At 32.5% G+C, this 144179-nt stretch overlaps 1 protein-coding gene and 5 pseudogenes across 1 annotated transcript; 2 read left to right on the forward strand and 4 right to left on the reverse strand.

Moving 5' to 3' along the window:
* Nucleotides 1–21196: 21196 nt before the first annotated feature.
* Nucleotides 21197–25139, reverse strand: LOC100714047 (olfactory receptor 6C6-like; annotated as a pseudogene).
* A 22924-nt stretch (nucleotides 25140–48063) lies between these two features.
* Nucleotides 48064–50019, forward strand: LOC100736046 (olfactory receptor 6C1-like; annotated as a pseudogene).
* Nucleotides 50020–64179: 14160 nt separating this feature from the next.
* Nucleotides 64180–65151, reverse strand: LOC100713766 (olfactory receptor 6C6-like). Its single transcript, XM_003475999.4, has one exon. The coding sequence runs from the start codon at nucleotides 65137–65139 to the stop codon at nucleotides 64180–64182; it is 960 nt and encodes a 319-aa protein (XP_003476047.3). The 5' UTR covers nucleotides 65140–65151.
* Nucleotides 65152–73389: 8238 nt separating this feature from the next.
* On the reverse strand, nucleotides 73390–120534 carry LOC134477463 (olfactory receptor 6C2-like; annotated as a pseudogene).
* Nucleotides 120535–121462: 928 nt separating this feature from the next.
* LOC134477464 (olfactory receptor 6C6-like) lies at nucleotides 121463–125377 on the reverse strand (annotated as a pseudogene).
* Nucleotides 125378–141036: 15659 nt separating this feature from the next.
* LOC100712945 (olfactory receptor 6C3-like) overlaps nucleotides 141037–144179 on the forward strand; it is a 4234-nt pseudogene continuing 1091 nt past the window's right edge.

Genomic DNA, 144179 nt, shown 5'->3' on the forward strand with positions numbered 1-144179 from the left:
AGACACAGTTAAAAAATTAGAGGAACAAAACAAAAAGATAGAATCCCTGGATGAATAATTTAGGAAACAAACAGAATGCATAAAGCAGATTCAAAGAGATATACAGGAAATCAAAAATTCCATTGAAAGTTGTCAAAACCAACTCAACGAAAGTGAAGATAGAATTTCAGATCTCAAAGACAAGATTGCAGCTAGTGAACAGGAAAGGAAAGATCTTTAAAAAATAACAAGGAATCAGGAAATAACAATTCCACATCTGCAAGATGATGCAAAGAAAAACAACATAAGATTAATAGGAATAAACGAAAAAAAAAGGCAACGGCACAAATGATATCAAAAGGCTATTCAGAGAAATCACAGCTGTCTATAAGAAACCCATATAACCCAAAAGAATACTCACAAACTGAAAGTCAAAGGATGGAAAACAATATTTCATGCAACAGAAACCCCCCAAAAAAGCGGGAGTAGCTATTCTGTTTGCAGACAGTGTGAACTTCAAGCCAATAATGATCAGAAGAGATAAAGGAGGTCATTACATAATGGTTAGGGGAAAACTTCAAGCTGAAGAGACAACAATCTTAAATATATATGCATCAAATTCCAGAGCACCCAGTTATAAGAAACAAGTATTAACAGAAATGAAAACTCAAATTTTCAGTAAAACAATTATAACAGGAGACCTTAACACACCATTGACACCAAGAAAAATCAGCGAAGAAATAACAGAACTGAATCACACCTGTGAATAAATGGACTTGATAGACGTATGCAGTGTGTTCCATCAAACAACATCAGAAGGCACATTCTTCTCAGCAGTACATGGGTCATTCTCTAAAATAGACCATATATTAGCTCACAGAACAATTTAAATAAATGGAAAAGAGTTAAAATAATCCCTTGCATATTATTGGATCATAGCGCCATGAAATTAGAAATTCATGATAAAAGATAATGCAGAAATTCTACAAACACATGGAAACTGAATAACACACTCTTGAGTAATCAGTTGGTCACAGAGGAAATTAAAGAGGAAATTAAATAATACCTACAAGCAACCAAAAAAACAAATACAACTTACCAGAATCTGTGGGATACAATGAAAGCTGTCCTCAGAGGATAATTTATTGCACTGAATTCCCATATCAGGAAAACAGAATGAATACAAATAAACAACCTGATTTACACTTCAAACATCTAGAAAAAGAAGAGCAAGACCAAAGCCAAAAGAAGAGAGGAAATTATCAAAATCAGAGCAGAAATTTATGTAATAGAGACTAAGAAAAGAATCCAATGAATCAATGAATCAAAGAGTTGGTTCTTTGAAAGAATAAGTAAAATTGATAAGCCCCTAGCCAACCTTTTGAAAAAAAGGAAGAAAAGCTCAAATTCATGCAATAAGGAACAAACAAGGCAAAATCACTACAGACTCTATAGAAATACAGAAGATCACCAACACATATTTTGAAAACGTCTATTCTCAAAGTTTTGATAACACAGAAGAAATAGACAGATTCATAGAAGCATATGAAGTATGAAAGCTAGGTCAAGAAGATGTAAAACTGCTCTATAGCCCAATTTCTATTAATGAAATTGAAAACATAATTAAGTCCTTACCTACAAAGAAGAGGCCAGGCCCAGATGGATTCACTGCAGAATTCTACAAGATGTACCAAGAAGACTTAATGTCGACACTACTCAAATTATTCAATGAAATTGAAAGGGAAGCAATCCTTCCTAAGTCATTCCTTGAAGCAAATATTACTCTAGTGCCAAAACCTGAGAAAGACCCGACAAAAAAGAAAACTTCAGGTGAATCTCTATAACGAACACAGATGCAAAATCCTGAATAAAATATTTGCAAATAGGATGCAGCAAATCATCAAGAAGATTATACACCATGACCAAGTGGTATTCATCCCAGGCATGCAAGGATGGTTCGACACATGTAAATCAATAAATGCAATCCATCATATCAATAAAACCAAAAGTAAGAATCACATGATCATTTCTATAGATGCAAAAAAGCTTTTGATAAGGCTCAATATTCATTTATGTTAAGAACCTTACAGAAAATTGGAATAGAAGGTCTTTACCTCAATATAATAAAGGCCATCTATGACAAACCAACAGCCAGTATTATATAAAATGGCCAAAAACTGAAGGCCTTTACTTTAAAACCAGGCAAAAAAGACAAGAATGTCCCTTATCACCACTCCTATTTAATATAGTACTGGAAATACTAGCCAGAGCAATAGACAAGAGAGAGAAATAAAAGGGGGTAAATATAGGAAAAGAAGTTAAATTATCATTATTTGCAAATCACATAGAAGACCACCAAAACTCCACTGAAAGACGCTTAGATATAATAAATAAATTCAGCAATGTAGCTGTACACAAAATAAATACTCAAAAAATAATAGCATTCCTATACACTAACAATAATATCACAGAGATAGAAATAAGAGAAGCCACACCCTTCACACGAGCAACCAAAAATATGAAATACTTAGGAATTACTCTAATGAAAGAAATGAAAGACATATATAAGGAAAATTATAATACACTGAAGAAAAGAAATTGAAGAGGATCTCAGAAAGTGGAAAGACATCCCTTGCTCATGACTAGGAAGAATAAGTATTGTGAAAATGGCCATTACCCCAAAACTGTTATACAGATTTAACGCAATCCCAATAAAAATGCCATCAACATTCTTTATAGATCTAGAGAAATCACTCCTAAAATTCAGCTGGATCAAGAAGAGACCTAGAATAGCAAGGAACGCTCTAAAAAGTGAAGGCAAGGCAGAAAGCACCACAATCCTTTATTTGAAGTTATACTACAAAGCAACTGTAGTAAAATCAACATGGTATTGGAATCAAAACAGAGCTGAAGATCAGTGGAGGACAGTCTGCTTAATAAATGATGTTGGACGAACTGGCTCTTCATATGCTGAAAACTAAGACTAGACCCATGCCTAGACCGTGTACTAAATTAAAATCTAAATGGATCAAAGATCTGAATATTAAAACAGAAACACTAAATCTATTGGAAGACAAATTGGGTAAAAACCTTGAAGTCATAGTGGTTGGCAGAGAATTGATGAATAGGAATCAAAACCACATGAGAAATACTTCCCACAATCAATAACTAGGATCACATCTTATTAAAAATTTTCTGCATGTCAAAAGAAATCTCTAGCATAGTGAAAAAAAAAACCACAAAACTGGGAAAAAAATCTTAGTGAACTGTCCTTCAGAGAAAAGACTTCTGTATAAATACAGAATTAAAAAAATATTAGACCCCCACAAATTCAAATATCCAATCCAAGAATGGGCATCTGAGATGAATACACAATTCTCCAATGAAGACATACACATGGCAAATAGATACATGAAAAATTGTTTATCATCATTACTCATTAGAAAAATGAAAATTAAAACCACACTGAGATTTCATCTCACTTCTGAAAGAATGGCCAGGATCAAGAAAACCACCAACATCAATTGCTGTAGGGTCTGTAAAGATAAAGGAACTCTCCTAAACTGTTGCTGGGGGTGTAGACTGCTGCAACCATTGTGGAAGTCAGTCTGGAGATTTTTCAAAAAGCTGGGATTGGAAGTCCCATTTTTTCCACGTATCCCACTTCTAGGCATATTCTCAGAAGAACTGACAGTATCGTACCCCAGTGATATATGTACACCCATGTTTATAGCAGCACAATTTGTAATAGCCAGATCTTGGAAACAACCTAAGTGTCCATCAACTGATAAATGAATAAAAAGTTGTGGTATTTTTTACCCTGGAGTACTACTCAGCAATAAAGAATGATCACATTGATCAAAATAATGGGCGCAGCTTGAGACCATACTGCTAAGTGAAATAAATCAAACCCACATGTATAAATTCTAAATAGTTTCCCTAGTGTAAGAAATGATAACAATACATAAAAGTATATGGTAATCATGATTCCCCATTATATTGCTTTGAAGCCTTATAATGTTTTCATTCATTAACCATAATGGTTTTATTCTGAGCTATTTGATTTTATTGTCTGTGATGGTATGAACAGCCATTCTGGAGAAAACAAGAAATTATAATAGCATGTGATGATTTAGTATCATCTTGTTTTGAAGTCCCATCAAGCTTTTGTTCTTCTGTATCCATTGGTCTTTTCATGTTGTATCTTATTGGATTTTATTATATGTGATAGTACAAACAAAAACTTTTATAGACAAGGAGATAATATAGAAACTATTTTTCATTTTCTGTTAGTTGGTTCTAAATACCCTGTATAGTGTCATTCTCTAGAATGGCTTTAAATTGTCTTGATATGTTTGTCTTCGTATATACAGTATACGAAGTTATACTCAAATATTTCAAGGAAAAAGACACTATGATACCTACTCATATGTTGGGAGATCCTGTGGTGAAACACTATGTTGCTTAAATAGTTATGTCCTGACCTGTTTGTTGTGTTGTTATCCTCTTTTATCTCAATATCGTTTTATATTATTTATTTTTATTTTTTTAATTAAAGGAAAAATGAACAAAAAATAGCAGGATATATTATAGTAACCCACTTTGATTTCCTACTAACTTGATTTGAAGCTATGTATTGCTCTCACCATCTTGTTTTGTCTGATTTTACTCTACTCTGTTTTCCTTGGTAGTATCAAGTTTGAGGGTATAGGGAACTACTTTGAAGACAATAAGATTCACTATGATGCCCATTCTGGTTTGACTATTGTCTTCTTTTGAAGATGTGTAATGTCTCCAATGTTTTGGTTTTATTGGTTTTGTTCTTTACTCTTTTGTTCAATTTTATTATAACTGATGATATAGGCAATTCTTTTTAAGATAGCAAGAAGCATTATGGTAACCATTGTTGATTACCTTATATTCTGTTTTAACATCATGTACTATGTCCATCCTTTTGATCTGACTGACTCTGTTTTTTATGTCACATTTGGTTTTAGTCTCTTCAAAAAAAAAAAAAAGGTAATAAGGACTGTGGTAGTAATAAAACCCACAATGCGTAATTGTTATTGTAAAAAAGAGAGGAAAAGAAAGTGTTCTAAAGGATATAACTGCATGTATATTTAAGTGCATTAGATAGGTAACCATATTACTGAGTTTTTGTTGGATCATTGAACAGAACTGTTTCCAGTCTCACTGTTTGTACGTCCACTTTGTATGCTTTAATTTTGTACCCGAACAACTATTTCTAAGATGACAATATGGAATATGGAATCTCTTAACTAGTGATTTCCTACTGTTTATTTTTTGAAATACTGTATTACTTGTACCCTTTTCTTTATCTATTTAAATAAAATTAAAATAAATGAAAAAAAAAAAAAACCAATATACTACTTGGCATCCAGCACCAATGCATTCCTTCTCAATAGAAGGATCTTGAGCTTCATTTAACCAGAAATATTTCAATCAGTGCTCTGGTTTTCCAGACACCAACATCATCTCCAACATAGTTTACAGTGTATAGAGGCTACCTCTTAGGGCTGCCTCTCAAAATATTTCCAAATTAATGCTTAAGAATCTTAAATCACATGGCAAAGCAGAATTGTAGGCTGGGGCCAGCCATGACCCCATTCATTGGACTTTCATTATGAACAATAGCAGATTAACAGCACCAAATTTAAAAAGCCTTAACAACATAATAAATCATTCCCAAAATGATGACCCATCTATTTTTTCATTATATTCCAAAATATTTTTTATTCCTAATGCAAATTAATAATGGAAAATTTTCTCAAAAATGTTTATTAGTAATTAACTCTTATTGAATAAAAATACTAATTTTTATTAGTGGTAAAAACAGTGTGAAGCTTTTCTCTTCTCAGATATTTCTATGTCTTTAATATCTACTTATTATTTTCATTATCTACTTGTTATTATTCTACATTAGATGTGTTACATTGAAATTGAATTTATATACAGAAAAATTGGTTAGTATATCATAAATTAATTTTTATATTTCAATTTATAAATACTATTCAAATACTTTTACTTAAGGTTATGTTAGCTTATACTTTCTCACAATATTTGTGGTGATTACATTTTTAAAATTGCATCCATACCTTGGAAGGATTATGATTTGATATGTTTTTTAGGATATGGAAAATCACCAAGTGATTAGTCCTTTCTAAAATGGTTTAATAAGTAATTAACTATCATTTTTTATCTTTCCTTCATTTTTGAATATGTTTTTAAAATTTTTCATTTGAGAGAGAAAAAATGGAGCCATGTTCAATCTTAAAAGCCAGAAAAAAGAGTGCTACATTTTTAAAAACAGGAAAGAGTATATTTCCCCTCTCTCAATTTCATTCTATATTTATATTATCTTATTTACAAATTTACTAAAAATATAAAAACTTCCTGACGTTTAAGTTTGAATTGTTATGCTTCATATTATAGCCATGATTAATCAGTAGAGAAAAAAGCAAAAAGATGACAAATGGGACTCAATTGGCTTTTAAAGGAGGAAGCGATTGGCAGGGAAACACAGTAGAACAATAAAAGGGGGCTTCAGAGAAATGTGATGGGAAAGAGGTGACTGAACCTCTTAAGTGTACTAAGGAATTGAAAATGAAACAAAAGCTTATCAAAAAGAACGATGCAAGCATAAAGGGAATGCATTTGGACACATTTGGAATAAACTAAGAATTACATAGAAAACAAAGCAGTGTACTAAAATTCTGATATAAATTTTGACATGAAATAAGTATTTCTGACTTCAAAAAGTAGAGTCTGATAAAAAATGAAAATAAGATGAAATATAAAGTATCTATGAGGAGTTTTATGTGACAATATTGTACAAAGAAAAATATGAAATGTGAGAAACTAGCAAAATATTTTTGTAAATTTTTTATCATTTTCATTTGATTCATCAAGACTTCTTTGAAAGATATGCATGCAATTCTATTTGTAAAGCCACTGGAAGCTTGTTTCACTTGCTTGTTCTGCAACACATTTAACAAGGATACAACTGAAGTCTCAAGAATGGAAATTCCTTTATTTATGAAAACCTCTTCCTTTACTGATGAAGATGCAGCTTCCATAGGTGATAGAAATCTAGTCATGTGGATGAGCAAATGGACAAGGCCTTTTTCCTTTGGTGTACAGAGGAAATCTCAGAACTGCCCTGATGATTGTTGTGTGTAGGATAGAATCACAAAGACCAGGGTCATAACAAGTACAAATATTGCTCTGAGTAGAGCCATCTGCTCTATCATCCATGGGTCTGTGCATGAGATTTTAAAGGAAGGGACTTGCATCACAGCTAAAATGATCAATGGCATTGGAATCACAGAATTCACGCTTGAGGATGGATCAAGCTAAGGGGCGGGGCTGTAATTACCAAGACACATCCCAATGAAAGAAGATTAATAAGGTATGCACTCTACTGTTTCATGATCGTCATGTAATGAAGATGTTTAGAGATAGCCACTGAATTATCGTAGGACATGGCTGCCAGGAAAAATAGTTCAACTGCTCCCAAGAGAATAAAAAAGAACATTTAACACATACAAGCACTGTACGTGAAAGTATTGTCCCCAATTGATAAACTATATAGTAATCTAGGGCTACAGACAGAGGTAAACCAAATTTCTAAGAAATAAAAATTTCTCAGCAAAAAGTACATGGGGATTTTAAGGTGGATGTCCATCAGTGTGAGGGTAATTACAGTCAGATTCCCAGTTATGCTCAATATGTAAGTGAGAAATAGAAAGATAAAAACCAGAACTTGAAGTTGTGAGTCATCATTCAGCCTCAGCAAAATGAAAGTTGTTATTTCTGTGTGATTTCTCATTGACTCTTGATATTTAGCTTCGTGTAAAAATCAAGATTTTTGGAAATGATAGATATTCAAATTATGTAACAAAATCTGTGCAAGTAGAAGTCATGATAACCAACCTATATTTACTTTTTCCTTTACATCAGAATCACTATTGCCACTATTGCAATAGCCTTACTGAATTTTACATGCTTAAGCAATGCAGAATTTCTTAGGATATCATGTATTTTAAGTGAATCCAACTTTTTATTTAATCATTTTTTGTGTCTCAAAATTTGCAAATGTACTCCATTGTGTTTCAGCATATGGTTTGGATTTCTAGTAGGTTATAAAACTGATGTCACTTCACTGGTAATTAAAGTTCTTTGCCAAAGACCAATTCTGAATGTAGGATTGTATATTCAGGAATTTAAAAACGTAAATTGCTTCCATTACTTGCATTTGAGGATTCATCTTAGAGTATGATGCATTTCCTGAAAAATAACATGAGCAATGACAAATATTATGTCCTAATAAAATATAGTTCTCTTTGGAATGATTTGATGTACAGCTATACTATGTACAGTGGGATAAAATTCATTGCTGAAAACACTGTAGGAGTAGTTTCATACAGAGTTGTTTTATATTGAGTTATTTGATTGGAGCCACTTGAAAGCTTCAAAACCTCATCTGAATTTACATATAATAAGTACTATTTTCTAAAATTAATTTTCACGAGTGTTTAAAATCAGTGCAGTTTGAGTTTTAGCATTTTGTACATGTGTATAACACATTTTCATTGTTTTCACCAATTACTTTCACCTTTCTGCTCTTTTTTTCCCTTTTCTTTTATTCAGAAATTATTATGTAATGATCTCTTTTGCACTTTCATTTCTACTCATACTTTTACATTTTTTAGGTTCCGCACAAAAGGAAAAGCAATATTTAACTTTGTGAGTCTATTTTTTATTTCCCTTAGTGTAGTGATCTCATCTATATCCTGACAAGAACATATTTCATTCTTTATGACTGAATAATATTGTGCTGTGTACATATACCATACTTTTTAATGTTTTCAGCACATTCTGGAAATTAATTTAGAATTTAATTATCTCTGTTGCAGAGAGCATTTTCAATTTCTTGAAATTTTTCTGAAATCTAACAGAATTTCATTTCTATCATATCCAGTGGAGCATTGCAGTTTTACCTTGACTGTAATTGCCATAGCACTTAAAAAAGAGCGAAGAATCTTTTAAAAGAATTGTTGGAGCATCCCAATTGTCCTCCTAGATCTATATCTTTACTTTTTTTTTGTTCTTTTGCCTTATCTGGTCTCTAATTGTATGTTAAATGTTGATGTTCCTCAGTGTCATAAACGCAGATTTCTTGTTTTCTGTGTTTTATTATCTTTCTTCCATATTTCCATGGTACATTAAACCTTAGCACCAGTGATTTATAATTTATAAGATGTATCCACAACATCTCTATTTCCTATAAGTGTATAGCTAAGCACGAAAATCATTCCTTTTTATCTGCAGATTTATTCTGGGCCCTTAAGCAGATGCCAGAATCTGCCACTGGTCCACAAATTCAAATTCAATACTTTGCTGATGCATCAATTTCTTCACCTTCTAAGTGATAATATTTCCCTCTCCCATTCATATCTTCTTCTGGTATTATTTCTTGATATTGTAACCTCTTATATAACCTACACACCTCTTTGAGGAAACTATATTCTTTGACTATTCCATTTTATCACATGAAAGCTCCTTATCTTACTTCATAAGTTGCTTTGAAGGCCACAAACCTTGAACACCTGTTAATTGTTCACATTGTATATCAGCACTCTCCTCTGATAACTGAAATATTTTGACTGATAAAGCCTATTAGTCTTTCAATATTCCCTTAACTTTTAGTTCTTTAATGATATCTGTATTTATCCATGCAGAAAATGTGAAACTATGCTCATATGTCCTTTTAAATATCCATTAGTTATAATTATATCACATTATAATTATGTTCTACATTGCCATTACATGTATTCCATATTATAATCATATCTAAAGTAAATATGTTGCTGGGAAAGTTTACTTTACACTTACAATATTTAAAAGAACACATTTATTTGGCTCAGAGATTCAAGATTTCAAAAGTTGTAGACCATAGCTTTTAAGATACATTTCATGAATAACCATGAATTACTGCCTGTGTGTGACCACGTACACATGCATAAAGTTAGCCTGGACTTGGTGTCAGTCTTTCCAAAACACTGTTGAGTAGTTTAAAACAATGCTCACTATAATTTTCATTATTAATAAGTTGAAATAAGCTTAGGAAAACTCCAGAGAAATACACAAAAGCTTCCTTTACTTTTTATCTGTAAAAATAAACTGGTAATAATTCCTCTATCTTCCTTGAGGTACTTACTCTTTGGCATTTTTAATGATTTTGGTTGACAACTCCTTGGTTCGGTGTATTAAGAATAACATGTCTTGTGTTTGACTAGCATTGTCTAAATTTCATCAGTTTTTCGTGAGTTCTAGTTACCCATTATATTTTTGTATCTTTACATTCTCCTAATCTCCAAATTGTGAAACATTTTTGGAGCATTTCAGTCACAACGTTAAGAAAATCCGCTGTGAGGAAGGAAAGCAAAAGAATTTTCTTTGGATCCTGAAAGTAAGATGCTCTGTATTTTTTTCTGAGCAGAGAGTTAGTTAATGTTTGAACTCCAAAAGTCGTGGCGTTTATGTTTTCCATTCTAGATACCTAGAAATACTGCATGAAGAAAGTACTCTTAGGGATCAGATTTGAACATCACACTAGTTACCCTTTAGGAAGAACATCACTAATTAACTTTCGGAAGAAAAATAAGGAAGGCATCAGGAGAGAGGTTATCCTTTGAGACAGTGAGAAAGAAAACTAGTACCAGAAACAGGTTAAGAGCTCCTCCATATGGGAAAAATTAGCACAAAACTGAATCAATTCTGTGGTGTATATCCTAAGAATATAATATATTTTTAATTAAATATTAAAAGATTAAACCTACACAATGGGAAAAACGGAAAAGCCATCTTATAGACAAAAATTTATAAGCAATATTTCTATGGACACTAGTTTATTGCAAAATTGATTCATATTGTGTTCATTACTGCCGAAGTTATATAGATTCCAAGAACAGGAGACATGTAGAAGTCAGATATATCACTTATTCTCTGTAGATAAAATGCCTTATGATAGCATTACTACTTGGGCGACTTTAAGAACATTTCATATAATGGAGAATCACCATTTTATTGAACTTTTCTTTAGAAATGTCTGGCCCTAAGGTTCTAAACAAGTGTATATGAAATAATCATCTCCAACTTATGATGAATATTTTCAAAATATGTTAAATTCAGGTTTTAAAAAAAGTTTATTAATTGAGAGACAATGTGTAGCTAGCTTGAGTCATCATGATTGTTGGACAAGCATAAAAGAACAGGAGGTAAGGATTTCTGCTTGTCATTTTGGAAGGGCTTCATTGTGACTGCTTTTCTTCAGGAGAGATTTTGTGCTTATTTTTCTAAGGAGCTGTGGCTTCTTTCTACCAGTCGGCTTCAGTGCTTGTCTTCATCTTGGACTTGGTCTCCTGGCTTCCATTGCAGATCCCTCAGGTTTCTGGTTCAGTTTCTTACCATTTTGGAATAGACCCCATATTATTCTTTTCTGAAAATTAACTTGATTATGAGTCTTTTAGTGCCTCTACATAAAGTTTAGAATTGCTTCTCCTAAGTCTATGAAGAACATCACTAGTATTTTTGTACAGATAATGTTGAATCTGTTGATCACTTCAGGAAGTATGAATTTTGATTCTTTCCTTGGAAACTGTATGTCTTCCCACTGTTTGGTACCTTTCTCAATATTCTTATTAGTGATTTTTAATTTTCCTTAAAGAAATAATTCACATCTTTGGTTAACGTTCTTTAATAATTCTACCTTTTGTTTCATATTTTTACAAAATGACTGATTTGATTTGTATTAATTGACTCACTAGGTAGTAATTCTACCAATTTTTATATGTTGGTTTTGTTTTACTTAATTAATTTATCGGTTCCAAAGGCTTTTGGTTTAATTTTGAGTCTAAAACCCATGGCTTTTGCTCTATATATGGTCTTTCCAAAAGCAGAAAGTGAAAATATGACCTCTAGTTTACTAACTGGATAAACTTTATATCTCTTTTGCTAATTATTCTTGTTCATATTTTAGTACTCTTTTTTAATATGAAAGTAGGCTTTATTTTGCATTCTGGGCTTTAAAGAGACTTTCAGTTTTTCTCACATCCAATATTCATTTAGCTAGTGTTTTGTTACATACTATGATTTTATTGAGTTACATTCATGTTATGTGTAATTTATATAATGGAGTGATGTGTTTTATTTACATCTTTTCATATGATTAGGTGGCTTTATTCTTTCATTCTGTATATGTGGCATATTATGTTTATTGATTTATGTGCATAGAATCATTCTTTTATTTTAAAATGAAAAAAGAATAAAAACTGATACAAATTTTCAAAACAAAATAAAGGAGATTTACAATGATTAATATGCTGTGTATTGTTAACTTCAAATCAGTTGTTTCAATTACAAAATATTGGCATGAGAAAAATGATCAAACAAAGAAACAATGGAAGCACAACCCATTCTTTTTGATGAAATAATAGAGTAGTAGTATAATTATCTTGTATTTATCTTATTTTTTCCCTTTTTTCTTTTCTCCTTTCATTTCCTTCAGCTATTCTTTCCTTTTGAGCAGTTTCTTTCCCTATTGTTTTCATAATATGTATTTTATAATTTGGATTATATTTACTCTTGTAGATTTCTGCACTAAGGAGATTATTAAATATTTACACATGTGAGTCTGATTTATTTCACCTATGACTATGATCTTAAATTGGATTCATTTAGGTATAAAAGCCTCAAGTATATCCTTCTTTATGGCTGAGTAGTACTCTATTGTATAAAAAGACCACATTTTTAATCCATTCTGTGGTTTATGGATATTTAGGTCATATCCAAGATTTAGCTATTATTAATTGTGCTGTTCTAAAAATGGGTACACATTATGTCATTGTGGAATGAGGTCTTCAGTTTTTCTGGGAAGTTATTCAGCCGGTGAAAAGCTGGGTGTGGGACCTCCAACCCTAGGTATTTGAGGAATCTCCACACTGATTTCCACAGTAGTTGTACAAGACTACCCTACTACAAACAGGGAGAAGGGTTTGTTTTACCTTACAGCCTTGTCAGCATTTATTATTGGTTGATTCCATGATGAAAGCCATTTTTGCTAGAGTGAGATGGAATCTCAGTGTGGTTTTCATTTCATTTTTCAAATGACCAGTGAAGTTCAATTATTTTTCATATATTTACTTGCATTTGCATTTTTTAATCTGAGAAGTCTGTATTCACATAAGATGCCCATTTTATAATTGAGGGCCTGATATTTTTCATAGATTTATATATTCCAGATATAAGTCCTTGATGAGGAATAGATAGCTAAATTTTTTTTTCCCAATCTGTGGATTTCTTTTCACTCTGTTGGTGATTTTTTTTTTGATGTTAAGAATCTTTTGTCATAAGATAAGACATCAGACATCAGTTCTTGATTCTTTGAAGTAAATCCATACAGACTGCATTTTCTTCATGAAATCTCAGCCTATCCCTAATTTATAAAATTGCTACCTACCTTGTCTTCCAGTAGAGCATTTCTTTTTTAATATTTAGAGATATGATCCATTTTGATGTTACTTTAGTAAATGGTGTTGACGTGTATAGTTTTGGTCTTTGGCATAAGAAAACTGTTTTTTCCAGCACCATATATTAGAGAGGCTTTAAAAAATTATTTAAAAAAGACTAAACAAAACAGAAAATATGTAAAAATAATACATAAGTTCAGAAAAAAACAGTAAGAAATCACTAGTTGAAGTTTACATATTGTCATTTTACAAACAGTTGTTCAAGATACAAAAATGGAACATGTAAAGTGGGAATTCAAACAGTGAGAATGCAAACAATTTTGTTCAACAAAAACTTAGTAACATGGTTGTCAATCCTATACATTTAAGCATACATGCAGTTATCCATATCTTCATTTATGTTTAAACAAACTAAACAGGTTAAAATCATTCTTAACAAAGAATAATAGTTTTGCTGGATTTCACATCATGACACTCCGTGATCTGCACTTGTATTGTAGTGTCTTTTTAAAATTTATTTTAAAGAAAGACTAAACAAAACAAAAAATGGGAAGAAATAATACATAATTTCAAAGAAAAAAAATAAATAGTAAGAAATCACTAGTTGATGATTACAGATTGTCTTCTTACAAATAGTTATTCAAGATACTAAACTGGAGCACATAAAGTGGGGATTCAAACAGTAAGATTGCAACCAGTTCTGTTCAACTATCCACAAAACATAGAAATATGGTTATCAACCCTATACACTTAAACATACATGCAATTATCCATGCCTTCAATTACATTAAGATTGAATAAGCCCAAGCAGGCTAATATCACTTTGAACAAAGAATAATACTATTGCTGGGTTTCACATTATGACACTCCAAGACCAGCACTGGGTATTTTAGTGTTTCTTTTTCTTCAAAGTAACTTTTCATTTCATCATGTGCCATAAGATCAGTTCTCATAAACTGTTTATAGATTCTATGCATGCATAAGTTTTAACATGTATTTCTAGCCTTTCTATATTAGAGGGAGAAACAAAACAAAGCAAGACAAAACAAAACATATTCCTATAAACACATGAAATGAAATAAACATATAAGACTGTTGTACAAGGAGTTCTACCATGGTTCCTGTGTTGTGTCTTGTTATCTCCAATATAATTGGCTATATCATCAGACATGGTATAATTAAATATATAAAAAAACACAACTTTGTATATAGTATAGAACTTCAAAAATCTGCAGTTATCAAACCAGACTGTGTATCACGAAGTCTTGTCAGTATAGTTGCCTATACTCTCCGACTTGATGCTATCAATCATATCAGTTTTGAATATAACCTTCTCTGCTTCATTTCTGTTATGTTTTTTTTTTTTTGACATCAGTTGTCTGCTTATCTTCTTCATTCTGTTTTCTGCTCCATTCATTGAGGCCTCTCTGCCACCGTTCTTGGAATCCTAGTACTTTTCTCTCTCTCTAGAATGCCCTTCAGTATTTTCTGTAGCATTGGATTGGTGGTTGCGAATTTCTCAAGTACCTCTGTGTCTTGGAAGCATCTTGTTTTTACATTAATTTCTACAGACAGTTTAGCAGGATATATTTATATTTATTCCTGTGAATATTTTTGGTACCTTGATGAAGATGAGATTATTGATTGTGTTTATAGTTGTGTCTGCTTCTTATAATCTTTAACTCTGATCCTCCGGTCAATTTTTTATAGTGGACCATGCAGATTTTATCGCAGTATTTTTGCGTATTATGTTCACGCCTTGCCTTTGAAGCCTAGCATGGCTGTTGCTATTCTCGGTCAATTCGGTTTCCAACTACTTACTAGGAATGTTTTTTCTAGATACATGAAGTACACTAATACATATTTTGATCATTATTGTATTAAATGTGTATAACTTCTGCAGTGACATGGTCATTTTTTATCTATCCATAAGCAAGGAATATCTTTGCATTTTCTGACATCTTCTTCAGTCATTTAGAAAGCACTATAGTTTTCAATATATAGAACTTTTTATCATTTGTGAGATTGATTCAAAAGTATTTCATTTTTTGGATGCTACTCTGAAAGGTGTTATTGCATTAATTTGTCTCAGTGTGATTATTATTGTGTACAGAAATGCTATTCAGTTTCAAGGGTTGACTTTATCTAGCTACCCTACTGAGTTTAGTGATTAATTCTAGCACTCTGTTGATGGAGTTTGTGTAGCCCTTTTTGTAGAGTATCTTGTCATTTTCAAATAATAATACGTTAACTTCTTCCTTTCCTATTCTTATTCCCTTTATTTCCTACTCATCTCTAATTACTCTGGCTAATATTTCCAGAAATGTGCTGAATAGGAGTCATGCTAGTGGACATATTTGTCCTATTCCTGATTTTCAGTGAAAGCTGTCTTTTTTCCCCTTTGGTTGATTTAGTATGATGTTGGCCATTAATTTGTCATATATGGCTTTTATCATATTAAGCAAAAGACCATCAATTTTGGTATCTATAGGGTTTGTATTATGACTGTTTGCTGGAGTTTCTCAAAACCTTGTTCTGCATCTATTTAGATGATGATGTAATTTTCGTCTTTGGCTATGTTGATGTGGCATATTAGGTTTAGTGATTTGTGTATGTTGAGTCACATCTGTATTTCTGGGGTGAATCCACTTGGCCATTACATATAATCTTCTTGATTTGCTGTTCTCTTTTTATTGTATTTTATTGTTGTATTTTTACACCTATGTTCATTGGGGAAGTTCATCTGTAGTTTTTCTTTTTGATTGTTTCTTTCTATGGTTTTCATATACTAATAATACTTATTTCCAGTAATGAGGTAGGGAGAATTGATTTCTTTTCATTTATTTAAAGAGTTTGAGGAGTTTTGGCATGAAATCTTCCTTAACTTTCTTATAGAATTCAACGGTGAACCTATCAAGACCTAGACATGTCTTTCTTGGTAAATTTTTAATTAAATTTTCATGTTTAATATTCTTTTTTTTTTTTTTATTTATTTAAGAGGAAGAAGAGAAAAACACAAAACAAACCAAAGCGGCGTAAGGGTACACGCAATACAGAACTACAAAACAAAACAAAACGAAACAAAACAAAAACCATAACAGTAAGAAATTACCTGCTAGTAGATTACACACTATTTTCTTGAAAATAGTTCCTCAAATCACAGTATCAAAGAACACAAGGTGGACATTCAAACAGGGAGACTGCAAACAGCTGTGTTCAATGTTCCAAAAAACATTGATAAAGTCAGCTATTTAACACCCCCAAACACACTTGCTGTTATATCCGTTAGAGCTCTTTTTCTTTTCTTTTTTTTCCCTCTCTTTTTTACAACAAAATTTACACATCTTGGATTTTATTACTCCTTAGTGCTTATTACTTTCTTTGGCGGGGGGGGGGAAGAATACAGTCAAATATGGCAAAACAAATCTGTCAGTCAATACCAAGGATAGACATAGCACATGGTGTAGAACAGAGTACAAGTTTATCAACAATGGTTATCAACGTTGTCCCTTGTTTCCTTAAAAAGAATTGTCTATCTTATTAGATATTATAAAGTTGGACAAAACAGTAGAGAACAAGACCAATAAAACTTAGGCATTGTAAACATTACAGGACTTCCAAAGAAGACAATAGTCAAACCAGAATGGGTATCTTAGTGAATCTTATTGTCTTCAAAGTAGTTGCCTATGTCTTCAAACTTGATACTATCATATAGAATGGAACAGAGTCTAATCAGTCAAAACAAGATCGTGGGAGTACTACAGGACTTCAAAACAAGTTAATAGGAAATCGAAAAGAGTTACTATTTATATATCCTAATTTTTTTGAATTTTTTCTTTAATTAAGACAAACATAAGAAATGACTAAATAATTTTTTTTGAAACAATAAGGGGGAGATTGAGATAAAACAGGACATAACAATATAACAATAGAGGTCACAGCATGACTGTTTCAATAACCTAGTACTTCACCACTTTATAACCTGATTTAATAGTAGTTACCATAGTGTCTTTTTCCTTGAAATATTTGGGTAAAACTTCATATACTCTAGCTTCAAATATTTTCATATCAAGAAGCCCAGAATAAAGCCTTTCTAATTAATGAGTGAAAACTTTATAAGGCTTCAAGGCCACCTAATGGGGAATCATGATTACCACATATTTTTATATATTTGAATCATTACTTACATTAGGGAAACTATTCGGTATTCACACATGCGAGATTGATTTATTTCACTTATGAGTATGGTCTCAAGCTGCGCCCATTTATTGATAAATATCTCAATGTGATCCTTCTTTATAGCTGAATAATACTCCATTGTATAGAAATACCACAACTTTTTTATCCATTCCTCAGTTGATGGGCACTTGGGTTGTTTCCAAGATCTGGCGATTACAAATTGTGCTGCTATAAACATAGGTGCACATATATCACTGTGGTATGATGCTTTCAGTTCTTCTGGGAATATGCCTAGAAGTGGAATAGCTGGAATAAATGGGATTTCCAGAAATACAAATGGCAAATAAATACATGAAAAAATGCTCATCATCATTGGTCATTAGAGAAATGCAAATTAAAACCACACTGAGATACCATCTCACTCCTGAAAGAATGGCCAGGACCAAGAAAACCGACAACAAATGCTGGAGAGGCTGTGGGGAAAAAGGAACTCTCCTGCACTGCTGGTGGGAGTGTAGACTGGTACAGCCTTTGTGGAGATCTGTCTGGAGATTTCTCATGTTTAATATTCTATCTTTTGTGTTGAATTTCTGGGATCTTGATTATTAGAAGTTTGTCTATGGATATATTTTGCTTATATCTGTTGGGAGATCTATATCCTTCACTTATTTATATGGAAGATTCTGTTCCCATGCCTGGGAAATTTGCTTCTATTAATTCTGCCACTATTTTTTAATGTCTTTTGAATCTTGCCTTTTCACTGACACCTATCTGTCTTACATTGTTTCTCTTTGCATTGTCTTCGATCAGTTGGATTGTTTTTCATGGTTCTTTGGTGTTTTTAGCAGATCTTTCCTTTCATGATTTGTAGCCATAAATCTGTCTTCAAGTCTGCATGTCTGTCTTAACCTTTGTTTCAGTTGTCTTGTCAAACTTCAATAGAATTTTCTAATTTCCTGGATACCTCCTTGAATCTGTTTCATGTATTTTCTTTCTTTTATATATTGTTCATTTAACTTTTCCATCATTTCCATATACTCCTGTATTTTTTTTTTTTAATCTATGCTTCTCAAGCTATAGTGAGCATTTTCTTCTTTAGTGTTGTCATTTCTGTTTTTACCTAAGAGTGTATTTCTGATGTGATTGTCTCTGAATCCTTGTGGATTTGTTTCTTGCTTTACTTGCTCTCTATTCAGAAACTTCAGGTGTGTATCTGTCAAGGTCTCCTTTGGTCATATCTCCTGTGCTAGTTCTGGATGAGTTGGAGGTTTGCGATTCTTTTTTGTGTTTTTTCATTTTCACTTCTTGGATCATACTTCAGTCCTTTCAGTCTTGCTAGCCTCCCTTGTCTATTGCATGTGTCTTAGTCAGGGTCCTACTGTGTGTCTTTTATTCACCCAGTTGCCAGATCCCACAGTTTATGGGAGGGGTCAGTCAGTTGAATTCCTCCTTCAGGGCCTGATATGTGAGTCTTGGATTTTTCCTGGTCTAGGGATATTGATGTAAACCAACGCTTACCTCATATTGTTGCTGAGAATTCAGACTTCTCCAGGCCACCAGATCCACCTGTGAATGTTGTGTGTCTCATTTGGGGCCCTAATGTTTCACAGTTAACACTTTGTTTTTCTAAAAGCCAGGTAAAAATGTATTAGTGGAGATAAAATTAGGCTAGCATGTAGAAGGTAAGGGAGAAGAAAGGATCAGGTAAAGAAGAAAATATTTCAGAATGTATATAAGAAGAAAAGCAAGATAAAATAAATAAAAATCAGAAATAAGAAGAATTTTGTGACATTATTTTTATATCTCTAATAGAAAATGTATGAACAAAGAAGTAGAGAAGTTTAATTGGTGATTGGGGAAACTTTTAAGTTGGCAACACCAATTGATAAGGTGATAGAAATTTAACATTGAAACCTCTGTACACAATTTTTGGTAGCGGTTACACCTAATATGATCATGAGGATACTATTTAATGAAAAGTCTTAATTATTTTTCACTATTTCACATATGGAAACAGTACACACACATACAATCACAGACATAGGAATATGTAGGTATACACTTGTCTATGTTTATGATGAAAGCGACAAAATAAAATAACATAAATCAGATGAAAGAAACCACACACACACACACATGTAATCCAGGTGGATCACCCAGTCTGCTTCGAGTTCTCCCCCAGACAGAATTTTATTAGTTTACAGGTATATGATGTTGAGCAAGGCAAACTAAATATTTTTGTTTCTGATCCCTAATGAGACACTTTCAGATGTTCTCAAACATGGAACGACGGCAGAACTACTCAAATTCCTGCTTGTTCATTTTGTTCTGTAGGCTCTTCTTCACCCAGTGGATCCTGCCCTACAAGGGAACCTCTGAAGCCGTTGACATATGCTCCCCCAATGCGACTGTAGAAAAGCATCATGCTCAACTTTCTCTGGCCCCACCACTTCTCTCTGTTTCTCCACAAACTCCCAACTCTGTCTGTGTCCTTCTAGATTCTCTGTTCAGTCTTGAAATTCCGCAGCTCCAGGAGAATGGCAGAAGATAACTCATCTGTTTTGACCATATCAGCTTCTAGGAGGGAGCACATGTGTGTGCCTAACTCGGCAGTCTTTCAGCCATGACAGGATGAATCTTGAATGAAGGCTGAGCAAAGGTGACTTGCAGGGGACAGCATAGCCTATGGGATACCATGCTGGCACAGTACTGTATGTTGTTTGGATGGTGGTGGGAGTGTGTATAGGTTACATTTCTCATTTTATTACATAATGAAAAAATAAGTGATGAAAAGTTTGCATGATCTGTGTATTATCCTAAGACTGTGTGGTACAGAGTTTACCGAATTAAGTCAAATATCTCAAAAACATTTTCTTATCATCAATTACACTTTCACGGTTATGTAAAACCCACGTGATAGTCATACCAAAATCTTCTTTCTTTATATACTAAGAATAGTTATTCCTTTCACTTCAAAGGTTTTTCCTATGTGTAAAATTTCATAGAAGTCAATTTCTGTGTTCATAGTCTGTGAAATATTACTACTTTCTATTGAAAAGTGTTTTTCTTGTCTTTGAAATTCCAGGGAGGTCATCCGACCTACTCATAATGGTCTCAGAGATTTTTATTTTAAGCATAAGTGCACACTATGTAGCAATATTTGGTTTACATATTTATGTTGTTTGGGTTATAAAAACATATTCAAGGTGAAAACTGAGCCACTTGTAGTGACTGGAATAAGACAGAGAGACAATAAATACATATTAAATTAATTAGCACATTATATCCAGTAATTATAATTATACCAACTTATTTTATTGAAAGTCATGGTTTCTGTGAACTAATCTGGAGATGTTAGTTGAAGAGAATGTTTCATGATAAGAAGTCACCCATAGAATGGAACATCAAGAGAATGTTCTATATGTGGTAATTGGGGAGGTGGATACAGTTTTTTGTATAAACCAGGATTTTCAATTACAAACATATACTTAAACTGCATTTTCTGGAAAACACAAAATCTTCTGAAATGCATCATGGAAAACTTCTTTTACCTGGTGATTTCTTAGATATAAATGAAGGTATTTAGTCAAGGGATAACAAGTAGGCAGCAATGTTACACCTTTTGATACAGACACTGTATCTTTTGCACACGGTTTTATGTATGCAGTGATACAGCTACCATAATTCATAGAGACAACAATCATGTAGGAAGTACAGGTAAAGAAAGCTCTGTATCTTTGCTGTACAGAAGGGAATTTTAGAATAGTCTTAATGATATAACTGTAAGAGAAAATCACTAATGTCAGTGTGATCACTAGAGTCACCAGAGCTGACACAAAAGATTTCATTTCAAGGACATGTGTATTCATGAAAGAGATCTGCAGGATAGGAGAAGTGTTGAACATAAAGTGATCAATAATGTGTAAAGCACAGAAATGCAGCTTCAATCCCATGGCCAAAGGAGGAAAGCCAATTAAGAATCCAATGGCTCAAGAGCTGAGCACAAATTGGCAGCACATTTTGCTATTCATAATAATTGAGTAATGCAGTGGTTTGCAGATGGCAAGGTAGAGGTCCTAAGACATGGCAGCCAAGAGGTTAAACTCTAAGTCCTAGTAAAAGAACACAAAATAACTTTTCTTCATAGCTATTATAAGAAATAGTTTTGTCTCCAGTCACAATGCTTACCAAAAATCCGGAACACACACTGTTGTGAGTATTATTTCCAAAAAGGAGAAATTTTGTACGAAGAAATACAATGGTGTCCTAAGAAAAGGATCTAACAGATTGAGAAGGGTAATGATTAAGTTACCCATTAGGCTCAATGTGTAGTTTAGAAATAGAAATAGAAAAAGCACAATTTTCAAGTGTGGGTCACCTGTCAATCTGAAAAAGATGATGATTATTGATTGGTTCTTCCAGCAGATTTCTTTTTTAAGAACCAAATCAAATCTACAAAATAGAAGAAGAAAAATTAGGATATATGTACTCATATATATGAATGTACAAAAACAAAAATACATATTCTCAAGTTTATCCATTTGCAATTGATATTTCTAGCCTGAAATTTTACATGACATGTAATTATATATTATAGGTTAATTTTAGAGTGTAATTTGGTGTATTTTCTCTAATATCCTTAAAAAATCCTCCAGAATTATAAAATGTGTTTTATTTACTATTCATTTAAACTTATTACCTCCAAGTGGTGCCTTATCTGTACATATTATTTAAGTGATATATTAATTATCTAAATTTAATTTAACTACTTTTTTTCATATGTATACAACTTCCACTGACTTTTGGTTTGACTTTTTAAAATGAGTTTCAGGATGGTGTCTTAAACTGAGAATTGGCAATTATGTTACAATTTCAGTGCCGTCAGTAATGGAGAATGTATATATTTCTACTTTAATAGTTTTGAAGTTTTCTCTGCACTGAGAATATGTCATAATTTTTATGAATTTTCTTGTTTTTTTTTTATTCAAGTGAAGAATCATTAACCAACACAAGGGTAATATTAAAGAAAACAAAACATGACAAAAATCACAGGAACGGTATATTTACTTTAAATATTTTATTTTCCTCAATCTTTCAAAATGTATTGTGTTATATACTTGCATCATTTGGGGATTCATTGTGGTATGCATACCACATCTATTCATTCCAAAACAGTTTATTATCACAAAGACAATATTACTTCATAATTTCTTGTTGTATAATAATTTCATTTAATCCAGTTTTTTACTGCTCCCTAACAATATATTAAATGAATCTGCATATTTCATTTTTTACACTAATTGTGAGCATTTAAAATGAGTTAGTAAGCATTTTTTTCTAACTTTATTTTTGGTATTCATTTTTCAAATATTGTTTTTATTTCCATATTTTATTTTATAAAATAATTTTTAAAAATAATATTTTACATAAATAGTATGATTGTCTAAAGCAGATATTAGTGAATAGTTTTAATATTTTTAATGAAAACTGAAGACATAGGATTCAGCTATGAAGTCATCATAAGCTATTTTTATAAAAAAGCTAAAGTTTGTAAAATTTTATTCTTACAATTGAGATTTTTGGCCTTTGAATCATCTAATGTAATATACGTATTAAAATATAAGAAAATTTAAAACAACAAATTAAATATAAAATCCCTGTGGAAGTATGAACAAATCTGTCAAGAATCGTATCCTGCATAGCCTGCTGAAAGCTTATAAATGCTGCAACTGTATCATTTTCTGTCTATTACCAAGTCAAGAGAATCTGTTGAAACACAAGAAAAACAAACTCTCCTGTGGGGATTAATTATTGAAAATGAAAGACACAAAGCTGGTATATTTTAAGTAAAAGCCAAAAAATACATCTCAGAGGAATAGTATTACATGATTTAGAAAAATGAATGAAATATTTAACAGGATCATGAACAGTGCATGGTCTGAACAGTGCTAATTCTAGAAAATACTCCACTGCTTCTCACAAAGTAATGATTTTTGAGTGTGAACAAAGAGAAATTAATTTTTAAAGTGAAAAATAAGTGAAGCAAACATACAAAATGTCTTCCTAAGCACACAAAATAATATATAATTTCATTTCTGTAATTTTGCAAAACTATAGAGACACAAATCTGATCAGTGGAACCATGACCTGAAGGTGAGCACAAGATATTGCACCCCCAAGTACCATAAAAAAGCTTGTAAGGTTTTAAAATAACAAAAATATTATATTTTAATATTGGAAGTGGTCGGACAATTATATATTTTCCAAGTTCACTAAAATTACCATTTATTTAAATAAATGCAACTATTTAATAAATAGTATTTAAATAAAATGCAACTTTCTTTCCAACAAAAATGTTTGCCTAAAATTTTCCAGCTTTTAAATCAGTGCTTTAGAAGAAAATTTTATACTCTATTGCCTAATAATATGGATACTACCCATATGTGGAGATAGCAGATATTTAAAATATTTGAATTAGTACTTTATATCAATGACATTTGGCATTAAGTGCTAAATAGAGCTGCCACAGTATAACATTGACTCTGATTTTTTTGTACTATAAAAACAAAAAAAATCTGAGTATGTTGCAACATGACTGCAATCCCAGCACATGGGAGGCTGAGGCAGCAGGACTGTCATTAGTTCAAGGCCACCATGTGCTATCTAGTGCATCTGAGACCAGCCTGAACTACAAAGTGAGATCTTACCTCAAAACAAACAAACAAACAAACAAAAAAACCAGAGATCTTTCCTCATAGACCTTTTAAATCACAAGTCAGTATAGTTCAATATAGTCATCATTTTGAGGAGAAAATAGCTAAAACTTATCTTTATAACAGAAAATTCATAGCTATTGTAAAATGAGTGTTTTCTTATCCATCAAGAGTGGTGACCAACATTCAAATCTATTTCTATGAATTTGAGTATTTTCATATGATTGGAATCATGCAATTTCAGTTTTTCACTTAAGATTCTATATCATTAATGTTGCTGCATATGGTAGAATTTCTATTTTGTAAAAGCTGAATGACATTCCATTGTGTATACACACTACATCACTCCATTTTCTGTTTCCAATCCTCCAGTGGTGGGCATTTAAATTGTTTCCATGCATGTACGGTTATTGTGAATAATGCTGCAGAGAATATGAGAGTGAAGCTGCCTCTTCAACATCCTGATTTACTTTCATTTGTATATAAACTGAGAAATATGATTGATGAGTCATATAAGTATTTTCAATTCTTAGGGATCCTCCATAATGTTGCATTTCGTGACTACACTGCCTCACATTCTCACTGAGAGAGCGCAAGTGTTTCAACATCTTTGTATGGCAAATGTGGCACATGTGGCTTTTGTATTCATTATAGTCATCCTAATGGGTTTGAGATGATACCTCATTGTGATGTTGGCTTCTGTTTCCTGAAGATTCATGATATATCTTTTTCACTTGGCTATTTGTTTTATATAAGCTTAATACTCTGAATTTCTGTAGGTTTAAAAGTAATTTAAATTCAGGAAATTGATGCCTATAGAATTATCTTTTTTCCCTCAGGATTTATCTAGCTGTTTGTTGTTTTTTTGTAGTTCTCCATGAATTTAATACTTTTTCTCATGTAGAAACGTCAATGCAATTTGGATGGACTTTACATTGAAAGTAAAAGTCAATTTCATATAAGCATTTGAGTCATATCAAACTTGCAGCACAAGAACTTGAAATGTTTTAACATTTGAGTCTTCTATTTCATTTATCAATGTTTTATAGTTTTGAGTGCTGAAATTTATCAACACCCTCATTAAGTTCCAGTTACATTATTATTTTGAATTCTATGACAAATGAAATATTTTGTTAATTTTTATTTCTGAATATACTATATACTTTCATGAGATATTTTATTTGATTTGATTACATAACATCAAAGTCAATCAGGTTAATTCATTTTAAAGAAATTCCTATAAAATCAAGGGATACAATAAAAATACCATCAACATATCTTTTAAATCTAGAGAAATAACTCCTAAAATTCATCTGGAACCAGAAGAGACCTAGAATAGCAAAGGCAATTCTAAGCAGCAAAGGCAAGGCAGGAGGCATCACAATCCCTGACTTGAAGTTATACTACAAAGCAACAGTAGTAAAATCAACATGGTACTGGAATCAAAACAGAGCTGAAGATCAATGGAATGGGTTAGAAGTTATAAGCACAACTACAAACACACTCAACCACCTTATCTTTGAAAAGAAGCCAAGCAGGTTCACTGGAAGAACAACAGTCTCTTTAATAAATGGTGCTGGAAAACCTGGCTCTCCATTTGCCAAAAACTAAAGCTAGACCCATGCCTATCACCATGTACTAAATTAAAATTTAAATGAGTCAAAGATCTGAATATTAAAACAGAAACACTAAATCTATTGGAAGACAAATTGGGTAGAAAACTTGAAGACATAGGGGTAGGTAGAGAATTCATGAACAGGACTCAAACCACATGGGAAATTCTTCCCAGAAATCAGTAACTGGGACCACCTCTTATTAAAAAGTTTCTGCATGTCAAAAGAAATCTCCAGAATAGTGAAAAAAAACCCCACAAATTGCGCAAAGGTTTTAGTGAACTCTCTCTCAGACAAGAGACTCTTGCCTAAAACATAAAGAATTAAAAAAACTCAGACCACCAAAATTCAAAGATCCAATAAAAAAATGGGCATCTGAGATGAATACACACTTCTCAGATGAAGAAATACAAATGGCAAATAAATACATGAAAAAACGTTCATAATCATTGGTCATTAGAGAAATGCAAATTAAAAACACACTGAGATACCATCTCACTCCTGAAAGAATGCCCAGGATCAAGAAAACCAACAGCAACAAATGCTGGAGAGGCTCTGGGGAAAAAGGAACTCTTCTACACTGTTGGTGGGAGTGTAGAGTGGTACAACCTTTGTGGAGGTCTGTCTGGAGATTTCTCAAAAAGCTGGCATTGGAAGTCCCATTTATTCCAGCTATCCCACTTCTAGGCATATTCCCAGAAGAACTGAAAGCATCATACCACAGTGATATATGTGCACCTATGTTTATAGCAGCACAATTTGTAATCGCCAGATCTTGGAAACAACCCAAGTGTCCATCAACTGAGGAATGGATAAAAAAGTTGTGGTATTTTTATACAATGGTGTATTACTCAGCTATAAAGAAGGATAACATTGAGATATTTATCAATAAATGGGCGCAGCTTGAGACTATACTCATAAGTGAAATAAATCAATCTCGCATGTGTGAATACCGAATACTTTCCCTAATGTAAGTAATGATTCAAATATATAAAAGTATGTGGTAATCATGATTCCTCATTATGTGGCCTTGAAGCCTTATAAAGTTTTCACTTATTAATTGGAAAGGCTTTATTCTGGGCTTCTTGATATGGAAATATTTGAAGCTAGAGTATATGAAGTTATATTCAAATATTTCAAGGAAAAAGACAGACACTATGGTAACTGCTATTAAGTCGGTTTATTTGGAGCTGAAGCACTAGGTTGCTGAAACAGTCATGCTTTGAACTGTATTGTTATGTTGTTAGGTCCTCTTTAACTCTATCTCTCCCTTATTCATTAAAAAATATTTAGTTATTTTTTATGTTTTTTTTTTAATTAAGGGGAAAATTTAAAAAAATTAGCAGGATATTTTATAGTAACTTTTTTTGATTTCCTATTAACTTGTTTTGAAGTCCTGTAATACTCCCACTATCTTGTTTTGACTGATTAGACTCTGTTCCATTCTGTGTGACAGTATCAAGTTTGAGGGTATAGGCAACTACTTTGAAGGCAATAAGATTCACTAAGATGCCCATTCTGGTTTGACTATTATCTCCTTTGGAAGTCCTGTAATGTTTACAATGTTTAAGTTTTATTGGTCTTGTTCTCTACTGTTTTGTTCAACTTTATAATACCTAATGAGATAGACAATTCTTTTTAAGTAAACAAGAGGCATTATGGTAACGATTGTTGATAACCTTGTACTCTGTTTTTAAATCATGTATTATGTCTATCCTTGGTTTTGACTGACAGCTTTGTTTTGCCATATTTGACTTTCTTCTCTTCCAAGAAAAAGTAATAAGAACTAAGGAGTAATGAAACCCAAAATGTGTAAAATTTGTTGTAAAAGAGAGAGGGAAAAAAAGTGCTCTAAAGGATACAACTGCAAGTGTGTTTAGGGGTGTTAAACAGCTGACCATATTAATGTTTTTGGTTGTATCATTGAACACAACTGTTTGCGGTCTCTCTGTCTGAATATTCACTTTGTATGCTTTGATACTGTGACTTGAATAACTATGTCTAAGATGATAATGTATAATCTATTAGCTGGTGATTGCTTACTTTTTTTTTTGTTTGTTTGTTTGATTTTTTTTTTGTAGTTCTGTATTACTTGTACCCTTACACTGCTTTGTTTTGTTTTGCTTTTTCTCGTTTTCCTTTTAAATAAAATTTTTTAAAAATCAAGGGATAAAGAGTGTCACAAATAATTTGCATAAAATTTAGCATGCTCAGACTGTTAAAAAATTTTTTTTCCAACCTGAACTCACTGAGAAATTAGATATCAAAATTTATGGAAAAATAAATATTTCCATGATAAAATTCCTGACCATCAGATTGACACTCCAAAAAAACCTCTCACAACAATGTTAAAAATGACAAAAGGGGTATTAGAAGCGATACACCTTGTAGAGTGAGCAGTTAAACAGAAGTGAAAGAAAGAGCTTGCAACAGCCAAATCATGTACGGCGAGGAATATGTCAGTACCTTTCAGAAATAAGTCTCAAAGTGAGGGGTCTTAATTCCTGACTTAAAACACATACTCTGGTAGATTGGATCTAAAAACAAAATAAAATGGTATGATGTATACAAGAAACATATTTAACTCAAAAAGAATTTCCTAGACTTAGAAATCCAAAGGATGGAAAGCATTATCTTGTAGAATGGGACCTTGAAAACAAGCAGGAGTAGATATCCTATTATCAGATATAGTGGACTTCAAACCAAAACAGATGAGAGAGGCAAAAAGACTGCCACATATTGGCTAAGAGAACAGTTAAACAAATAACAATTATCAACATATTTACACTAAAAATTGGGGCTCTCAACTTCATAAAACTGGACATACTAGGTCAGATAAAAAATAAACACTATTAGAGTGAGGGACCTCAGTACCCTACTGTCACGTATCAAAGGTCAACTAGACACAGAAGTCACTAAACGGCTCTTAAAATTGAAGCAAAACTTAAAGGAACTTAACAGTGATCTGCAGACTGTTCTTTGAACAACAGTGGAGCATGTGAACATGCAACTTCTCAGCAGAATGTTGTACTTTCTCCAAAAGAGATGACATACTAACCACACTAGCATGACTAAGTCAGTATGAAAGAACAAAAATTATCCCATGACTATTACCAATTGTGTGAATGGCTTTTGCCTCATCTGTAAAATTGGTGGGGTGATTATTTTTATCCTTGATTATATTTATATGGTGCATCATGTTTACTGATTTATGTATATTGAACACGGTTTCATCCTTGGGATGAATTCCACTTGTTCACAATGTATAATATTTTAATGATTTGTTTCATACTGGTAGATAATATCTTGTTTAGGACATTTGCCTCTGTCATTACCAAGTATATTGGCCTAGAGATTTCTTTTTACTTCTTTCTTTCTTTCTTTCTTTCTTTCTTTCTTTCTTTCTTTCTTTCTTTCTTTCTTTGTTTCATTCTTATTTCTCTTTCTTTCTTTTTCTTTCTTTCCTTTTCCTTCTTCTATTTCTTGTTTTATTTTTGTTAGTTCAGTGTTTTGTTGTTGTTGTTTTGTTGGTCAGGGTGGGAGCCACCATAATTCTGGTATCATAGAAGCGATTTTCTAGCTTCCCTCCTTCTCGTGTTCATTCAAGAAGTTCTGCAGGAATTTTACTGGGTACTGGCCTTCTTCAATTGGGTAGAAATTCTAGTACTACCAATATTTTCACTTCCTATTTTAGTCTCTTCAGGGTTTTTATAACTTCTTGGATCAATTGTGGCATGTGGCAAGTTTCTGAAAACTTAACCATTCTTTCCAAATTCTCCAATCTATTAAGATATTATTATTTTAAAAAGTACCTTATGATCATCTAGATTTCAGTAGTGCCTTTTCCTTGCCTTCTGCAGTTCTAATTATATTGACATGGACTTCTTCTTTTAGTACATTTGTTTGCTAAATGTTTAGCAGTTTTACTTATCCTTTCAAAATAACAACTGTAATTCAGTATTTCTTTGTGCTGATTTTTATTCTCAATTTATATTGATTTCTGTTGTTATTTATAATTATTTCCCTTGTCAACTTTTGTGCATGGATTGTTCTTGTTTTTCTAGGAATATGAGGTGCACTAGTTTTTATTTTATATTTCATTTTTAATATGAGCACTCACGTTTTTAAGTTTGTGTCACAAAACTGATTCCATAAGTCTAAAAAGTCTGATATGTTCTAAGACCATTGTTATTTGATTCTTGAAGTTTTACATTTCTTCTAGATTTCTTCTGTAAACAGTTGATTTATGAAGCATGTCTTGTTTAATCTCTGCGTATTTGAATAGTTTCTACTGTGTTGATTTATACTTATATTCTGTTGTCATCTGGCAAGAAGAATAGATTATTTAAATAATTTGTGTGCATTAAGATATACTTTATGACAAAAGAGATATTAAAATATTATCCATTTGAGGGAAAGTTTTGTATGTTTCAAGATAAAAGTGCTCTGGTATTCTTGATAAAATACTGTATAGATATTTGTTAAGATGAGGTTTTCATTGGAAACAGAAAATAAATCAAAATACAAATGTTAGTAGATGTATTTAGTTTTTGCTGAATCCCATTAATATGGACAATGAACATGTTAGTCAAACATGAAAGAAAATAAACAGACCCTGATTCGTATTTGGAAAACAAGTAGTATATAATAAACATTGCAGAAAACATGCATTATCGCAGTATTCTTTCAAATTCAAATATCTACTTATAGAGATTTTGGAGTTTTAAAACAATGTCCTAAATTTTATGCCTATTGAATTTCAGCTTCCAAATATTTAGAAAAAAATAATAAGATGTGATTACAAGTTTGAGATTGTTTTTGATTGTCTTTAAAATAAGGAATCTGTATGGACTAGATGGTATCATTATTCAAAAGATCAATGAATACTAAATTTTGTTTTGAGAATGGTTTGAGTTAATACTAATATGTGTACTTCATTTATATAAAAAAATGAAAACCTTGATTGTGATAGATCCAGATGGCTGAGCAAGTGTCTGTGCCAATGTCTCTGGATCCATCAGACTCGAAGCTGCTTGAACTCGGGTGACCTGAATTGCTTCAGAGAAAAGATGAGGACAAGAAGATAGATTTCTTCATACTGAAAATAAAATGATGCTCTAGTATTACTTATGCAGCTTTAAATCAGATTTTCACAAAGACAAGATATTTATATACAGAAAAAAAACAAGAATCAACAGATAATATTAACATCAGACTTTACAGTCACTGAAAAAAATGTCATCTAGTCAGATTCTAAAATCACACTCCCTTTATGTCTCTGTCTCTGTTTCTCTCTGTGTCTCTCTTGTCCGCTCTATTCTCACCCTTGCCAGTACTATAACCAGGTGCATAAATATTGCATTACATTAAAAGTGGAGCCATTGCTTTCTAGAGGGCACAAAATATTTTTAAAACTGAAAATAGAATTGTCAGAATTGTGGCATACTCTTAAATAAAATGACTGAGGTAAAAGAATTCATTGACCTGAAACTGTATCTACTTCCCCATTTATGGGTGGAATGTAATCCTGGGAGATCCAGTTGAAAGTGCACAATAAGAAGTAAACAGCAAAATCACAAGACTACAACTCTACTAATCACATTAACTAGGAAACATTCTTGATGCTTTTCTGTGAAACTGAATTGTTTAAATTCAAAGGTCTGAGATGTGAGAACACCCATTCATGTGACACACAGTGTGAGAATTTTTCTCATGAAAAAACTGCAAATATCTGAAATTTTCAGTGCCATTGATTATAGCGTACTGTGTTATATCACATTAGGCAACCAAATATTACAAATCAACAAAGCAGACTTTTAATAATTAGTTATGAAAAATGGGGCTGGGGATTTAGCTCAGCAGGAATAAGCAACTGCCTGGCATGTACAAGGTCATGAGTTTGATCCCTGTACCAAAAAACAAAAATTGTTTATAAATATCTGCCATGTGATTAAAAAAATCTGCTCAGACAAAATAAAGTACAACTTTTCTTGGTTTGACTTGATTACATGCTCACTTGAAGATCAAAACTGTTGGCCAGACATATGGATCTTAGAAAAGAAATTCCAAAGTTTGTTATAAATCAGGGCTGCAGGAAATCTTGATTGCTGAGAGAATGTGGAGTGCATATAAAAAAGGGGACATGGAAGGTTAAGACTAAAAACATCACTTTCTGCTTCCTTATGCCGTAAGTAGATGATGAAAAAGGTTAAGGGAAAGCAACAAATATTTCTAAACTAAACTATACTTCAGTGTCTATGAAGCCAGAAGTGAAGGTGAAAACAGATATGGCAGAACTATTTCCAAAACAGCTTCCTCTTGTTTCATCTTTGCACATGTTAAATTGTTATTTCATTAAGAAATCTGGTTTTGGGATAACTATTCATTTAGTTTCTCTGTGCAAAAAAAGATGTGTCAAATAATTGTACATAATTTATTTAAAGTCATTTAATATATGTATGTATATATATATATATATATATGTATGTATGCAATGTAAATGATGAATTGAGTATAATTATTCCCATTTAATATCTTTATAGTCTAAATTCAGTGGCATATTGTCATGTTTATGAGGCCTTTTATAACTTCCAGAAGATGAATCTCCAAACAGGTACCTATGGCTTTGAGAATATATGAAAAATAAGAGCTGTCCACTATCTATGGACATCAACCCTCATTTTAGAAACCTAGATTTTGGATTCTTACTGGCACTGAATAGAGAAAGACGGGGTGACAAAGTTGCCAGGTGATTTAGCTGCTCAGCATGAACCAACTGTTGTCTAACTCATAGGTTTGGTTTTATGTAGCAGCAGTTGACCATCAAATGGATATGACTTTCCATTTTTGCAGTCACCCATTAAATAATAAATGCAATATACTGTAACAGAGTACAAAAATTTTAGAGGGTGTCATGCAAGAAAGAGTGCATAGCTCACATGTTACCTACCACTTTTGCACTGGCACTTTTTTTCCATTTTGTGTCCATGACCCATGGAAAATTATTTGTTGCACAATTGGATGGGAAGATAAATCATACTGGGCAGTGTTGGAGATTATATGTCCCCAACATCAAACACTCTACCCTAAAGTCTTTTGCTACTGAAAGTCAAATCAAGAAGGAGCCCACAGTGACCATGAATATCTTATATAATATACTTTCTGCAGAAAATAAGTAACTTTCTTTAGTCAGTTTTAACTCCATATTGTTGAGATTTCTGTGCATAAACTTAAAAATTGCGTTATTTTACTTGTTTCATGACATTTTAATAAGTCAATGCTCATTAGTTTTTGATGATCATTTTTTAACTTCATTACATTACATGGTTATATTTGGGGGATTGGAAAGAATACTGCTGTGTCTTTTGCATGTATGATGTCCTGGGTTTCATTCCTAGCATTGCCAAAGAAATGTATGGTGTCTGCCTTCATTCATAGCTGTTCTCAGAAAATAATTATGCACTACCCTGAAGGAGACATTTATAATATGGGACAAAATTATTAAGTAAAAAATAGTGTAATCCTGGTTAATGCATTTATTTTTAAAAACTATCCATGAAGTACTTTATATGACTTCAACAAGAAGGTCATGAAAGACCTGCTGGCTGATGATTTAAAACTTCAGTGAAATTTTGTCTTCATTATGTGTTCCCTAATAAGGGTCATCCATGCAATCACTGTATATATGAAAAGGAAAATACAGACTGGCTCATATTGAGATGTATAATTATTGATCAGAGAAGTCTAAATGCTTTCAAAGAATTCCCTAAATTCAAACTGCAATTTATTAAATCTATTCTATTGCCGTCCTACAGGTGATTTGTCTTCATTATTTTTGATGACATTTTTTCAAGTGAGAAACGTGCCTTTTTTGAAAATGTCCAAGTATTATTTTCCTGTAGATATTTCGGCTTACCTAAGAACTAGTAGGCAATGTTTGGAAGCACTGTAGGTTTGAAGGGTAAAATAGACATGAGTCTGTCTCAGACAGAGATATCAGTATTACACTACCCTAATTCTCACTTTTTGAAATTCATTTTGAGGAAATAAAGGTTGACAGAAAACCAGAAAGACTTTATAGTGGCTTTATGAAAAATGCAAAATGAGACTTCACCTTGAAGGGTTGTAGAATTCAGATCAGAGTATAACACTGCACTATTTTGCTGTCTACATGTGTCATTCATGACTCCTTTATGTTGTTATGACCTCATATTTTAAGTATGCAATATCTTTGCAATTAAAATATAAAATCAGAATCTAGAACAAAAAGAAGTCTTTGGCAAAAATTTCTTTGAAAATAGAACACAATTTGCAACATAAATGGGGAGGAAATTTGCTTTCATTTTAATTGCATAGCTATTTATAAAGATGTCAAAGATAATCCAGTTATCTAGGTTTCATCACAGACCACTGATTCTAGGAGATTTCTTTCACTAATGTTTGATAGACAATTGTGTTAGATGAGTGGATTTCTAGGTGCCCCATACTATATTTTCTGTTTTTCTTTTTTTAATTATGAGTCCCTCTATTTTTATTTTGTGCTTCTATGTGCACATCTTTGTGACCATCCTGACAACCCCTTATGCATCTGGCAGATACAAATCTTTCTCTATGAATCCCTCTCCTGTCCTGGTTGTTTCTCTGTTCTGTGGCACAGCCTTGTTCACTTATATCCAACCCCAAAATTCACGCAGTCCTGAAACAGACAAGGTCTCTCTACTTCTGTTCATGGTAGTCACACCTACTCTGAATCCTGTCACTTATACTTTGAGAAAAAGGAAGTGAAAGAAGCCTTTCAAAGAGTAACACACAGCAATCCTCTTCGACAGACAGCTAAGTTCTGCCCCAGTAAACAAAACATGTACTGTAGTTCAGAAGCCTTGTCCAAGACATTATGACTCCTCAATCCGTGTGTATTGTCCCAAATGTTTTATAGACTAGCAACAGAAGGACACTTGGATTTTTTTTCTATGATATTGAATGCAAGCAAGCAAAAGGAAATGGGTAGTCATACTATTTGATTGCTTTACATTACTCTATCCAACAAGATTTAGTGAGCATCTACTATGCCATGGTCACTTTTTAAAAAAACTCTTTGGAAAACAGTAAAATCTAATTTCATGCAGGAAACAGTGTAAAACAAAATCGCAAACCTTACTGAATTCTAGAATCACACAATTGAGGAACATATGTCCCCTGACTCATTAACCATTGGTTTAAACTTTATGCTAGGGAGTCTTTTTCAAAAATATCTAAAACAATTTCCTTTTTAAGTGCAAACTTTATTAATGAAAACACATGCTTTTAAAAAATTAGTGATTAAAACATAAAATAATATTAATTAGGGATTAGCAGTCTTTAATTGCAAGTTCTAAGAATATATTCACAAAGAATGTGGTAAAATGTGATTTAAAAAAATGAGTAAAACATTTTTCATGACTTGTACCTTAAACTGAATAAAATAGATCAATTTCAGTATTCCTGTATTTTTGGAAACTTACTTCTATGACTGAAATATGAGTATACATTCTCCTTTCAAGAATTTGTTTCCAAAAGATTCGACTATTATAACCACACATGTTTTACATGACCAGTACAAAGTTTCTTTTTTCTCTTAGGATTAAATAACCCAAGAACCAACTCAAGAAACACAAATATGTAAATATTGTACTCAGAGATATTTTAAGTCTCTTATAGACTGCTTTATGCTGTTATGGCTATTTTTGTTGTGCAGTTTCACTGGCTAGAAGGATGTCAAAGTTTTAATGTGACTGTCAATGCAAAACACTCCTTTATAATAAACCTAAAAGATACTAATAATTATTCTATGGATTACTGTTTCAAAACATGATCCAATGACAGCCAAGCCAATTATTATTATTATTATTTTTTGCAATGTTTAATGGTCATGAACCCTGAATGTTTTAAGTATTATTAGTGATTATCTGGGGCATATCCAGACACTGGTTAATCACACAATAACAGAAGCTAATTACTTTCTTCTTTCTTTCTTTCTCTCTCTCTTTTTTTAGACATGGTCTTGTTTCATATCTTAGACTTTCTTTGAGTTCACTATGTAGCCCAGGCTGGCCTTAAACTCAGGTCAACCCTCCTCAGCCTCTTGGATGCTGTGAATAAAAACATCCACCATCTTGTCCTACATAGTCATTGCATTAATACTAATAATTTCTGATAAAAATAAACATACATTAAAGTATTTGGTGATGTTCATCTGCTCCCCAAATTTCACCTTTCTGGATGTGAATTTACTGCATATTTTAGCAATGACAACTATACTCACAGCTATTTGGGTGTGCCCTGCATTCCAGGGATCCTTTTCAAAAAAAGTCAGTTAATTAAAATGCTGATGAAAGTAATTGTGGCCTGTTGAACTAAGTATAATGCAAAGTTTGAAATTAGATGCCCTAAGACACATATTTTGCTGTTGTTATAGTTGTAATACTTAATATACTACTCTCTAGTGAAAAATCTAATATTCTTAACATCAATTTCTAAGAAAGGCTAAGAATAAAAGGTTTAAAGTGGACAGATAGTGAAACGACTATTTGTAAACCAAGATTTGTCTCCTTATTCTAGTAATAATCAAACTGACACATTATTCATTAGTCATTAGTAACTAGTCACATAATTGTGTGACAGAGCCAACACATACTCAAACAATTGCTAAATCTGAGTAAAAAATGACACTTTTAAAATTTTCTTATTTATTAAATTATGATAGTTTATTCCAATACTTTTGACTTCTTCTCCATTGAGTGCTAGTTAAATTGCTTAATTAAGATGGCCATTCCAATCACATTGTGTGTAAGGTCTTAGCTTTAAAATACTGAGAATCGAAACCTGTAAAAACTTACACCTTGAAGGATGTACCTAGAGATTCTAAACTCAGAAAATAAACATCACTGAAATTAAAACCTGAACAAATATATCTACTTTCTTTCCCATCTTAAAAAAAATGCATTTTCTCTCCTATTTGAAAGAAGCAAATACTTACCATTTTGCTTGGGATGTTCCTGTAACTTGGGTGAGAGACAGTTCAGAATATTGGAAGGCTGTAAGACTCCATAAGCATTTTCTGTAATCCTAACAGAACCTCATCTCCCCCAAATCTGTCTATCTCATTGCTATATCTATGACACAAAAGTAGTATTTCACATATACACAGTCCTCCACACATGTCACATGCATACTCTGTCATTCATAGCAGGCATCTAATGCCTTCTATTATTTGCTTTTATATTTAATCATGTGTTGCTCTGAAAACTCAGAAAAACTTTGCTGTTCACTTACTAAACTATGAAGGAATATATTGGTGGGTCATGAATTTAATGTTTCTGAAGAATATCAAATTTCACTCTGTGGGGATAGAAAATGGTGCTAATATCTGAAAAATTGTGTCACCTTTCATTATGATGACTTCAAAGCAATTCTTCTCTATGTTAGAAGTTTAAACAGCAATCTCCATACAGATCATTAGGGGGAAATCCATACTGGATACGGTGTTTTAGAATTTAGAAGATTATGAAAAAGTGCCAAATTGTAACCTCAAGATAAACCCCACTGTTTAAAGTATAGAAGGAAATACTTTTGAGTTTTCCGAGGAGTTAAAGTTGATGAGCCCATTTCCAAGACGGACAGGTATTGCTCTTGTTGGAGGTATTGATAATGTTGATGGATTACATGACTTTCTCAGTAAAAAGTCACTAGTGATACTGGAAAATTAACCTGGGTCAATCAGATTCTGACTAAAATTAATAATTGTTTTGTATACCAATCCAGGTTCCAGTATCAACCCTCATATATTACAAGACTTATAGTAATTACTAATCTATATTCACGTCAACTTTCTTTAGCTTCCACATATAAGAACTGCATCACAATATTTGTTTTTGTGTCTGGATTATTTCACTTGACATAACCTTCTCTATTTTTTTTTAAAGTTTGCTACAAATTACAAGATTTCATTTGCCATCATGCCTGGATAATAGTACAGTCTGTATGCATGTGTATGACAAATGATTTATTCATCCATTGTGAGTACCCAAATTGATTCCGTAGCTAACGTATTTTGCACAGCGGCACAATAGATGTGACATTGCTAGTACACCTTTGGTATTCTGATTTCATTGCCCAGCATATATATCGAGAAGCAGAATACATGAATCATATGTTAATCTCTTTAAAATTTTTTTAAGAATCTCCACAGTGTTCTGCATAATGCCTGCACTAATTTATAATCCCACAAATAGTGTATAAGAGGTTTCTTTTCCTAGAAGATGTCTTTCATAATAGCTGTTCTTAACTGGAGTCATATGATGCTCCACTTGGCTTTTGCTTTATATTTCCTCAATACTGATGCTATTGAACATTTTTCACATGTTGCTAGGTCATTTGTATATCTTCTGGTGAAAACAACCATTCAAATAGTTTGTCTCTGTTTAATTGGACCATTTGTTTCCATCCTTGTTGAGGTTTCTGAGTTTCTTGAATATTCTGAAAGTTATTTTTCCTGTCACGCATAATAATTTTAATTTTATATGATCCCATTTGTCTATTTTTCTTCTTTCCAGTGCTTTTTTGAGACATATTAAAAATCTTTCATGTGTTTATATATTAAAATATTTCCCGTGTTTTTTTTTTTTTTTCTAGTACCTCCATTCTTCAAGCTCTTAAATTTCTATAGGCTATAGAATATGCCACATTCGCTTATAGAATTATTTATCTAGCTTTTTTACTGTGAAATAGATTCATTCCAATGTGTTATTATTATGAATAATAGATATATAAATAACTGTTTACTTTTTAACCAATTGTTACAAGTTACCTAGAAGTTGAAATGTTTTGTCAGTTGACTTGAGTATTTTAACACTCTCGAATGAAATTGCATATATTGCATAAATTGCATATATTGTCAATATTGTGATTTCAACTATAATTTTATAAATTTAATGAATCAAAATTAGTGTCTTATTTTGAAATTTTCAGAAATGTATTGGTATATTATAATCAGAACTTACTTTATTAGTATCATGATTTTATTAATTTCCTGTAGTACTGTTTTTGAATTGTATTCCTGTATACCAGTAGTTTTTCTACTTATTAAAAAAATATGGTTTTTTATTTGTGGTTGTTCATGTATTTAATTAAATCGACTAGTAATTACTGTCTGTTGTTCTCAATGCTTATGATTTAATTCACTATGATGTTTTGAAATATGTATAAATAATGGAAAGATTAATCAAACTAACATCTATTTCTCCAACTTATCGTTTATGTTTAGTGAGTGAGAGCATTAATATTTATTATTTTGTCAGCTTTGAGTATACTTTTATTAAGTAAGATTAATGTTCAGTGACACAGATCAATAGAACTTTATTCTGCTGTCCAGATGTGGCATCATACACTTTTTCAGCATATTTATTTTCTCCTATGTCTCCACCTTCATTTTTCTGGTACTCATCTTTCTATGTCCTATTTCTACGAAATTTGTTTTTTTTCAGATTTCCCATATATGTGAAGTGGTATATTTATGTCTGATTTTGTCCAATGTATTTTACTTAGTACCAAATTCTCTATTAAATCTAGGTTGTGATGAATGGTATAATTCTTTTCTTATTATAATCTGAATAGCATTCCATTATAATATCTACTGACATTTTCTTCATATTCCCATCTGTTGATGTATACTTAACTTACTTCCATCTTTGGCTTAATCTAAATAACTCCAAAATGAACTTGAAGGTATAGACGTCTCTTTGACATACTGGTACCAATTCCTTTGAATATGTACCTAGAGATGGAATTGCTGGATATACAATGAAATTACTTTTAGTTTTAATAGGAACTTATAAACTAGTTTACAAAAAATGGCTCTGCTAATTTATATTCAAGGTATCTACATATAGGGTATTTTTTCTTTAAATGATTTCAAAGATTTTTTCTTTAAATGATTTCAAAGATTTATCGTGCCTTTTATTTTTTAATAAAAGGCATTTTAACAGATATGAGATCTTATGTCATTGTGGCTTTAATTAGCATTTCCCTGATGTTGGACATATTTTTCATGAAATATTGTCTATTTGCACATGTGTTGAGAAATTCCTTTTCATGCTCTTTACCAAATTTCAATTGTTTGTTTTCTTGCCTTTCAGTTTCATCAGTGCTTTATATGCTCTATATATTAAAGCTTTATCTATATACGATTTGCAAATATTTTCTCCTCAACCATGTAATGTCTAGTTACATTATTTTTAAATATACACTGGACAGGTTGTTTTTGGTATAGGCTATTCGGACACTTATATGTCTCATATTTTTAATGCTGAATTACTTCCATATTTTTTTTAATTCTGCTGCTCATAATAACAGAGACAGTCCTGGACACTACATTGCAAAGAGAAATTATTTACCATCTACAAGACTAATTACACAAACCAAAATGTATTGATCATACAACTTAGAACTTGTTCTAACAATTAAACTTTATTTTTCATTAAATCAGAAAGGAATAGAGTAGTTCAGATAAAAATAGGCTAATATGCAAAAGATGATTGAAGAAGGAAAGAGATAAAAGAAGAAAATAACTCATAAGGAAATAAAGAAGGAAAGTAAGATAAAAATAAATAAAAATTGAAAATGAGGTGCAAATTTCATGGTATTGTTATTACATCTGTAATGGGGATGGTAGGCTGATTGAGAGGTTAACTGAGGAGGTAGAGAGAAGGAGAAAATGGAGAGCAGTTTGATGATAGGAGTAACATTTAAGACAGCAAAACCAATTGATAAGATGGTACAAACTCATCTTTGAAACCTCTGTACACAATTTTTGGTGTAACCTAATATAATCATGAGTATACTATGTGAGCAAAAGCCCTCATGAATCATTATTGTTATTCATATACAAACATCACACACAGACACACACACATAAAGATGCACACACACACACACACACACACACACAGATATATATATATATATATATATATATATATATATATATATATGGGTATTTATGTGTCTATATTTATGATGGAAGCAGAAAAATAAAGCTGGATGAAGGAAAGAAAAATTCACTCCCTCACACACACACATGCGTGCACATGCACACACGTATATGTGTGAAAATTTTCCCAGCGCCCACCAAGCCTGCTTCTGGTTCTGTCTGCAGGCAGAACTCCATCAGCTTTCAGCTATATTATTCTGAGTCAGGGTAGCCAAATGCTTCTGTTTTGGTCCTCTGATGAGACACTTTCAGTTGTGTTCTAGGAGGAAGGCAGAGAAGGAGTGATCAAGCACCTGCTCATTCATTTTGCTCAACTGATGCTTTTTTAATTCCATCCCTTTCTCTCCATGGCAACCACTGTGTTAGAGAACATTCTCAGAATGTTCTGCTCTAACTCCGTCATAGTAGGAAGAAAGCTACAACGTGTGGGCAGTGGGCACTGAGCAGTGGGCTTAGTGTGGATCTCAACTGCTTTATTTAGCTTCTTCCTTCTGCTTCTTTTTTTAGGAGGTTTGATCCTTTTGCAAGATGTAGTATGTGCTTGGGCTGATCGGTAAGCATTTCTGGGAAGGAGAAGCAACTGTTTTTTTTTTTTTTTTTTTTTTCTCTCTCTCTCTGAATCTCCTGATACTGAAAATTATCTGGTTGGCTTCTCCTTCTAGTCTCCTTCCCATGCCTAACTAAGTTTTTGGTTTGACCTATTTCTGGGTAGTGCAGAACCTGGTGAGAGTCTTCTGAGCATGTCATGAGCACTGCTGTCTTTAATCCTCCATAGTGGGGTCTCCCAAACCAAGATTTTCTTTCAGAGTAAATATTCCAGTTGTTTTCCTTCTCTCTACTTTTATGTCAATTACTCACTCAACTGATATATCTAAGGAATAAATGAAACACACGACAAGATCGGTCAAATTCTAGTCCAAAAAATGAATGAATTTAAGGACTAAGAAATATACATTCTCCATATTCAGGCCTTAATAGAGTTGAACTGGAATTCAGTAATAGGAATCTATTTAGATAATCTGCAAATACATGGGGAACAGACAGTACAGTTCTAAATAACCAAGCATAACAGGGAAAGTATTAAGTAAAATTAAAAAGATTTAAGCTACAAAAAATTAAAATTGCATGGATTCGTCAGTTACCATGCTAGAATCTTTATTACCATGAACGTTAAAATAATTATTTTCCAACTATATCAACACCCTCTCCATTTTTATATGCCATTTTTAGATAAGAGTATCCCTCGAAGAGGACTGTTGATATTCATAAATATAAAAGAATAAAAGCCCAAAATCATGTTTCTCATTCATCACCCACTGAACCCTCAGTTGTCTCTATAGAAACTAAGAAATTACGTTACAGACAAAATGCCACTTGCTCCTGATAGGACAGAATAGGACAGATAGAGGCCATACATGTTACAGCTTAGACTATGGCTTCAGTAAAGTAAATTCTGTGAAAAAAAATATTTATTCTTACAAAGTAGTTTCAGGAATGAGGAGATTGCATATTTTGGCTACCAAATTTCACTTGTGACTTTATTCTTTACCTACGATGGATTGAAGACAAAACGACAAACAAACTACAATAAAAATAGTTTTTAAGCCATGAATATAAAACTACAGCAGGATGTTGCTGATCTACATTATTGCATTGTGAGTTTTAATTAACTTCTCTGGCCTTTTCTTATCGATAAAATTGATTTACTATTGTGTACAACCAACAATTTTATTTGTTTTCATCTTTTCACCCACATTCATTTCCATGATCATGCTTAAAGAATATATGATAAGAATAAAAATTATCATCAGTAGTATTAAGCTATTGTTGTAGTTTTGTCATCAATTTCCACCAACAAATTGTGTAAGTTTTTAAATGGCATCAAATTAAAAGAAAAATTATACTTCATTTTTAAAATTTATAAATTGAAATTTAAAAAAATTCTATTGTTTTATTTGATTCAAAGGTACATTGCACATAAAGAAAGTTTTGTTATACAACAAGAAATATCAGAACTTTAAAAATGTATAGTGACTCTAAGATTTTGTTCTTCCAAATGAGGGAGTAGAAACTGCAAAAATTCTTACAAGGGTAAGGGCCCACACCTTTGCTTCACTGGAGATATTTTCTCTTCTATTTAAAATTTCAAGGCTTTCACATTAAATACTATGTATTTTGCTTCATATTGCAGCAATAGATACTGTTAAAAGAAAAAGATTAACTTCAAAAATCACACAGTCATACTGAGTTTGTACTCTTTGGTATATGAGACAACCCAAAACTTTAGACAATAACTTTCATTTTTTTAATAATATACGTATTAATTATCATAGGAAACTTAACCTTGATTTGCATCTTGTTGCTATCACAGTTAAAGACTCTTGTTTTCCTCTGAGATTTCTCTTGGTTGGGATTACAGTTACTCGTGTTTTCATCCCAAGATTTTTTTGTTCAATAATTACTAATGCCAAGACCATTTCCTGTAACATCTGTTTAGCTCAACTGTTTTCTTCATCTTCTTGAAAATATCTGAATTTTTTATAATGGCTATGTCCTATGATCAGTATGAGGCCACAAGCAAGCCTCTGCACTACATTTCCTTCAGGCATCAGAAAATCTGTGTGCTTCTGATCTTTTGTTCTTTCCTGGCAGGATTTCTGACCATATTCCCACCACTCATGCTGATCCTCCACTTGGATTTCTGTGCTTCCAATGTCATTGATCACTTCTCTTGTGATTACTTCCCCATCTGATAACTCTCATGCTCAGACACTTGGTTCTTAGAGATGATTGGCTTTACTTTGTCTTTGCTATTCTGCTCTTCACACTGGCATTGGTGATTCTTTCCTATATATGTGTCATTCACACCATTCTGAGAATCCCTTATGCCAGTCAGAGGAAAAAGGCTTTCTCTACCTGTTCATCTCAAATGAATGTTATCTCCATCTCCTATGAAAGCTGCATATTCATGTATGTTGAGCCTTTAGCAAATCAAAGAACTTCACTGACCAAGGAAGTAGCCATCTTTTTACTTTGTTACTTTTCACACTGGCATTTATGATTCTTTTCTACTTGTGTTTCATTCGCACCATTCTGAAAATCCCTTCTGCCAGTTGAGGAGGAAGGCTTTCTCTATCTGTTATGCTCTCATGATTGTCATCTCCATCTCAGGCAGATGTTGCTCATTTATTTATGTCAAAACTTCAGCTGATAAAAGAGCATCACTGACCCAAGAAGTATCTGTTCTCAATAAGTCAATTGGTCCTATTTTGAACCCTCTTATTTACACTTTAAGGAACCACCCAGTAAAACAGGGCCTCAGAAACTTTCTTCATAAAACACTGTATAACATTATAAAAATATATGGAATTCATTAATAACAAGAATGAATGTAACCAGAAAGAACAATAGTGGAATGAAGGAACTGAACTTTCTACTTTCCTCTGCTAGTCATCTCACAATTACCTGCCATGCGGAGCTCACTGACTTCACCGTCCTTGGTAATCCGAAAGGGACCATGATGTTTGTTTTTGAAGCATGTGTAGTTTTTGTGTAATCATTCATTTTTAATTATGAATAGAAAATCATTTAATTATGAATAGAAAATAGTACATCACTAACTTTTGATTATTATTAATAATGAAAATATTTACTATAATGGTTTATAGAGGTAAACCCCACTTGACAAGTTGATTTACACTGTGTAGTGTCTGTTATAAAAACCTGCCTTTTTATTTTATGAGACATAATATGAAAAGCAGAAATAAGTCAGGCATATAAATAACAATGGAAAAACGTATATTTCAGCATTGTTTCAATATTTGACAGTTCATCTTCTGATTCTCCTACACAGTCTATTTTGAGGTAATATTTTCATTCATGATATAAGAAAATGTTTGAAATGTATACGAGCTTTTTTCATTCCATTAATTTATTTATTTTCTGATGATGAAAAGGAGCTCTGTACTAGCTCTGTCTGTGTTTTTCAGCTTATAATGTTCTTTCTTTAATGGAAAACTGTAATTTAAGAACACTGCCTTTTGCTAGAGATAGGAAGGAAAGGAAACTATATGATCTCTGAGAGCTTCAATGTTTCTTTGGGAAAAAGGATAAAATTTTCTCACATGAGTTTTAAGGGCTAAGTAAGATATTATGTAACAGAAGCTACACGTGGGAAGACATAATGCTGTAAATCACAAAAGGTATGTGTTTTCTACTCAAAGTTAAAAAAAATAATTCAACCAAAAGAAAAATAAATTGATATAGCTATGGTTAGAGCCTAAATGTGACTTGATTTAGTGAGAGTTTTAACTTCCTAGTTTTATTTCACTCTCATGAATGTTCTCCAAATTTAAACTGTACTTTAAACAGAGAAATTCAACCTAAAACATAAGTAATTCATTCAAAGTTACAAATCCTTTATATGACCTATTTACATTTTAAAGCTATGTCTTTATAGTGATAAAGCCCTTGCACTTTCTGTGATACTAATTTGAATTTATGGTATCACATAAGAAATTGATCAGGTTTTGAGTCAATAATTTTCTTATTAATTTCTTGTTTCTTAATTATATGATAAGTGGCTAACTAATGAATAACATTATGATCATTGGAGGCTGTGTACAAATTCTAACAAACACTCTATTTATAAAACTACTATAAGTATTACTTGATAAGCCTGCTTTTCCTTTGCCTTTCTTCTATATACACTAATATAAATACTGAGAATTAGCATAAATATCATGATCGAGAAACATAAGCCATTCATTCTTCTCTAAGCACAATCACAAATAATAATTATAAAATACAGTAAAAAGAAACTGTAATAAAATAAGTCTGGTAACTACTCAGTGGATTCTCCTGAGGAGTCTTTTCTTCATTCAGGCTGAAGACACTCGTGTCATGAGCCAGGGCCTGAAATGCTGGTACAGTGCTGGACGTGTTCATGGGTATAAATAGGAATCTGCCCCACACTTCCTACACATTGCTGTAAATAATCATCCTTTTCTCCAATGTATTTGTTTAAGTTCCAAAAAGCTCTTTAACTTCATAAGGTAGAAAGAAAAATTAAGATCCGACCAATAAAGCAAGTTTCAGCAGATATGCTTTGTAAAAGATCTCTAATGTTCTGCATGAGGGTTTAACTGAATAAGAGGTAATTGACTAAAGCCTGAAAATAAACTTATGCTTCACAATTGCTGCTTTACTTAAACATTGTTAAAAACAAAACTAGCATGCATATGTGCATCCCCACACCACAAATAAAATGAAGCAAATTCTCTTATCACACTCTCTCAAAGTGTAGTGAAATCCACTAAATAAATGTTTTATCAAGTTTTCTTTTAATTTATGTCAATAATTTACAGGTCATTTCTTTTAAATTTACACAAAAAGGGGAATTTTAGGGAAAGGATGGAAATACCTTTCATCAAGTAACTGATATGAGAGAAATACTTTCCAAAACACATATTAAACAACATATATATATATATATACACACACACACACATATATACACACACAGATATGATTAATTCTATATATTACAACTTAGAGAACTATGATGACAAATGCAGTTCAAAAACAAACTAAGCATGAATTACTTAAACATATGTTTCATTTACATTTAACATAACTATGCTATGAACTGAAATATGTTGAAATGGCTTGAAGACCCAGGAATAACTTTCAAGAATACACAGAGGTTCACAAAGATTTCAATATACCTAAGTGTGGTGAGTGAGGAAGAGTATGAGATTAATATGCACTTGTAAAGTGAATACATTGCCTAGTGTAGTGTGAATACGGGAAGAGTGGGGAGAGATGTTATTATAGAGCCCTACTTACAATTCTAGTAATAGTCACTTATGTTATTGCTGATGTCTATACTCTCCTAAAGGTTAACCTTATTACTAGTGATGATCAGAGAAATGAAGTGATCCAGGTAACAATTTTGATGTCCTATGTATATTTACTATGCTTCAAGTGTGGTGATCAAGTACTGGTTAATGATGGTAGTAGACTTGGAGTGTGTGTGCACATATTGATATATGTGTGGCAATAAGGTGGAGGAGATAGATATGAAATAATGGGACTGGTCAGTGCCATTTAGAAAAAGTAAAAGAAAAATGCTAAGAACAATTGTATAAATGTGACACATACAATCAGGTATACCTATTCTATTTTGCTTTTATGTAATTAACTACTGTTTAGTTAAAACATCACTTTTAACATAACATATCATCCTAATCCCAGAGATTTGCTCAGTGGTTAGGAATATTTTCTCTGAAAAAAGTCCATATAGCTTTCATTAAATGATAATCATTTTTCCAAATGCTTCACACAAATTAGTTTGTCACATGAACTGCACTATCATATGACATTGACCTCTCTATGAAAGAAACTATATAGATAAAACTAACTGAGCATAGAAGATTAAATGATTGCAGACTCAGCAAGTGAAATGGATTCAAAACTAGATAGTGTCTCTCTTTCCTATGAACATATATTATGGGAAAGTAATTTAAATTTTGGTCATAAAATATTAAAATTTATTATTCCATAAATTAAATGAAACTATTAAATAGATTTTTGAAAATTTTTATATGTTTAATTGAATAAATTTGCAAATAGTAGTATTTTTAATATTACAACTAACACAGGGAAGGACAAATACTTTGAATAAGGCTGAGACCCAAATCTGAGAAAACTTGAAAGACATTCAAATGCAGTAAGTAGCATGAGAGAACACGGTACTTCACATTGTTTTGTATACCTTGCTTCCTTTTATTTCTAACATGAGAGATGCTCATGGTAAGGGCTTCAGGATATCTGACTTCTTGTATGGGAGTAATAGGAGCTCGAAAAGATGTGGTAATTTATAAAATCTGACAGGTCACTAAGGCAAATATGATCACATTTTAAAAAATTACATTTTCCTATTTTTGATATTTTTCAATTAATGAAACCTTTACACAAAGGGTTAGTGTCTAAAACTAAACAACATGAAGGCGATTCTGTCTGAAAAGAAATCATTAAGGTAACAGTTATGCAGAAAGAAATACTGCCTTACAAACTATTTGCCTATCACTTCAAAGTAGAGAATATCAATGTATTTTTAAAATTTTTCATCATCTACATTTTTGTACAGATTAACAGAATTTAGTTTGATATTTGGGCTGCATGCAGTGATCACATATATACACCCTACTCCCACCAATCATTTAAAATATCTTTTACTCATTATTTTACTTTCAGGATAATTTTTAAGTTTCCACATAGAAGAGAAAGCAAGTGAAACTGGTCTTATTGCGTCTGTCTTTGTCATTGAATATAATGTCCTACAGTTCTATCCATGTTATAGAAAATTGCAAAATGTTTTTCATGAATAATGTTCCAAATTGCATATATATCACGTTTTTCTTATCCATTCATCTTTCGATAGACACATACGCTGATTTGACCTTGTGTATTTGGTTAGTAGTGCTACAATAAATGTGGACATATAGATATTTATTTTCCATCCTGATTTCATTCACTTTGGAATAGACAAAGGAATAGGATAACTGTATTATCTGGTAGTTTTATTTTTAGTTTTTTAGTGAACCTCTATGCTTTTCTTCATTATGGCTGTACAAATTGGTAGTACAACCAGTAATGTTTAAGAGGTACTTTTACTATATATTCTGGACAGAAATTGGAACTTTGGAGTTTTGAAACTAAACTATTCTTTAACAGGATTCCACTACACAGTTTTATTCTGTAAGAATGGAAATTAAAGATCATTGTCATTACCACATAACTTTTCACTTCCCTGGAATGTGGGCATGGTACACAATTTGAGCACAATTCTAGCTCCACTCTTGTAAATTTGTCATACTCCAAGTCTGATTTTTCACCTGTAAATTGTGCAAGAGAACAATATCCACAACTAAAGAAAGAGAAACCATTCAGAAATAACAGGGTTTATCCTATTGGGGTGGTCTGATAAACCAAAGATCCAGGCTGTCATCTTAGTGCTTCTATTTATCACCTACATGCTCAGCATCATTGGAAATCTGACTATTATCACCCTTACTCCACTGGATTCCCATCTTCAGATCCTCATGTATTTCTTCCAGAGGAATTTCTCTTTAGTAAAAGTCTCATTTACAACTGTCACAATTCCTAAATTTCTGCGCACCATTGTATCAGGAAATAAAACCATTTCTTTTAATGATTGTATAGCTCAATTATTCTGCTGGGAGTCAAAGAATTTTATCTTGTGGCTTCCATGTCCTATGATCGCTATATTGCCATCTGCAAATCTCTGAATTACATGACCATCGTGAATCCAAAAGTCTGCACGATGCTTGTCTTTGGTTTCTGATTGGCTTCATTCTTGTTCATCTTCCCTCCACTTATGTTGCTGTTACTAGTGATTATTTTCCTATGCTGCAAAGTGCTTGTTCAGGTACAAAATTCCTAGAGATAATGGGATTTTCCTGTGCTGTGTTTAGTCTAATGTTTACTTTAATATTAAGATTCCTGTCCCATATATACATATATATACATATACATATATATATATATATATATATATATATATATAGTGCTGTGTTTAGTCTAATGTTTACTTTAATATTAATATTCCTATCCCATATATATATATATATATATATATATATATATATATATGTAGTTAGAGCTATTCTCAAATTTCCTTCTACTTCTCAGAGGACAAAGGCCTTCTCTACCTGTTTATCCCATATGATTCTCATTTCCATTTCATATGGCAGCTGCATTTCTATGTACATTAAGCCTTCTGCAGGAGAAAGTATATCTTTGAGCAAAGGAGTGGCTGTGTTAAACATCTCTATAGCCTCATGCTGAATGCCTTTATTTATAGCCTGTGAGATCAGCAAGTCAAGCAAGCCTTTGTGAATATGGCTTACAAGACTGTATTTTTCTCAAATGCATAAAATACTGTGGTGTCAGGAGGCAGTGTCATGTTGAAGGAAAATTTGAAAAACAGGTAATTTCAGGAGCCCATTCAAGTCAATTTGATCTTTTTCTCCTTGTTTTTTCTTTCCTTTTCCTAATGGTTTGAAAACATATTTTTGATATATTTTTGTGCAATTTACTTTTCATGTGTTTCTGACACTCCATTTTTTTGTCATTTGTACCTTATGTGCTTTTAAACAGTGTGATTTCATAAATAAAATTATATCTTGAGTTTTGTTGAGTGCAAAACTGATGAAAACAGCAGAAATTATATCTAGAAAAAAGGAATATGTTTTATAAATATGGACATGTCTTACTAAACACTAAAGTATGGTTTTATGACTTTTACTTATTTTTTAGAAATATATTTTACTATCTTGCAATTGTACTTGGAACTGATTTTAAATGACATAATTGAATAAAATTTATTGGTCACCTTTTTAGGTGTTAAACACTTTGAGAAGACAATTCTAAGGATGTGAGAAGGCACAGCCTCAGAAACTTAAGTGAACTATCTACAAGGCCAGAGCTCAAGAACAAAATACACAATGGAGTTAGGTTACTATATATTGAAACATGTTTTTGTTTCCCATTTTAATACACCTGCATTTCACTTACAGACAAAAACTCAGTACCGAGGCAAAGACTACGTAAAGCAAAGTTATGTCATTGAAAATACAATGGCTAGTAATGGAGTTAAAATAGTAACAACGCCTTACTGGTATTTTTAAAACATGAAATGATATCTGCTATGACTTAATTCATTCATTTTCATGGAAATTTGCCCTTTTTCATGTCAAAATGCAACAAGCAGAGTCATTTTCAAATATCACAGTCCAATTGCTTCATTGTGAAATCTTAGGGAGTTAATTACAGCAGGTCATTACACTGTTTTTTTTTTTTTTTTTTTTTTTTTCATATAATGTGTGATTTGCAGCACTGTAAATTGTTTCTATGAATCTTCACAACTGGGTTAAAAATATCTCATTTAGTAAAAGAAATTTTATTGAATTCTTTGTTTTTTTGATTTTCTCTCTCTCCCATACTCTGTGAGCACAATCTAATAGCCAGTGTTACCTTAAAACAAATTCAGTGCAAATGCCTCTGCCCTACCTAAACCCAGAGCTAATATAGGAGTAACATAATCAGAAATATATATTAGATCACAAAATGAAATTTACGTGCTCAGCTTTGTGGAAATCATGGCACTAAGTGTCTACTAAAATGGCTTTGAAACATTATTTTAAGATTTCTGTCTTGGTTTCAAATGAATGATCATTATTATCAAAAATACTGTGATGTTGACTCAGATGCATAAACCAATATCTAGAGTTATCTAATTTCCTAGTATCAATCCCCAAATCTGAAATTATATTAGAAAAATAAATTATTTCAGCAAATACAAAATAATGTATTGATCACTATGATATACTGTTGTCATAAATTTTTTTTTATTGATAAAGTGTCATAGTCATTAATCATAAACTTTAGGTGTAGTATTAAATTCACATTTATATTTAATTCTCAGTATTTACTCAATATGCACACATAATATACACACTGTAGATAATAGTAAAGAAATAGACATTAGTTACGGAGAATTTTCTGAAATTCCATCATATCTTATTTCGTTTTTTTTTTTTTTTGTTGTTGTTGTTGTTGTTGTTTTTTGTTTTGTCTTTTTCGTTTTTATCGGTACCAGGGGGTCATATCTTATTTCAAACTAGCACAAAACTTGATATGGGTAATATATTAAAAATCATACATGTACATAGGCTTTCAATTTATTATCCTTATATGTTTTGAAAATTTCTCTCTCAAGTTTTGGACTAGTCTGCATATATATATATATATTTTATGTTTTTTTTAAAAAATCACTTTTGTTTTTCTAAAAATAAAACTTCAAAATTTTCCAAAATGGAAAAACTTACCGTTTCATTTTTGTATACCTTGTTGTCCATGTTCACTACTGAAACCATGAAAAATTTCTCATGTTTAGGCAAGAAGTGGTACGTGCATGTGTATGTGTGTGTGTGTGTGTGTGAGAGAGAGAGAGAGAGAGAGAGAGAGAGCGAGAGAGAGAGAGAGAGAGAGAAATGAGACAGAGGCAGAGAGAAAGAGAAAGAGACATAAACAAGAATTTTGGATATTAAAATGTACTCTAAATTACATTTATCTATATTATCAAATAGGACATTTTCTATAATTGTCAAGAGGAAAGCAATATTCTTGGTGATTATCATTCACTAAAAAAACTAATAATGAGTTTTGCTGGAAAATAAGTTAGGGGTATTTGAATGAGATTCAAAATAATAAAGAAGTGCTGTGATTGGTCTCTAATTTTCTTCCCCTTTAAATTTAATTAACTGAAATTAATTTTAATTAATTTACCAATATATAGTTTACAAATCAGAGGCTTCCATGACTTCAAAGTATGTATTTCCTTATCCATGAATTAAGTATGAATAAGATATGGGAATTGACCTCCCCTTCCAACCTAGAGACCTCTGCAGCCAGCAGGATCGGCAGCAGTCTCACCCTCTCCACCACAGAGACCCTTATTTGGCAGCATCATTGTTTCCCACTCCTCCTCCACTCCAGAGTCCGCTGGACAGAGGGATTATTGATTATCACTCTTCCTCATCCTAAAGACCTCAGCAGCCTACAGAAATTCATCCACAACTTCCACTACTGTAGAACATTGTGGGCTAGTGGAAGCTTCAGCAAAATGTCACTCGTACAGTGGACTTCAGCAGGCCTATGATAGTGTGGTGAGTTTTCCCCTCAGATAGGGGACTTCAGTGGGTACACATGAGCAGCAGCAAACATCCCCTCTACCCCCCCGCTCAAGCTGTAGGATTTGGTGAGCCTGGAAAAGTGTGGATGGGTACTTCTTCCATATAGAGAACACTGAGTTGGTTGAAGATAGTGCCAATAACATCTTCCCCAATACAGAGCAAATTGAAAGGGACTAGAAGGCCCTCTGTGAAACAGTAGAGTCCCAGCAGAGGTGCACAGCATAGCTAGGTACACCTGGCAGTGTGGAAGAGCCTAAATCCACAGTAACAATAGGAGCTAAGAGTTGGCTTACACAAGTACTCCTAAGCTAGTCAAACTAGGGAGAATATAAGACTCAATCAACAGGTCACGCATGCGGCATTCAGGAGACTGGTCACTCCCCTGCAATGTGGGACCACACAATTGGACAAATATCACCCATACAGCAACACCCTACACAAACTATTAGCAAGTGAAACTACCGGAATGGAAAATACCAAAATATTAACCCAAGAGTTGAAAATGACAAAAGGAAAGCAAAATGCAATCTCAAACATCCAGTCCATCAGGATAAGTACAGGAACATTGAAATTGAGGATATTAGAAATCATACACCTTAGATTTCCAAGATAGCAAATGAAATAAAGAATCAAGTCCATGAGACCATAAAGGAAATCAGATTAGAAAGAAACTCTCAGGTAAACAAACAAATAGCAACCTTAATAAAGGGATTACTAAGCATAACTAGAAAAGATATTGATTTAAAAGAAAGAGTTCAGAAATATTAGAAAATGATGGAAACATTGATGTGCAATTTAGGAAAAAATAGAATACATGAAATACAGTCAAAGAGATATCTAGGAAATAAAAAAAACTCACTGAAAACTGGTAAAAACATTTAAATAAAGCTGATCATAGACTTTCAGACCTCAAGACAGGAACATAGCAAATGATCATGAATTCAAACATAATAAGAGAGCATGAAATGATCATTCAACAGTGTCAAGACGATGCAAAGAGAAGCAATATAAAGCTGATAGGCATCAACAAAAATGCAAAGTTCAATGCAAACGACATTTTAAAAAAGCTATTTGCAGAAGGAATAGCAGAATATATCATAAACATGAACAATTAGATATGCAGATCAGTGAGGCATATAGGACACCAAACAGTCATGACCACAATAAATCTATACCCACATATATAACAATTAAGGTCCCAGAAATTCAGCATAAAAACAGAATAAAAAAGCTGTTAGTGAAGTGATAAAACTCACTTATCAAGGAAAGCCTATTACAATCACTGCAGACACATCAGTGCAAACTTTCAATTTAAGACAAACTTGGAGTGAAGTATTTCAAGGCCTGACAGAGTGAAATTTTCAACCCAGATTGTTGAACTCTGCAAAACTCTTTCAAAATCGATAGAGAAATAGCATATTTCCATGACAAAGAACAACTGAAGAAATTCATGTCTAACACGCCAACCATAGAAATAAAACTGAAAGACATACTAGAGAGAGACAAAAATGACTAAAATGCCCCGAATAACAACAGAAAGAAACCACATGGCTGGACAAACTATTAAACAAAGGTGAAAAACAAGAAAATAACACAGGAAAATAAAATGGCAAAGTTAAGTCATTGTATATCAGTTATATCCATAATATAAATACCTTCAATTCACCTATTAAAAGAAATAGGTTGACAAAATGGATCAAGAAACAGTAGTCAACAATATGCTGTTTAAAAGTAACACATCCCATCCACAAGGAAGTTCACAGACTAAAAATCAAAGGATGCAAAACAATATTCCATAGGACAGGAACTGAGAAAAATTGGATGGTTAGCTATCCTGCTTGCAGTCAAAGTAAACTTCAAGCCCAAAATGATCAGAAGTGACAAAGAAGGTCACTACACACTTTCTAGGGGAATAGCTCAAGAGGAAGAGTTAACAATCATAAATAAACATTCATCATATACAGGAGTAGATTATATAAGACAAATATTAATGGAAAGGAAAACCAAAATACAATAACACAATTGTCACAGAGGATCTATGTAGCCCATTTTCCAAAAAGATAGCTCAAGTAGAGAAAAACTCAGCAAAGAAATAACAGAATTTAATCAAGGCCTGTGAACAAATGAACTTCATAGATGTATACAGTGTTCACTGAACCATGTAAAAATACACTTTCTTCTCAGTTGCACGTTGTACATTCTTTTAAATAGAATAGATATTAGCCAATAGAATATGTTTAGTAAAGTACAAAGGGATTGAAATTACCCCATGCATATTCCGTGATCATAATAAACTAAAATTATAAATTAATAGGAAAAGAAACTGTAAAACTTCCATGCATAAATGCATAACATCTTGAACAACCAATGAGTTACAGACAAATCTAAAGAAAAAATTAAAAAATACATAAAATTCAATAAATTTCTATTGCAAACTACTGAAACTTGTGGGATGCAATGAAAGTGGTGCTAAGAGGGAGATACATAGCAATGAATTGCCACATAAGAAAAACAATGAGCACAAATAAACAACCTAAGTCACACTTCAAACATCTCAAAACAGAATAGCAAGTCAAGCTCAAAGCTTATGGAAGAGAAGAAATTATGAAGATCAGAGCAGGAATTAATGGAATTGACATTGTGAAAGCCATACAAAGAATTAATGAATGAAAGAGCTTGTTCTCAATTTCATGCAACTAGGAGTGAAAGGGTGAAATTACTACAGATGGCATGGAAATTCAGAAGGTCATGAATATCTCCTACGAAAATCTTTACTCACATAGGGTGGAAATCACACAGGTCATGGACAAATTCCTAGAAATGTATGAATTAATAATGCTGAATCAAGAAGATATAACAATTTTGAATAACCAGATATGAGTTAATGAAATTGAACATATGATTAAAAACTTACCAACATAGAAAAGTCAGGTTCTGGTACAGTCATGGCTGAATTCTACAAGAAATTTAGAGACTTAAGGCCAAGACTTAAGACTTTCAAACTCCTTAATGAAATTGAAAGGGAAGCAATTATTGCTATCTTATTTTGGAGGCAAGCATTACTCTGATACCAAAACCACAGAAAGACCTAATCAAAAATGTGAATTGTAGGCTAAGTTCCCTAATGAACATTGACACAAAGATTCTCAAATAAAATACTGGCAGATATAATGCAGTAAATAACCAAGAAGATTATAAATAATGAAAAGTGGCATTTATGCCAAGAATGCAATGATGGTTTAACATAAAACAAAATCAATAACCACAATATACCACGTCAACAGAATCAAAAACAAAAATCACATGATTATCTCTATACATGCAGAAAACATTTGATGAAGTCCCAACACTTCATTATAAAAACTGTACAGAAACTCAGAATAGATGGTATGTACTTCAATCTGATAAAATCCATCTAAAATCCATCTATGACAAATCAACAGCTAACATTATGCTAAATCCACAAAAAATCAAAGCTTTTGCTTTAAAATCTGGAACAAAACAAGGATGTCCACTATCACCACTCCTATTCAATATAGGTCTTGAAATATTATCCACAGCACTTAGACCAGAGAGAGAAATAGAAGAATAAGGATAGGATAGGAAGAAGTTAAATTATCACTATTTGCAGATGACATGATATTCTACATAGAAGACTCTAAAAATAAAAGACTACTAGAGATAAGTAAATTGAGCAGTGTAGCTGGATAGAAAGTCAACACTAAAAAGTCAGTAATGTTCCTCTACACAAACAACAAAATTGCTGACAGACAAATGATGGAAATAATATCTTTCACAATAGTATTGAAAGAAAGGAAATATTTAGCAATCAAACTAACAAAAGATGTAAACAAACCCAAATGCAGATAACTAAACCACTCTAAAAAAGAAAATAGAAGAGAATTTCAGAACATGGAAAGACAATTCTTGTTCATGATAGCAGGAACAAACATTGTGAAAATGGCCATTCTCCCAAAATTGTTATACAGATTTAATGCAATTACATTGAAAAATAGCATTTGTATACCTCAAAGATCTAGAAAAATCATTTCTAAAATTCATCTGAGCCCAGAAGAGACCTAGAATAGCAAAGGCAATTCTTGTCAACAAAGACAAGGCAGAAAAGATCATAATCCCTGACTTGAAGTTATGTTACAAAGCCACTGTGATAAAATCAGCATGGTATGGGCAAAAAACCCCACAAAAATCCCACACCTGAGAATCAATGAAACAGTTTAGAAGATTCAGACACAACACAAAGACAATGAGCCACCTTATTGGACAAAGGGACTAAATATGTTGAGTGGAAGAAAGGTAGCCTCTTTAATAAATGATGCTGGAAAAATTGGTTTTACACATGCTAACGACTGAAACTAGACCCATGTCTATTGCAATGCACTAAACTAAAGTCAAAATTAATAAAAAATCTAAGTTTTAACACAAAAGCACCAAATCTACTGGAAGACAAAAAAGATAGAAACCTTGGAGACATAAGTGTAAGCAAAGTGCTCATGAACAAAACACTAACTATACAGGAAGTATTCCAAAGAATCAACAACTGGAATCTCTTATTAAAAATTTTTGAAGTTGCACTTTGAAAAAATCACCAAGAGAGTGAAAAAAAAAACATACAATAGGAAAGAATTTTAACTAGCTGTCCCTCACACAAAGGATTATATCGAGAACATATAAAGTTTGAAAAACATCAGGACACTCAAGTTCAAAGACCCAATCCAAAAATGGTCATCTGAAGTGAACATGCACTGCACAGATGAAGAAATATGAGTGGCAAATAAATACATGAGAACTTTCTCAACCTCACCGATCATTCAAGAAATGAAAATTAAAACAACATTGTGATTACATCTCACTGCAAAAATTATGGCTGCCATCCAAAAATTAACCAATAACATATGTTGAGGGTTAACTTGGTTCATAAACAGTTTAGGAATACAAGCAACCAACTTGATAAATTTGGAGATTTATTAGCTGAGCTCAGCAGAGTCCTGTTTCGGAGGACTACCACGTGGTGGTGAACTGAAGGGTCACAAGGCATTTAAAGCAAAAAACCAAAAAGTTTCTGTTGGAAACAATTTAGTTACAATCTTACCATAATTTTGGTTGACACCTGTATCCTACTTATTTGTTGAGCAGGTTAAATTTTCTCTTGTGGATGCAGATTGTTTTGCTTTTCAGGGACTTGTATCCTGAGAAATATTTCATCCTTTGGGTTCAAACACAGGGCACAAGTTATGCCAAGTTATGGCCTCAGTTATGCCAAACTACCACAGCCAGGGTTATGGGGGAAAAGGAACCCTTCTCCACTCTTGGTGGGAGTGTAGAGCTGGTGCAGCCACTGTGGAAATCAGTATGCAGAGTCGTGAAAAACTAGGACTGAAGTCCCATTTAATCTATCGATTCCCCTTATGAGTAGAAAAAATGAAAATGTCAAGTCACAGTGATGTATGTTTACCCTTGTTTATAGCAATACAATTTTCAATAGCTAAACCTTGGAAACAAACAAACAAACAAAAAAAAAACCCATCAACCGCAGAATCAATAAAAAGATGTGGTAGTTTTATACAATAGAATGTTACACAGCTATAAAAATTGATACTGTTTAGGCTTTTGTTGGGGAAATTGAGGCAGCTTGAGAACATAAACATAAATGAAATAAATCAGACTCATATTTGTAAATATTTTATTATCTACCTAGTGTAAAAATAAATGATAGTAAAAAAATTTTAAACAATAAGATCCAAAATGTACAGTAACTGTTGTAATAATAAAAAGGATAGCAAGTACTCAAAAAGATAGAACAACTGGAAAGGGGAAAGGAGAAATGGAAGAATGGAAAAGATTATACATATGTAGTTATACACACATAACTGTATATAGCTATACGTGTGAGAAGAGATAACTTTACAGCGAATTCTCTGTTAGTTCATCAAAAAGAAGAGTTTGTGTATCATTTTTATGCCTAAATTTTGTAACATGAACAATATTGCTAAGTTAACAGTGTGCAATATATTAACTAATCTTGATTTCTTACTTTTTTTTTGAAGTTTTGTATTTTTCTATCACTTTTTCTCTTTTGCTTTTTAAAATAAAAAAGAAGAAATTAAAAATTAAAAAAAAGTAAACTCACAATGAATATGACTTGAATCCAGAAGATTAAATACATTATTTAAAAAGCATTTTCATATAAGTTAGACAAACTGGAAAAAATAGATCTACTCTTCCACACACATGAATTACCAAAATTGAACAAAGAGAAAATTTAATAAATGCAAAACACCTGTGTAAAGGACATAAAACTTTTTATGTTCTATATATAATTTCTACCAAGTGAATAAGGCATATATTCTGATGGGCTCAATGTAGAATATTTTTCCAGGATGTCAAAAATATTTTATTCAAATTCTCCTCAATCATTTCCATAAAATTGTACAGAAAGGAACACTGTCAAAAATAGTACTGAAAGCTAGCATTGCTCAGACACTAAAGCAATGTAATTAATTAACACATATAAATAAAAATAAATAAAACTACAGTTCATTAGCCTTAATGACCAGAAATACACATCCTCTAAATAAGATACTAACAACAAAATACAACTATCTTAGTAATATTTTCTTTACTGGGATAAAATACCAAATATAAACAAGTTAAAAGAAAAGTGATATGCTTTGTCTTACAATTCCAGTCTATAATTAATTATCTCCAGGGTAGAGATGCCATAGTGCACAGGGTTGCCAGAAGGAAGATATTTAACCCATGGCAATTAGAAAGCAGATTTGAGAAGGGAAGAACTGGTGACAACAATATGCCATACATTTTTTTTTCCTCAGTGTTCTGCCTGATGTAGGCCTCCATCTCCTAGTATTACAATTAGTTACCTAAGTAATCAGTGTACAAGTCCTTTCATGTTTGTAGCACTAACTTTAATTCACAATTCAATCATCTTCCAGACATATAAGGCTTAGGGAAAGGCTTATATCTAGAAAATAACAATCCACTCTGACTCCCAAAAGACTCACCTTATATTATGCAAAATGCCTTTAATCCATTGATAAGACTTGCCAAAGTCTTAATACTTCCAGTTTTACTGAAAAATTCAAGTCCAAAGTCTTCACTCTTGCCGAAGTCAAACTCTTAGCTGTAAGTACCTGTAAAAATGAAAAACAAACAAACCAACTAATCCTTAAAACACAGAATGGCATAAGAAAAGCTGCCATTCTAAAATGATGAAGAGAAGCATAGAAAACGTTGGGATCAGAGCAAGATTAAAAATTCAGCAGGGATCATTTAACAGTATAGTTCCATATCTATCATCTGTGGCAGAATGTGGTGAGATATGAGTTCTGAAGGGTCAGGGGTTTGGGTGGTCCCACACTTTATGGCATGTTGATTTCAGCACTCATGACCTTTTTCTTAAAGTAACCTGCTCATGCCTGCAGCTTTCCTTAGCAAATGTTCAACACTGTTGACATGCCTAATTTTCTAGGGTCTGTAGCACACTTTTGGCATCATTGTTCAGCATTTTATTTTTAAAATATAATAGCAATAAATCTTTGAAAAGATCATGTATCTTGACCAAGTTGGCTTCATTCCAGGAATTTAAATATTGTGCAACATACTTAAATTAATTTATGCACTATATTTTATAGGTAGAAGCACATCCAAACAACAAAAAACATGGATAAATCAAGTAATTTCATCTAAATAAAGAAAAAATCTTTCATAAAATTCAATATATCTCGTGAAATAAACCCTGATGAAATTAAGCATATAAAGAACATATCTGAAACTAATTAAAGACTCACAGCTGTTATCATAAAAATGTGAAAAAACAGAAATAATATCCATGAAAATCACAAACAAGATTAGAGTGTCACTGGCGTGAAAGAGCTCCTGGCAAGCCAGTTACAGAACCAATAAGCATCTCCCGAGTTCCAGCCACGTTGGAACTAAGGGCGCTGAACAAGAAAGCAATACGTCCACCTTCCTGTTAAGCCAACCATAGCACAAGCACATAGCGAGTGAGCCAGGAAGAGAAACAGTAGGCATCTTCCAAGATCCAGCCATAGTAAAACTTCAGTGACTGGGCAAGAAAGCAATTCGCCACCCTTCTGGTAGGCGGCCCAGGTGTGAGCCAGAGACCAAGTCAGCATCTCCCGTGAGACTACCATCATGCAGGCTGAAAATCAAATACCCTCCTGCCCCCTCCCGGAAACTGAGACCGAGAAGTCTGAGAATCTTTTGGGAGAATGACTCTATGCAATATACCAAATATGGGGAATTTCCTTCAATCATCTTTTTGAAGGCAAATATGGTTTTCACAATTTTGCTTTGTTCTGATTAATTGTTTTGTTCTATTCAATATCCTCTTCAATTGGTTTTGTGATGTTCTGTTTTTGGTTTGAATTTACTACAACTGATTGAATGGACAACTATTGTGAAGATAATGAGATACTATCGTACATATTGCTGTTATATCAGTATCCTGCTTTGAAGTTCTGTATCAATTTCACTGCATTGTTTGGATTGGCTTTGTTCTGTTGTATTTTATTACCTTCACAATGAAAGATTAGAGTGCCTACTCTGTTACTCTTGTTTAGTAAAGTACTCAAAACTTTAGCCAAAACAACCATGCAAGAGGAAGCACTAGCTAATACATATAGGCAAAGAGGTCAAATTAATCTTATTCACAGGTTACATGATCCTTCACATAGAGGAACTGATAAATTTCTTCAAAAATCTCCTAGAACTAATAAGTAGAGTACAGTAGCATCATAAAAATCACCCCCCAAAAATCAATAGTTTCTGCAGAGCAAAGGAAATAATCAGCAGAATGAAACTGGTATAAATAACTATTGAGTACATTACAAAATGTTCAACATCTTTGCCTACCAAAGTCGGCAAAGTGCCACCTCTCTCTCTCTCTCTCCCCCCCTCTCTCTCACTCACTCTCTCTCTCTGTTTCTTTCTCTCTCTGATTTTGTGATACTGTTGATTGAAATCAACTTAAATTATATTAGAATAACTTTGCTTATGTGTGGCTATCTTTTTTGGTAATATTTCTCTCCACCAGGAACTGTCAATGCACTCTGTCTATGGTTTCCAACTAATTCGTCAAAAAATCAGAAAGAATAAGGGTGTACTTCATTTATTTAAGCACTCCTAATGGCCAGGATATTCAACTAGTCATATATCATGAGTGAACATTGAACAGAATGATACAAAATGCAACTCTTCTAATCAAATCTATATCTAACACCGACATTACTCTGAATAGAACCAAAAATAAAGACAATGAGATGTAAATTCTGACACATTGACTTTATTTGCAGTGCATACTGAATTTTATATTGGCAAGTCAATATAGTATGTAACTTTCCTAGACATTCTTAAGAGCAGAGAACACACTGAGAAGTTATTTCCAAGTGTCTCTTTCTCAGTAGGATTCTGAATATTATTAGTCAAAATGGGAACTTTAAGGTTTTATAATTTTGTAGAGCAGTGAAGTCTGGTGTCATCAGGTGACTTTGTAGGCAGGTTGGCGAGCTCATGTGACATCCATAAGTAAGTTTTCAACCAAATGTTTAAGAGCTACCTACTTTGTATAAAGGACACTGGCAAGCATTCTCTTAGAAGTTGCTGACATTACCTGCCATTTTCTAACAAAATGTCTTACAAGGATCTTCCCTTAAGTCTCCAGTATGAAGAGTTTCCTAGTTTCCTCATTAGCTCAACTCTCTCAAAAGGGTTCAAACTTTGGTTCTCTCAGGTCTTTAAATACAGAGAGAGGCCTAGAGACTGTTGCATTAACAAGCAAGTAGAATGAGTGAATTAAGATTCAGTTGAGGTGGGTCCCTAAAAGGAGAAGATGATGTAGAATGATTTTTCCTTTCCTCCAGAAACAATTTTGGAAAGTCTCTGCCTAGAAATTGGGAATTGAGGACTAGAGTCCACAAGATATAGGGAAATAATCATTCCAAATTAACTCCATTGGAAGACAGTTGATTTCAACAGAAAATAATAGAATATTACATAGTTTCTGTGACTGGCATTTTAATGAACTCACTTTGCTCACATAATGAAAAATGATTCAGTGTTATGGAAAAATTATTCAGGGAATATAGCAATAAGTGAAGTTTAACTTTCTCTGGGAAAAGGAGAGCACAAATATTACTAAGCATAATAGCATTAGAAACACGCTATGGATTCATGCTATTGTATGAACACATAGGAAAACATATTATTGAGTAAAATAAGTTGGATATGAGGTTCAAACTTTAAGCTTCGCATATATGAAATTTCTGAACAGGCAATATGAATGGATAGTAGAAAAAAAAACCCTTCAGTAGATATGTGAAATCAGTGTTCGATAAAGTTTGGATGAAAATAGAGGAATGATTGTCTGGAAGCAAAATAAAAAAAATTGGAATGATGGTCACTAGCTATATAATTATACAAATGTACAATCTTTTTTAATATATTGAATAAAATGACTAGTATTGGATGGATGACATGCATAATTAATGTGGTGAAAATTGACATAAGTAACATTAGGAAAATTTAAGGTACAAGTTATATTAAGTATGAAAAATTTCTTCAAATACAGACATAAATGACACAGTGAACTTTTTAATAAATCAGTAGGATTTTTATTTATCTATTTACTCTAGGATTCAGAGTAAATGAACCCATATCCTATGTCCAGCCAAACTTGGAATTTGAAGTATTTGTGCCAGATGTGAAAGCTGCTTATATATACACAAATAATTTATTTTTTACTGTTATAACAGACGTAGAAAAACTATCTGTGGAACATTCTTTTTGCATGTGTTATTCCTGTGTGTAGTATTGTCTTTAAAAGTTCATCATAAATGATATTTGCTATTGGAGGACAAATTTGATCATTCAAATTACCCACATATTCTACTTATTTTCTATTACAATGTCAATTATATCATAAAATGAATATGATGTTCTGTATTGTCTCTGTTGACTTTAACAAAACAATAGTCATTAAGGATAGATGCCAAGGTAAGCCATCAATACTAAACTAAGCATATAAAAGAGTTCATAAGACAAAAGGATTCAGTGCTATGCTTTATGGGAAGGGATAGTTCTAGCTAAAGATAGAATTTGACATTGTGTATTGAAAGAAGTACTTTTCTTCTAGATGTTAGAAAGACCTCAGAAATGTAAGTGGAGAGTTTTAAAATACTTAACATAATGAGATATAAAGGCTCAAGCAGAGAAACAGTGTAAACAAAGACTAATATAATCGAACTTTGTATTGAATTTCATCATTCATAATCGAACAACATACTATTTATATCTAAAATTTGTCTCACTGTTTTGAAAAAAAGAAAACTGCTGAAACACATATTTGAGGGCTTCTTTTACCTGTTGGTTCCTTAGGGTGTAAATGAAAGGATTGAGTAAAGGAGCAACAGATGTATTGAGCACAGCTACTCCTTTAGTTAAAGACACTCTTTCCTTTGCTGATGGCTTCATATACAAAAAGATACAGCTCCCATAAGTAATAGAGACAACAACCATGTGTGAGGAGCAAGTAGAAAAGGCCTTTTTTCTTTGTTGTACAGATGGAACTTTTAGAATTGTTTTAAGGATGAATGTGTAGGAGAGGACCACTAATAACAATGTGATAACAAGCGTCATCACAGCTAAAATAAAAATCATCAGTTCTATGAAATGTGTATCTGTACATGAGATCTGAAGGATTGGTGAAGTGTCACATAGGAAGTGATCAATCACTTTGGAAGCACAGAAATCCAACTGGAGTACCAAGAGCAAAGGGGGAAACACGAGTAAAAATCCAGTTACCCAGGAGGTGAGCACAAACTGGTAGCAGACTTTACTGTTCATAATGTTTGGGTAATGCAGTGGTTTGCAGATGGCAACATAGCGGTCATAGGCCATGGCAGCCAGGAGGTAAAACTCTGTAACTCCTAATAGAAAGAAAAAGAATAACTGAGCTATACAACCATTGTAGGAAATTGTTCTGTCTCCAGTGAGAATGCTTATCAAGAACCGTGGAATGCAGACTGTGGTGAAGGAGATTTCTAAGAAGGAGAAATTTCGGAGGAAGAAATACATTGGTGTCTTGAGACGGGGGTCCAGCAGGGTGAGGACAATGATGATGAAGTTCCCCATCAGGCTCAAGACGTAATTGAAAAATAGAAACGGGAAAATCACCATTTGTTGTAAAGGATCATCTGTCAGTCCAAGCAAAATGAACTCTATTTCCCTTGATTGGTTCTGCATTTCTTTTTGTCTTGTCAAATCTGTAGATAAAAATCACAAGAAATATTTTTCTTCTTTTACATAGATAATACATTTGTTATTTAGAAACTTACCAATGTACAAACATTTTACCAAGTCAATTTAAAGTTCATCAAAATGAATGTATCTTCAACTCCATCAAACAGGAATTTTTGCTTGTACAAAGTTGAGTAAGGTCTATTTATCAATTGATAAGCAGTTGACAAGTCATTTGCAGTGCAGCTGCCCAAATCCAATAGTGTTGTTGATGTATGACTTTCAAATACAGGGTGTTAAGAAGCTGGTTTAATATTGGATATTTTTGAGTTTCTCAATTTACCTGATACCTTACATATCACCTGATTTACATAGTATTTTTAGAAAATGAATGTTTTCCCAGTAACCAAAATAATTCAGGATGGTGTAAAATTTTTTCTAAAAAGGGAATGTCACAGAAGGAAAAAACACATGGGGATCGTATAGTGAGTATCTACTCGTTTGATTATAATTTTAAACAGACCGAATTGGTGCAAAGTAAATAACTGAGACTGAAAAATATATAACAAAACTTTCCAACAAAAGTCTTCACCAAACCTGATAATACTGATAAACACTGATTCACTTGTGTGGCTTCTTACTGTTACCCTACCTGAATGCTTAAAGAAGTCTATAGAAATATAAAATTGACAATTGCAGTACTTCTGAATCACAACTAGAAAACTGAAGTTTCAGATAAATGTAAGCAATGATAGTTCATATTTTAGAAATGAAAATCGTAATAAATAGTATGTTTTACTAGAGTTTCTTAAAATACTTATTCTTTAGTTCTTATAATAGATTATAACCTTATAAATGAAAAGGATATTAGTTATGTGAATTCATCAAACCCCAAAATTTGGAAATACACTTGTATTCTGCACAATGTACAAGATTTGAGATTCTATATAATTTCCAGATTCATGATAGTGTCAGCCACTCTCAAAGCTACACATACACAATTATCTATAGTTCATGAGGTATTTAGGATATACAATCATAGAAATTCTCCTTACATGTGTCAATGAGCAGAATTTTTCTACTTGGACTTTTTATGCAATAAATCAAATCTTACTATAATGGATAATGAAATGTTTTTTGCTGTGTTTTGTTTTGTTTTGTTTTATAAGCTAATCATATAGGTTCTTAGATATTTCCAAAGAGGAATGATATATATGCTCCTCTGGTGTGGATTTTCAAACTCTCATATTTAATCAAGTTGTCAGTTCTGTCTATCTATCTGTCTGCCTGTCTGTCTATCTCTCTATTATGTTATGCTTTTGAAAAAATATATCATAATAATTAATACTGACAGAAATGTATCATTAAGGAGAAATATAAAAAGGAATGCAGACATCTTATTAGAAGCAAAATGTAAAGTGAAAGGAAAGAAAATATATGGAAGAAAAAACAAATTATAGTTAACTGAGTTCAAGGACGAGTTGAAAAATTAAAGTTAGAGCAACTAATTATATATATATATCACTAAAAGTTATTTGGGAAATCTGTTAAAATAAATTATGTTTCAATTGATAATACATTCTTTTGCTTATGTCCTAAGTTTAGATTAAAGCATACGTATATTGTATACATATATTTTAAATCAACAAGACCTTGAGAATAAAAGTGCAAGAGCATGTGATACATTTTATACTCACAATAGTGGTAGCACTCAAATGAGAATATTAGATGTCAAAATAATAATACTTAAATATCAGTCAAATAAGGAACAAATTTTACATTTATTAACATATATATATATATATATTATGTATTATTACTATAGCTTTGCAAGTATGATGTGGGATAAGTGAAATTAGGTCTGAAAGTATATACTATGGCTTGCAATTAGAGAATGAAGTAGGATTAAAATAGGCTATTTTCAAATATTATGATTTAAAAGATGCACATTTCAACAAAATTGTTGTAGAAACTTTCATGCAAGATCTACTTTGAAGCCAAATTATAGAAAGTTCTTCTGAAAATAATTATTGATACAAATATAAAAAAGTTCTTAGTTTTTCTTTGATTACCAAAAGATGTAATAAAATCCAATTTAAATTGACTGTTTAGGAGCATTTGATCTAAATTGAGGATTTAACAAAATCATTTCAAACATGTCAAATTGTTTTTTAAAACATACACATTCTAAATAATTTCACAAAAATCAAAAGAACAATGGATATGGGAACACAAGAAAAGCCATACAAGGCCAATAAAGTAGTATAAGTTGAAAAACAACAGTGACACAAACATGGCCTGATTGACAACAATCTTTAGATATCTCCTACTTGGTCATTTCTGCTAAAACCATATACTGTTGGAAAGAACACTGTCCAAATATCTGAAATCATTTAGTATGCACAGATATTTGTGAAACAATAAAATATTTCTCATTATAGAAAGCATAGCAAACCTAATAAAATGTTTAATTAAATATGTAAAGTAGAGGTCTTCATGTCAACTTCTGATCTGTTCTGCTTTAACAATCACTTTTACCATCAGTTCCCACAGCATACACTGTAAGAGAAAGCAACACAAATTGCAATATGACATGTATGAATACAGCACAATTAAAAGAATTATATTTAATTTTATTTAATACAATATCACATAAACATTATAACATTTTACAGCCTTAAAATACTCTCGTCTTTTTTGTGATCATTCAACATTGTCTACAAATAAAACACAAAATATAGTAAAAACACTAACATTTCATGGTTTAACAGCTTTCTTTAACAAATGTTATACATACACATGGGCAAACATCATGAAGTCCAATGCCTGGCTTACTATCCTGGTGAACAGCGAATAGTAATGTCCATTCTTCTTACCATTTCTTCATACACTAAAGTATACGACTGACTTAATTTTTGCTCATAAAAATTATGTTGACTGACATTGCATACTATTAGGAAAGTTTTTCAGTTCACCCTCTTTTCTACAATATATTACAATTTCTTTATGTAAGGCATTTTAAACTTTGCTCTGCAGGACATGTAATGCAATATGATAACTAATTCTTTGATTGCTCAGAATGTATACCTTGGTTGTCTTCTGGGAAAAGTTCTAAATTATCAAAGAATTCTCAAGGTAAATGAGCTACAGGAGCATTGTTTCTAAGGGATTTTTAAATTTTATGTTCCAGAAGCATTTTCAATGCAGACACACTCAATCTCCAAGGAATTTAATCATACCCAGTGATATATGCATACCCATTTTTATAACAGGACAGTTTTAAATAGCTAAACCTTGGAAGTAGATCAAATATCTCTTAACTAATGAATGGATAGAGATGGTGTGGGGTTTTTGTGTTGTTGTTTGTTTTTTGTGTTTTGCGGGAGGTTTTTCTTCTTTTTCTTTCTTTCTTTCTTTTTTTGTTTTTTTGTTTTTTTGTTTTTTTGTTTTTTTTTTTTTTTTTTTTTTTTTTTGGACTGGGAATCGAGCTCAGAACTTTGTGCTTGCCATGGAGGTGCTATGCAGCTGAGTCATGTCTCTAGCCAGATTCTTATATATAGTGGAAAGCCCACAGCCATCAGTAGAGGTATCATTGAGACATCTCTAGGTAAATGTATGCACCTTTAGACCTCACTCTTAAGTGGACTAATTCAAACTTGCTGGTGTAAATGCTGTTTCTTTCATGTGACAAACTGAAAGTGAAAATAAGGACTAAAACCCATAACAGATGTTGTCAGAAAGGAAAAAAAAATGTTCAACTAGGAATGGGCATGGGGAAGGCATGTGGGAAATGAAGGTAGAAAAACAAAACAAAGAAGAGGCAAGGAAAATATGGAATTAAAGTTTGGAGAAGAAAGGTTCAGCGGAGAGAAGGAGAATAGGAGAAAAGATAATGAAGATACATTATATAGAGATAATTAGTCCCCATAATGTGAACAGCATTATATACATAAAATAATCCTAAATAATCCTAAATAACCATAATCCTAAATAACTAGAAAATCATAATTTCCGAAAGTCCAGTAGAAATTGCTGTAATATTGGATTGCCTGCTCCATATCTAACTTTCATAGTCATGGATAAATAGTTCAGGATTTAGACAGAGATAGAGGAAGAATTTTTAAGGCAGATCAAAAGGGAAAGTCTAAGGTGGAAAAACCCTGCTAAAGCCCTAGTGACCTCAAGCTAAATATAACACCTGAACAATATCTCACGTCTTTCAGCAGGAAAAACACTGAACAGTAAAGACCTAACACAACGAAGATGGTGCAATGAGAATTCGACAATATTTCTTTCTTTGAGGAAAGAGCCACCATATAGCTGTTTGATTAATAAAACCGGGGTTATAATTTGGTTGCTTTTATTAAGTTTTTAAGCAGTTCCCAGAACAGTTAGCTGCTGAGTAGGAGCTGAACAGCAGAGCGGCATCCCCATTTATGCCACAGACTCATGGGAAGCAGGGTTAGCTGGCTCAGATACTCACGAATTGTGCTTCTCCACGTGGGCAGTCTGGCGCTTCAGTTGAACCCAGAATCATACTCTTTTCTTTCCTTCTTTTTCAGATCGTTTGCCTGGATGTGTTTCAGGAAGTTATCTCAACACTCAGAATGTTTGATATGTTTAGTATGCATACTAATTTGCTTGGCAAATATCTTGCTTTAAACTTTCTTATTTACAACAACGCCATCATCATCCTTGGTGAGATTTAGACTCGTCCAGTACTGCCGTGGTGATATTTATACAATGTCACCTTTTTGCATTGATTCACATATAAGTGACCAAAGAAACAATTCCATGTTTTCTGAAAGGCCTAACAAACACATGCCAGATTCCTCGCCTCTTTCCTTAGTGGTTGTTATGTTAGCGATTTCTAAAGTATTGCAATTCCAGCAAAAGTTATAATCACTCCTTTGTATGTCCACTGAGAGATATTTCTAGTTTAGATAGTTAAAAAATGTGTGCCAATGAGTAAAATCATGCATACATATTTAGATAATATATATTTTTTGAAACATAATTTTTTATAATGCTCAAGGTACCATACAGATGAATCGTTAACATTCAAATTACTAAATTGAAATAAACCCTATACTTATTTTGTTAACTATTACTAACTATTCTGTACGTGTACTCCAGCAATTTCCACCAAAAGTGTAGTAGCCTTCCTGTTTCTTAACAACCTCTAAAACAACAGTTGGGTTTTTAGTTATAAATAATGTTGGCTATCTTGTGTGTAAGCTGTGACAACTGTGAGTTGTTTTGTTTTCATTTATGTACATGTGGAGTTGAACATCCTGTCATAAACTGAAAAGTTAACAACATAAACTTACATTTATGGATTGTCTACACCAATGACTTACTCAATTTTTAGAATTTTTTCCTATTTACTCACACATTTGAAATGTTCATCATATGTGAGTAATACTGTTTTCTCCGCAGTTCTAAATGGGACAAAAATATATATTTTCTCTTAGTTTAACAGTGACTTACGAATTTGTTAGTGAACTTTTTCCAGCACTTTTTGATTTTGTATGCTCAAAATTGTTTAGCCTTTTTTTTTTTTTTTTTTTTAAGCTTGTTTTGTTTTGTTTTTCTATGCTTTGATTTTGGGCAAAATTTAGACTCCTTTCCTTGTATGCAGTTAAAAAAGATGTTTGGTCATAATTACTTTCAATATTGTTTGGTTTCATTTTAGTTTTAGAGTCCTAAGCAAATTATAATATTTTTTGAGGTTGTTGTAAGAAATGCTCTTAAATTGAATTTTGTTCTCATATGTTTGCTAATTTCTAAGTAATAATTATTTTAACTGTCCATTTCATCCTTATGATTTGCTCTTATTATCATATGCAATATTCCACTTGTAATTGGGTATATATCTGAATAGTTTACTATTTGGATTTATAAGGCCACTAGTACACCTATACCCTGGTACTATCATTACAGATATTGTACTTTATATTCAATGCTTATTTGTACTTCCCCCTTGTAGACATTACTGCTTTCTTATGTCAGCACTGTGTAACTATTTTTCCATATATAATGTAATTTCAAATAACTTACTAAAAGCAGTTGGTTTGTATTTATATTTAAATATTTTAGTGTGTGAACTTTTGTATTTTTATATTAAAGAGAAAAATTTATTAGTTCTTTCCTATTTTGAAAAGTGTATAAAATATTGATAAAGTTAATCTTTGGAAAATATACAATTAAAATCATATCTACTCTATTTATAATCAACAAGATAAGACTCAAGTATAATCAGTAATCAAGATGGATCACTGCAAATTCTCAGAAATAAAAATTCATTTCAGAAAATTTTAACAAGAATAAACGTATAAATTCATAGAAGCATGTTGCAAAGCTAGACTAAATCAATAATAATCACAGTGTGTAGAACAATGATTAATAGAGTAGATGAAGTAATTAAAACACTATAATTGAAAGAAAACAAAATGGTTTTGCAGATGAAGTCTACAAATATTCAATAAAGCACTAATACCAATTTTTCTTAAACTCCTTGAAAAAGAAAATAGAAGTACACAAGATTCTTCCAACCTAAGTTATGAATTCAACATCACCAAAACAAATACCAAAATATTTTGGAACAATTTACTCACAGTAGAAAACACAACTCAGCTTAGTAATTAATACTTAGACTAGATATTTGAAAAATAATCTATATAAATGAAGAAAATAAGACACTTGTAACTAAAGTTTTCATTTCATAGCAAAACTTCGTAGAAAAAAATAAAGAAATATACAGATATTCCAATATCTGATGACAAGGTATTGGGTATTTTTGAGAATAAGCCAGTAAGGATAGAAAATATATTTTAAAATGTACAATTATGTTTTAAATAATTCACAGTAATATTTTATATTTCTGCCAAGAACCTTTATTTAAACATAAATATAACTCTTATTTTTTTAATTTTTTTATACCAGGAATCAAACTCATGACCTTGTGCTTGATAGGTAAGTGCAGAGCCACTGAGTTAAATTTGCAGCCTAATTTATAACTTTTAGAGTCTAATCCTAGGCTACTACGGATTCTTCAGCCTCAATGTTGATTTAACAAAATTTTGCAACTATATTATCAATATGTAACTTCAAAATACAAATTTTCATTTAGAGGAAAAAAGAATTTTACATTGTTTAGTGACCAAAACTTCAGTTTTGTGACTTGAGAAAAAATATGAACATCTAAAAGTGTTGTTTTTAAAAGCAAATAACATTTTTAACACTAGACATTTTGTTCCAATTCAGAAATCAATTTAATGAGTCAACAAACCACAGCTCTAGATGAAATTAGTGTGGGAAGTCTTTTAGAATTTTCTTTGAAGGAGTATTAAAAATCACTAGTATTAATTATAAATCATCATGGAAGTCAGAATTATCTTTGTAGAATAGATGCCACATTGTAACTGAAAATTATTCAGTGCTTGAATGAAGTAGCATGCAGAACTAACTTCCTTGAAATTAGAAACAGTATTCTTAAAAAAAAATAAAACATGAACTGGGTTCTCGGTGAGCCCAGGACAAAGATGGTAATACAACAACTCTTTCAGAATAATTCCATGAGAGTTAAAAGAGGAGATTTCACACGGGTAGTATGTTTTAAGAAAACTGATTCTCATGCTTAATGGAATCAAAACTAGTCATTTTCTAGGAAACCTTTTATTACATTGTCTCATAATTCTGCATATACTTTTTTTCATTTCACAATCCTAAAATATTTCTAAAATAGAGAATGCTCTAAAATTACTAGATATACCTTATCAAAATGAAAAGAATATATGACAAGAAAATATATAATCAATTGTTTAACTCTTTTACTTGATATCATATTTTAATTCAATTCTAAGGAAATGTGTCACTTTCCTCTGTTTATAATTTATTTTGGGTTTATTTTATTCTCTCACATCAAGTATTAATTTTTAAAAAATATTTTCTCTCACACCAGCCATGCACAAGGCCCAGCACCACATTCCACAGATACATCTGACTTAGCTCCCCAACTACTGGAGGTTATAAACTATGCCACTCAGATATGAGACCCAATGCTGTACTTTGGGTGAGTATTTTTGCTGTATTGAAGCTCTGAGATCTGCCTAGCCCAGCATCCCAGTATAACCCATTGTTGGAATATATACCAAGCTGCACAGAGCTCTGAGGTATTGAACTTTCCCAGCACGCAGGCCCAGCACTATCATCTTGGAGTGACCAGCCTAAGTAAGGCTTCTGGAGATTTTGAGCTCAGCCAATCACATCCAAGGCTGCAGTGCCATATTTGGGAGTGTGCCCCAGATAGCCATGTAATCCCAGAGGATCTAAACTCTGCCCATTCAGGAGCAAGGCCTCAGCACTATACCCTGGGGCATGTCCCAGGTAGCTCCATTGTTCCCAGAGTTTCTGAAATCTGCATAACCAGGTACAAAGCCCAGGCATCATAGTTTGGGGGTGTGACCTGGCTAACTAGGTGGGTCCTGGAAGTCCTAAACTCCACCCAGCCAGGTGCAACTCCCCACTGCCACTATCCAGGCATGTGCTTCCACTAGCTGCAGGAGTCCTGAACATTCTGAGCTCTACCCAACAAAGTACAAGTCCCTCTTGCTATACTCTGGGTATACATCACTGGTAGCCATTTAGGTCACAGTAGATCCAAGCTCTTCCCATCCCAGAGCCTCAGAGACATTGATTAGGGAATCTCACATTTTGGAGATTTCAACCTCTGCCGATCACTGAGCAAGGTCCCTGGTACCATATTTTGGGGTGTGCTCTGCCTAGACAAGTGGGTATCAGAGGATCAAAGCCCTGTCCACTCTTGTGTCTCAGTACCATCTATTGGAGGGTGCCTGGCCAGCCACACAGGTCTTAGAGGAAAATGAGAAAGGAAAAGAGCAAGATGTAGTCTCAGTCCTCAGCCCACTGAGAACAAATACAGGATACACTGAAATGACAGGCATTGGGAGTTGCACAAACGAACTTTCTGAAACAATAGCAACTGAAGTAAAGGACCAACTCCGTGAAGCTACATAGGGAATCAGATCAGAAATAAATTCTCAGGTAAAAAAAGAAATGCCAAACATTATGAAGGAAATATTGAGTAAAGAATATGCAAGTAAAAAACATAGAGGAGCATAAGAAAATGATTGAATTCCTGAATGAACATTATAAAATAATTAAGATGCATGACAGAGATTCAGACGGATACCCAAAAAATTAAAACTTCCATTAATAACTGGCAGTTTTGCTTAAATGAATCTGAAGATAAACTTTCAGATCTAAAAGCCAAGATGGAAGTTTAGAATTATGAAAGAGAATATGTCTTAAAAATACAAGGAACTAAGAAACAATAATTCAACAGCTGCAAGAGGACAAAAAGAAAAATACTATAAAACTGATAGACGTCAATGAAAAAGCAGGGGCCAACACAAATGACATAAGACTATTTACAGAAATAATAGAAGAAAATTTTCCAAGCATAGGAAAAGAAACTTATATGCAGATAAGTAAAGCATATAGAAACACATTAGGCATAACCAAAATAAATCATCACCCATGAGTGTAATAATTAAGATGACAAGTTCAGCAGAAGAACATAGTACTAAAAGCTGTCACAGAAAAGGAATAGATCACCTCTAAAGGAAAGTTCATCAGAATCTTGGCAAACTTCTCAACGCTATTTTTTTCAAGTCAAGAAGAGGTTGGAGTGAAGTATTTCAATCCCTGAAAGAAAAACTCTTCCAACCCAGATTGATGTACACTACAAAACTATATTTGAAAATTGCTGGAACAATAAGATACTTTCATGACAAAGAGCAACAGAAGAAACTGATGATCACAAAACCAACATTAAAAAGATTATTAAAAGATACTTTAGAAAGATAAAACAATGACTACAGTTCCAAGAACAACAACAGAAGGAAACTAACAAGCAGGACAAACAATCAGAGAGAAAAAGTAGAGAATAAACACAACAACAACAAAAAGATGGCAAATGTGTCAATACTTAACAGTCAGTACATAACATGTATCAGTGTAAATGGCTACAATGAACCAATGAATACAAACAGGTTGACAGAGTGGATTAATAAACAAAATCCAAACGTATGTTGTATACAAGACACACATATAGCTCAAAGGAAAATTCATATACTTAAATTTCAAGGAATGAAAACAATACTCCATTCAAAAGGAACTCAGATAAAAAGCAGGGGTAACGATTCTTTTTGCAGGCATTGTGAACTTCAAACCAAAAAATAACAAGAGAGATAAAGAAAGTCATTATATACCTGTGAGAGAAAAACTTCCAGACAAAGTGGTTACAATCGTAAATATACATGTACTATATATGGGAGCACCCAAATATGTAACACAAATCTTAATAAACATGGAAAATTATCCAAGCAATAATATAGTTATAATTAGGGACCCTAACTCCACATCACCACAAAGAGACAGATCAATAAAAATCAGCAAAGAAATAACAAAACTGAATAAAACTTGTGATGTGTACAGTGTTATACACACCAACATAGCATGCACATTCTTCTCAGATGCACATGGGTTATTCTCTTAAATAGAGCATATACTAGCTGACAGAACATGCTTAAGTAAATGCAAGAGAATAAAATAATACCAGGCTTATTGTCTGACCATTCAGCAATAAAATTGGAAGTTAATCACAAAAAATCCATACGGATCCCATAAACACATAAAAATTAACAATCATTCACCTAAACAATCAATGGATCACAGAAGAGATTAAAAAACAGTATGTACAATTGAAGGAAAATGCAAATAAAACTTACTGGTACCTGTGGGACACAATGAAAGCAGCCCTCAGTGGGATATTTAAACTGGTAAATTCCAGGACCAGGAAATAAATGAAAAACAAAAACAAAAACAAAAACAAAAACAAACAAACAAACAAACAAATACTGTACCTCAAACTTCTAGGGAAAAAAAAAAAAAAAAAAAAAGCAAGTCAAGCCCAAAGACTGAAAAAGGGAGGAAATTATAATGTTCAGATCAGAAGCTAATGCAATTGAATCTAACAAAAACAATACAAAGAATGAATTAATGAATTGAACAATGGGTTCACTGACAGCATAAATAAAATTGAAAAATCCCTAGTGAAATGTATCAACAACAAAAAGAAAAGAAACACTCAAACCCATAAAAAAGAGAGGAAAAGTCAGAAATCACAATAGACCCTGAGGAAATAGAGATCATATCTATTAGAAAATCTTTGTTCTCAAAGGTTCAGTGGCACCAAGGAAATGGAAAGACTCCTAGAGACATATGAATTACCAAAGCTGGATCAAGAAAATGTAAAATTGCTGAATAACCCAATTTTAGATAATGAATTGGAAATGTAATTAGAACCTTACCAACAAAGAGAAGTACAGATACGGATGGATTCAAAAGTTAATTGTACAACACTCCTTCAGAATCTTCAACAAGAAATGGAAGCAAGTCTCCCTAACTCATTCTTGAAAGCAAAAATTATCCTAATACCAAAACCAGAGAAAGTCACAACAAAAAAAGAAAATTACAGGAAAATCTTCCTAATGACCATAGATACAAAAGTACTCAATAAAATACTGGCAAATAGAATGCAATATATCAAATAAGATTATACAACACTATTAAGTAGTATTTATCCCAGGAATGCTATATGTGGTTTAACATATGCAAATCAATAACAGTAATACACGATATCAAGAAACTCAAAGACATGAACATGATCATCTCAAAAAATACAGAAAAACAATTGGACAAAATCTATCATTCATTTATGATAAAAACCCTATGGAAAATCAAAATAGATAGTCTTTAGCTCAGTCTGATAAAAGCCATATAAAATAAACCAACAGCCAAAATCTTACTAAGGGTACAAGATAAGGGTTACCAGTATCACTATAGTTTCTGAAATAGTAGCCAAGGAAGTAAGACAAGAGAAGAAATAAAAGGAATAGTGGTAGGAAGGAAAGAAGTTAACAGCATTATTTGCAGATGGCATGATACTCTAAATACAAGTTCTCAAAGTCTCCACAAAAAGACACCCAAATATCACGAGCAAATTCGATAATGTAGCTTGATACAATGTCAACACACAAAAATCAGTAGTATTCCTGTAGACACACAATATACTCACTGAGAAAGAAAAAAGTGAAGCAACACCCTTCATGATAACATCCAAAAAACAAATAAAATACTTAGGAAACAATCCAGCACGGGAAGTAAAAGATATTGCAGTGAAAATTATACTACTCTGAAAAAAGTTATGAAAGAGAATCTCAGAAAATAGAAAGATCCCTTGCTCATGGATGGTAAGGAAAACATTATGAAAATGGCCATTATCGCAAAATTATTCTACAGATTTAATATAATACCAAACAAAATGCCATTAACACATCTCTCAGATCTAGAGAAATAATTGCTAAAATTTATGAGGAACCAAAAAAGATCTAGAATAACAAAGCCAGTTCTGGACAAAAAAAGGCAAGACAGGAGACATCGCAATCTTTGACATGAAATTATACTACAAAGCTACTGTGATAAAATCAGCATGCTACTGGAATAAAAACATACCCAAAGATCAATGGAATATGTAAGAAGATACATTTACAACTAGAAGCACACTCAGCCACCTTATCTTCAACAAAGGTCCAAACATGTTCATTAAAAGAAAGATAAGTTGGTCCAGTAAGACCAGCGGAGGCCAGGAACTCTGCCCTAGGCTGGCAAACTGTTTTCTTTGCCTGGGGCCCAGGATCCAGCTGCCTGTCGAAATCGTGAGTAAGGAGGGAGCAGGGACTTCTGTCCCAGCCTTGCTGACCTCTCTACCTACTTGGAACAAAACTTAAAGTGCAAAAATACAGGAAAATCACAAAACGAAAGACCAAATGCAGTCTCAAACATTCAGCCCATCCCAAGAAAGCCTAGGAGCCATGTGTATAGAAAATATATGCCACATACCTGAAATATCTGAAATAATAGTAACTGAAATAAAGAAACAACACTGAGAAGCCTTAAAGGAAATCAAACTAGAAATAATCTCTCAGGTAAAAGAAGAAATGATAAAAGAAATGAAGGAGATGCTGAACATATCTAAAGAAGACACAGTTAAAAAACTTGAGGAGATAAACAAAAAGATAGAATCCATGAATGAACAATATAAGAAACAAACAGATTATATAAAGCAGATGCAAAGAGACATACTGGAAAGCAAAAACTCCGTCGAAAGTTGTACAAACCACCTCAATGAATGTGAAGATAGAATTTCAGACCTTGAAGACAAGATTGCAGCCAGTGAACAGGAAAGGCAAGATCTTTTAAAAATAACAAGAAATCAAGAAATAACAATTCAACTCCTGCAAGATGATACAAAAAGGAACAACATAAGGTCAATAGGGATAAATGAAAAAGAAGGGAAAAACATAAAGGCTGTCAAGAGAATATTTAGAGAATAGCTGAAAATTTCCCAAACATGAGACTGGAAACCGTTATCAAGATCAGTGAAGCATATAGAACTCCAAATAGCCATAACCAAAATAAAACTACACCCAGACACAAAGTAATGGCCATCCCAGAAATTGAACAAAAGAATAGAATATTAAAAGCTGTAAGAGAAAAAAAACAGATCACCTATATAGGAAAACCTATCAGAATCACAGCAGACTTCTCGGCACGAACAATAAAGTCAAGAAGAGCATGGAGCGAAGTATTTCAGATCCTAAAGGAAAATGATTTCTGACCTAGGCTGATGTATCCTAGAAAACTGTCTGTCAAATGGATGGAGAAATAAGATACTTCCATGACAAAGAAGAGCTGAAAAACTACATGATCACCAAATCAATCCTGCAAAGAATACTGAAAGACAGCCTAGATGCATCTAGGAAAAAAACACTAAACAAGCAGACAAACAGAACTGAAAGACAAAGATGCAACACAGATAACATGTCAACAATAAACCAATATATAACAGTTATAACCATTAATTTAAATGGTCTCAATACACCAATTAAAAGAAACAGACTGGAAGAATGGATCAAGAAACAAAATCCAACCATATGTTATGTACAAGAAACCCATCTAACCCAAAAGTATACCGACAGACTGAAAGTCAAAGGATGGAAAACAATATTTCATGCAACAGGAGCCCAACAAAAAGGGGGGTTGGCTATTCTGTTTGCAGACAATGTGAACTTCAAGCCAATAATGATCAGAAGGGATAAAGAAGGTCACTACATACTGGTTAGGGGAAAACTCCAAGAGGAAGAGATAACTATCTTAAATATATATGCACCAAATTCCAGAGCACCCAGTTATATAAAACAAGTACTAACAGAAATAAAAAAACCAAGTTAACAGTGACACAATTCTAACAGGAAATCTTAGCACACCATTGACACCAATGGTCAGATCAACCAGAGAGAAAATCAGCAAAGAAATAAAAGAACTGAAATGCACCTATGAACAAATGGGCTTAATAGATATATACAGAGTATTCCACCCAACAACAGCAGAATACAAATTCTTCTCAGCAGTACATGTTCGTTTTCTAAAATAGGTGATATATTAATTCACAAAACATATCTAAATAAATGCAAAAGGGTTGAAATCATGCCTTGCATGCTATCAGACCATAGCACTATGAAATTAGAAATTAATGATAAAAGATACTACAAAATTCCCACAAACACATGGAAACTGAATAACACACTCTTGAGTAACCAGTGGGTCACATAGGAAATCAAAGGAGAAATTAAACACTACCTACAAGAAAATGAAAACACAAATACCACTTACCAGAATCTGTGGGATGCAATGAGGCTGTCCTCAGAGGAAAATTTATAGCATTGAGTTCACATACCAGGAAAACAGAACGAATACAAATAAATAACCTGATGTTGCACCTCAGACATCTAGAAAAAGAAGAGCAAGTCAAGCCCAAAGCCAAAAGGAGAGAAGAAATTATAAAAATTAGAGCAGAAATCAATGCAATATAGACTAAAAAAAAATCCAAAAAATCAATGAATCAAAGAATTGGTTTTTTGAAAGAATAAATAAAATTGATAAGCCCCTAGTCAACCTTATTAAAAAAGGGAAGAAAAACCTCAAATTCAGGCAATAAGGAGTGAAAGAGTGAAATCACTACAGACCCTATAGAAATACAGAAAATCATCAACACCTATTTCCAAAACCTCTACTCACAAAGGTTTGATAACACAGAGGAAGAAGCATACGAAGTACCAGGTCATGAAGGTGTAAAATTACTGTATAACCCAATTTCTATTAATGAAATTGAAAACATAATTAAATCCTTACCTACAAAGAAGAGTCTAGGCCCAGATGGATTCACTGCAGAATTCTACAAGAAATACAAAGAAGACCTAATGCCAACACTACTCAAACTCTTCAATAAAATCGAAAGGGAAGCAATCCTTCCTAAGTCATTCCTGGAAGCAAATATTACTCTAGTACCAAAACCTGAGAAAGACCCAACTAAAAAAGAGAACTACAGACCAATCTCCCTAATGAACACAGATGAAAAAATCCTCAGCAAAATATTGGCAAATAGGATGCAGCAAATCATTAAGAAAATCATATACCATGACCAAGTGGGATTCATCCCAGGCAGGCAGGGATGGTTCAATATATGTAAATCAATAAATGTAATACACCATATAAATAGAGCCAAAAGTAAGAACCAAATGATCATTTCTATAGATGCACAAAAAGCTTTTGATAAGGTCCAACATTCATTCATGATAAGAACCCTGCAGAAAATTGGAATAGATGGTTTTTACCTCATTATAATAAAGGCCATTGATGACAAGCCAACAGCCAATATCATACTAAATGGCCAAAAATTGAAGGACTTTAATTTAAAATCAGGCACAAGACAAGGATGTCCCTTATCACCGCTCCTATTTAATATAGAACTGGAAATGCTAGCCAGAGCAATTAGACAAGAGAGAGAAATGAAAGGCGTAAAGATAGGAAAAGAAGAAGTTAAGCTCTCATTATTTGCAGATGACATGATACTCTATATAGAAGATCCCTAGAACTCCATTGAAAGACTTCTAGATATAATAAATAAATTTAGTAATGTAGCTGGCTATGAAATCAATACTCAAAAATCAACAGCATGCCTATACACTAACAACAAAGTCACAGAAAGAGATATAAGAGAAGCCACACCCTTCATTCTAGCAACCAAAAAAAATGAAATATCTAGGAATTACTCTCACAAAAGAAGTGAAATACCTTTAAAAGGAAAATTATATTACACTGAAAAAATGAAATTGAAGATGATCTCACAAAATGGAAAAAAAATCCCTTCTTCATGGATAGGAAGAATAAATATTGTGAAAATGGCCATTCTTCCAAAAATTTTATACAGATTCAATGCAATCCCAATAAAAATACCACCAACATACCTCATAGAACTCGAGAAATCACTCCTAAAATTCATCTGGAGTGAAAAGAGACCTGGAATAGCAAGGACAGTTCTAAGCAGCAAAGGCAAGGCAGGGGGTATCACAATCCCCGACTTGAAATTATACTACAAAGCAACCGTAGTAAAATCAAGATGGTGCTGGAACCAAAACAGAGCTGAAGATCAGTGGAACAGATTGGAAGATACAACCACAACTGCAAACATACTCAACCACCTTATATTCGATAAAAGGGCCAAACATGTTCACTGACAGTACGACAGTCTCTTTAATAAATGGTGCTGGAAAAACTAGCTCTCTCTATGTTGAAAACTAAAACTAGACCCATACCTATCACCACGTACTAAAATAAAATCTAAATGGATCAAAGGTCTAAATATTAAAACAGAAACACTAAATGTATTAGAAGACAAATTGGGTACAAACCTTGAAGATATAGGCGTAGGTAGAGAATTCATGAACAGGACTCAAACCACATGGGAAATACTTCCCACAATCAATAACTGGGATAACCACTTATTAAAAAGTTTCTGCATGTCAAAAGAGGTCTCCAGTGTGGTGAGAAGAAAACCCACAATCTGGGAAAAAATCTTAGTGAACTGCCCCTCAGACAAAGGACTTTTGTCTAAAACATATAAAGATTTTAAAAAATCAGACTCTCAAAATTCGAAGACCCAATCCAAATATGGGCATCTGATATGAATAAACAATTCTCAGATGAAGAAATACAAATGGCAAATAAATGTATGAAAAAATGTTCATCATCATTGGTCATTAGCGAAATGCAAATCAAAACCATACTGAGATTTCATCTCACTCCTGAAAGAATGGCCAAGATCAAGAAAACCAACAACAGCAAATGCTGGAGAGGCTGTGGGGAACAAGGAACTCTGCTGCACTGTTGGTGGGAGTGTAGATGACTGCAACCATTGTGGAGGTCAGTCTGGAGATTTCTCAGAAAACTAGGACTGGAAGGCCCATATGACCCAGCTATACCACTTCTAGGCATATTCCCAGAAGAACTGAAAGCATCGTACCACAGTGATATATGTGCACCCATGTTTATAGCAGCACAATTTGTAATAGCCGTATCTTGGAAACAACCTAAGTGTCCATCAATGGAAGAATGGGTAAAAAAGTTGTGGTATTTTTATACAATGGAGTACTACTCAACTATAAAGAATGACCACATTGAGACATTTATAAATAAATGGACGCAGCTTGAAACCATACTCATAAGTGAAATAAATCAAACTCACATGCATAAATACCGAATAGTTTCCCTAGTGTAAGAAATGATAATAATACATAGAAGTAAGTGGTAATCATGATTCCCAATCATATTGGTTTGAAGCCATATAGTGTTTTCACTCATTACCCACAATGATATAACCTGGGTTGTTCAATTTTAGTATCTATGATAGCACGAATAGCTATTTTGATAAAAGCAACACAACATAATTGCTAGTGCTGATTTAATATCATCTTGTTTTGAAGTCCCATCAAGATGTAGTACATCTGTTTCCACTGGTTTTAACGTGTTGTATCTTACTATATTTCACTATATGCTATAGTATAAACAAACTTTTTTATAGGTAAAGAAATAATATAGAAACCGTTGTTTGTTTTCTATTAGCAGGTTCTAAATATCGTGTAATTCTTGCATTCTCTTGAAAGGCTTCACACTGTCTAGATACGCTTGATATTATAGCACGTGAAGTTACACTCAAATAATTTAAGGAAAGAGGCGCTATAGTGACTACTATTATGGTAGATTATCTGGTGGTGAAACATAATGATGTTTGAATTGCTCGGTTCTGCCCTGCGTTGTTCTATTACAATGTCCTCTCTTATCTCAATCTTCCCCCTATTTTTAAATTAATTTATTTTCTCTCATTTTTTAATTAAGGGAAAACAAAATTAAAGAATAACGGGACATATTATAGTTACTTTTTTGTTGTCCTATTAACCTGACTTGAACCCCAGTATTGCTCTCCACATCTTGTTCTGTCTGATTATAATATATTCTATTTTGTTTGATAGTATCAAGTTTGAGGGTATAAGCAATCACTTTGAAGGCAATAAGATATACTATGATGCCCAATATGGATTGACTATCATCTTTCTTTTTTGAAGTCCTGTAAGGTCCTCAGTGTAGATTTTATTGGTTTTGTTCCATACTGTTTTGATCAATTCTATTATACCTGATGATATAGACAACTCAATTTAAAAACAGCAAGAGGCACAATGGTAACCACTTTTGATCACCTGGTATTCTATTTTTGCATCACGTGCTATGCCCACCCTTCTGTTCTAACTGAATCTGTTTTGCTTAGTCACATTTGTTTTTGTTCTCTTCAAAAAAAGTAATAAGAACTGTGAAAGTAATAAAACCCTAAAAGTCTAATTGTTACTGTAAAAAAAAGAGATGAAAGTAAGGTGGACTAAGGGATATAACTGCAGGTATGTTCTAGAGTGTGGGATGGAAAACTATATAATGTGCTTTTGTTGGATCATTGAACGGAACTGTCTCCAATTTCACTGTTCGAATGTTGACTTTATATGCTTTAATTTAGTAATATGAACAACTGTTTCTGCGAAGATAATATATAACCTATTAACTGGTGATTTCGTACTGTATATATTTTTTTCTAGAAATACTGTATTACTTGTACCCTTTTACTGCATTTCTTTTTTATGTCCTTTCTTTTTTCTCTTTAAATAAAAAATAAAATTAGAAAGATATATAATCTTTTTAATAAGTGATGTATGAAAAACTGGTTTTCCATATGGTAAAAAGTAAAACTATACCTGTAACAATCTCCATGTACTAGACTATAGTCAAAATGAATCAAAGATCTAAATATTAAAACAGAACCAATACATCTGCTGGAAGACAAAGTAGGTAGAAATCTTGAAGACATAGATGGAGACACAGAGTTCATTAAGCAAAATAAAACTTCATGAGAAATAATTCCCATAATCAACAACTTGGATCTTCTCTTGTTAAAAAGTTTTGCATGCCCAAAGTAATCTCCAATGAGGGAAAAGAAAATCTATGAATTGGGAAAATATATTAACCATCAGTCCCTCAGACAAAGAATATAGAGAATTTTTTTTAAAAATCAGCCTCCCACAATTTAAAGCCCCATTCAAAAAAATGTCATCTGAAACAGATACATACTTCTCATTTGAAGAAATACAAATGACAAATAAATACATGGAAAAAAAACATTCAACATCGTCAGTCATTACATCAATATCAATTAAAAAAACAGTGAGATTCCATCTCAATCCAGATAGAACGGCCAAGATCAAGAAATCAACCAGTAACAAATGCTGGAGAGCCTATGTGGAATAAGGAACTCTTCTCTACTGTTGGAGAGAGTGTAGAATGTGGAAATCAATGTGGATGTGCTCAAAAACCTAGGATTAGAATTTCCATTTGACTCAGCTATACCTCTTCTCATCATTTCCCCAGAAGTACTGAAAATATCATACCACAGAGATATATGTGCATCAAGATTTATAGCAGCACAGTTGGTAATAGCTAAATCTTGGAAACAGCCTAAATGCCCTTCAACTAAGTAATGCATTAAAAAGATGTGATTTTTTTTATAAAGTAGGATATTATTTAGCTATGAAGAATGATTGCATCAAGTCTTTTAAAGGTCAATTAATGTGACTTGAGACCATAATTGTAAGTGAAATAAATCAAACTCACATGTGTAAATACCATATCATCTCTTTAGTGCAAGAATCTCAAAGAGCAAATAAGATCCAACATCTACAACAAATATTGCATAATGGTAAGAAACTGATCAAAGAGAAAAGTAACTGGGATAAGAGAAAGGGTTAAAGCAGTAAGCAAAAAAGAAAATTTTGAATATATATGCATATATGTATTTAAATATATATTTAACTATATAAAATGTATATTTAAATATCTAAATAATTTTATTTAAATTTATTTAAATATGTACCTTAAATATATATTATGTATAAATTTGAATATATATAGTAAGATAGGCATACCACTAATTGTTATCATCTTGTTTTGAAAGCCTTGTTGTTGTTCAGAGTATTTTTTTTTTGCTTTTCTTTTTATTTTGTCTTTTTTCTTTTAAATAAAAATGAAAAGTAGATAATTTCCTCCAGTTAAGGATACCAGATACAAAATCATGGAAAAATAATAATAGGTTTTTACTGAAAAATATTCATGAAATAGGATATGTAATTGCCAAAGTATTTTGTTATACTTAAATTTTTATATTTTCATCACATAGAAAAATCAATAGTGTCTGTTTCTGGATAATCTTCTGAAAAGTACTTTACTCATCCATTTGCCTGGTTTCACTTAAAGTTATGTCTATAAATATATATGTTATTCATGTTTATATATACACATAAATTTATATATAAGATATACAGGAATATCTCACGTTACTAAACAGATGAGATTTGAAAAGACCAAATATAGTGACCTAAGAGTGTTTCATTTCTGCTAATCTTTCACAAATTGCTTCAAATTATTTTCAAGAATACCCTAACTTTATCAAAGGAAACTTCTGGAATTTGAGAAATTCAAATAAGTAGTTCATTTCAATATTAATTTTGAAATTAAATTTACACAATTAACACATTTTCTTTTAACCATTGTTGTTTATACATCTGTTACATGGAAGTAAATTACTATAAAATGCTGTTTAAAATAAATAATCATAAATTACTAATATACCTTTTCAAATATGAACTGCAAAAGTGATGGTTAAGCATTGTTATACTTTTAAATTTCTCTAATAATAATATACACAAATAAATAACCCAGTGATAGTGAAACTCTCAGAGATTTCATTGATACAAAGAGACTGCTGGGGCAAATGTATTATTATTTCATCACCACTGAAATGGACAATATGCTCAAAATATACATTAGAATTAAGACCATAAAATTGAAATTTTTTTAAATGATAAAGGACAAATACTGAAAACTTAATCTAAAGTTTTTTAAATGGCTACAGGAAAACAAGATGATGAAGGAAAAAACATTTAAGTGAAGATTTTAAAAATTACCTGCACCAGATCAAATGTTCTTGTGCGAAAGCAACAATTTAAAAACATATAAAGATGAGTATCAAACTATCAGAGCATTGAAAACGTAAGAAATGGAGAAAAATATGTCACTTAGTAATGATTAATAAAAAAGAGAACAAATGTAAGTTGTAATATATCTAGCAGAAATACTGTTTTTAATATTTACAAGTATTATTTTCATCTTAAAGAATAATACTCCAAAATAGTTTAATATGCAAGTGTGTATCTGAGACAAATGTGGATATCATGTATCTCCCCTAAAAAGATATATGCACAAGTTTATCTATAAAAAAAAATCACGTGATTGGGGCTGGGGATTTAGCTCAGCGGCATCAGCGCCTGCCTTGCAAGCAGGCAGTTGTGAGTTCGATCCCTGGTACCGATAAAAATGAGAAAGACAAAAAAAAAAAAAATCACTTGATCTCAGTATTTAACTCTTCTACTGTAACACTGATTTGAGCACACAGAGACTTCCTTCCCCTCTCTATAATTCTCATTCTACTTCTAATACTTTGGCAGTTTTTATCTCACAAATAAGTGGCACTCTTGGAAATGGATTTATTCCCTCACTAACTGAAGTTATATTAGTGTAAGAGTTCCCCATTTATTTCATTTCATTCTGCAACTTTTTCTATTGATTTTCCACAATACCCCATATAAAATCAATCAATCCTGATCTTTTGGAATGTTTGTTCTTTCTGTACCCCAAGCTTAAGTGGCAATATCCAAAGATAAGAAGACTCGTGAGAATATCAAACTCAAAAGCAGTATTTCTCAAAGGGTCACCAATTATATAAATATTCTTCCACCAAACTCTGTTTTTTTAAAAAATAATATATATTTTTTTACACTTCTTTTTTTCTTATTTCTTTTTTCTTTTTTCTTTTTATCAGTACTGGGGATTGAACTCACCACCACCTGCTTGCAAGGCAGGTGCATATGCCACTGAGCTAAATCCCCAGCCCCCCAAAACAATGTATATTAAAAGGAAACTAAAGTATGTTATCAGAGAAATAAATATAGATTGAAAGTGGAAATAAAAAGTTTTTAATTTGCTGGGGATGCATGTAAGATTAATATAATCATTCAGATTATATGTTAGTGTTGCCTCCAACATCATTTTCCATCTGAGCCTTGTAGTCTAGGGTTCTCATTTAGTTAATTGACTTGGACTGTAAACTGAAGGCAGTTATTCTAGTACATGTAGTTCTTCAAGCCATCATTTGTGTATAGTTGTCAACCCATTCTGTGACTCACTGTAGAATGAGTAGGATACTATGAAGTGTGTTGGCCTGGCTATGGATAAGTGAGTTAGGATAGGGAGGTTTTGAAGCAATTCCCTTTGATGTGTGGGAGAGTCACCTGGCAAAGTATGTCATACCTAAATTGAGTTTAAGGCTCTAAAAGCATTTTGAGATGTCTGCACTGTAAGTTTTCTTCTGGAAGAAGACTTCTTGGAATTTTCTTAAAATCAAGATTCATAATTTACCTTTATGTCTTGGGAGATTTAAGGGGTTCTATTTTAGGCAATAACTTATTCTCTAAACTACTGTATCATTGATCAGAGTATACATTCTAGTATCCATATTTTCATATATATTGTTTGTGTTTCCTATCATATCTCTCTCATACCATAACATCAGTTAAGTGAAAAAGATAAGGATATTTCATAAAAGTTAACTAAAGGTAAATTTAAATCATTTAGGCACATTAGTCCATTTTGGTTTATGATAAAACAATAACTGAAGCATTTGTAACTTTTAGTTTGTAACATTTGAGTTTATGTTTTATAAGAACATAATCCTTGAAAAATGCCTGTGATATATGTTTGTTTTCAACTTTACTCCAGCACTATTGTACTGGATTCCTGGTCGTGTGGGGATAAGAAGTAGAGAGGCAGAGTGTTTTCTAGAATTCCAAATAAGACTTGGTATTTCACCAGTCCCAATTTCTCTAGGCTGTGACCTTGAATTGTGCTATTTCAATGGTATATTTTATTTCCCTATTCCACACCACTTTTTTGGATATAATGTTCTCAATCTTTTTCCTTGCTAAATTTTTCAACCTAGCATCTTAGGTAAGATAAGCAGATAATATGTGATAGAATGTGATAATATCTTTCTTCAAAATGAGACAAGAGACTTAAAAAGATTTTCTCCATACAGCGTGGATTCTACATAATGATGACCCTTCCCATTATAGAACACATCAAAATTATGAAAGGGTATTTATCAAATATTCACATGGAGACCATATTTGTTTCTTTGAAGTAAACTGCATAAAAATGTAGAGGCTGCCTTTTACTTCAGGGAATTTCTTTATTTCCATGCCAAGAACTTAACAGAATAAAAAAGAGATTTTTTTTTTAATTTTTGAAAACTATAAAGCCAAATGAGAAAAAATAAAATAAAATAAAATGAGGTCATTCAAAACAAAAGGATGGACATAGTGCATAATCTAAACCCACAGTGCAAGGTGATCTACAATGCTTTCCATGATGTCTCTTGTTATTGTCAATAAATGGCCCATATCATCCAGTACAATAAAATTGAACCATAGCAGTACAGACTAAATCAATAACAATAAAACATTGGAGACATAGACTTCAAAAGAGGGGAATAGTCTAGCCAGAATGGATATCCTAGTGAATCTTACTGCCCTCATACTCTCAGATTTGATACTATCAAATATAAGAGACTGGGGAGATCAGCAATCCCTAGCCAGAATGCTTCAGAGCACTTGAAAGTAAACATGGCCAGAACAGGAAGTTCTGTGAATTCCCATTATCCACTGGACTGGAGGAAACCACAAATATGACAATAGGTTGAAAGAAAAGGAAATCTCCAGCCACCAACACAAACACTATTGTCCTCGATGAGGTAAACACAGAAGAGATTGGGGACTGTATACCTGTGGTGTCTGAAAAAGCAGCATCTGACATAAAGAATTATCTTCACGATATTATAAAATAACTAAAAACAGAAATTATAAAACAAGTAGAGGAAGATATAAGAAAAATAACAAAAAAAAAAAAAAAACAAAACACTAAGTACCTCTCAAGAAGACACAGATGGAAGAACGGAGGGACATAGAAAAAGGAGAGAAATCTTTGATGAAGAATATTTTAAAAAAATTAGAATACCTGAAACAGATTCAAAAAGACTACCAGGAAATTAAAAATTCCATTGAAAGTTGGTAAAACTGCTTGAAAGAAACTAAAGAGAGGCTATCAAGAAGACAGGTTTGCAACATGTGTTCATGAAAGGAAAGATCTCTTAAAAATAACAAGGAACCAGGAAGTAACAATACAAATGTTAGAAGATGACAAGAGGGTTTATAAGTTAAGAATAAAAAATTTGAGTGAAGAAACATGGGTAAACACAAATGAAATACAAACCTTGTTTATAGAAATAATTAAAGAAAACTTTCTGAGTATAGGTAAAGGAAATGTTATACAGATATATGAGGCTTAATAAACTCCAACCAACTATTACCAAAATAATTCTACACCCAAGCATGTAATAATACAGATCCAGAAATCTAACACAAGAAAATAATATTAAAAGCTGTCAGAGAAAAGAAACAGATCCCCCATAAGGAAAACCCATGAGAATCACGACAGACTTCTCAACACAAACCATCAAATTACGAACTTGGAGTGAAGTATTTAAAGCCCTGAAAGAAAGTAACCTCCAACCCAGACAGATGTACCCTGAAAAACTATCTCTCAAAATTAATGGAGAAACAAGATGCTTCTATGATGAAGAGGAACTGTGGGTGTTCGTAACCATCAATCCAACCCTACAAAAAATACAGAAGGACATTCTAGGAGAGAGAAAAGAAGACCATGGTTTAAGAACAGCAACAGAGGAGGCTCACTGAATGGAGCAGTTAGTGGAATGAAGGGGGAAAGTAAACAGACAATGGGCAGAGATGAGGCAGAGAAGATTGGACATAATCACTAACAAGGATAGCCTTGATACACTAACAAAAAGAAACAAGGACAGAGTGGATTAGGAGATAGGGTTCCTCAAGATGCTCCATATAAGAAATATATTTAACCTGAAATAAGGTATATGCACTGAAAGTCAAAGATGAGAAAATAATGCTCTGTGTGACAAGGAACCAGAAAAAAGGTGGGTGTAGATCACCCATCAGCTACAGATTGGTTGGAAAGACATTATACTTTTATACAATTGAAAACTACTCAGCTGTAAAAAAGGAAAACCTTAACCCTCTTGAAAGTAAATGGATACATCCTGAAACCAAGCTCAGGGGTAAAAAGTTTCAGAACTACTTAGGTAAATAGCAGATTACCTCCATAATCTAAAAACTAAAGGAATTAGTGGGATACAAAATGTACAATGTACCCTGGAAAGTGAAATGGGATGAATTGTTTAAATAAAGAAGACACAGGACGTTTTAATCATGTATCATAGTTTGAAACTCATATTGCTTTCATTCCTCTGTTTAGTTTGGTTATATTCTGTGCAAATTTGTCTACTCTACTAGATTTGAGGGCATAGAGAGCTATTCCAAAGATAGCAGGATATACTATGATAATCACTTTTAATTTTGTATTAACTTAATCTGAAACCTGGTATTGCTCTCACTGTCTTGTTTTGAATGATTTTATTTGAATGTCTTGTCATGTCTTGACTGATTTTAACAGAATTAGTTTTTAAATGCTCATATTACTTTATTGCATGCTACAGATTCATTTCCAAGTAAGCAGATATTAACCAAGACTATCTACTGTACCTTTGCATATTTCACAAGAGTTTTTTTGTCTTGTGCAAGTCACATATAATCAGTTTCCTGAAGTTTTTTTCTAATGGACAAAGAAGGAACAATTTTCAAACTCTCAAACTTGACAAGCTGGAGTTGGAACTGAGAGACTTTCACAGAAGACAGCAAGCCCCTTGTGGACCTATTAAACAAACTGTCTATGATTTTGGAAGACCCAAATCCCTGTACCAGATTTGAGAGTCCATTGATCAAACTTCTAACATCTAAAGGACTTATAGCAAATGAAATTCATCTCTTCTGTATATTTTCATTCTTTACTGCTGTTCTGAATCTCATAAGTAGGTTAGAAGAAATTTGAAACCTTCATGAAGAAATCAGATGACATTTCCTTCTGTTTTGTAGTGTACCCTGGTGTCATTTTTTGTGAATGTGGCTAGGGAGATTTGTTTTTGTTGTTTTGTTTTGTTTTTTGTATTTTTTATCTCTTTTGTAGTAGAGTGACATTAAACATTAAACATTAAAAAGAAACATTAAAAAGAACAACATTAAACAACAACATTAAAAAGAAAACTGTGAGATATATATATATATATATATATATAATATATAAATTCAGTATGTACTATATATTTGTAAGAAGAGTTGAACTGTTTTTGATAACAACAGTAAGTAGTTGAAAATGCTAAAAGAAAGAAAAAGAGAAAAAATATTAATTGTCTCAACTCTTGGTCAAAAATTCACAAGAGGAGTTTGGAGCATCGGTCAAATCACTAACCTCACTCATGGAAAACCCTTGAGAAACCATTTTAAGAATGTCACCTCTCACTTAAAATTTCCTTCTGTAAGAAATTGTTCAAGAACTAAAAGGCATATGTTAGCCACCCTGTGTCATGGCTTGTGGTAGAAATTATAGACTTCAGAATTTCATGAAATAGATGCTGCTACTCAAGTTTTAACAGTTAACAGAAAACTTGTGTTTCATTATTTCTTTTTGCTCCATAGCACACAGTGTGTATATGATAAGAGAGCACACATGGATGTTGCTACACAGCAGGCCTCGGCCACACATAAACAAAATTAAGACATTCCCAATATTTTTTAGAGGCTGCCAGAATCCTTATTAGGTCTTGCCATTCTGGTAGAAATCACCTTTATAAACTTGTCAAGGAAGTAGTTTTTCTGATTAGTTGGAGAGAAATACTATCTTTCAACCTGAATTAGATAAAAAAAAAAAAAAAAAACTTTGACAAAATAATTGAAATCAAGAGAACTAATTTATTCATGACAATTTTGTGGAAATACTATAGACAATTGTAACCACCAGTCATAGCTGATAATTGGTACCACAGTGTTCAAATTAAACATACATTTAAGGAGGGGGCAACATGGACTTAGTTATGTCACTGTGAAGCATCTAAGTCAGTGATCATGAAAATGTGCAATATTAACAGCTCACTACCTTAACAGCTCACTACTGTTACTTGGAAAGAAACTTTGGTAAAATATGACCTCAAATAAGTTGTAGCGAATATAAAGCAATGTTATAAACCTGAGAAATAAAAGTAATGTACAGTGTCCCAACATGACATGAGTTTTTAACTATACTCAGGATCTGAAAGAAACAAACTTGAGGTGTACAACTCTAATTCTTAGTTTGATTCATAGAGAAATCAGTGATGCTTCTGATATTCTTAATCTATTAAAGTGCGTTCACTATATCAGTAACATTATATATAATATTGGCATTGTCTCATCTATGTTCAGTAAATGGGCCAGAACTTAAAAGACAAATACAATAGATGTTGCTTTAAAGTTGATCTGACAGTATTGTTTTGACCTTCTAGAATTCATCTATGGAAGGAAGGTAAATTATTGAGTTGAATGAGGTTGAGTTGACCTGAGTTGAATGAGGACGTTTCTTAGTTCTTTGATGATATGAATGCCTGTAGTTTTACTAGGTAATATAACATTTTAGATTTATTACTCATTGATGCAAAGACTCTTGGTTTTCCCATTGAAAATTCTGTGATTGTCCTGAATAAATTAGTTCTCTTTTGAATCTCAGTGTCAATTGATCTTGAAATCAAAATAGGCTCGCATTTTGTAGAATGTTATAACAACATTAGTGGATTTTACATCCTCACTAGATATGCTGTATGACAATTCAGTGATTGAAAATTGGGGAAGAGAGTTACCAACAGGAATACGGAAATTTATAGATTTCAAATATCTCTGATTTTTCAAAAAAAATTCATACTGGAGTTCATTATCAACAGAAGCTGTTTCTCATTTCTTGTCTTTTTTTTTTTTTTTTTTTTTTTTTTGGTAGAAGGGATCATACTCACAACCTCGCACTTGCCAGACAGGCACTTATGCCACTGAGCTAACTCCCAGCCCTCTCATTTTGTGTCTTTTACTGCTAATGTTGTTTAAAGGCACTAATCACCATAAATGTCACAGATTAATTTGAAGCGTATTCAAGACATCATCTAGTCCCATCATTGCTAGTACTTACCTCCTGTTTGTTAACAAACAGTCATACTACCATGATATACTAAGCCAACAGAAATTTAAATCTGTGGTGGTACCTGCCTCTAAACCCAGCATTTCAGAGACTGTGGTTGGAGAATTCCAAGTTTGAGACTATCTTAAGCAATTTAGCATATTAAGAACAACTTGCCTTGAAATAAAACATGCAATGGAATTATAATACAACTCAATATTTAGGTCTTGTGCTCAGTCCTCTGTACTGAAAATAAACCTGCAAATAAAAAGACATAAGCACCAATAATATTGTTGTAAAAGGCAATATTTCATAGAAATAATAAGTACAACATTTGAAGAAAATTTAATTGATATATTTCTAGTGATTAAAGAGGTAACAGATGATTCCATTCTTCTACACACTTGCAATTTGTAACATACTTATTTCAATGAAGAAAAATAATTTTGACTGTTTAGGTATTAGTGACATTAGAAAATGATATTCAATTCACATAAATTTCTCCTAGCTGAAAAACCAGAGAAAACTCAGAGGAAAATGGTTTCTACCAAATATTGTGATAATCATAGGCAGTTTACTAACAAATCATTACAGGCTTCAGTCAATCCCTAGAGCAAGAAGTCAGGAAGAATGTTTTTTGCAGAAGTATCTTACACTGATATTAATATCAAAATCTTCTTTCACCCTTTCTCAGTGAGTGTATGTTCTTTCACAGGAAAACATATAGTTCACAGTGAAGTACTGAAACAGAGAATTCAGAGATTGTGTGGCTATATCTGTGAGTGAATCCTTATTAAAATAACCACAGAGTGCTCCTGTGTTGTTCCTAGTGTAAGGAAAAATAAAGTGGAAAGAAGTTACATCAAAAAGTAGTGATTATGTGCTAGTTGGCTTTTTCATAATTCAATTGCACATCCAAAATTTTCCCAAGCAGATTGTTAAAATACAAAACAACAACAACAACAACAAAAACAAACAAACAAACAAACAAACAAAAACCAGGTGTCTTCCTAATGAATAGTAAATGTCAAGCATAGCTTTTACTAGAAAAATTACAGGGGTTAGTATCTTCAAAGACCTGAGACACAAATGTGAGTTGTGATGATTACTCATTCTATTCCACTCCACAATTTACTTTTTCTAATGCATATGAATATTAGAAAACAAGTCAAAGAGGTAAATTAGAATACAGAGAGGGCAAGTGAATTATGTGGCTTTGTGGATGTCCCTCCCATTTCTTTTTCCTCAGATACCTGATATTGAGATGAAGTGAATCAGGTGACAATTTCATGTGCATCATTCTTTCAATTTATGACACATGTACTGGAAAGTATTGTGAAAAATTAGGTCCTAAATACCAAATGATTAATTTGGTGAATGTGATTTTATAGACTAAGTGACTATTACCTGATAAAGTTGTAACAACCTGTCCCCGAAAATAGTATACTCACATTTTCTAGGACTATGTCATAATCTATTCTTCAAGACAGCAAACCACAGTTTACAGGTCAATGGCAACATAAAAGCCAATTTCAACAGACTTCAATCTAACAATGTATATTATCTATTAAAGGGTTGGCAGGAATAACAGGAGAAAGAAGAAGAAGAAAGGATGAAAAGCCTATAGGAATTGTCTTGATGGCACACCAATCAGATATTTTTAAAATTTTGTTTTAGGGGCTGGGGATTTAGCTCAGTGGCATAAGAGCCTGCCCTGTAAGCAGGCAGTTGTGGGTTCGATTCCCGGTACTGATAAAAATGAAAAAGACAAAAAAAAAAAAAAAAAAAAAAGATTTCTTTAAATTTAGCTTCCAGATTTTATATAAAGTATATTTAAGACACATTATTCAGTATTAAGGCATTTTTCAAAATATATTGCAATTTTCACTTTTATCTGAAATGAAATGCTCACCAACATGGTATTTTATAAACATTTGGCCTGATTGATCTGCTCATACATTATATGATATTTTAATGGTGAAAAAATACTTAGTTAGAAATAACAGTTAAGCAATTGTACTTGATTGTATCTTAAAATAGGTTATAGTCAAAATCAATCTTTTGTAATAAAATTGAGAATTAGCTTCATTCAGAATAGTTTTAAGATGCATATTATAAAAGATTCATCCTATAAATTGTTCTGCAATATGATATGCAGTAGCTTGAAAAACAACAATTTGAAAACAAAATACAGTGTAAAAAGCCACAAATAAAAACTAGCACAGTTCATTTTTCAGATGGTACAGATTTTACAGTTTATTTTATCCCTCAGTCATGTCAGAAATATGTCCCCTAATGCTGGCTTCATGGTTCCAGATTTAAATAAATATATTTTCTTCTGAGACTCATTTCACCTTGTAGATACATACATTGTTCTCAAACATCAGTAACAACATCCCTTTAAATTTCAAACACCATTATATCTCATTTTCCAACTCTCAAATGTGTCATCATCTCTGATGCTGCTGCTGTGCTTGGAAGATTGCAGAGCTCTGGAACATTTGCGCGTCTTTTACTTCTTTTCAGGTGTTTGTCAGAGCAACTTGCTTTTACTTCTTTAACTCATTGTCAAATTCACTGCCAGAATTATTGCCATAAGAACTAAGGCAATAAGTTACCATCCTTTCTTTTGCTTTTCTTTACTTTGCTTCAATTTTTAATAGTACATATTTGCAATTCATAGGAGCATACCACATTTTTGTCATAAATATTCATAACCAGGGTTTCTACTCTTTAGAATCTTTCCATTAATAAATTATTAATTTTAACTTTATTAGTTGAATTATATTAAACAGTGAGTGCTTACAACAAGTGTGTAACAGGAAAAAAAATCACAAAAACTAGTGCATTTTAAAATATTTATAGAATGTTTATAAAAACCATCAAAATTTTCAGCATCAATATTTTTTGGTGTATAACATCTGATGCACAGCAATGAAAATGAATTGCTACATGAACTACAATGAAAATGTCCATAGCATTCTACAAAAATATTATCTTTACTTTAATATCACATCTCAGGCAGTATTCACACAATTCTATCCAAATGTATTGTGTACACTGACATCACATGTATTTTGCTTTTGTGGACTTTTAGTATCACATGCTGACATCTCACTGGTCTGGCTGTTCTGCCATAGGTTTTTTTAGTATTAGGTCATTGTTATATGGGCAATGTTGACTTTCATCACCACACCCCCTTCCCTCAAGTGAAAGGCTTCAGTTCATTTTTCAATTGTACTTATGTTATCAAGAGTCTGGTTCTCCTCTGTTTCATTGTTGAAAGCAAAACTCTATGGAGTCTTCCCTCTGACCAAATGCTCCCAATCACCTTGCTTGTTCTTCACCTTAATTTTGAATATAGATCTAGCCAGAAGTTCTCAAGAGTAACCGTGCCACCATTCCTTGAGTAGATTGCATTGAACTTTTCTGCCAACCAGGTATTATCTCTAAGTATAAGCAATATGCAGACCAACTTTATGCCAAAGCACAATATACTACCTGGCAGCTGGCAGCTGGGGTGAATCCACATGCCTTCCTGAGCCTGGGACATTGTGTTAAGATCATTGCTCCCAGAGCTCAAGGACCTGCCCAGAGCCCAGTCAACTAGGCTGCACTTGCCTGGCAAGTTTCAGGCACTCTCAGGCCATGAACCCAGCAACCTTCTCTGGAACTAGGAACCAGGAAATTCAGCTGGCTGCTGGGGTGAGTCAGCTCCCCATCCAGAGCCCGGGAGACTGTGTTAAGATCATTGCTCCCAGAGCTCAAGAGCCTACCCAGAGCCCAGCCACAATAGGCTGCACTTGCCTTGCAGGTTTCAGGCCTGACCAGGACATGTCTAGCGACCTTTTCTGGAACACAGAACCGGGAAACTCAGCTGGGTTGCTGGGGTGAATCTGCATACCATCCTGAGCCTGGGACATTGTATTAATATCATTTCTCCCAGACCACAAGGACCCAGAGCCCAGCCACACTAGACTCATCTTGGGAGGTTTTGAAGCTTGAGTAGATTACCTCCAGCAACCTTCTCAATTAAAGGACTTGAGAGCAGATGAAGTGAGTTCCAGGGCATTGGTCTTTGCCCAGGGAGAGCTTTAGCCCATTATCCACAGTGGGTAGGTCCCTGCTCAGCTATCTGGAACACTGAAAGTAGTACAGGAGTGCCTTAGGGATTGAATGGACCATGCTCAGCAACCTCTATTCAGTCCCAGGACACTTAGGGCATAGGAGACGATTTCTACTACATCCAGGGGAAGCCTTAGAGACATTTGAAACACAGAAATAAAAGAAAACAAAAGACCAAAATGCAAACTCAAACCTTCAGTCCATCCCAAGAAACACTGGAGCCATGTATTTAGAAGAAAATACATGCCATACACCTGAAATAATTGTAATAATTGCAACTGAAGTAAAGAAGCAACTCCAGGAAGCTTTAACGGAATTCAAACAAGAAATAACCTCTCAGGTAAAAGAAGAAATGATGAAAGTAATGAAAGAGATACTGAACACACCTAAAGAAGACATAGTTAAAAAATTAGAGAAACAAAAAATAAGATAGAATCCCTGGATGAACAATTTAACAAACAAACAGAATGCATAAAGCAGATTCAAAGAGATTTACAGGAAATCAAAAATTCCATTGAAAGTTGTCAAAATTGACTCAACAAAGTGAAGATAGAATTTCAGACTATGAAGACAAAATTGCAACTAGTGAACAGGAAAGGAAAGATCTTTTAAATATAACAAGTAATCAAGAAATAACAATTCCACAGCTCCAAGATGATGCAAAAAAAATAACCATAAGATTAATAGGGATGAATGAAAAAAAGAGAACAGCACAAATGATATCAAAAGGCTATTCAGAGAAGTCATAGCTGAAAATTGCCCAAACATGAGAATGGTAACTGACATTAGGATTAGGGAACTCCAAATAGCCATAACCAAAATAAAACTACACCCACGGATTTAATAATCACCTTCCCAGACATCTAACATTAGAATAGAATACTAAAATCTGTCAGACAGAAAAGACAGATCACCTATAAATGAAAGCCTATCAGATTCACAGCATACTTCTCAACACAAAAAATGAAGTCAAGAAGAGCATGGAGTGAAATATTTCAGATCCTAAAGGAAAATGATTTTCGGTCTAGACTGATATACCCTGCAAAACTGTCCTTCAAATTTGATGGAGAAATAAGATACGTCCATGACAAAGAACAACTGAAGAACTTCATGATCACCAAGCCAACCCTGTAAAGAATACAGAAAGACAGTTTAGATACACTTAGGGAAAAACACTAAGCAAAGCAGACTACTAAACAGAACAGAAAGATAAAGATGCAACAGCAGAAAGATAACATGTCAACAATAAACCAACATATAACAGTTATAACCATTAATGTAAATGGGCTCAACGCACCAATTAAAAGAAACAGACTGGCAGAATGGATGGAGAAATAAAATCCAACCATATGCTGTCTACAAGAAAACCATCTAACCCAAAATGATACTCACAAACTGAAAGTCAAAGGATGGAAAACAATATTTCATGCAACAGGAACCACCTCCAAAAGTTGGGGTAGCTATTCTGTTTGCAGACAATGTGATCTTCAAACAAATAATGATCAGAAGAGAAAAGGAGGTCATTACATACTGGTTAGGGGGAAACTTCAAGCTGGAGATATAACAATCTTAATTATATGTGCACCAAATTCCAGAGCACCCAGTTATATAAAACAAGTATTAGCATAAATGAAAAGCCATATTAGTAGTAACACAATTATAACAGGAAACCTTAACACACCATTGACACCAAGGGACAGCTCAGCCAATCAGAAAACAGCGAAGAAATAACAGAACTGAATCACACCTGTGAATGAATGGACTTGATAGATGCATACAGAATGTTCCATCCAACAACACCAGAAGACACATTCTTCTAAACAGTACAGGGCTCATTCTCTAAAATGGACCATATATTAGCTCACAGAACATATTTAAATAAATGCAAAAGAGTTGAAATTATCCCTTCTATGTTATCAGATCATAGTGCCAAGAAATTTGAAATTAATGATAAAAGATACTGCAGAAATCCTACAAACACATGGAAACTGAATAACACACTAGAGTAATCAGTTGGTCACAGAGGAAATTAAACAACACCTACAAGCAAATGAAAATACAAATACAACTAACGGAATCTGTGGGATGCAAAGAAAACTATCCTCTGAGTAAAATTTATTGCACTGAGTTCCCATATGAGGAAAACAGAATGAATAAAAATAAACAACCTGTTGTTACACCTCAAACATCTAGGAAAAGAAGAGCAAGTCAGGCCAAATCCAAAAAAAGAGACAAAATTATAAAAATCAGACCAGAAAGTAGTGCAATAGAGACTAACAAAAGAATCCAAAGAATCAATGAATCAAAGAGTTGGTTCTTTGAAAGAATAAATAAAATAGATAACCCCTAGCCAACCTTTTTTTAAAAATGAAAGAAAAAGCTCACAAGGAATGAACAAGGCTAAATCACTACAGACTCTATAGAAATACAGATGATCACCAACACCTATTTTGAAAACCTCTACTCTCAAAGGTTTGATAACACAAAAGAAATAGACAGATTCCTAGAAGCATACGAAGTACCAAAGCTAGGTTAAGAAGATGTAAAACTGCTCTATAGCCCAATTTCTATTAATGAACTTGAAAACACAATTAAGAACTTACCTACAAAGAAGACCCCAGGCCCAGACGGATTCACTGAAGAATTCTACAAGAAGTACCAATAAGACTTAATGTCAACACTCCTCAAACTATTCAATGAAATTGAAAGTGAAGCAATCCTTCCGAAGTCATTCCTTGAAGCAAATGCTGCTCTAGTACCAAAACCTGAGAAAGACCCGACTAAAAAGGAGAATTTCAGATCAATCTCCCTAATGAACACAGATGCAAAATCCTCAATAAAATATTGGCAAATAGGATGAAACAAATCATCAAGAAGATTATACACCAAGACCAAATAGTATTTATCCCAGGCATGCAAGGATGGTTCAACACACATACATCAATAAATGTAATCTATCATATCAATAAAACCTAAAGTAAGAATCACATGATCATTTCTATGGATGCAGAAAAAACTTTTGATAAGGCCTAACATTCATTTATGGTAAGAACCTTACCGAAAATTGGAATAGAAGGTCTTTACCTCAATATAATAAAGGCCATCTATGACAAACCAACAGCTAGTATCATACTAAATGGTCAAATATTGAAGATCTTTACTTTAAAATCAGGCAAAAATGACAAGGATATCCCTTATCACCACTCCTATTTAATATAGTACTGGAAATACTAGCCAGAGCAATTAAGACAAGAGAGAGAAATAAAAGGGGGTAAATATAGGAAAAAAAGAAGTTAAAGTATCATTATTTGCAGATGATATGATACTCTACATCCAAGACCCCTAAAACTCCATTAAAAGACTCATATATAATAAGTAAATTTAGCAATGTAGCTGGATACAAAATCAATACTCAAAAATCAATAGCATTCCTATACACTAACAACAAGATCACAGAGAGAGAGAAATAAGCAAAATCACAAACTTCACACTAGCAACGAAAAAAAAAAAAGAAAGATTTAGGAATTACTCTAATGAAAGAAGTGAAAGACCTACGCAAGGAAAATTATAATACACTGAAAAAAGAAATTGAAGAGGATCTCAGAAAGCAGAAAGACATCCCTTCCCCATGGATAGGAAGAATATGTGTTGTGAAAATGGCCATTCTCCCAAAACTGTAATACAGATTCAATGCAATCCCAATAAAAATACCATCAATATACTTCATAGATCTAGAGAAATTGCTCCTAAAATTCCGCTGGGGCAAGAAGAGATCTAGAATAGCAAAGACAGTTCTAAGTAACAAAGGCAAGGCAGGAGGCATCACAATCCCTGACTTAAAGTTATACTACAAAGCAACTGTAGTAAAATCAACATGGTTTTGAAATCAAAACAGAGCTGAAAATCAGTGGAATGGATTAGAAGATACAACCACAGCTACAAACACATGTTTTTGTAGCTTTTCATGTTTGTATATTATTGCATTTTATTATATGTGATAATATAAACAAAAACTTTTATAGACAAGGAGATTATATCAATCGCCTTATCTTTGATAAAGGGGCCGAACATATTCACTGGAAGGAGGACGGTCTGTTTAATAAATGGTGTTGGACAACCTTGCTCTCCATATGCCGAAAACTAAGACTAGACCCATGCCTATCACCATGTACCAAATTAAAATCTAAATGGATCAAAGATCTGAATATTAAAACAGAAACACTGAATCTATTGGAAGACAAATTGGGTAAAAACCTTGAAGACATAGGAGTAGGTAGAGAATTCATGAACAGGACTCAAACCACATGAAAAATACTTCCCGGAATCAATATCTAGGATCACGTCTTATTAAAAAGTTTCTGCATGTCAAAAGAAATGTCCAGCATAGTGAAAAGAAAACCCATAAACTGGGAAAAAATCTTAGTGATCTGTTCCTCTGACAAAGGACTTCTGTCTAAAATATATACAGAATTTTTAAAAAATCAGACCCCCAAAATTCAAAGATCCAATCCAAAAATGGGTATGAATACACAAGATGAATACACAATCCTCAGATGAAGACATACAAATGGCAAATAGATACATGAAAAATTATTCATCATAATTATTCATTATAGAAATGCAAATGAAAACCACACTGAGATTTCATCTCACTCCTGAAAGAATGACCAGGATCAAGAAAACCACCAACAACACATGCTGGAGAGGCTGTGGGGAAAAAGGAACTCTCCTTCACTGTTGGTGGGAGTGTAGACTGGTACAACCATCATGGAGGTCAGTCTAGAGATTTCTCAAAAAGCTGGGACTGGAAGTCCCATTTGTTCCAGCTATTCCACTTCTAGGCATATTCCCAGAAGAACTGAATGCATTGTACCACAATGATATATGTGCACCTATGTTTATAGCAGCAAAATTTGTTATTGCCAGATCTTGGCAACAACCCAAGTGTCCATCAACTGAGAAAAGGATAAAAAAGTTGTGGTATTTTATACAAATTTTTATACAATGGAGTACTCAGCTATAAAGAAGGGTCACACTGAGATATTTATAAATAAATGGGCGCAGCTTGAGACCATACTCATAAGTGAAATAAATCAAACTCACATGTGAATACCGGTTTCCCTAGTGTAAGAAATTATTCACATATATAAAAGTATGTGTTAATCATGATTCCCCATTATATTGTTTTGAAGCCTTATAATGTTTTCATTTGTTAACTGTAATGGTTTTATTCTGGGATGTTTGATTTTATTTTCTGTGATGGTATGAACAGCTATTTTAGAGAAAACAAGAAATCATAATGGCTTGTGATGATTTAATATCATCTTGTTTTGAAGTCCCATCAAGCTTTTGTTTTTCTGTCTCTATTAGTCTGTTCATGTTCGTATATTATTGCATTTTATTATATGTAATAGTATAAACAAAAACTTTTATAGACAAGGAGATTATATCAAAAAATTTTTCATTTTCTGTTAGTTGGTTCTAAATACCCTGTAATACTGTCATTCCCTAGAATGGCTTTACATTGTCTTTATATGTTTGATGCTACAGAATACAAAGTTATACTCAAATATTTCAAGGAAAGAGACACTATTGTAACTATTGTTATGTGGGGATATCTTTTGTTGAAACACTGTGTTGCTTAAATAGTTATGTCCGGACCTGTGCTGTTGTGTTTTTATGTCCTCTTTTATTTCAATCTCTTTTTAAAATTATTTATTTATTTTTAATTAATGGAAAAATGAATAAAACATAGCAGGATATATTATAGTAACCCACTTTGATTTCCTATTAACCTGATTTGGAGCCCTTTATTGCTCTGACTAACTTGTTTTGACTGATTTTACTCTATTCTGTTTTGCTTGATAGTATCAAGTTTGAGGGTATAGGCAACTGCTTTGAAGACAGTAAGATTCACTATGATGCCATTCTGGTTTGACTATTAGCTTCTTTTGAAGTCCTGTAACATCTCCACTGTTTTGGTTTTATTGGTTTTGTTCTTTACTGTTTTGTTCAATTGTATTATAGCTGATGATATAGACAATTCTTTTTAAGATAGCAAGAGGCATTATGGTAACCATTGTTGATTACCTTATATTCTGTTTTAACATCATGTACTATGTCTATCCTTTTGATCTGACTGACTCTTTTTTGTTATGTCACATTTGCTTTTTAGTCTCTTCAAAACAAGTAATAAGAACTGTGGTAGTAATAAAAACCACAATGTATAATTGTTATTGTAAAAAAGAAAGGAAAAGAAATTGCTCTAAAGGATATAACTGCAGGTATATTTAAGTGTATAAGATAGATAACCATATTACTGAGTTTTTGTTGGATCATTGAAGACAACTGTTTGCAGTCTCACTGTTTGAATGTCCACTTTATATGTTTGAATTTTGTAACCTGAACAACTCTTTCTAAGATCACAATATGTAATCAATTATCTAGTGTTTTCCTACTGTTTATTTTTAAAAATTCTGTATTACTTATACCCTTTTTATCTCCTTAAATAAAATAAAAAAAATAATATGCTACCTGGCATCCAGCACCAATGCATTCCTTCTCAATAGAAGGATCCTGAGTTTCATTTAACCAGAAATATTTCAATCAGTGCTCTAATTTCCAGACATCAACATCATCTCCAACATAGTTTACAGTGTATAGGGGCTGACTCTTAGGGTTGCCTTTCAAAACATTTCCAAATTAATGCTTAAGGATCTTAAATCACATGATGAGGCAGCATTGTAGACGGGGGCCAGCTATGACCCCATCCTCCTTTTACAAATTTCTGTCCTGGTTGATTTTTTCTCATTGCTGGGACAAGATACCTGAAGCCATAAATGAAGGAATGAAAGGCTTATGTAGCTCATGGTTGTGGACATTTCAGTTCATGCTCAGCTGTCTCTAATGCACAGTGGTATGGCACAGGGGCAACAGTTCATGGTGGTAGAAGGCAGCAAAAGCAACAAGAGAAAAAAGAGAGCAGTGCAAGACAAGATGCTTTCTGTTCCTTGGTAGGTGTAGCACTTCACACCCATAATCCCAGCACTAGACAACAAATCAACCACAGACTCTAGATTCCCCATCTCAAAAGCACACTCTCCATCACTACATGAGGGTTTGAGGGGACTGCCAGACACAAACTGTAACACCTGGTTATTTTCTAATCGTGTTGACAAAACAAACTATAGGACAATGAAAGTGCACTTATTAAGAGAGAACAAGGATTAAACTGGAAATTTCCAGAGACCTCTCATCAGGAAATGTAAATTGAAACTACAGTAAGATGTCTCACCAAATTAGAATGACTATTATAAAAAATACTGGTGAGGATGCAAAGTAAATTCTTTCTTTATTTCTTTCTTCAAAATCACTACCAAAAGTAAAACAATTTATTTGCATATTAAAATACCAAATGCAAAAGCTAGGTAATGCACCTGGTCATTTGGACTTTCATTATGAACAATAGCAGTTTAACAGCACCAAATTTAAAAAGACTTAACAACATAATAAATCATTCCTGAAATGATGATCCATCTATTTTTTCATTGCATTCCAAAATATCTTTTATTTCTAATGCAAATTAGCAATGGAAAACTTTCTCAAATATTTATTGGTAATTAACTCTTTTGAATAAAAATACTAACTTGTCTGTTTTGTGATAAAAACAGTGTGAAGTTTTTCTCTTCTCCGATATTTCTATGTCTTTAATATCTAATTATTTTCATTATCTACTTGCTATTCTACATTAGATATGCTACATTGAAATTGTATCGATATATAGATAAATTGGTTAGTATATCATAAATGCATTCTTTTATATTTCAATTTATAAATACTATTCAAATACTTTTACTGAATTAGGTTATGTTTGCTTATATTTTCTCACAATATTTGTGGTGATTACAATCAGCTATCATTTTATGCCTTTCCTTCATTTTTAATATGGTTTTAGAATTTGTCATTTGAGAAAGAAAAAAGGGAGCTATATTCAATCTTAAAAGCCAGAAAGAAGAGTGCTACACATTTAAAAACCAGAAAGAATATATTTTCCCCTTTCTCAATTTCATTCCACATTTATATTATCTTATTTAGACCTTTACTAAAAAATATAAAAACTTACTGACATTTAAGTTTGAATTGTTATGCTTCATATTATAGCCATGATTAATCAATAGAGAAAAAAGCAAAAAAGATCTTATGAAAAATGGAACTCAATTGGCTTTTAAAGGAGGAAGTGATTGGCAGGGAAACATAGTAGAACAATAAAAGGGGGTTTCAGAGAAATGTGATAGGAAAGAGGTGACAGAACCTCTTAAGTGTACTAAGGAATTGAAAATGAAACAAAAGTTTATGAAAAAGAATAAAGCAAGCATAAAGGGAATGCATTTGGATGCAATTAGAATAAACTAAGAATCACATAGAAAACAAGAGCAATGTACTAAAATTCTGATATAAATTTTGACATGAAATAAATACACATTTGACTTCAAAAAGTAAAGAGCCTGATGAAAATGAGAACAAGATGCAATATAAAGTATCTATGAGGAGTTTTATCTGACAGTATTTTACAAAGAAAAACATGAACTGTGAGAAACTAGCAAAATATTTTTGTAAATTTTTTATCATTTTCATTTGATTCATCAAGATTTCTTTGTATAATATCTAATGAGATAGACAATTCTTTTTAAGGAAACAAGAGACAACATTGATAACCATTGTTGATAACCTTGTACTCTGTTCTACATCATGTGCTATGACTATCCTTGGTTTTGACTGACAGCTTTGTTTTGCCATATTTGACTTTATTCTCTCCCCCCCAAAAAAAAGTAAGAAGAACTAAGGAGTAATAAAATTCAAAATGTGTAAATTTGGTTGTAAAAAAGAGAGGGGAAAAAAAGAGCTCTAACGGATATAACAGCAAGTGTGTTTGGGGGTGTTAAATGGCTGACTATATTAATGTTTTTGGATCATTGAATGCAGCTGTTTGCAGTCCCTCTGTTTGAATGTCCACTTTGTATTCTTTGATACTGTGATTTGAACAACTATTTCCAAGATGATAATATGTAATCTATTAACAGGTGATTTCTTACTGTTATGTTTTTTTTTGTAGTTCTGTATTACATGTACCCTTACACTGCTTTGTTTTGTTTTGTGTTTTTCTCTTTTTCCTCTTAAATAAAATTTAAAAAAAAAAAGATACGCAATTCTATTCATAAAGCCACTGGAAGCTTGTTTCACTTGCTTGTTCTGCAACACATTTAACAAGGATACAACTGAAGTCTCAAGAATGGAAATTCCTTTATTTATAATAACCTGCTCCTTTGCTGATGAAGATGAAGCTTCCATAGGTGATAGAAATCAAGTCATGTGGGATAAGCAAATGGACAAGGCCTTTTTCCTTTGCTGTGCAGAGGAAATCTCAGAATTGCCCTGATGATTAGTATGTAGGACAGAATCACACAGATCAGGGTCATAACAAGTACAAATACTGCTCCAAGTAGAGCCATATCTATCTGCTCTATCACCCAGGTGTCTGAGCATGAGATTTTTAGGAAGGGGCTTACATCACAGCTAAAATGATCAATGGCATTGGAATCACAGAATTCAAGCTTGAGGATGGATCAAGCTAAGGGGTGGGACTGTAATCACCAAGACACATCCCAGTAAGAGGAGACTAATAAGGTATGCACTTTGTTCATGATAGTCATGTAGTGAAGAGGTTTAGAGATAGCCACATAATTATCATAGGACATGGCTGCCAGGAAAAAAAATTCTACTGCTCCCAAGAGAATAAAAAAGAACATTTAACACATGCAAGCACTGCGCTTGACAGTATTGTCCCTAATTGATAAACTGTATAGGAATCCAGGATTCTGTACAGAGGTAAAACAAATTTCTAAGAAAGAAAAATTTCTCAGCAAAAAGTACATAGGGCTTTTAAGGTGGAGGTCCACCAGTGTGAGGGTAATTATAGTCAGATTCCCAGTTATGCTCAATATGTAAGTGAGAAATAGAAAGACAAAAACCAGAACTTGAAGTTGTGGGTCATCATCCAGCCTCTGCAAAATGAAAGCTGTTATTTCTGTGTGATTTCTTATTGACTCTTGATATTTAGCTTCGCGTAAAAATCAGCATTTTTGGAAATGGTAGATATTCAAACTGTAACAAAATCTGTGCAAGTAGAAGTCATGATAACCAGCCTATATTTATTTTTTCCTTTATATCATAATCATTATTGCAACTACTGCAATAACCTTACTGAATTTCACATGCATAAGCTCTGCAGTTTTTCTTAGGATGTCATGCTATTTTAAGCAAATCCAACTTTTTATTTAATCTTTTTGTGTGTGTGTCTCAGAATTTACAAATGTACTACATTGTGTTTCAGCATATGAATTGGATTTCTTGTAGGTTATAAAGCTGATGTCCCTTCAGTGGTAATTAAAATTCTTTACCAAAGACCAATTCTGAATGTAGGATATATTCAGGAATTTAAAAACATTAATTGCTTCCATTACTTGCATTTGAGGATTCATCTTAGTGTATGATGCATTTCCTGAAAAATAACATGAGCAATGACAAATATTTTATCCTAATACAATATAGTTCTTTTTGGAATGGTTTGAGGTACAGTTATACTATGTACAGTGTGATAAAATTTATTGCTGAAGACACTGTAGGTTAGTTTCATACAGATTTGTGTTATATTCAGTTATTTGACTGGAGCACTTGAAAGCTCAAAAACCTAATCTGAATTTACAAATATTAAATACTGTTTTCTAAAATTTATTTTCATGAGTGTTTAAAATCGGTGCAGGTTGAGTTTTAGCATTTTGTACATGTGAAAAACACACTTTCATTGTTTTCACCAATTTTTTTCACCTTTCTGCTCTCTTTTCCCCTTTCTTTTATTCAGTTCTTATTATCTAATGGTATCTTTTCTACTTTCATTTCTACTCATACTTTTATATTTTTTAGGTTCCACACAAAAGGAAAAGCAATATTTAACTTTCTGAGTCTATTTTTTATTTCCCTTAGTGTACTGATCTCATCTATATGCTGACAAGAACATATTTAATTCTTTATCATTGAATAATATTGTGCTGTGTACATACACCACACCTTTTAATGTTTTCAGCACATTCTGGAAATTAATGTCTCCTCACTTTAACCCCATCTAGTTAGAATTTAATTATCACTGTTGCAGAGTACATTTTCAATTCCTTGAAATTTTTCTGAAATCTAACAGAATTTCATTTCTATCCAACGGGACATTGCAGTTTTACCTTGACTGGAATTGCCACAGCATTTTAAAAAAAGAGCCAAGAATCTTTTAAAAGAATTATTGGAACCCCAATTGTCCTCCTAGATTTATATATTTACTTTTTTTGTTGTTGTTGTTGTTCTTTTGCCTTATCTGGTCTCTAATTGTATGTTAAATGTTGATACTCCTCAGTGTCATAACCTCAGACTTCTTGTTTTCTGTATTTTATTATCCTTCCTCCATATTCTCCACGGTACATTAAACCTAGCTCCAGTGATTATAAGTTGTATCCACAACATATCTGTTTCCTATAAAACATAGCTAAGCATGAAAGTCATTCCTTTTTGTCTGAAGAAGATTTATTCTGGGCTCTTAAGTAGATGCCAGAATCTGCCACTAGTCCACAAATTCAAATTCAATACTTTGCTGATGCATCAATTTCTTCACCTTCTAAGTGAAAACATTTTCCCCTCCCATTCATTTCTTCTTCTGGTATTATTTCTTGATATCGTAACCTCTTATATAACCTACACCACTCTTCAGGGAAACTATATTTTTTTTTTTATTTTTTCATTATGTTACATGAAAGCTCCTTACCTTACTTCATAAGTTGCTTTGAAGTTCACAAACATTGAACATCTGTTAATTCTTCATTGTATATCAGCACTCTCCTCTGAAAACTGAAATATTTTGACTGATAAAGCCTAGTAGTCTTTCAGGGTTTCCTTAACTTTTAGTTCTTTAATGACATCTGTATTTATCCAGGCAGAAAATGTAAAACTATGCTCCTATATCCTTTCAAATATCCATAAATTATATCACATAATAATTATGTTATACATTGCCATTACATGTATTCCATATTATAAGCATCTCTAAAGTAGATATGTTGATGGGAAAGTTTACTTTACACTTACAGTATTTAAAAGAACACATTTATTTGGCTCAGAGTTTCAAGATTTCAAAAGTTTTAGACCATAGCTTTTAAGATACGTTTCATAAGTAACTATGAATTACTGCCTGTGTGTGACCACATACACATGCATAAAGGTACCCTGGACTTGGTGTCAGTATTTCAAAACACTGTTGAGTAGTTTAAAACAATGCTCACTACAATTTTCATTATTAATAAGATAAAATAAGCTTAGGAAAACTCCAGAGAAATACACAAAAGTTACCTTTACTTTTATTTGTAAAAATAAACTAGTAGCAATTCTTCTATCTTCATTGGAGTACTTATCTTTGTCATTTTTCATGATTTTGGTTGGCAACTCCTTGGTTGGGTGCATTAAGAATAACGTGTCTTGTATTGGATCAAGATTTCTAAATTTCATCCATTTTTCTTGAGTTCTAGTCTCCCATTATATTTTTGTATCTTTACAGATCACCAACTTGTAAACAATTTTTGGAGCATTTTATTCACAACATTAAGAAAATCCATTGTGAGGAAGGAAAGCAAAATAATTTTCTTTGGATTCAGAAAGTAAGATGCTCTGTATTTTTTTCTGAGAAAAGAGTTAGTTAATGTTTCAACTCCAAAAGTCGTGGTGTTTATGTTTTCCATTCTAGATACCTAGAAATACATGCATGAATAAAGTACTCTTAGATTTGAACATCACACTAGTCACCCTTTAGGAAGAACATGAGTAATTAGCTTCAGGAAGAAAAATAAGGAAGCCTCAGGAGAGAGGTTATCCTTTGAGACAGTGAGAAAGAAAACTAGTACCACAAAGAGGTTAAGTGCTCCTCCATATGGGAAAATTAGCACAAAGTCGAATCAATTCTGTGGTGTATATCCTAAGAATATAATATATTTTTAATATTAAAAGAATTAATATTAAAAGATTAAACCTTCACAATGGAAAAAATGGAAAAGCAGTCTTATATATGAAAATTCATAATAACCAATATTTCTATGGACACTAGTTTATTGCAAAGTCGATTCATATTGCATTCCTCACTGCAAAAGTTATATAGATTCCAAGAACAAGAGACATGTAGAAGTGAGACATATTATTTATTCTCTGTAGAGAAAATGCCTTATGATAACATTACTACATGGGTGACTTTAAGAACATTTCATATAATGGAGAATCACCATTTTATTGGAATTTCCTTAGAAATGTCTGGCCCTAAGGTTTTAAACAAGTATATATGAAACAATTCAACTTGTGCAGCTGGCTTGAGTCAGCATGATTGTTGGAAGAGCATAAAAGAACAGGAGGGAAGGATTTCTGCTGGTCTTCTTTGGAAGGGATTCCTTGTGACTGCTTTTCTTCAGGAGAGATTTTGTCCTTATTTTTCTAAGGAGCTGTGGCTTCTTTCTACCTGTGGGCTTCAGTGCTCGTCTTCATCTTGGACTTTGTCTCCTGGCTTCCATTGCAGATCCCTCAGGTTTCTGGTTTAGTTTCTTACCATTTTGGAGCAGACCCCACATTATTCTTTTCTGAAGATTAACTTGATTATGAGTTTTTTAGTGCCTCTACATAAAGTTTAGTAGTATTTCTCCTAGCTCTATGAAGAACATCACTAATATTTTCATACAGATAATTTTGAATCTGTTGATCCCTTCAGGAAGTATGAATTTTGATTCTTTTCTTGGAAACTGTGTGTCTTCCCACTATTTAGTACCCTTCTCAATATTCTCATTAGTGATTTTTAATTTTCCTTAAGAAATAATTCACATCTTTGGTTAACATTCTTTAATAATTCTACCTTTTGCTTTATATTTTTATAAAATGACTGATTTGATTTATATTAATTGACTCATTATATAGTAATTCTACCAATAGTTGGTTTTGTTTTACTGAATTAATTTATTGGTTCCAATAGCTTTTGGTTGAAATTTGAGTTTAAAACCTATGGTGTTTTCTCTATATACGTTCTTTACAAAAGTACAAAGTAAAAATATGACCTCTGGTTTCCTAACTGGATAAACTTTATATCTCTTTTGCTAATTTTTCTTGTTGATATTTTTAGTACTCTTTTTATATGACAGTAGGCATTATTTTACACTCTGGGCTTAAAAGAGACTCCCAGCTTTTCTCACATCCAATATCCGTTTAGCTAGTGTTTTGTTACATACTATGATTTTATTGAATTACATTCATATTACGTGTAATTTATATAATGAAGTGATGTTATATTTTATTTAGATCTTTTCATATGATTAGGTGGCTTTATTCTTTCATTCTGTTCATGTGGCATATTACGTTTATTGATTTATGTACATAGAATCATTCTTTTATTTTAAAATGAAAAATAAAAACATACAATATTTCAAAACTAAAAGGAGATTTACAATGATTATTATGCTGTGTATTGTTAATTTCAAATCAGTTGTTTCAATTACAAGATATTGGCATGAGAAAAATGATCAAACAAAGAAACAATGGAAGCACAAACTATTCTTTTTGATGAAATAATATAGTTGTATACTTATTTATCTTGTTCTTATCTTATTTTTTCCCCTTTTTTCTTTTCTCCTGTCGCTTCCCTCAGCTGTTCTTTCCTTTTGAGCAGTTTCTTTCCCTATTGTTTTCATAATATGTATTTTATAATTTGGAACACATTTACTCTTGTAGATTTCTGCTGTAAGGAGACAAATTTTTACACATGTGAGTCTGATTTATTTCACGTATGAGTATGTTCTGAATTTGGATTCATTCAGGTATAAAAGCCTCAAATATATCCGTCTTTATAGCTAAGTAGCACTCTATTATATAAAATACCACATTTTCAATCCATTCTGTGGTTTATGGACATTTAGGTCATATCCAAGAGTTAGCTATTATTAATTGTGCTGTTCTAAAAATGGGTACACAATATGTCACTCTGGTATGAAGTCTTCAGTTTTTCTGAGAAGATATTCAGTTGGCGAAAAGCTGGGTGTGGGACCTCCAACCCTAGGTACTTGAGGAATCTCCACACTGATTTCCACAGTAGTTGTACAAGACTGCACTACCACAAACAGTGAGAAAGGTTTATTTTTCCCTACAGCCTACTCAGCATTTATTATTGGTTGATTTCATGGTGAAAGCCATTTTTGCTAGAGTGAGATGGAATCTCAGTGTGATTTTCATTTGCATTTTTCAAATAACCAGTGAAGTTCAATTATTTTTCATCTATTTACTTTCATTTTTTAATCTGAGAAGTGTGTATTCACATAAGATGCCCATTTTATACCTGAGAGCCTGATATTTTTCAATCATTTATATATTCCAGATATAAGTCCTTGATGAGGAATAGTTAGCTAATTTTTTTCCCAACCTGTGGGTTTTCTTTTCATTCTGTTGGTGATTTTTTTTGATGCGAATAATCTTTTTTGATAAAATAAGACATCAGTTCTTGTTTCTTTGAAGTAATTCCATACAGGTTGCATTTTCTTCATGAAATCCTAGTCTATCACTACATTTACAAAATTGCTACCTACCTTGTCTTCCAGTATAGCATTTCTTTTTTTTAATATTTAGAAATATGATCCATTTTGATGTTAGTATAGTAAATGGTGTTAGACATGTGTATAGTTTTGGTCTTTAGCATATTAAAATTGGTTTTTCCAGCACCATTTATTAGAAAGGCATCTTTTTTAAAAATTTTATTTAAAGAAAAACTGAACAAAACAGAAAATAGGTAGAAATAATGCATATGTTCAGAGAAAAAAATAAACAGTAAGAAATCACTAGTTGATGTTTACATATTGTCGTTTTACAAACAGTTGTTCAAGATACAAAAATGGAACATGTAAAGTGGGAATTCAAACAATGAGACTGCAAACTGTTCTGTTCAACTGTCCAACAAAAATTTAGTAATATGGTTGTCAATCCTATACACTTAAACATACATGCAGTTAACCATATCTTCATTTATGTTTAAACAAACTAAAGCAGGTTAAAATCATTCCGAACAAAGAATAATAGTATTGCTGGATTGAACATCATGACACTCCGTGATCAGTACTGGGTACTGTAGTGTCTTTTTTAAAATTTAATTTAAAGAAAGACTAAACAAAACAGAAAATGGGTAGAAATAATACATAATTTCAAAGAAAAAATACAGTAAGAAATCACTAGTTGATGATTACAGATTGTGTTCTTACAAATAGTTATTCAAGATACTAAAGTGGAGCATATAGAGTGGGGATTCTAACAGTGAGATTGCAACCAGCTCTGTTCAACTATCCAACTAAAATTTAGAAATATGGTTATCAACCCTATACACTTAAACATACATGCAGCTATCCATGTCTTCAATTATGTTGAGATTGAATACGCCCAAGCAGGCTAATATCTGAACAAAGAATAATACCATTACCGGATTTCACATTATGACACTCCAGGATCAGCCCTGGGTATCTCAGTGTCTCTTTTTCTTCAAAGTATCTTTTCATTTCATCATGTGTCTTATGATTAGTTCTCATAAATTGTTTATAGATTCTACACATGCATAAGTTTTAACATGTATTTCTATCCGTTCTATATTAGAGGGAGAAACAAAACAAAGCAAGACAAAACAGAACATATTCCTATAAATGCATGAAATGAAATAAACATATAAGACCATTGTACAGAGGGTTGTACTATGTTGCCTGTGTTGTTGTGTCTTGTATTTTCCAACAGAATTGGCTATATCATCAGACGTAGTGTAATTGAATATATCAGTACATAACAGTATTAATAAAAACACAACTTTGTATATAGTGTAGAACTTCAAAAATCTGCAGTTATCAAACCAGACTGTGTATCGTAGAGTCTTGTCATCTTCAGTGTAGTTGCCTATACTCTCAGACTTGATACTATCAATCACATCAATTTTGAATAAAACCTCTGCCTCATTTCTGCTATTCTCTCTCTTTTTTTTCCATCAGTTTTCTGCTTTTCTTCTTCATTCTGTTTTCTGCTCCATTCATTGAGGCCTCTCTGCCACTATTCCTGTAAAGCTAGAACTTTTCTCTCTCTCTAGAATGCCCTGCAGTATTTTCTGTAGAGTTGGATTTTCTGTAGAGTTGGTTGGGTTTTCCCAAGTTCCTCTTTGTCTTGGGAGCATCTTGTTTCTCCATTAAATTCTAGAGACAGTTTAGCAGGATATATCTATCTTTCTTCCGGTGAACATTTTTGGTATCTTTGATGAAGATGAGAATATTGTGTTTGTACTTGTGTCTGCTTCTTATAATCTGTAACACTGCTCCTCTGGTCTTTTTTTTATAGGGAACCATGCAGATTTTGTCGCAGTATTTTTGCATATTATGCTCACAACCTTGCCTTTGCAGCCTAGCAAGGCTGTTGCTATTGTAGGTCAATTCAGTTCTCAATTGTTTTTAACGAATGTTTTTTCTAGATACATGAAGTACACTAATACATATTTTGATCACTATTGTATTCAATGTGTATAACTTTAGGGAGATATGGTCATTTTTTATCTATCCACAAGCAAGGAATGTCTTTGCATTTTCTGACATCATCTTCAGTCATTTAAAAAGCACTATAGTTTTCAATATATAGAACATTTTATCCTTTGTTAGGTTGCTTCAAAAGTATTTCATTTTTGGGATGCTACTGTGAAAGGTATTATTTCATTAGTTTGTCTAAGTGTGATTGTTGTTGTGTACAGAAATGTTATTCAGTTTCGAGGGTTGATTTTATCTAGCTACCCTACTGAGTTTAGTTATTAATTCTAGCACTCTTTTGATGGAGTTTTTGCAGCTCTTTTTGTAGAGTATCTTGTCATCTTCAAATATTAATATGTTAAATTCTTTGTTTCCTAACCTTGTTCCCTTTATTTCCAGAACGGTGCAGAATAGGAGTGGTGATAGTAGACATCTTTGTCTTATTTCTGATTTTCAGTGAAAGCTATTCTCTTTTAGTTGATTTAGTATGATGTTGGCCATCAGTTTTTCATAGATGGCTTTTATCAGATTAAGCAAAAGACCATCTATTTTGATATCTGTAGAGTTTGTATTACGTCCATGTGCTGGACTTTCTCAAAACCTTTTTCTGCATCTATTTAGATGATAATGTGATTTTTGTCTTTGGCTCTGTTGAAGTGGCATATTAGGCTTAGTGATTTGTGTATGTTGAGCCATATCTGTATCTGGGGTGAATCCACTTGGCCATTGCATATAATCTTCTTCATTTGCTGTGCTCTCTTTGTTGTATTTTATTGCTGTATTTTTACACCTATGTTCATTGGGGAAGTGCATCTGTAGTTTTTCTTTTTGTTTGTTTCTTTCTATGGTTTTTATATACTTGTAATACTTATCTCCAGGAATGAGGTAGGGAAAATTGATTCCTTTTCATTTATTTAAAGAGTTTGAAGTTTTTTGGCATGAAATCTTCCCTAACTTCCTTATAGAATTCAATTGTGAAACTATCAAGACCTAGACATGTCTTTCTTGGAAAGTTTTTAATTATATTTTCATGTTTAATAACTGATATTGAGTTGCTCAACATTTTTAAAATCTCTTAATTCAGCTTTGGTATTTCATAAGTTTTAAGAAATCGTTCTATTTCTTTAGTGTTTTCCAGCCTATTTGAGTAAGATTTTTGAAATAGCATTCATAATTTTCTGAATTTTCACAGGATCTTTAAGGATTTAATAATTTTTATTCTTCATTGCATGAATTTTTTTTTGGTCTTTTATCATTTTTATCGATACCAGGGATTGAACTCATGACTGCCTGCTTGTAAGGCAGGCACTTTTGTCGCTGAGCTAAATCCCCAGCCCCTCATTGCATGAATTTTTAATTTTTCTTTCCTTTTCTTGATAAAATTCTCTATGTATTTATCAATTTTGTGTGTTTTTTCAAAGAACCAATTATTGAATTCATTAATTCTTGGTATTATTTTCTTGGTCTCAATTTCATTAATTTTTGCTCTGATATTTATAATGTCTTACCTTTTGTGAGCTTTGATCTTGACTTGCTTTTTTTGTAGAAGCTTCAGAAGCAGAATTATGTGGTTTATTTTTTTTCTCATACTGTTTTCTGATGTTAGAATTCACTGCTATAAACTTCCCTCTTAAGATTTCTTTCATTGTGTCCCACAGGTCTTATATGTTTATCTGCATTTTGATTGGATTGTAGATATTAATAATTTTTTATTTAATTTTATCTGTGACACACTTGTTGTTCAGGAGGGTGTTTATGTGGTTTTTGGTCAGATAATATGCATGCGATAATTTCAATTCCTTTGAAACTACTGAAGCATATTCTATGGCCTGGTATATGGTCTACACTATAGAACATCCAATGTGCAGCTGAGAATTTGTATTCTGATGTTACTGTATACAATACTTTGTAAATGTCTATTGAGATTATTTGTTCACAGGTTTCAGTTCTGTTGTTTGTAGATTTTTATCCACTTGGTATACCTGTTTGTGACAATGAGATATCAAAATCCCCCATTACAAGTATATTATTGCATATTTGATTCTTCATGACTGAATAAAATTTTGTCTCATATAGTTGAGTGCCCCCAATTTGGTATACACACACATACAGAGTCACACATATACATGACTTTTATCTCTTCCTCTTGAAATTTTTCCCTAACATGAATGTAGTGACAATTTTTATCTCTTTAGATTATTTTTTATTTGAAGTTCACATTGTCTGCTAACAGATAGGTGATCCTACTTTTTTTCGGTTTCCAGTTGCATACAGTTTATTTTTCCATTTTTGACATTGCATCTGTGTTTCTTTTTGAGTTCATGGTCTTTCAGTTACACAGCATATTGTTGATCTTGTGTCTTGATTGTTTCTTCCAGTGTATTTCTTTTGACTGGAAAGTTGAGACTTTTTCAATGAGGAATGTAACTGATATATATTGGCTTGTCTTTGTCTTGCTATTCTTCTGTTGTTGTTTCCCTGATTTCTCCTCTGTTTAATTGCTTGCTATGCCTTGTGAGTTTCTTTCTGTTGTTTTTCTGGGAACTGTGATCATTTTTATCTCTATCAAGAATAATTTTCAGTATTCTTTTTAGGATTGGCTTTGTGAATATGAATTTCTTCATTTGTTCTTTGTTATGAAAGTGGCTTAATCTTCCATTGATTTTTGAAACAGTTTTTCAGGGTAAATCATTCTGTTTTGGAAGTTTGTTTTTGTTTTTGTTTTTTTGTTTTTTTTTTTTTTTTCTTTCAGGACTTGAAATACTTCATTCCAAGCTATTTTTGACGGGAGGTTTTGTGTTTAGAAGTTGGCTGTGATTTTAGTGGGCTTTACTTGACAGGCAATATATCTATTTTCTCTAACAGCATTTAATATTCTATCTTTTGTGTTGAATTTCTGGGATCTTGATTATTAGAAGTTTGTCTATGGATATATTTTGATTATATCTGTTTGGAGATCTATATCCTTCACTTATTTATATGGAAGATTCTTTTCCCATGCCTGGGAAATTTTCTTCTATTAATTCTGCCACTACTTTTTAATGTCTTTTAAATCTTGCTTTTTCACTGACACCTATCTGTCTTACATGGTTTCTCTTTGCATTGTCTTCGATCGGTTGGATTGTTTTTCATGGTTCTTTGGTGTTTTTAATAGATCTTTCCTTTCATGATTTGTAGCCATGAATCTGTCTTCAAGTCTGAATGTCTGTCTCAACCTATTTTTCAGTGGTCTTGTCAAACTGTAATAGAATTTTCTAATTTCCTGGATACCTCCTAGAATCTGTTTCAAGTATTCTCTTTCTTTTATTGTTCATTTAATTTTCCCATCATTTTCATATACTCCTGTATTTTTTAAATCTATGCTTCTCAAGCTATAGTGAGCATTTTCTTCTTTAGTGTTGTCATTTCTGTTTTTACCTAAGAGTGTATTTCTGATGTGATTGTCTCTGAATCCTTGTGGATTTGTTTCTTGCTTTACTTGCTCTCTATTCAGAAACTTCAGGTGTGTATCTGTCAAGGTCTCCTATGGTCATATCTCCTGTGTTAGTTCTGGATGAGTTGGAGGTTTGAGATTCCTTTATGAGTTTTCTCAGTTTCACTTCTTGGATCATATTTCAGTCCTTTCAGTCTTTCTAGCCTCCCTTGTCTACTGCATGTGTCTTAGTCAGGGTCCTACTGTGTGTCTTTTATTCACCCAGTTGCCAGATCCCACAGTTTATGGGAGGGTCAGTCAGTTGAATTCCTCCTTCAGGCCCTGATGAGTGAGTCCTAGATTTTTCCTGGCCTAGGAATATTGACGTAAACCAACGCTTACCTCATATGTTACTGAGAATTCAGACTTCTCCAGGCTACCAGATCCACCTGTGAATGTTGTGTGTCTCATTTGGGGCCTTAATGTTTCACAGTCAACACTTTGTTTTTCAAAAAGCCAGGTAAAAATATATTAGTGGAGATAAAATTAGGCTAGCATGTAGAAGGTGAGAGAGAAGAAAGGAGCAAGTAAAAAAGGAAATATTTCAGAATGTATACAAGAAGAAAAGCAAGATAAAATAAATAAAAATCAGAAATATGACAAGAATTTTGTGACATTATTTTTATATCTCTAATAGAGAAGGTAGGAACCAAGAAGTAGAGAAGTTTAATTGGTGATTGGGGAAACTTTTATGTTGGGAACACCAATTGATAAGGTGATAGAAATTTAACATTGAAATCTCTGTACACAATTTTTGGCAGCAATTACACCTAATATGCTCATGAGGATACTATTTAATAAAAAGTCTTAATTATTTTTCACTGTTTCATATATGGAAGTAGTACACACACATACAGTCACCAAAATAGGTATACACTTGTCTATGTTTATGATGAAAGCAGCAAAATAAAATAACATAAATCAGATGAAAGAAACCACACACACACACACACACACACACACACACACACACACGTGCACAAAGATTCCAGGTAGACCACCCAGTCTGCTTCTAGTTCTCCCCCAGACAGAATTTTATTAGGTTACAGGTACATGATGTTGAGCAAGGCCAACTAAATATTTTTGTTTCTGATCCCTGATGAGACATTTTCAGATGTTCTCAAACATGGAGGAGAGAGCAGAAGTAGTCAAACTCCTGCTTGTTCATTTTGCTCTATAGGCTCTTCTTCACCCACTGGGTCCTGCCCTACAAGGGAACCTCTGAAGCTGTTGACATCTGCTCCCCCCATGCGACTGTAGAAAAGCATCTTGTTCAACTTCCTCTGACCCTACCACTTCTCTCTGTTTCTCCACAAACTCCCAATTCCATGTCATTCTTAGATTCTCTGTTCAGTCTTGAAATTCCGCAGCTCCAGGAGAATGGCAGAAGATAACTCATCTGTTTTGACCATATCAGCTTCTAGGAGGGAGCACATGTGTATGCCTAACTCGGCAGTCTTTCAGCCATGATAGGATGAATCCTGAATGAAGGCTGAGCAAAGGTGACTTGCAGGGGGCAGCATAGCCTATGGGATACCATGCTGGCACAGTACTGTGTGTTGTTTGGATGGTGGTGGGTGTGTGTGTATAGGTTACATTTCTCGTTTTATTATATAATGAAAAAAATAAGTGATGAAAAGTTTGCATGATCTGTGTACTATCCTAAGACTGTGTGGTACAGAGTTTACCAAATCAGTCAAATATCTCAAAAACATTTTCTTATCATCAGTTACACTTTCACGGTTATGTAAAACCCACGTGATAATCATACCAAAATCTTCTTTCTTTTTATACTAAGAATAGTTATTACTTTCACTTCAAAGGTTTTTCCTATGTGTAAAATTTCATAGAAGTCAATTTCTGTTTTCATAGTCTGTGAAATATTACTACTTTCTCTTGATAAGTGTTTTTCTTGTCTTTAATTCCAGGGAGGTCATCCTACCAACCCATAATGGTCTCAGAGATTATTATTTTAAGCATAGGTTCACACTATGTAGCAATATTTGGTTTACGTATTTATGTTATATTATTTATAATATAAATATTATTTATATTATTGTTTTCATTATAAAAACATACTCAAGGTGAAAATTGAGCCACATCTAGTGACTGGAATAAGACAGAGAAAAAATAAATACATATTAAATTAATTAACACATTATATCCAGTAACTACAATTATAACAGCTTATTTTATTGAAAGTCATGGTTTCTGTGAACTATTCTGGAGATGTTAGTTGAACAAAATGTTTCATGATAAGGAGTCACCCATAGAATGGAACATCAAGAGAATCTTCTTTATGTGATAATTGCAGAGGTAGAAACAGTTTTTTGTATAAACCAGGATTGTCAATTATAAACATATACTTAAACTGCATTTTCTGGAAAACACAAAATCTTCTGAAATGTATCATGGAAACCAGGTGATTTCTTAGAGTATAAGTGAAGGTATTTAGTCAAGGGATAACAAGTAGGCAGCAATGTTACACCTTTTGATACAGACTCTATATCTTTTGCACATGGTTTTATGTACACAGTGATACAGCTACCATAGTTCATAGAGACAACAATCATGTAGGAAGTACAGGTAGAGAGAGCTTTTTGTCTTTGCTGTACAGAAGGGAATTTTAGAATAATCTTAATGACATAACTGTAAGAGAAAATCACTAATGTCAGTGTGATCACTGGAGTCACTAGAACCGACACAAAAGACGTCATTTCAAGGACATGTGTATTCGTGAAAGAAATCTGCAGCACAGTAGAAGTGTTGAGCATAAAGTGATCAATAATGTATAAAGCACAGAAATGCAGCTTCAATCCCATGGCCAAAGGAGGAAAGCCAATTAAGAATCAATGGCTCAAGAGATGAGCACAAATTGGGAGCACATTTTGCTATTCATAATAATTGAGTAATGCAGTGGTTTGCAGATGGCAACGTAGAGGTCCTAAGACATGGCAGCCAAGAGGTAAAAGTCTAAGTCCTAGTAAAAGAACACAATAACTTTTCTTCGTAGCTATATAAGAAATAGTTTTATCGCCAATCACAATGCTTACCAAGAATCCGGAACACACACTGTTGTATGATTTCCAAAAAAGGAGACCTTTTGTAGGAAGAAATACAATGGTATCCTAAGGCAACGATCCGAAGATTGAGAAAGGTAATGATTAAGTTACCCATCAGGCTCAATGTGTAGTTTAGAAATAGAAATAGAAAAAACACAATTTTCAAGCGGTGGTCATCTATCGATCCTAAGAGGATGAACTCTATTATTGATTGGTTTTTCCAGCAGATTTTTCTTTTAAGAACCTAATCAAATCTACAAAATAGAAGAAGAAAATTTAGAATATATGTACCCATATATATGAATGTGTAAAAACAAAAATATATATTATCAAGTTTATCCATTTGCAAATGATATTTCTAGCCTGCAGTTTTACATGACTTGTAATTATATATTGTAAGTTAATTTTAGAGTGTAATTTGGTGTATTTTCTCTAATATCCTTAAAAAATCCTCCAGAATTATAATAATATGTGTTTTGGTTACTATTCATTTAAACTTATTACCTCCAAGTGGTGCCTTATCTGCACATATTATTTAAGTGATATATTAATTATCTAAATTTAATTTAACTACCTTTTTCATATCTATACAACTTCCACTGACTTTTGGTTTGACTTTTTAAAGTGAGTATCAGGATGGTGTCTTAAACTCAGAATTGGCAATTATGTTACAATTTCAGTGCCATCAGTAATGGAGAATGTATATATTTCTACTTTAATAGTTTTGAAGTTTTCTCTGCAATGAGAATATGTCATTATTTTTATCAATTTTCTTTTTTTTTTTATTCAAGTGAAGAATCATTAACCAACCCAAGGGTAATATTAAAGAAAACAAAACATGACAAAAATCACAGGAACTGTATATTTACTTTAAATATTTTATTTTCCTCTTAATCTTTCAAAATGTATTGTGTTATATACTTGCATCGTTTGGAGATTCATTATGGCATGCATACCACACCTATTCATTCCAAAACAGTTGACTATCACAAAGACAATAGTACTTCATAATTTCTTGGTGTATAATAATTTTATTTAATCCAGTTTTTTACTCCTCCCTAACAATATATTAAATAAATCTGCATATTTCGTTTTTTACACTAATTGTGAGCATTTAAAATGAGTTAATAAACATTTTTCTAACTTTATTTTTGGTATTCATTTTTCAAATATTGTTTTTATTTCCATATTTTATTTTATAAAATAATTTTTAAAAATAATATTTTACATAAATAGTATGATTGTCTAAAATAGATATTAGGGAATAGTTTTAATATTTTTAATGAAAACTGAAGACTTATAGGCTTCAGCTATGAAGTCATCATAAGATTTTTTTTATAAAAAAAGCTTAAATTTGTAAAATTTTATTCTTACAGTTGAGATTTTTGGCCTTTGAAACGTCTAATGAAATATACGCATTAAAATATAAGAAAATTTAAAGCAAGAAATTAAATATAAAATCCTTGTGGAAGTAAGAACAAATCTATCAAGAATCATATCCTGCATAGCCTGCTGAAAGCTTATAAATGCTGCAACTGTGTCATTTTCTGTCTATTACCAGGTCAAGAGAATCTGTTGAAACACAAGAAAAACAAACTCTCCTGTGGGGATTAATTATTGAAAATGAAAGATACAAAGTTGGTATAATTTAAGTAAAAGCCAAAAAAAAGGTATCTCAGAGGAGTAGAATTACATGATTTAGAAAAATGAATGAAATATTTAATAGGATCACAAACAGTGCATGTTCTGAGCTAATTCTGGAAAATACTCCACTGTTTCTCACAAAGAAATTATTTTTGAGTGTGAACAAAGAGAAATTAAATTTTAAAGTGAATAATAAGTTCAGCAAACATACAAAATGTCTTCCTAAGCACACAAAATAGTATATAATTCCATTTATGTAATTTTGGAAAACTAAAGTATAGAGACAGATATCTGATCAGTGGAACCATGACCTGAAGGTGAGCAGAAGATATTGAACCCCCAAGTACCATAAAAAAGCTTTTAAAGTTTAAAATAACAAAAATTATTATATTTTAATATTGGAAGTGTTTGGACAATTATATATTTTCCAAGTCCACTAAAATTACCATTTAAATAAAATGCAATTTTCTTTCCAACAAAAATGTTTGCCTAAAGTTTTCCACCTTTTAAGTCAGTGCTTTAGAAGAGAATTTTATAATCTATTGCCTAATAACATGCATACTATCCATATGTGGAGATAGCAGATAGTTAAATTATTTGAAGTAGGACTTTATATCAATGACATTTGGCATTAAGTGCTAAATAGAGCTGCCACAGTATACATTGACTCTGATTTTTTTGTTTTGATTAAAATACTAAAAAAACAAAGAAATCTGAGTATGCTGCAACATGCCTGCAATCCCAGCACATGGGAGGCTGAGGCAGAGGACTGTCATTAGTTCAAGGCCACCATGTGCTATCTAGTGCATTTGAGACCAGCCTGTACTATAAAGTGAGACCTTACCTCAAACAAACAAACAAACAAAAATAACCCACCTCAGAGATCTTTCCTCATAGATCTTTTAAATCGCAAGTCAGTAGAGTTCAATATAGGCATCATTTTGAGGAGAAGATAACTAAAACTTATCTTGTATAACAGAAAATTCATAGTTATTGTAAAATGAGTGTTCTCTTACCCTTCCATCAAGAGTGATAACCAATATTCAAATCTATTTTTATCAATTTGAATATTTTAGTACTTCATATGATTGGAATCATGCAATTTTAGTTTTTCACTTAAGATTCTATATCATTAATGTTGCTGCATATAGTAGAATTTCCATTTTATAAAAGCTGAATGATATTCCATTGTGTATGCACACTACATCACTCCATTTTCTGATTCCAATCCCCCAATGGTGGACATTTAAATTGTTTCCATGCATGTATGGATATTGTGAATAATGCTGCAGAGAATATGAGAGTGAAGCTGCCTCTTCAACATCCTGATTTACTTTCATTTGTATATAAATTGAGAAACACGATTGGTGAGTCATATGAGTATTTTCAATTCTTAGGGATCCTCCATAATGTTGCATTCCGTGACTACACTGCCTCACTTTTTCACTGAGAGAGCGCAAGTGTTTCAACATCTTTGTTTGGCAAATGTGGCACATGTGGCTTTTGTATTCATTATAGTCATCCTAATGGGTTTGAGATGATACCTCGTTGTGATGTTGGCTTCTGTTTCCTGAAGATTTGTGGTGTGAGTACCTTTTTCACTTGGCTATTTGTTTTATATAAGCTTAATACTCTTTATTTCTGTAATTTTAAAATGTAATTTAAATTTAGGAAGTTGATGCCTATAGAATTATCTTTTTTCCCTCAGGATTTATTTAGCTGTTTTGTGTTTTTTGTAGTTCTCCATGAATTTAATACTTTTTTTGTCATGTAGAAATGTAAATGCACTTTGGACAGAGTTTGCATTGAAAGTAAAAGTCACTTTAATATAAGCATTTGAATCATACCGAAATTGTAACACAAGAACTTGAAATGTCTTTACATTTGAGTCTTCTCCTATTTCATTTATCAATGTTTTATAGTTTTGAGTGCTGAAATTTATCAACCCTTTCATTAAGTTCCAGTTACATTATTATTTTGAATTCTATGACAAATGAAGTATTTTGTTAATTTTTATTTCTGAATATACTATGTAGATTCATGAGATATTGTATTTGATTTGTTTATATAACATTATCAAAGTCATCAGGTTAAGTCATTTTAAAGAAATTCCTATAAAATCACGGGATAAAGAATGTTACAAAGAATTTGCATAAAATTTATCATGCTCAGACTTAAAAATTTTTTCCAACCTGAACTCAACTGAGAAATTAGATATCAAAATTTATGGAAAAATAGATATTTCCATGATAAAAATCCCTGACAATCAGATTGACACTCCAAAAAAACCTCTCACAACCATGTTAAAAATGACAAAAGGGATAATAGAAGGGATACACCTTGTAGAGTGAGCAGTTAAACAGAAGTGAAAGAAAGAGCTTGCAACTGCCAAATCATGTATGGCGAGGAATATGTCAGTACCTTTCAGAAATAAGTCTCAAAGTGAGGGGGCTTAATTCCTGATCCAAAAGACATACTCTGGTAGATTGGATCTAAAAACAAAATAAAATGGTATGTTGTATACAAGAAACATATTTAACTCAGAAAGAATTTCCTAGACTTAAAAATCCAAAGGATGGAAAGCATTATCTTGTAGAAAGGGACCTTGAAAAGAAGCAGGAGTAGATATCCTATTATCAGATACAATGGACTTCAAGCCAAAACAGATGAGAGAGGCAAAAAGACTGCAACATATTGGCTAAGAGAACAGTTAAACAAATAACAATTATCAACACATTTACACTAAAGGTTGGGGCTCTCAACTTCATAAAACTGGACATACGAGATCAGACAAAAAAAAAAAAAAACACTATTAGAGTGAGAGACCTCAATACCCTAACGTCACAAATAAACAGGTCAACTAGACAAAAAGTCATTAAACGGCTATTAAAATTGAACCAAACTTAAAGGAACTGAACAGTGATCTGCAGACTGTTCCTTGAACAACAGTGGAGCATGTGACATGCAACTTCTCAGTAGAATGTTGTACATTCTCCAAAAGAGATGACATACTAACCACACTAGCATGGCTAAGTCAGTATCAAAGAACAAAAAATTATCCCATGGCTATTACCAATTGTGTAAATGGCTTTTGCCTCATCTGTAAAATTGGTGGGGTGATTGTTTTTATCCTTGATTATATTTATATGGTGCATCATGTTTACTGATTTATGTATATTGAATGCTGTTTCATCCTTGGAATGAATTCCACTTGTTCATAATGTATAATATTTTAATGATTTATTTTGTACTGGTAGAGAATATATTGTTTAGGACTTTTGCCTCTGTGATTATCAAGTATATTTACCTAGAGCTTTTTCTTGCTTTCTTTCCTTACTTTCTTTCTTTTCTTCTTTCCTTCTTTCTTTCTTTCTTTCTTTCTTTCTTTCTTTCTTTCTTTCTTTCTTTCTTTCCCTTTCCTTCTTCTATTTCTTGTCTTATTTTTGTTAGTTCAGTATTTTGTTGTTGTTGTTTTGTTGGTCAGGGTGGGAGCCAGCATAATTCTGGTATTGTAGAAAAAATGTGGTAGCTTCCCTTCCTTCCCATTTCCATTCAAGAAGTTCTGCAGGAATTTTACTGGGTACTGGCCTTCTTCAATTGGGTAGAGATTCTACTACTACCAACAATTTCATTGCCTGATTTAGTCTCTTCAGGGTTTTTATAGCTTCTTGGCTCAAGTGTGGCATGTGACAAGTTTCTGAAAACTTAACCATTCCTTCCAAATTCTCTAATCTATTAAGATATTATTTAAAATAGTACCTGATGATCATCTAGATTTCAGTAGTGCCTTCTCCTTGCCTTAGCAGTTCTAATTATATTGACATGGACTTCTTCTAGTACATTTGTTTGCTAAATGTTTAGCAGTTTTACTTATCCTTTCAAAATACCAACTGTAATTCAGTGTTTCTTTGTGCTGATTTTTATTCTCAATTTATATTGATTTCTGTTGTTATTTATAATTATTTTCCTTGTCAGCTTTTGTGCATGGATTGTTCTTGTTTCTATAGGAATATGAGATACACTATTTATTTTTTATTTTATATTTCATTTTTAATATGAGCACTCACAGTTTTAAGTTTGTGTCACAAACCTACTTTCATAAGTCTAAAAGGTCTGATATGTTCTAAGACCATTGATGTTTGATTCCAGAAGTTTTACATTTCTTCTAGATTTCTTCTGTGAACAGTTGATTTATGAAGCATGTCTTGTTTAATCTCCGTGTACTTGAATAGTTTCTACTGTGTTGATTTATACTTATATTCTGTTGTCATCTGGTAAGATAGAAGAGATTATTTAAATAATTTGTGTGCAGTAAGATACGCTTTATGACACAAGAGATATTAAATATTATCCATTTGAGGGAAAGTTTTGTATGGTTCAAGATAAAAGTGCTCTGGTATTCTTGATAAAATACTATATAGATATTTGTTAGGATGAGGTTTTCATTGTAAACAGAAAATAAATCAAAATCCAAATGTTAGTAGATGTATTTAGTTATTGCTGAATCCCATTAATCTGGACAATGAACATGTTAGTCAAACATGAAAGAAAATAAGCAGACCCAGACTTGTAGTTGGAAAAAAAGTAGTTGATAATAAACATTGCAGAAAAAATGCATTATTGTAGTATTCTTTCAAATTCAAATATCTACTAATACAGATTTTGGAGTCTTCAAAACTTCAAAAACGATTTCCTAAATTTTATGCCTATTGAATTCCAGCTTCCAAATATTTAAATATTAAGATCTCATTACAAGTTTGAGATTATTTTTGATTGTCTTTAAAAATAAGCAATCTGTATGGAATAGATGGTATCATTATTCTCAAGATCAATGAATAGTAAGTTTTGTTTTGAGAATTTTTGAGTTATTACTAATATATATACTTCATTTAAATAAAAAAAAATGAAAACCTTGAGTGTGATAGATCCAAATGGCTGAGCAAATGTCTGTGCCAAAAAGACCTCTGGATGCATCCGACTGGAAGCTGCTTGAACTCGTGTGATCTGAATTGCTTCAGAGAAAACATGAGGACAAGATAGATTTCTTGATACTGAAAATAAAATGATGCTCTAATATTAGTTATGCAGCTTTAAATCAGATTTTCACAGACAAGATATTTATATACAGAAAAAACAATCAACAGTTATATTAATATCAGACATTGCAGTCACTGAAAAAAATTAATGTCATTTAGTCAGATTCTAATATCACACTCCCTTTGTCTCTCTGTCTCTGTTTCTCTCCGTGTCATTCTTGCCCTCTCTATTCTTCCCCTTGCCAGTACTATAAACAGGTACATAAGTATTGCATTACATTAAAAGTAAAAGTAGAGCCATTGCTTTCTAGAGGGCACAAAATATTTTTAAAACTGAAAATAGAATTGTCAGAATTGTGGCATACTCTTCAATAAAATCACTGAGGTAAAAGAATTCATTGACCTGAAACTGTATGTACTTCCCCATTGGTGCTTGGAATGTAATCCTGGGAGATCCAGTTGAAAGTGCACAATAAGAAGTAAACAGCAAAATCACAAGACTACAACTCTCCTAATCACATTAACTAGGAAACATTATTGATGCTTTTCTGTGAAACTGAATTGTTTAAATTCAAAGGTCTGAGATGTGAGAACACCCATTCATGTGACACACAGTGTGAGAATTTTTCCTCATGGAAAAACTGCAAATATCTGAAATTTTCAGTGCCAGTGATTATAGCGTACTGTGTTATATGACATTAGGCAACCAAATATTACAAATCAGCAAAGCAGATTGTTAATAATTAGATATGAAAAATGGGGCTGGGGATTTAACTCAGCAGGAATAAGCAATTGACTGGCAAGTACAAGGTCATGAGTTTGATCCCTGTACCAAAAAACAAAAATTGTTTATAAATATCTGCCATGTGATTAAAAAAAATCAGCTCAGACTAAATAAAATACAACTTTTCCTTGGTTTGTCTTGATTAGATGCTCACTTGAAGATCAAAACTGTTGGCCAGACATATGGATCTTAGAAAAGAAATTCCAAAGTTTGTTATAAACCAGGGCTGCAGGAAATCTTGATTGCTGAGAGGGATGTAGATTGCTTATAAAAAAGGGGACATGGAAGGTTAAGGTTAAAAACATCACTTTCTTTCACTCATTAACCGCAATAGTTATAACCTGGGTTCTTCAATTTTAGTATCTATGATAGCACGAATAGCTATTTTGAAGAAAGCAACACAACCTAAAAGCTAGCGCTGATTTAATAATGCCTTGTTTTTAAGTCCCATCAAGCTGTCGTACATCTATTTCCACTGGTTTTAACATGTTGTTTCTTACTATATTTCAACATATGCTATAGTATAAACAGAACTCTTTATAGGCAAAGAGATAATATAGAAACCATTGTTTGTTTTCTATTAGTAGGTTCTAAATACCCTGTAATTCTTGCATTCTGTTGAAAGGCTTCACACTGTCTAGATATGCTTGATATTATAGCACACGAAGTTACACTCAAATAATTTAAGGAAAGAGGTGCTATAGTGACTACTATTATATTAGATTATCTGGTGGTGAAACACAATGATGCTTGAATTGCTCGGTTCTGCCATGCATTGTTCTATTACAATGTCCTCTCTTATCTCAACCTTCCCCCTATTTTTAAATTAATCTATTTTCTCCTATTTTTTAATGAAGTGAAAACAAAATTAAAGAATAACAGGGCATATTATAGTAACTTTTTTGTTGTCCTGTTAACCTGACTTGAACCCCAGTATTGCTCTCCCCATCTTGTTCTGTCTGATTATTATATATTCTATTTTGTTTGATAGTATCAAGTTTGAGGGTATAGGCAATCACTTTGAAGGCAATAAGTTATACTATGATGCCCAATATGGATTGACTCTCATCCTTCTTTTTTTCAAGTCCTGTAAGGTCCTCAGTGTAGATTTTATTGGTTTTGTTCCGTACTGTTTTGATCAATTCTAGTATACCTGATGATATAGACAACTCAAATTAAAAACAGCAAGAGGCACAATGGTAACCACTTTTGATCACCTGGTATTCTATTTTTACATCACGTGCTATGTCCACCCTTCTGTTCCAACTGACTCTGTTTTGCTTAGTCACATTTGTTTTTATTCTCTTTGAAAAAGTAATAAGAACCGTGAGGGTAATAAAACCCTAAAAGTCTAATTGTTGCTGTAAAAAAGAAAGGAAAGTAAGGTGGAGTAAGGGATATAATCGCTGGTATGTTTGAGTATGTGGGATGGAAAACCATATAACTGAGCTTTTGTTGGATCATTGAACGGAACTGTCTCCAATTTCACTGTATGAATGTTCACTTTATATGCTTTAATTTAGTGAGTTGGATAACTGTTTCTAGGAAGATAATATGTAACCTATTAACTGGTGATTTCATACTGTACATATTTTTTTCTAGAAATACTGTATTATTTGTACCCTCTTACTGCATTGTTTTTTATGTCCTTTTTTTTCTTCTTCTTTATTTAAATAAACAAAAAACAAAAGCCCCCATCATTTTCTGCTTCCCTATGCCATAAGTAGACGATGAAAGAGGTTGAGAGAAAGCAACAAATATTTCTAAACTAAACTATACTCCTGTATCTATGAAGCCAGAAGTGAAGGTGAAAATAGATATGGCAGAACTATTTCCAAAACAGCTTCCTCTTGTTTCATCTTTGCACATGTTAAATTGATATTTAATTAAAAAATCTGGTTTTGGGATAACTACTCATTTAGCTTCTCTGTGCAAAAAAAGGTATCAAATAGTTGTACACAATTTCTTTAAAGTCACTATATATATATATATATATATATATAAGTTTATATAAGTTTAAAGTCACTGTATATATATATATATATATATACAGTGACTTTAAAAAATTGTGTACAAATATATGTATATATATATATATGCATGCAATGTAAATGATGAATTGAGTATAATTATTCCCATTTAATATCTTTATAGTCTAAATTCAGTGGCATATTTTCATGTTGTATGAGGCCTTTTATAACTCCCAGAAGATGAATCTCCAAACAGGTAGCTATGGCTTTGAGAATATCTGAAAAATAAGAGCTGTCCACTATCTATGGACATCAACCCACCTTTTAGAAACCTAGATTTTGGATTCTTACTGGCACTGGATAGAGAAAGACGGGTTGACAAAGTTGCCAGGTGATTTAGCTGCTCAGCTTGAACCAGCTGTTGTCTAACTCATAGGTTTGGTTTTATGTAGCAGCAGTTGACCATCAAATGGATATGACTGTCCGTTTTTGCAGTCACCCATTAAGTAATAAATGCAATATACTGTAACAGAGTACAAAATTTTTAGAGGGTGTCATGCAAGAAAGAGTGCATAGCTCACATGTTACCTACCACTTTTGCACTGGCACTTTTTTTCCATTTTGTGTCCTTGGCCCATGGAAAATTATTTGTTGCACAATTGGATGGGAAGATAAATCATACTGGGCAGTGTTGGAGATTATATGTCCCCAACATCAAACACTCTACCCTAATGTCTTTTGCTACTGAAAGTCAAATCAAGAAGGAGCCCACAGTGACCATGAATATCTTATATAATTTCTGCAGAAAATAATTAATTTCTTTTAGTCAGTTTTAACTCCATATTTTTGAGATTTCTGTGCATAAACTTAAAAATTGTGTTATTTTACTTTTTTCATGGCATTTTACTAAGTCAATTCTCATTAGCTTTGATGATCATTTTTTAACTTCATTGCTTTACATGGTTATATTTGGGGGATCTGAAAGAATACTGCTGTGTCTCTTGCATGTATGATTTTCTGAGTTTCATTCCTAGCAGTGCCAAACAAATGTATGCTGTCTGCCTTCATTCAAAGCTGTTCTCAGAAAATATGCACTACACTGAAGGAGACAATTACAATATTGGACAAAATTATGAAGTAAAAAGTAGTGTAATCCTGGTTAATGCATTTATTTTAAAAAACTATCCATGAAATACTTTATATGACATTAGCAAGAAGGTCATGAAAGTCCTGCTGGCTGATGATTTAAAACTTCAGTGGAATTTAGTCTTCATTATCTGTTTCCTAATAAGGGTCATCCATGCAATCACTGTACATGTGAAAAGGAAGATACAGACTGACTCACTATTGAGATATATAATTATTGACGCAGAGAAGTATAAAAGCTTTCAAAGAATTCCCTAAATTCAAACTGCAATTTATTAAATCTATACTATTGCGGTCCTACAGGTGATTTGTCTTCATTATTTTTGATGACATTTTTTTCAAGTGAGAATTTTGCCTTTTTTGAAAATGTCTAAGTATTATTTTCCTGTAGATATTTCGGTTCACCTAAGAACCAGTAGGCATTGTTTGGAAGCACTGTAGGTTTGAAGGGTAAAATAGACGTGAGTCTGTCTCAGACATAATATCAGTATTACATTATCTTAATTCTCACTTTTTGAAATTCATTTTGAGGAAATAAAGGTTGACAGAAAACCAGAAAGACTTTATAGTGGCTTTATGAAAAACTCAAAATGATTCTTCACTTTGGAGGGTTGTAGAATTCAGATCAGAGTACAACACTTCATATTTGCTCTCTACATGTGTCATTCATGTGACTCCTTTACGTTTTTATGACCTCATGTTTTAAGTATTCCATATCTTATAATATTTTGCAATTAAAATATAAAGTCAGAATCTAGAACATAAAGATTTTCTTTGGCAAAAATTTCTTTGAAAATAGAACACAATTTGCAACATAAATGGGGAGGAAATATGCTTTCATTTTAATTGCATAGCTATTTATATAGATGTCAAAGATAATCCAGTTATCTAGGTTTCATCACAGACACTGATTCTAGGAGATTTCTTTCACTAATGTTTGACAGACTATTGTGTTAGATGAGTGGATTTCTAGGTGCCCCATACTATATTTTCTGTTTTTTTTTTTCTTTCTTTTTTTAATTATGAGTCCCTCTATTTTCATTTTGTGCTTCTATGTGCACATCTTTGTGACCATCCGGACAATCCCTTATGCATCTGGCAGATACAAATCTTTCTGTATGACTCCCTCTTCTGTCCTGGTTGTTTCTCTGTTCTGTGGCACAGCCTTGTTCACTTATATCCAACGCAAAAATTCACGCAGTCCTGAAACAGACAAGGTCTCTCTATTCTGTTCACGGTAGTCATACCTACTCTGAATCCTGTCACTTATACTTTGAGAAAAAGGAAGTGAAAGAAGCCTTTCAAAGAGTAACACACAGCAATCCTCTTCGACAGACAGCTAAGTTCTGCCCCAGTAAACAAAACATGTACTGTAGTTCAGAAGCCTTGTCCAAGACATTATGACTCCTCAATCCGTGTGTATTGTCCCAAATGTTTTATAGACTAGCAACAGAAGGACACTTGGATTTTTTTTCTATGATATTGAATGCAAGCAAGCAAAAGGAAATGGGTAGTCATACTATTTGATTGCTTTACATTACTCTATCCAACAAGATTTAGTGAGCATCTACTATGCCATGGTCACTTTTTAAAAAAACTCTTTGGAAAACAGTAAAATCTAATTTCATGCAGGAAACAGTGTAAAACAAAATCGCAAACCTTACTGAATTCTAGAATCACACAATTGAGGAACATATGTCCCCTGACTCATTAACCATTGGTTTAAACTTTATGCTAGGGAGTCTTTTTCAAAAATATCTAAAACAATTTCCTTTTTAAGTGCAAACTTTATTAGTGAAAACACATGCTTTTAAAAAATTAGTGATTAAAACATAAAATAATATTAATTAGGGATTAGCAGTCTTTAATTGCAAGTTCTAAGAATATATTCACAAAGAATGTGGTAAAATGTGATTTAAAAAAATGAGTAAAACATTTTTCATGACTTGTACCTTAAACTGAATAAAATAGATCAATTTCAGTATTCCTGTATTTTTGGAAACTTACTTCTATGACTGAAATATGAGTATACATTCTCCTTTCAAGAATTTGTTTCCAAAAGATTCGACTATTATAACCACACATGTTTTACATGACCAGTACAAAGTTTCTTTTTTCTCTTAGGATTAAATAACCCAAGAACCAACTCAAGAAACACAAATATGTAAATATTGTACTCAGAGATATTTTAAGTCTCTTATAGACTGCTTTATGCTGTTATGGCTATTTTTGTTGTGCAGTTTCACTGGCTAGAAGGATGTCAAAGTTTTAATGTGACTGTCAATGCAAAACACTCCTTTATAATAAACCTAAAAGATACTAATAATTATTCTATGGATTACTGTTTCAAAACATGATCCAATGACAGCCAAGCCAATTATTATTATTATTATTTTTTGCAATGTTTAATGGTCATGAACCCTGAATGTTTTAAGTATTATTAGTGATTATCTGGGGCATATCCAGACACTGGTTAATCACACAATAACAGAAGCTAATTACTTTCTTCTTTCTTTCTTTCTCTCTCTCTTTTTTTAGACATGGTCTTGTTTCATATCTTAGACTTTCTTTGAGTTCACTATGTAGCCCAGGCTGGCCTAAAACTCAGGTCAACCCTCCTCAGCCTCTTGGATGCTGTGAATAAAAACATCCACCATCTTGTCCTACATAGTCATTGCATTAATACTAATAATTTCTGATAAAAATAAACATACATTAAAGTATTTGGTGATGTTCATCTGCTCCCCAAATTTCACCTTTCTGGATGTGAATTTACTGCATATTTTAGCAATGACAACTATACTCACAGCTATTTGGGTGTGCCCTGCATTCCAGGGATCCTTTTCAAAAAAAGTCAGTTAATTAAAATGCTGATGAAAGTAATTGTGGCCTGTTGAACTAAGTATAATGCAAAGTTTGAAATCAGATGCCCTAAGACATATATTTTACTGTTGTTATAGTTGTAATACTTACTATACTACTCTCTAGTGAAAAATCTCCTAATATTCTGAACATCAATTTCTAAGAAAGGCTAAGAATAAATGATTTGAAGTGGACAGATAGTGAAACGACTACATTTGTAAACCAAGATTTGTCTCCTTATTCTAGTAATAATCAAACTGACACATTATTCATTAGTCATTAGTAACTAGTCACATAATTGTGTGACAGAGCCAACACATACTCAAACAATTGCTAAATCTGAGTAAAAAATGACACTTTTAAAATTTTCTTATTTATTAAATTACGGTGGTTTATTCCAATACTTTTGTCTTCTTCTTCATTGAGTGCTAGTTAAACTTCTTAATTAAGATGGCCATTCCAATCACATTGTGTGTAAGGTCTTAGCTTTAAAATACTGAGAATCGAAACCTGTAAAAACTTACACCTGGAAGGATGTACCTAGAGATTCTAAACTCAGAGAAGAAACATCACTGAAATTAAAACCTGAACAAATATATCTACTTTCTTTTGCATCTTAAAAATAAATGCATTTTCTCTCCTATTTGAAAGAAGCAATTACTTACCATTTTGTTTGGGATGTTCCTGTAACTTGGGTGAGAGACAGTTCAGAATATTGGAATGCTGTAAGACTCCATAAGCATTTTCTGTAATCCTAACAGAACCTCATCTCCCCCAAATCTGTCTATCTCATTGCTATATCTGTGACACAACAGTAGTATTTCACATATACACAGTCCTCCACACATGTCACATGCATACTCTGTCATTCATAGCAGGCATCTAATGCCTTCTATTATTTGCTTTTATATTTAATCATTTGTTGCTCTGAAAACTCAGAAAAACTTTGCTGTTCACTTACTAAACTATGAAGGAATATATTGGTGGGTCATGAATTTAATGTTTCTGAAGAATATCAAATTTCACTCTGTGGGGATAGAAAATGGTGCTAATATCTGAAAAATTGTGTCACCTTTCATTATGATGACTTCAAAGCATTTCTTCTCTATGTTAGAAGTTTAAACAGCAATCTCCATACAGATCATTAGGGGGAAATCCATACTGGATACGGTGTTTTAGAATTTAGAAGATTATGAAAAAGTGCCAAATTGTAACCTCAAGATAAACCCCACTGGTAAAAGTATAGAAGGAAATACGTTTGAGTTTTCCAAGGAGTTAAAGTTGATGAGCCCATTTCCAAGATGGACAGGTATTGCTCTTGTTGGAGGTATTGATAATGTTGGTGGATTACATGACTTTCTCAGTAAAAAGTCACTAGGGATACTAGAAAATTAATCTGGGTCAATCAGATTCTGACTAAAATTAATAATCGTTTTGTATACCAATCCAGGTTCCAGTATCAACCCTCATATATTACAAGACTCATAGTAATTACTAATCTATATTCACATCAGCTTTCTTGAGCTTCCACATATAAGAACTGCATCACAATATTTGTTTTTGTGTCTGGATTATTTCACTTGACATAACATTCTCTATTTTTTTTTAAATTTTGCTACAAATTACAAGATTTCATTTGCCATTATGCCTGGAGATAGTACACTCTGTATGCATGTGTATGACAAATGATTTATTCATCCATTGTGAGTACCCAAATTGATTTCGTAGCTAACGTATTTTGCACAGCGGCACAATAGATGTGACATTGCTAGTACACCTTTGGTATTCTGATTTCATTGCCCAGCATATATATCGAGAAGCAGAATACATGAATCATATATTAATCTCTTTAAATTTTTTTAAGAACCTCCACAGTGTTCTGCATAATGCCTGCACTAATTTACAATCCCACAAATGGTGTATAAGAGGTTTATTTTCCCAGAAGATGTCTCTCATAATAGCTGTTCTTAACTGGAGTCATACGATGCTCCACTTGGCTTTTGCTTTATATTTCCTCAATACTGATGCTATTGAACATTTTTCACATGTTGCTAGGTCATTTGTATGACTTCTGTTGAAAACAACCATTCAAATAGCTTGTCACTGTTCAATTGGACCATTTGTTTCCATCCTTGTTGAGGTTTCTGAGTTTCTTGAATATTCTGAAATTTATTTTTCCTGTCACGCATAATGATTTTAATTTTATATGATCCCATTTGTCTATTTTTCTTCTTTCCAGTGCTTTTTTGAGACATATTAAAAATCTTTCATGTGTTTATATATTAAAATATTTCCCGTGTTTTTTTTTTTTTCTAGTACCTCCATTCTTCAAGCTCTTAAATTTCTGTAGGCTATAGAATATCCCACATTCACTTATAGAATAAATTATTTATCTAGCTTTTTTATTGTGAAATTGATTCATTCCAATGTGTTATTATTATGAATAATAGATATATAAATAACTGTTTACTTTTTAACCAATTGTTACAAGTTACCTAGAAGTTGAAATGTTTTGTCAGTTGACTTGAGTATTTTAACACTCTCGAATGAAATTGCATATATTGCATAAATTGCATATATTGTCAATATTATGATTTCAGTGATAATTTTATAAAGTTAATGAATCAAAATTAGTGTCTTATTTTGAAATTTTTAGAAATGTATTGGTATATTATAATCAGAACTTACTTTATTAGTATCATGATTTTTTTAATTTCCTGTAGTACTGTTTTTGAATTGTATCCCTGTATACCAGTATTTTTTCTACTTATTAAAAAATTATGGTTTTTTATTTGTGGTTGTTCATGTATTTAATTAAATCGACTAGTAATTATTGTCTGTTGTTCTCAATACTTATGAGTTAATTCACTATGGTGTTTTGAAATATGTATAAATAATGGAAAGATTAATCAAACTAACATCTATTTCTCCAACTTATCGTTTATGTTTAGTGAGTGAGAGCATTAACATTTATTATTTTGTCAGCTTTGAGTATAATTTTATTAACTAAGATTAATGTTCAATGACAATGATCAATAGAACTTTATTCTTCTGTCCAGATGTGGCATCATACACTTTTTCAGCATATTTATTTTCTCCTATGTCTCCACCTTCATTTTTCTGGTACTCAACTTTCTATGTCCTATTTCTACGAAATTGGTTTTTTTTTTTTTTAGATTTCCCATATATGTGAAGTGGTATGTTTTTGTCTGATTTTGTCCAATGTATTTTACTTAGTACCAATTCTCTATTAAATCTAGGTTGTGATGAATGGTATAATTCTTTTCTTATTATAATATGAATAGCATTCCATTATAATATCTACTGACATTTTCTTCATATTCCCATCTGTTGATGTATACTTAACTTACTTCCATCTTTGGCTTAATCTAAATAATTCCAAAATGAACTTGAAGGTATAGACGTCTCTTTGACATACTGGTACCAATTCCTTTGAATTTGTACCTAGAGATAGAATTGCTGGATATATAATGAAATTACTTTTACTTTTAAGAGGAACTTATAAACTAGTTTAAAAAAATGGCTCTGCTAATTTATATTCAAGGCATCTACATATAGGGCTTTTTTTCTTTAAATGGTTTCAAAGATTTATCGTAAATTATTTTTTTATAAAAGGCATTTTAACAGTTATGAGATCTTATGTCATTGTGCCTTTAATTAGCATTTCCTTGATGTTGGACATATTTTTCATGAAATATTGTCTATTTGCACATATGGTGAGAAATTCCTTTTCATGCTCTTTACCAAATTTCAATTGTTTGTTTTCTTGCCTTTCAGTTTCATCAGTGCTTTATATGCTCTATGTATTAAAGCTTTATCTATATATGATTTGCAAATATTTTCTCAACCATGTAATGTCTAGTCACATTATTTTTATATACACTGGACAGGTTGTTTTTTGTATTGGCTATTCGGACCCTTATATGTCTCATATTTTTAATGCTGAATTTCTTCCATATTTTTTTTTTTAAATTCTGCTGCTCATAATAAGAGAGGCAGTCCTGGACACTACATTGCAAAGAGAAATTAGTTACCATCTACAAGACTAATTACACAGACAAAAATGTATTGATCATACAACTTAGAACTTGTTCTAACAATTAACCTTTATTTTTCATTAAATCAGAAAGGAACAGAGTAGTTCAGATAAAAATAGGCTAATATGCAAAAGGTGATTGAAGAAGAAATGAGATAAAAGAAGAAAATAACTCAAGGAAATAAAGAAGGAAAGTAAGATAAAAATAACTAAAAATTGAAAATGAGATGCAAATTTCATGGTATTGTTATTACATCTGTAATGGGGATGGTAGGCTTATTGAGAGGTTAACTGAGGAGGTAGAGAGAAGGAGAAAATGGAGAGCAGTTTGATGACTGGAGTAACATTTAAGACACCAAAACCAATTGATAAGATGTTACAAACTCGTCTTTGAAACCTCTGTACACAATTTTTGGTGTAACCTAATATAATCATGAGTATACTATGTGAGCAAAAGCCCTCATGAATTATTATTGTTATTCATATACAAACATCACACACAGACACACACACATAAAGATGTAGGTATTTATGTGTCTATATTTATGATGGAAGCAGAAAAATAAAGCTGGATGAAGGAAAGAAAAATTCACTCTCTCACACACACACATGCGTGCACATGCATACACGTATATGTGTGAAAATTTTCCCAGTGCCCACCAAGCCTGCTTCTGGCTCTGTCTGCAGGCAGAACTGTATCAGCTTTCAGCTATATTATTCTGAGTCAGGGTAGCCAAATGCTTCTGTTTTGGTCCTCTGATGAGACACTTTCAGTTGTGTTCTAGGAGGAAGGCAGAGAAGGAGTGATCAAGCACCTGCGCATTCATTTTGCTCAACTGATGCTTTTTTAATTCCATCCCTTTCTCTCCATGGCAACCACTGTGTTAGAGAACATTCTCAGAATGTTCTGCTCTCACTCCGTCATAGTAAGAAGAAAGCTACAACATGTGGGCAGTGGGCACTGAGCAGCGGGCTAGGTGTGGCTCTGAACTGCTTTATTTAGCTTCTTCCTTCTGCTTCTTTTTTAGGAGGTTTGACCCTTTTGCAAGATGTAGTATGTGCCTGGGCTGATCTGTAAGCATTTCTGGGAAGGAGAAGCAACTGTTTTTTGTTTTTTGTTTCTCTCTCTCTCTCTCTCTCTCTCTCTCTCTCTGAATCTCCTGATACTGGAAATTATCTGGTTGGCTTCTCCTTTTAGTCTCCTTCCCATGCCTAACTAAGTTTTTTGTTTGACCTGTTTCTGGGTAGTGCAGAACCTGGTGAGAGTCCTGTGAGCATGTCGTGAGCACTGCTGTCTCTGATCCTCCATAACGGGGTCTCCCAAACCAAGATTTTCTTTCAGAGTAAACATTCCAGTTGTTTTCCTTCTCTCTACTTTTATGTCTCAATTACTCACTCAACTGATATATCTAAGGAATAAATGAAACACACGACAAGATAGATCAAATTCTAGTCCAAAAAATGAATGAATTTAAGGACTAAGAAATATACATGCTCAATATTCAGTCCTTAATAGCGTTGAACTGGAATTCAGTAATAGGAATCTATTTAGATAATCTGCAAATACATGGGGAACAGACAGTACAGTTCTAAATAACCAAGCATAACATGAAAAGTATTAAGTAAAATGTAAAAAGATTTAAGCTACAAAAAATTAAAATTGCATGGATTCATCAGTTACCATGCTAGAATCTTTATTACCATGAACGTTATGATAATTATTTTCCAACTATATCAACAGCCTCTCCATTTTTATATGCCATTTTTAGATAAGTGTATTCCTAGAACAAGACTGTTGATATTCATAAATATAAAAGAATAAAAGTACAAAATCATGTTTCTCATTCATCACCTACTGAATCCTCAGTTGTCTCTATAGAAACTAAGAAATTACGTTACAGACAAAATGCCACTTGCTCATGATAGGACAGAATAGGACAGATAGAGGCCATAAATGTTACAGCTTAGACTATGGCTTCACTAAAGTAAATTCTGTGAAAAAAAAATATTTATTCTTACAAATTAGTTTCAGGAATGAGGAGATTGCATATTTTGGCTACAAAATTTCACTTGTGACTTTATTCTTTACCTACGATGGATTGAAGACAAAACGACAAACAAACTATAATAAAAATAGTTATTAAGCCATGAGTATAAAACTACAGCAGGATGTTGCTGATCTACATTATTGCATTGTGAGGTTTAATTAACTTCTCTGGCCTTTTCTTATCAATAAAATTGATTTACTATTGTGTACAACCAACGATTTTATTTGTTTTCATCTTTTCACCCACATTCATTTCCATGATCATGCTTAAAGAATATATGATAAGAATAAAAATTATCATCAGTAGTATTAAGCTATTGTTGTAGTTTTGTCATCAATTTCACCAACAAATTGTGTAAGTTTTTAAATGGCATCAAATTAAAAGAAAAATTATACTTCATTTTTAAAATTTATAAATTGAAATTTTAAAAAAATGTCTATTGTTTTAGAAAACCTTGATTCAAAGGTATATTGCACATAAAGAAAGTTTTGTTATACAACAAGAAATATCAGAACTTTAAAAATGTTTAGTGACTCTAAGATTTTGTTTTCCCAAATAAGGGAGTAGAAACTGCAAAAATTCTTACAAGGGTAAGGGCCCACACCTTTGCTTCACTGGAGATATTTTCTTCTATTTAAAATTTCAAGGCTTTCACATTAAATACTATGTATTTTGCTTCATATTGCAGCAATAGATACTGTTAAAAGAAAAAGATTAACTTCAAAAATCACACAGTCATACTGAGTTTGTACCCTTTGGTATATGAGACAACCCAAAACTTTAGACAGTAACTTTCATTTTTTTTTATAATATACGTATTAAGTATCATAAGGAAACTTAACCTTGATTTGCATCTTGTTGCTTTCACAGTTAAAAAGACTCTTTTGTTTTCCTCTGAAATTTCTCTCGGTTGGGATTACATTTACTGGTGTTTTCATCCAAAGATTTTTTTGTTCAATAATTACTAATGCCAAGACCATTTCCTGTAACATCTGTTTAGCTCAACTGTTTTCTTCATCTTCTTGAAAATATCTGAATTTTTTATAATGGCTATGTCCTATGAACAGTATGAGGCCACAAGCAAGCCTCTGCACTACATTTCCTTCATGCATCAGAAAATCTGTGTGCTTCTGATCTTTTGTTCTTTCCTGGCAGGATTTCTGACCATATTCCCACCACTCATGCTGATCCTCCACTTGGATTTCTGTTCTTCCAATGTCATTGATCACTTCTCTTGTGATTACTTCCCCATCTTATAACTCTCATGCTCAGACACTTGGTTCTTAGAGATGATTGGCTTTACTTTGTCTTTGCTATTCTGCTCTTCACACTGGCATTGGTGATTCTTTCCTATATATGTGTCATTCACACCATTCTGAGAATCCCTTATGCCAGTTAGAGGAAAAAGGCTTTCTCTACCTGTTCATCTCAAATGAATGTTATCTCCATCTCCTATGGAAGCTGCATATTCATGTATGTTGAGCCTTTAGCAAATCAAAGAACTTCACTGACCAAGGAAGTAGCCATCTTTTTACTTTGTTACTTTTCACACTGGCATTTATGATTCTTTTCTACTTGTGTTTCATTCGCACCATTCTGAAAATCCCTTCTGCCAGTTGAGGAGGAAGGCTTTCTCTATCTGTTATGCTCTCATGATTGTCATCTCCATCTCAGGCAGATGTTGCTCATTTATTTATGTCAAAACTTCAGCTGATAAAAGAGCATCACTGACCCAAGAAGTATCTGTTCTCAATAAGTCAATTGGTCCTATTTTGAACCCTCTTATTTACACTTTAAGGAACCACCCAGTAAAACAGGGCCTCAGAAACTTTCTTCATAAAACACTGTATAACATTATAAAAATATATGGAATTCATTAATAACAAGAATGAATGTAACCAGAAAGAACAATAGTGGAATGAAGGAACTGAACTTTCTACTTTCCTCTGCTAGTCATCTCACAATTACCTGCCATGCGGAGCTCACTGACTTCACCGTCCTTGGTAATCCGAAAGGGACCATGATGTTTGTTTTTGAAGCATGTGTAGTTTTTGTGTAATCATTCATTTTTAATTATGAATAGAAAATCATTTAATTATGAATAGAAAATAGTACATCACTAACTTTTGATTATTATTAATAATGAAAATATTTACTATAATGGTTTATAGAGGTAAACCCCACTTGACAAGTTGATTTACACTGTGTAGTGTCTGTTATAAAAACCTGCCTTTTTATTTTATGAGACATAATATGAAAAGCAGAAATAAGTCAGGCATATAAATAACAATGGAAAAACGTATATTTCAGCATTGTTTCAATATTTGACAGTTCATCTTCTGATTCTCCTACACAGTCTATTTTGAGGTAA

This window comes from Cavia porcellus, unplaced genomic scaffold, assembly GCF_034190915.1.
Source record: "Cavia porcellus strain 051 isolate PalLab524CR breed Dunkin Hartley unplaced genomic scaffold, mCavPor4.1 scaffold_8, whole genome shotgun sequence".
NCBI classification, from domain to species: domain Eukaryota; kingdom Metazoa; phylum Chordata; class Mammalia; order Rodentia; family Caviidae; genus Cavia; species Cavia porcellus.

Coding starts and splice junctions, on each gene's coding strand:
- LOC100713766 (XM_003475999.4), bottom strand. CDS start 65,139: ATGCAGAACCAATCAAGGGAAATAGAGTTCATTTTGCTTGGACTGACA.